The sequence below is a fragment of the Taudactylus pleione genome, unplaced genomic scaffold (genome assembly GCF_031769625.1).
Source record: "Taudactylus pleione unplaced genomic scaffold, aTauple2 ptg000629l, whole genome shotgun sequence".
Taxonomy (NCBI): domain Eukaryota; kingdom Metazoa; phylum Chordata; class Amphibia; order Anura; family Myobatrachidae; genus Taudactylus; species Taudactylus pleione.
In genome coordinates this window covers 1,468,367-1,612,545 of record NW_028285031.1, presented here as the reverse complement: position 1 = coordinate 1,612,545, position 144,179 = coordinate 1,468,367, and the positions used below count along the sequence as shown (strand labels likewise).

General features: G+C 45.3%; 1 protein-coding gene across 3 annotated transcripts; it reads left to right on the top strand.

Moving 5' to 3' along the window:
* Positions 1-27,530: 27,530 nt before the first annotated feature.
* On the top strand, positions 27,531-126,325 carry LOC148479214 (leukotriene C4 synthase-like). Of its 3 annotated transcripts, none has more exons than XM_088454742.1 (6): positions 27,531-27,605; positions 104,083-104,176; positions 105,892-105,991; positions 107,542-107,612; positions 113,074-113,155; positions 125,852-126,325. In XM_088454742.1, the coding sequence occupies exons 2-6, from the start codon at positions 104,119-104,121 to the stop codon at positions 125,961-125,963; spliced, it is 423 nt and encodes a 140-aa protein (XP_088310868.1). In that variant the 5' UTR covers positions 27,531-27,605; positions 104,083-104,118; the 3' UTR covers positions 125,964-126,325. The 3 variants fall into 3 exon arrangements, with proteins under 3 accessions (XP_088310868.1, XP_088310871.1, XP_088310870.1); XM_088454745.1 differs by having other exon boundaries at positions 27,556-27,605; positions 104,086-104,176; XM_088454744.1 differs by lacking the exon at positions 27,531-27,605 and adding an exon at positions 69,220-69,358.
* Positions 126,326-144,179: the final 17,854 nt, after the last annotated feature.

Sequence of the window (144,179 nt, the reverse complement as noted above, 5' to 3'; positions counted from 1 at the left end):
GCTCACCCCTAGTTTATAAGATGCAGTACTGTGACATAATGTGATGTAATGTTTATAAGATGCAGTACTGTGACATAACGTGATGTAACGTTTATAAGATGCAGTACTGTGACATAATGTGATGTAACGTTTATAAGATGCAGTACTGTGACATAATGTGATGTAATGTTTTATAAGCTGCAGTACTGTGATATAATGTGATGTAACCTTTATAAGATGCAGTACTGTGACATAATGTGATGTAACCTTTATAAGCTGCAGTACTGAGATATAATGTGATGTAACATTTATAAGATGCAGTACTGTGATATAATGTGATGTAACATTTATAAGATGCAGTACTGTGATATAATGTGATGTAATGTTTATAAGCTGCAGTACTGTGATGTAATGTGATGTAACCTTTATAAGATGCAGTACTGTGATATAATGTGATGTAACATTTATAAGCTTTAGTACTGTGATATAATGTGATGTAACCTTTATAAGATGCAGTACTGTGATATAATGTGATGTAACATTTATAAGCTTTAGTACTGTGATATAATGTGATGTAACCTTTATAAAATGCTGTACTGTGATATAATGTGATGTAACATTTATAAGCTGCAGTACTGTGATATAATGTGATGTAACGTTTATAAGATGCAGTACTGTGATATAATGTGATATAACATTTATAAGATGCAGTACTGTGATATAATGTGATGTAACCTTTATAAGATGCAGTACTGTGATATAATGTGATGTAATGTTTATAAGCTTTAGTACTGTGATATAATGTGATGTAACGTTTTTATAAGATGCAGTACTGTGATATAATGTGATGTAACGTTTATAAGATGCAGTACTGTGATATAATGTGATGTAACATTTATAAGCTTTAGTACTGTGATATAATGTGATGTAACATTTATAAGATGCAGTACTGAGATATAATGTGATGTAACATTTATAAGGTGCAGTACTGTGATATAATGTGATGTAACGTTTATAAGATGCAGTACTGTGATATAATGTGATGTAATGTTTATAAGGTGCAGTACTGTGATATAATGTGATGTAACATTTATAAGCTTTAGTACTGTGATATAATGTGATGTAACCTTTATAAGATGCAGTACTGTGATATAATGTGATATAACATTTATAAGCTGCAGTACTGTGATATAATGTGATGTAACCTTTATAAGGTGCAGTACTGTGATATAATGTGATGTAACGTTTATAAGCTGCAGTACTGTAACAACGTGATATGGTTCACTACTGTGTGAAGTAACGTGAATAAAGGGCAATACTGTGATGTACACTGTAAGGTGAATAAGATGCAGTACTGTGACATAATGTGATATAACATTTATAAGCTGCAGTACTGTGATATAATGTGATGTAACGTTTATAAGCTGCAGTACTGTGATATAATGTGATGTAACCTTTTTAAGGTGCAGTACTGTGATATAATGTGATGTAACGTTTATAAGCTGCAGTACTGTAACAACGTGATATGGTTCACTACTGTGTGAAGTAACGTGAATAAAGGGCTATACTGTGATGTACACTGTAAGGTGAATAAGATGCAGTACTGTGACATAATGTGATGTAACGTTTAGAAGCTGCAGTACTGTGATATAATGTGATAAGGTTCACTACTGTGTGATGTAACGTAAATAAAGGGCAGTACTGTGGGCCTGATTCAGCCAGAGGTGTAGCATGTGGCCAGGGTGCCCGGAGCATGAGCGTGCTACTGTGCTGCCCCCCCCCCACAAAAAAAAAAGTGTGTGTGCTATATAATATAACTGCTACATATATACACATACATACATGGCAGGGTCACACATACATACATACATACATACATACATACAGGGTCACACATACATACAAACATATACACATACTGGAATGGTCACACATACATACATACAGGCAGGGTCACACATTCATACATACATAGGCACACAAACAAACAGTCAGGGTCACATACATACATACATACATACACATGCAGGCAGGGTTACACATTCATTTCATACATACATAGACACTTACATACTGGCAGGGTCATACACACAGACTTACATACACACAGACATACATACACATGCAGGCAGGGTCACACATTCATACATACATACATAGACACTTACATACAGGCAGGGTCACATATATACATACATACACATGCAGGCAGGGTTACACATTCATTTCATACATACATACATACATACATAGACACTTACATACAGGCAGGGTCACGTATATACATACATACACACAGACACACACACACACACATATACAGGCAGGAAGCGTCACACTTACACACATATAGTACATACTAGGGGTGAGCGGGTTCGGATTTCTGAAATCCGAACCCCCCCGAGCCCCCCCGATCCGAGTCCGATCCGAGTCAGGCTCGACTTTTCCCGCCTGACTCGGATCTGACATCGAGGCAAAACGTCATCATCCCGCCTTCCGAGTCTCGCGGGTTTTGGATCCTATATAAGGTACCCGCGTCGGCGCCATTTTCTCACTCGGCTGTGGACAGTGAAGAGGGAGGGTGGGAGTTAGTGCTGTGTAGTGTAGTGTAGTGTAGTGCTGCTGTTGTCCACTACTTCAAAGTCCATAGGGGCTGGCTGTGTTGTGCTGTGCTGCTGTTGTTAATAGGGGCTGTGTCCACTACTTCAAAGTCCATAGGGGCTGGCTGGACTGTGTTGTGCAGTCAGTTCTCCATAGGGGCTGTGTCCACTCCAAAGTCCTGTGCAGTGTCCCAGTCCTAAAGGGGTGCTGTAGTGTTGTCCAGGGGGTGCTCTGTCCATCAGGGGTGCTCCCCCCAAGTGCTAAAAAAATAATATATTTTCTGTGTTTGTGAATTGTGTGCGCAGTAGCCGCACGTGCATCAACAAAGTAGTGCCAAGCGTGCGCCTGTGTCATAAGTAAAGGGCCGGCTGGCTTGACCGTTAAGGGTGCTGTAACCCCCGAAAGTACACTCCAGTCCAAACCAAAAAAAAAATTATTTTCTGTGTTTGTGAATTGTGTGCGCAGTAGCCGCACGTGCATCAACAAAGTAGTGCCAAGCGTGCGCCTGTGTCATAAGTAAAGGGCCGGCTGGCTTGACCGTTAAGGGTGCTGTAACCCCCGAAAGTACACTCCAGTCCAAACCAAAAAAAAAATTATTTTCTGTGTTTGTGAATTGTGTGCGCAGTAGCCGCACGTGCATCAACAAAGTAGTGCCAAGCGTGCGCCTGTGTCATAAATAAAGGGCCGGCTGGCTTGACCGTTAAGGGTGCTGTAACCCCCGAAAGTACACTCCAGTCCAAACCTAAAAAAAAATTATTTTCTGTGTTTGTGAATTGTGTGCGCAGTAGCCGCACGTGCATCAACAAAGTAGTGCCAAGCGTGCGCCTGTGTCATAAGTAAAGGGCCGGCTGGCTTGACCGTTAAAGGGTGCTGTAACCCCCGAAAGTACACTCCAGTCCAAACCAAAAAAAAATTATTTTCTGTGTTTGTGAATTGTGTGCGCAGTAGCCGCACGTGCATCAACAAAGTAGTGCCAAGCGTGCGCCTGTGTCATAAGTAAAGGGCCGGCTGGCTTGACCGTTAAGGGTGCTGTAACCCCCGAAAGTACACTCCAGTCCAAACCTAAAAAAAAATTATTTTCTGTGTTTGTGAATTGTGTGCGCAGTAGCCGCACGTGCATCAACAAAGTAGTGCCAAGAGTGCCCCTGTGTCATAAGTAAAGGGCCGGCTGGCTTGACCGTTAAAGGGTGCTGTAACCCCCGAAAGTACACTCCAGTCCAAACCAAAAAAAAATTATTTTCTGTGTTTGTGAATTGTGTGCGCAGTAGCCGCACGTGCATCAACAAAGTAGTGCCAAGCGTGCGCCTGTGTCATAAGTAAAGGGCCGGCTGGCTTGACCGTTAAAGGGTGCTGTAACCCCTGAAAGTACACTCCAGTCCAAACCAAAAAAAAATTATTTTCTGTGTTTGTGAATTGTGTGCGCAGTAGCCGCACGTGCATCAACAAAGTAGTGTCAAGCGTTCGCCTGTGTCATAAGTAAAGGGCCGGCTGGCTTGACCGTTAAGGGTGCTGTAACCCCCGAAAGTACACTCCAGTCCAAACCAAAAAAAAAATTATTTTCTGTGTTTGTGAATTGTGTGCGCAGTAGCCGCACGTGCATCAACAAAGTAGTGCCAAGCGTGCGCCTGTGTCATAAGTAAAGGGCCGGCTGGCTTGACCGTTAAGGGTGCTGTAACCCCCGAAAGTACACTCCAGTCCAAACCAAAAAAAAAATTATTTTCTGTGTTTGTGAATTGTGTGCGCAGTAGCCGCACGTGCATCAACAAAGTAGTGCCAAGCGTGCGCCTGTGTCATAAGTAAAGGGCCGGCTGGCTTGACCGTTAAGGGTGCTGTAACCCCCGAAAGTACACTCCAGTCCAAACCTAAAAAAAAATTATTTTCTGTGTTTGTGAATTGTGTGCGCAGTAGCCGCACGTGCATCAACAAAGTAGTGCCAAGCGTGCGCCTGTGTCATAAGTAAAGGGCCGGCTGGCTTGACCGTTAAAGGGTGCTGTAACCCCCGAAAGTACACTCCAGTCCAAACCAAAAAAAAATTATTTTCTGTGTTTGTGAATTGTGTGCGCAGTAGCCGCACGTGCATCAACAAAGTAGTGCCAAGCGTGCGCCTGTGTCATAAGTAAAGGGCCGGCTGGCTTGACCGTTAAGGGTGCTGTAACCCCCGAAAGTACACTCCAGTCCAAACCTAAAAAAAAATTATTTTCTGTGTTTGTGAATTGTGTGCGCAGTAGCCGCACGTGCATCAACAAAGTAGTGCCAAGAGTGCGCCTGTGTCATAAGTAAAGGGCCGGCTGGCTTGACCGTTAAAGGGTGCTGTAACCCCCGAAAGTACACTCCAGTCCAAACCAAAAAAAAATTATTTTCTGTGTTTGTGAATTGTGTGCGCAGTAGCCGCACGTGCATCAACAAAGTAGTGCCAAGCGTGCGCCTGTGTCATAAGTAAAGGGCCGGCTGGCTTGACCGTTAAAGGGTGCTGTAACCCCTGAAAGTACACTCCAGTCCAAACCAAAAAAAAATTATTTTCTGTGTTTGTGAATTGTGTGCGCAGTAGCCGCACGTGCATCAACAAAGTAGTGTCAAGCGTGCGCCTGTGTCATAAGTAAAGGGCCGGCTGGCTTGACCGTTAAGGGTGCTGTAACCCCCGAAAGTACACTCCAGTCCAAACCAAAAAAAAAATTATTTTCTGTGTTTGTGAATTGTGTGCGCAGTAGCCGCACGTGCATCAACAAAGTAGTGCCAAGAGTGCGCCTGTGTCATAAGTAAAGGGCCGGCTGGCTTGACCGTTAAAGGGTGCTGTAACCCACAAAGTACACTCCAGTCCGAACCAAAAAAAAATTTATTTTCTGTGTTTAGCCGCACGTATATATCAAATCGATATAACATAAATGGAGGACCAAACTTTCTCCGATAAAAATAAAATAGAGAAAGATCAAGAACCACTTCCTCCTAGTGCTGAAGCTGCTGCCACTAGTCATGACATAGACGATAACATGCCATCAACGTCGTCTGCCAAGGCCGATGCCCAATGTCATAGTAGAGGGCACATACAATCCCAAATGGCAAAGTTCAGGAAAATGACCTTGAAAAAGACATTTAAATCAGCTGAAGAGAAACGTAAACTTGCCAATATGCCATTTACGACACGGAGTGGCAAGGAACGGCTAAGGTCGATCCCTAGTATGTTCATGACTAGTGGTTCAGCTTCACATGACGATGGAAGCACTCCTCCCACTAAAAAAATCAAAAGAGTTAAGCTGGCAAAAGCACAGCGAAGAACTGTGCTTTCTAAGAAGATATCACAAATCCCCAAAGAGAGTCCAAGTGTGGTGGTGGTTGCGATGCCTGACCTTCCCAGCACTGGACGGGAAGAGGTGGCTCTTTCCACCATTTGCACGCCCCCTGCAAGTGCTGAAAGGAGCACCCACAGTCCACTTGCTGATATGCAAATTGAAGATGTCACTGTTGAAGTACAACAGGATGAGGATACTGGTGTAGCTGGCGCTGAGGAGGAAGTTGGCGAGGAGGATTCTGATGGTGATGTGGTTTGTTTAAATCAGGCTCCGGGGGAGACAGTTGTTGTCCGTGGGATGAAAAAGCCCATCACGGTCATGCCTGGGCAGAAGACCAAACATTCCACCTCTTTGGTCTGGCAATATTTCTATCCAAATCCGGACAACAACTGTCTTGCCATATGTACCATATGTAAAGGTGAAATAAGTAGGGGTAGGGACGTCAACCACCTAGGAACATCCTCCCTTATACGGCACCTGCAGCGCGTTCATAAAAAGTTACTGTCAAGTTCAGAAACTTTGGCTCAGACCGTAAGCAGTCCAGGGACACCTAAATCCCGTTGTCCTGTTGTATCCAAGCGCCTGCAAACCACACCGTCAACTCCCTCCTCGTCAATTTCCTCCTTAGTCAGGATCGGAAGTAGTCCTGCAGGCCATATCACTGGCATGACTGACTCTCCTATCCGGGATTCCTCCGGAGGATCCTGCATTGCTACGCCTACTGCTGCCGCTGCTGCTGTTGCTGCTGCTGCTGGGAGTCATTCATCATCCCAGAGAGGAAGTAGGAACACCACTACTTTTACTAAACAATTGACCCTCCAACAGTCCTTAGCGAGGAGGATGAAGTACGACAGCAGTCATCCTGAAGCAAAACGTATAACTGAGGCCTTGACTGCTATGTTGGTGTTAGACGTGCGTCCGGTATCCGCCATTAGTGCAGTGGGATTTAGACAATTGATGGAGGTAGTGTGTCCCCGGTTCCAAATCCCGTCTAGATTCCACTTCACTAGGCAGGCGATACCGAGACTGTACAGAAACGTCAGAAAAAGTGTCCTCAGTGTCCTGAAAAATGCCGTTGTACACAATGTCCACTTAACCACGGACATGTGGACAAGTGGAACAGGGCAGACTAAGGACTATATGACTGTGACAGCCCACTGGGTAGATGTATCACCTTACGCAGCAACAGCAGCAGCGTCACCAGTAGCAGCATCTCAGAAACGCCAGCTCGTTACAAGGCAGGCTACGCTGTGTATCACCGGTTTCAGTAAGAGGCACACCGCCGACAACCTCTTAGAGAAACTGAGGGAAATCATCGCCCACTTAGACTCTCCTGGGGATTTGTGATATCTGACAACGCCACCAATATTGTGCGGGCATTACATCTGGGCAAATTCCAGCACGTCCCATGTTTTGCTCACACAATAAACTTGGTGGTGCAGAATTTTCTGAAAAGCGACAGGGGCGTGCAGGAGACGCTTTGGGTGGCCCGAAAAATTTCTGGCCACTTTCGCCATTCAGCGACTGCGTGCCGAAGACTGGAGCGCCAGCAAACACTCTTGAACCTGCCCCGCCATCACCTGAAGCAAGAGGTTGTGACGCGGTGGAACTCAACCCTCTATATGCTTCAGAGGATGGAGGAGCAGCAAAAGGCCATACAAGCCTATACATCCACCTATGACATAGGCAAAGGAGGGGGTATGCACCTGACTCAAGCGCAGTGGAGAATGATTTCCGTGTTGTGCAAGGTTCTTCAGCCCTTCGAACTTGCCACACGTGAAGTCAGTTCAGACACTGCCAGCTTGAGTCAGGTCATTCCCCTCATCAGGCTTTTGCAGAAGCAGCTGGAGAAAGTGAAGGAGGAGCTAAGACGGAGCGATTCCGCTCGGCATGTGGGACTTGTGGATGAAGCCCTTCATTCGCTTTGCCAGGATTCCAGGGTGGTCAATCTGTTGAAATCAGACCACTACATTTTGGCCACCGTGCTCGATCCTAGGTTTAAAGCCTATGTGGTGTCTCTCTTTCCGGCCGACACAAGCCTGCAGAGGTGCAAAGACCTGCTGGTGAACACACTGTCAGCTGAAGCGGAACGTGACACGTCAACGGCTCCTTCTTCATTTTCTCCCGCAACTGGGGCTGCCAGGAAAAAACTTAGGTATCCTAAGCAACCCGCTGGCGGTGATGCAGGGCAGGCAGGACCAAGTTTGGACATCTGGTCCGGACTGAAGGACCTGGCAACAATTTCTGACATGTCTACTGTCACTGCATATGATACTGTCACCATTGACAGAATGGTGGAGGATTACATCGGTGACAGCATCCAAGTAGGCATGTCAGACAGTCCATACCTGTACTGGCAGGAAAAAGAGGCAATTTGGAGGCCCCTGTACAAACTGGCTCTATTTTACCTGAGTTGCCCCCCCTCCAGTGTGTACTCCGAAAGAGTGTTTAGTGCAGCCGGGAACCTTGTCAGCGAAAGGCGTAGGAGGTTGCTTCCACAGAATGTGGAGAAGATGATGTTCATCAAAATGAATTATCAGCTCTTCCAGGGAGACCAGCCTCCAGAAGGTACAGAGGGACCTGTGGTGGTGGATTCAAGTGGGGACGAGTTAATACTTTGTGAGGATGAGGATGTACACACTGAAGAGGGTGAGGAATCGGTGGATGAGGAGGATGAGGATGACATCTTGCCTCCGTAGAGCCAGTTTGTGCAGGGACACATTAATTGCCAGCTTGTTTTGTGGGGGCCCAAACGAACCAATCATTTCAGCCACAGTTGTGTGGCAGACCCTGGCGCTGAAATGATTGATTTGTTAAAGTGTGCATGTCCTGTTTATACAACATAAGGGTGGGTGGGAGGGCCCAAGGACAATTCCATCTTGCACCTCTTTTTTTCTTTGCATTATGTACAGTTTGGGGCCTAGTTTTTCTAACTGCCATCCTGCCTGCCACTGCAGTGTCACTCCTAGATGGGTCACGTGTTTGTGCCGCCCACTCGTGTCGCTTAGCATAGTCATCCAGCTACCTCGGTGCAACCTTTTGGACATAAAAACACTATTGTGAGGTGTGAGGTGTTCAGAATAGACTGGAAATGAGTGGAAATTAAGGTTATTGAGGTTAATAATAGCATAGGAGCAGAAAAACCTACAAATTCTGTGATTTTAGCTGTTTTTATGCTTTTTTTCAAAAAAATACAGATCCAAAACACAAAACCCAGAACCCAAAACACGGAAGGGTGGTTTTGGCAAAACCAATCCAGATCCAAAACACGAAGAAAGATCCAGATCCAAAACCAAAACACAAAACACGAAAAGTGGCCGGTGCACACCCCTAGTACATACAGGCAGGAAGGGTCACACATACATACACACATACAGTACATACAGGCAGGAAGGGTCACACATACAGTACCAGGGCCGGCTCCAGGGGTCTGAGCACCCTGTGCCGGCCTGATACGCTGTGCCCTGCTACTTGACGTTATTTGGAGGCGTGCCCGCATGGCATGCCTCCAAATAACGTCAGGCTGGGGGTAAAGCCCAGCCCTCTGTCACTAGCTGGGCTTCCCCCAGCCCTCTTCCGTCTGTGAGTGGAAGCCGTGCGCAGCATCCATTCACACTCCAGGGGTCCAGCACTGCCGCATAGCTGCGGCGGTGGGGGTCCCCAACGTCCCGATTTCACCACCCGCGGACCACTTCGGCCCACGGGTGGAACAGCGGGACAGTACTGTCCCGCTGAAATCATGATGTTGGGGTGGGGTGCACCCTCTATGGGTGGTGCCCGTGTTCGAACGCACTGGTCGAACACCCCTAGAGCCACCCTGCATATATACAGGCAGGGAGGGTGATAGACGTAACTACTGGGGTATAACCTCTCTTACCTTAATGTTGATCCTGCAGCTTCTTCCTCGACAATCTGCTGTAGCCCCGCCCCCTGCTGGGGTTAGATGAATATGTGCTAAGCTCCACCAATCAGGGCTCAGCACAAGCTCCTCTAGTGACGAGGAGTCTCTCACTAGGGGCGGGATGCACTAAACGGAAAATGCGGTAAAACCCCTGTTTACCACATTTTCCGTACGCATCAATCACCTGGCCGCCAGGCTGCGATGCAGAGGGTAATGCCAGCTTTTGGGATATTATGCGCGGCCGAGGGGGGGTGTGGTCGGCCCTCAGGCTGCTCAGCTGCTGCAGACGGAAAGAAAAATTCCTTTCTACAGCAGCGCACACTCACATCAGAAGGCTGTGGGCCTATTCTGATGATGGGCCTGGAGCTGTAGCTCCATCAGCCCCATTATTAATCCGGCCCTGACTTCTACTACTGTGCCCCTACTTTCTAGCTGCATCCAGGTGAGTGCTCCAACATCTGTCATGAAATCACACCTTAAGGTACAATAGTGCTCATTTTAACACCCTTGGCCTAATCAGTGAGGTGGACATTTTGTTTTTTTTGAAGGGCAAAATTGTAGACATGATGTATTGCTACAGCTACTGTATTTTTAATGTCATTTAAATTTATATTACAGTATGCCCTCCTCAATGATTATGTGCAGGGTACTATCATGAACATTACAGTATAAGGGCTCTACTCATGTGTTTTGTGTCTAAAGACATTGCGGTCATACTGTACTGTAATTTGTATAAAGGCACTGCTAATGTGCGGCATAATGTCTGTAAGGGCACTATTAATGTGTGCCATAATGTCTATAAAGCTAAATTACTGTACATTACAGTGTTTTTTTTTGTTAACCGGAATAAATTGGCAGGAAAGGCAGGTCTAGGCTATGCTGGAGAGGCGTCAAAACCGCCTAGCGATTAAGTACTGTACAATACAGTACTGTATATTGTGATTTACTACTGTACTTCTCTTCCTAATAATGTCTCTCTCCCAAGATTTTTTCTTGTACTGTATTGGTATTCAATTCTCGTACAGTATGTACATTCTTTCAGTAAATAATATTTGTTTGTGATGGTATTGATCGTTCCGGTAAAGCAGGGATGGGGAACCTCAGGCCTGGGGGCCGTATAAGGCCCCCGGAATAATTTGGTCTGAGCCTTGGAGCTTTTTTATGCTAGCCTTATCTGGCTAGCAGGGTGCCTTTGGACACTTCAGACGGTCACAGACTGCCCTTACAGCTCCCCGGAGCATCCACAGGATGCTCCGGGCATTGCTGTAATCAACGGCAATTGTGGCCCCACCCCTGTGTGACATCACACGGAGGGGGCGTGGCCTGCACCAGGCCTGCGAATAATATTATATATATCAAAACGGCCCTCGGAAGAAAAAAGGTTCCCCACCCCTGCGGTAAAGAATTGTAAAGTAGGGGTTTACTGTATTTGTTTCCAATTGGTTTTGAGGCAAACTTACAGTACAGTGCTATTTTTCCACAGGCCAACCACCATCCCTGGCCCACCAAGACCACCAGGAAGCTGGGTCCCAGCAGACCTCCCCTAGACAGTAAGTACTCTCCAATTTCTCCCTTGCACACTTTGCTTCCCAGTTTTATCATGTACTGAGTGTCTTTTGGCTTGGTTCCTCCTGCACAGTGCCTTGTTAAAACCCTTAATATATTTTCAAGTTTCCATCATGTCCCCCCTTTCCATTCTCTGCTCCAAACTATACATGTTAAGATCTTTTTGTCTTTCTGGGTACAGTAAGTTTTGTGATGTACTGTAGGCCACGCACCATTTTAATTATCCTTCTTGGTACAGTACAGTACATTCTATAATATAATGTACAGTATTTATATCCTTCAGGAGCTATGGTCTCCAGAAACTGGACAGTATTCCAGATGTGGCCATACCAATGACCTACTGTACACTACATGCAGCATACAGTGGCATTATTACTGTTCTTCTGTTTTCCTGCTACTGATACCTCTACTATGCAACCAAGCAACTTTCAGTACTTGCCTTTCTCATTGCTTTGTTGCATTGCTTCCCTGCCTTTTAACTCCCTTGAAGTGTTGTAGTGTAGAAATTTGGCCAAATTGCTTACAAGTACTGTCCAGTAACTACAGTACTGTTGTAGTTGCATGTGGCCAATATTCTTTTCTTGTACTGTTTTGGTATTCAATTCTCATACAGTATGTACAGTCTTTCAGTATACAGTATTTGTTTGTGGTTGTATTGAGGGTTCTGGTAAAGAATTGAACAGTAGGGGTTTACTGTATTTGTTTCCAAACCGTTTTCTGAGGCAAACTTACGGTACAGTCTTATTTTTCCACAGTCCAGACACCACCAGGCCAACCCCTACCTCAAGCTCACCAGGACCACCATCAGGAAGCTGGCCCCAGCAGACCTCCCCCAGCCAGTAAGTACACTCCAATTTCTCCCTTGCTAACCTTCATGTACTGAGTATTTTTGGGGGGTTTTACTGTTCTTCTCCCTCCTGTACAGTGCCTTGTTAAAAACCTTGATATATTTTAAAGTTTCTATCATGTCCCCCCTTTTCATGCTCTGCTCTATACATGTTAAGATCTTTTTTTGTCTTTCTGGGTACAATAAGTTTTGTGATGTACTGTATGCCATGCACCATTTTAGTTTCCCTTCTTTGTACAGCACATTCTGTAATGTAATGTACAGTATTTATATCCTTCAAGACATATGGTCTCCAGAACTGGACATAGTATTCCAGATGTGGCCGTACCAATGACCTACTGTACAGTACATACAGCATACAGTGCATTATTACTGTTCTTCTGTTTTCCTGCTACTGATTCCTCTCCCTGTGCAACCAAACAACTTACAGTACTTGCCTTTCTTGAAGTCATCGTGTTGTAGTGTAGAAATGTGGCCAAATTGCTTACAAGTACTGTCCAGTAACTACAGTACTGTTGTAGTTGCATGTGGCCAAGATTTTTTTCTTGTACTGTATTTCTATTCAATTCTCATACAGTATGTACAGTCTTTCATTATACAGTATTTGTTTGTGGTAGTATTGAGGGTTCCAGTAAAAAATTGTACAGTAGGGTTTTACTGTATTTGTTTTAAACCATTTTGATGCAAACTTACGGTAAGGTGTTATTTTTCCACAGTCCAGACACCACCAGGCCAACCAACACATCAGCCGGAGGAGGAAGGTGGCCCAAGCAGCACTCCCCTAATCTGTAAGTACTGTACAGTACTGTACAGTATATTATGTTTTACTACCCCAACATTCCCTCGGAATGACATTAACAAAATAGCCATACTAATGTACTGTATATTATGTGGGAAATATTTTCAAAGTTGCCCTGTGTAATTATTATACAATACTATATTGGTATTCACGTTTACAGTAATACAGTATTTCTATGTACTTGTAGTGTTGTGCAATAGGGGTCTTTTTTTTCCAATGGGGTTGCGACAAACTGAATGTGTACAATCCAATGTCTACTGTATTGTGGATATGCCATGTGGTCGCAATTTGAGAGCAATGTATTGAGTTCAGCAGAATTCCTTAAAATTATTGAACTTGAATTGCTCTGTCTTTATTTAATGCTGGGTGTGCGTCTTCTGGCCAACACAGATATGTATTTTTATAAATGACAGAACTCACACAGCAAATTATTTATTCTTTATTTAATCCTGTAGTGAGGATAAAAAAAAAAGAATACTGATATCCAAAATTATATTGTCCCTTTCCGGGCCTCAAACCTGAGACGCCCACTCTCTAAAGCACTCACCTTAACCACTCACCCACACACGCCAGCCATATCAAGAACAACACCTATTGTGTATGTGATGTTCAGTGTGTGACTTTATAGCAGTGTGCCACTTTATACAATGTCAATAGCGGTTTATAGTCTAATGAAGCTAGATGTCATAATATGGAGATGAAGGGTTGAGGAAAGTGCGGAGCAATGCATAAAGTTGAGGAGAGTACTTTAAATGTATTGAACCAGAAATTATCTCTCTTTATGAAAACCTTCCTGTGTGTCTTTAGTAGCGACAGTATAATGTACAGATGGCCCGTAATGAGTATAATGTCTATAGCGGTTTATTCTTGACACAAAGTGATAATTTCAAGCACCTGAGGGGTGACTGTTTAAACTGTCTGAATGTGATTGGCCAGCCTCTCACGGATTACCATCCACTGCTACAGTATTATATTCAGTACTGTAGTTTTCATCCATGGAGCATTCGACACCCAGCCGTTAAACTGTGTATTGCATGGCGTGTAGTCTTTCATGGCATACAGTATGCCATAATGCACATATCTGCCATATAGCATATTGAAATGCCACAGTAGGGAAGTCAGAATGACATGCTATGAACAAAGATGTATCAGGACACATCTCTATATCTGTTGTTATATCTCCTTTTTCATTTTTCATTATCTTTATGTCCAGGAAGGATATTTCTGTGTGGCTGATGTCTGATGTCAATTGCAAATTCAGTTTGTTGTTATCTAGAATTCCAATGAATTCCTGTAAGCCCTCTTCAGAGCCATTCCCAATGAGCAGGATATCATCAATAAATCTGAGCTATAGTATGATGTTTTCTGTATATCTCTCATTTTTTTGTGCAGAAGACATGTTCGTACTCCCAACATCCTAAATACAAATTAGCATATGTGGGCACACAAGCAGCGCCATGGCTGTTCCACGTACCTGAAGGAAGAATTGATCATTGAAAAGTCAATGAGAAAGGTGTTAAAATTGCTTCCATCTCTCATATTTAGGAAGCATTGTGCCGCCTGTAGACCATTCTTATGGTCGATACTGGTATACAGTGACTCAACATCGAGGGTAGCCAGTAACCATTCTCACATGAAAACACTTCTATGACTAAAGAAGTTTCCTGATGGAATCTGGGTATTATGATGAATGTTACAGTATCTTCTTGCTAAATTAAGTATATGTTGTCTATATTTCTATATGTACTCATCTCTTCTGGAGACACAAAAGGAGTATGTGGAGGAGCTCTATGGTACAAGAGATGGATGTAGAGGAGTCTGATGACACAAAATGAGGATGTAGAGGAGTCTGATGGCACAAGAGAGGCATGTACATGAATATGAGGGCACAAAAGGAGGATGTAGAGGAGTCTGATGGCACAAAAGGAGGATGTGGAGGAATCTAATAGCACAAAAGGATAATGTGGAGGAGTCTGATGGCACAAAATAAGGATGTGTGAGGAGCCTGATGGCACAAAAGGAAGATGGATTAACAAACCTATGATTAGGTCTCAATAGGAAAATACTCGTCAGGACACACGGTGTTTGCCGTGACCTGTGTGCTTTTTAATAAAGTGTTGTCCACCTAACATGTACTGATGTAAAATAACATATGATTGCCTCCGTTTAATGAGCGATGGTTGAGAGCGGGACACACCGCTATATCAGAGCCAAATTTAAGGCAAGATTAGAGTGACATGTGGTGTGATCCTGCTACACATACCGCTTATCATGACATACTTGCTAGGAGTAGACGTCACTATATCAGAACCATATTCATGGTTAGATTAGAGTGACATGTGGTGTGATTCTGCAACACACATCGCTCATTGTGATATACTTCGTAAGAGTATTATCTGTGGTACTAATAAATACTGCAGTTTACCAGTGTAATGAATCTAGTCTCGCAATATGTTATTATGTAACTGATAGAAATAGATGTGAGAGTATATTTAGATACAATTGTATCATTTTGCAGCTGAACACAAGATTCTTTATATAATAATAGGATCACACTGAGGGCTGTATTTACTACAATCCGCATATTGAATGTAGATTGTAGTGTGATATTACCGACTGAATTCGCATTGCGAAGTCAGCCAATATCACTGGGATTTGCTAAAAATCCCTTGCAGGGACATAGGTTGCGATAAAGCTCTGACTCTGCGAATCCCCTCCGCACACTTATCACTGTATTTTCGCAAAAAATACAGTGACAAGTGCCCACGCATGCGCCGACCGGCCGCCGCTAAGCCCCGCCTTGCCGTTAAGTCCCCCCCACGATGGCGACCCCCCCTCCGTTAATTACACTTACCTCCGGTGATCGGGACTCCGCTAATGTCCTCTGTGACTCCAGTCAGCTGGTCTCCCATCCTGCACTGGGACCCGGTCAGCTGACCGGGTCACAGTGCAGGATGGGGGACCAGCTGACCGGAGGGAGGACATCACCGGACAACGGAGCCCCGAGCTCCAGTCCCTGGACTCTGGTCAGTTATTTTTTCTTTTTTTTAAGCAGTGACCAGTGTGTGATCTGTTTAGACAACACTGCTGATCACTGGGGCCGGCTCCGGGTTCTGCTCTGCATGTTAGAGCGAAGCAGGAGTCTGGTAACTGGAGGAGACCCTGGATAACTCCACCTCCAGGTGGCGTTATTATCACAGGGCTTCCCCCGGTATTTTTTCACAATTTATTTTTAGTAACTTGCACACAGATCGCATTTCCCATTATAATTATGGGAAATGCGATCTGATTACTAAAAATATGTTAGAATTAGAGGTTAGAATTGAATTTTACGAATTCTACACCAATTTCCCTTTAGTAACTCCAGTATTCAAATATCAGTCCATGAGTGCCCCTTATTGGGAATACTTGTTTCTTTTTTTTTGTTAATCAATGTTTACTTATATTCCTGGGTGCACCTCCCCTATACAGTATAATTAGATACATAAGTGGATGATTGGGGAAGGCTGATGGTTATGTAGGGTCTGTGCGGACTTTCATTTGTTCTTTTTAGTTGACAAAAGGAAGATGTGCAGGAGTCCGATAGCATATAAAGGGCATAAAAGGAACATGTGAGGAGTCTGATGGTACAAAAGGGCATGTGGGTGAATCTGATTGCACAAAAGGGGCATGTGTGCGGTCTGATGGCACAAAGGGGCATGTGGAGGGGTCTGATGTTTCATAATGGGCATGTGGCGGGTCTAATGGGCCTTATAAAGGGCACGTGGGTTACACCAGGTCCTGGGTAGGGCAGAGATCTTCAACCTTGGCCCTCCAGCTGCTGTGGAACTACACATCCCAGCATGCACTGCCACTTTTTTGATATAACAGCATGCTAAAACTATGGCAGTGCATGCTGGGATGTGTATTTCTACAGCATTTGGCCAAGGTTGAAGACCCCTGGGGTAGGGTATTTTTCATTTCAAAATATGGCTTTGCCACTGACAACTCCCTTCTCCTCTTTGAGAATAAAAACTGCTACTCATATCACAAAACAACAAAATAAAGAAAAAAATATAACAACATGGGGATGATGTACTCCGGTAATGTCCTCTGTAAAGTGATAAATTGGTGAGTGATAAACTGCCAGCCACTCAGCTCCTGTCATGCTACAGGCTGTGTTTGAACAATGACAGGTGCTGATTGGTTGGTACTTTATCACTGTCCAATTTATCACTTTGCAGTGCTTAGTACATCTGCCACAGTGTATATGTGCTGAGACAGTGACTTCTTATCCGTAAGAAACAAATTCCTTTCTTCTTGGCAATCACATAAGTTACTCCCCTTCCTATTCTCATTTCCCAGCCACAGAAACTTGCTATATCCTACAAAACAAGAATAAATCTTATAGTCTCACTTACATATTGCTTTAACTCCTGAAGGTCTGGTCATTATAGCCTATTTCCATAACACAGAATTTAATGTAATAAACAAAGTCTTGCAGTCCCCTCACTCTCATAATTAATTTAATTTTAAATGAGCCTAAATAAAGCATAACAAGGCTGAAAAATGAAATGAATGATGCGTTATTCCTGAAGCAGCCATAGGAAAGAGCCCTGTAGTGATGCTTTCACCAGGTGCATTTACAGTTGGATCTGATAGCGGGTGTTGATGGCTTTTCTGGCTGTAGTTTCCAAAACTGGAATTCTATCGCACTTTTTGGGGGCAATAAGCGCAATAGCACAAAATGATGAGCTTTGTGCGACTGAAGTGTCTTTCACTAGGAGTTAGTGGCGGTCCTTTAAAAATATAGTGTATAGTGACATCTGAGAAGTGTAAGCTTTCCTTACAGCAGATGTGCTCTACTTTTAATTTATGTAGTGTGGCCAAGACATTCAGAAGTTTATTTTGATTTTGAATGTCATGCATGACCACATCTAGATGAAGTGCAGTGTAATGGGCAGACCTAGCCAATTCGGTGCCCTAGGCAAAATTTTGGCTGATGCCCCATAGCATGTATTAATATATATATTAATATATATATATATATATATATATATTGTACACGTAATACAAGGCCAGCACCCCACCTTGCAGTTCCACCAGCCCCATTCCCCCAGACCTAGTGTGTGTCTCAGCCCCATTCCCTTAGACCCAGTGTGTCTCTCGGCACCATTCCCCGACTGTGTCAGCCTCATTCTCCCCCCAGCCCCAGGGTGTGTCAGCATCATTCACCCCTCCAGCATGTTTCCCAGCCCCAGTGTTTCAGCCTCTTTCCCCCCACCCCCAGCATGTCAGCCTCTTTCTCCCCCCAAGCCCCAGAGTGTGTCTCAGCCTTGCCTTCCCCCTCCAGCCCCAGTGTGTCTCAGCCTTCCCCCCCCAGCCCCAGTGCATGTCTCAGCCTTCCCCCTCCAGCTCCAGTGTGTTTCAGCATTCTCCCCCCAGCCCCAGTGCGTGTCTCAGTCTTCCCCCCCAGCCCCAGTACGTGTCTCAGTCTTGCCTTCCCCCTCCAGCCCCAGTTAGTCTCAGCCTTCCCCCCCCCCGCCCCAGTGCATGTCTCAGCCTCCCCCCCAGCCCCAGTGCGTGTCTCAGCCTCCCCCCCCCAGCCCCAGTGCGTGTCTCAGCCTTCCCCCCCAGCCCCAGTGCGTGTCTCAGCCTCCCCCCCAGCCCCAGTGCGTGTCTCAGCCTTCCCCCCCCAGCCCCAGTGCATGTCTCAGCCTCCCCGCCCCAGAGCCGCCACTTACCTTGGCTGCTTCTTCTCCACGGCTCCTCTCGATCCTCTCCTTCCAGCAACCCGGCCCCTTGTTATGACACGGCGTGCATGACATCACACGCGCCTTGTCATAACAAGGGGCCGGGCCGCTGCGGGTGGCTGGCTGTTATGTTGGTGGAGTCGGAGCGGCCGAAGCGCTCCTACTCCAACCATTTAAATAATGGGGACCGGGTCGGAATGAGCTTCTGTGCAGAAGCTCATTCTGACCGGTCAAAGTCACCTGACCAGCTGACAGGTGCGCTGCCAGGTCAGAGCGGAGCTCCGATCGCGGGAGCGGCATGTGGGAGGCAGCGGCAGAGCCTTGAACGCCCCTAGGCAATCAAGTTGCCCCTAGGCATTAGCTTATTGTGCCTATACCTAGGGCCTGCTCTGAGCACAGGTGGTGTAATGGTTAGCATAACTGCCTCTCAGCACTGACGTCGTGGGTTTGGATCCCACCACGGCCCTAACTGTGTGGAGTTTGTATATTCTCCCCGTGCTTGCGTGGGTTTCCTCTGGGTGCTCCGGTGTCCTCCCACACTTCAAAAATATGCTGGTAGGTTAATTGGATCCCCCCCAAACAATAAAAAAATAACCCTAATATGTATGTGTGTGAGCATGTAGTAGGGAATATAGATTGTCCCAGCCCCAGTGTGTCAGCCTCTTTCCCCCCACCCCCAGCATGTCAGCCTCTTTCTCCCCCCAAGCCCCAGAGTGTGTCTCAGCCTTGCCTTCCCCCTCCATCCCCAGTGTGTCTCAGCCTCCCCCCCAGCCCCAGTGCATGTCTCAGCCTTCCCCCTCCAGCCCCAGTGTGTTTCAGCCTTCTCCCCCCAGCCCCAGTGTGTGTCTCAGTCTTCCCCCCCAGCCCCAGTACATGTCTCAGTCTTGCCTTCCCCCTCCAGCCCCAGTGTGTCTCAGCCTTCCCCCCAGCCCCAGTGCATATCTCAGCCTCCCCCCCAGACCCAGTGCATGTCTCAGCCTTCCCCACCCCCAGCCCCAGTGCGTGTCTCAGCCTCCCCCCAGCCCCAGTGCATGTCTCAGCCTCCCCCCCAGCCCCAGTGTGTGTCTCAGCCTTCCCCCCAGCCCCAGTGCGTGTCTCAGCCTCCCCCCCAGCCCCAGTGCGTGTCTCAGCCTCCCCCCCAGCCCCAGTGCATGTCTCAGCCTCTTCCCCAGCCCCAGTGCGTGTCTCAGCCACCACCCCCAGCCCCAGTGCGTGTCTCAGCCTCCCCCCTCAGCCCCAGTGCGTGTCTCAGCCTCCCCGCCCCCAGCCCCAGTGCGTGTCTCAGCCTTCCCCACCCCCAGCCCCAGTGCATGTCTCAGCCTTTCCCCCCCAGCCCCAGTGCGTGTCTCAGCCTTCCCCCCACAGCCCCAGTGCGTGTCTCAGCCTCCCCCCCAGCCCCAGTGCATGTCTCAGCCTCCCCCCCAGCCCCAGTGCGTGTCTCAGCCTCTTCCCCAGCCCCAGTGCGTGTCTCAGCCACCCCCCCAGCCCCAGTGCGTGTCTCAGCCTCCCCCCCTCAGCCCCAGTGCGTGTCTCAGCCTTCCCCACCCCCAGCCCCAGTGCATGTCTCAGCCTTCCCCCCAGCCCCAGTGCGTGTCTCAGCCTTCCCCCCCAGGCCCAGTGCATGTCTCATCCTCCCCCCAGCCCCAGTGCATGTCTCAACCTCCCCCCCAGCCCCAGTGCGTGTCTCAGCCTCTTCCCCAGCCCCAGTGCATGTCTCAGCCTTTCCCCCCAGCCCCAGTGCGTGTCTCAGCCTCCCCCCAGCCCCAGTGCGTGTCTCAGCCTCACCCCCTCAGCCCCAGTGCGTGTCTCAGCCTCCCCCCTCAGCCCCAGTGCGTGTCTCAGCCTTCCCCACCACCAGCCCTAATGCATGTCTCAGCCTTCCCCCCTCCAGCCCCAGTGCATGTCTCAGCCTTCCCCCCCCAGCCCCAGTGCGTGTCTCAGTCCTGCCTTCCCCCTCCAGCCCCAGTGTGTCTCAGCCTTCCCCCCCAACCCCAGTGCGTATCTCAGCCCCCCCAGCCCCAGTGCGTGTCTCAGCCTCCCCCCCAGCCCCAGTGCGTGTCTCAGCCTCCCCCCCAGCTTCAGTGCATGTCTCAGCCTTCCCCCCCAGCCCCAGTGCGTGTCTCAGCCTCCCCCCCCCAGCCCCAGTGCATGTCTCATCCTCCCCCCCAGCCCCAGTGCGTGTCCCAGCCTCCCCCCCAGCCCCAGTGCATGTCTCAGCCTTCCCCTCCAGCCCCAGTGCGTGTCTCAGCCTTCCCAGCCCCAGTGCGTGTCTCAGACCTCCCCCCCCAGCCCTAGTGCATGTCTCAGCCTTTCCCCCTCCAGCCCCAGTGCATGTCTCAGCCTTCCCCCCCCAGCCCCAGTGCATGTCTCAGTCTTGCCTTCCCCCTCCAGCCCCAGTGTGTCTCAGCCTTCCCCCCCAACCCCAGTGCATATCTCAGCCCCCCCAGCCCCAGTGCGTGTCTCAGCCTCCCCCCCAGCCCCAGTGCATGTCTCAGCCTCTTCCCCAGCTCCAGTGCATGTCTCAGCCTCTTCCCCAGCCCCAGTGCGTGTCTCAGCCACCACCCCCAGCCCCAGTGCGTGTCTCAGCCTCCCCCCCTCCACCCCAGTGCGTGTCTCAGCCTCACCCCCTCAGCCCCAGTGCGTGTCTCAGCCTTCCCCACCCCCAGCCCTAGTGCGTGTCTCAGCCTCCCCCCCCAGCCCCAGTGCATGTCTCAGCCTTCCCCCCAGCCCCAGTGCGTGTCTCAGCCTTCCCCCCCAGGCCCAGTGCATGTCTCATCCTCCCCCCAGCCCCAGTGCATGTCTCAACCTCCCCCCCAGCCCCAGTGCGTGTCTCAGCCTCTTCCCCAGCCCCAGTGCATGTCTCAGCCACCACCCCCAGCCCCAGTGCGTGTCTCAGCCTCACCCCCTCAGCCCCAGTGCGTGTCTCAGCCTCCCCCCTCAGCCCCAGTGCGTGTCTCAGCCTTCCCCACCACCAGCCCTAATGCATGTCTCAGCCTTCCCCCCTCCAGCCCCAGTGCATGTCTCAGCCTTCCCCCCCCAGCCCCAGTGCGTGTCTCAGTCCTGCCTTCCCCCTCCAGCCCCAGTGTGTCTCAGCCTTCCCCCCCAACCCCAGTGCGTATCTCAGCCCCCCCAGCCCCAGTGCGTGTCTCAGCCTCCCCCCCAGCCCCAGTGCGTGTCTCAGCCTCCCCCCCAGCTTCAGTGCATGTCTCAGCCTTCCCCCCCAGCCCCAGTGCGTGTCTCAGCCTCCCCCCCCCAGCCCCAGTGCATGTCTCATCCTCCCCCCCAGCCCCAGTGCGTGTCCCAGCCTCCCCCCCAGCCCCAGTGCGTGTCTCAGCCTTCCCCTCCAGCCCCAGTGCGTGTCTCAGCCTTCCCAGCCCCAGTGCGTGTCTCAGACCTCCCCCCCAGCCCCAGTGCATGTCTCAGCCTTCCCCTCCCAGCCCCAGTGCATGTTTCAGCCTTCCCCCCAGCCCCAGTGCATGTCTCAGCCTCCCCGCCCCAGAGCCGCCACTTACCTTGGCTGCTTCTTCTCCACGGCTCCTCTCTATCCTCTCCTTCCAGCAACCCGGCCCCTTGTTATGACACGGCGCGCATGACATCACGCGCACCTTGTCATAACAAGGGGCCGGGCCGCGGCGGGTGGCTGGCTGGCTGTTATATTGGTGGAGTTGGTGGCGTTCTGTGCAGAAGCTCATTCTGACTGGTCAAAGTCACCTGACCAGCTGACAGGTGCGCTGCCAGGTCAGAGCGGAGCTCCGATCGCGGGAGCGGCATGTGGGAGGCAGCGGCACAGCCTTGAATGCCCCTAGGCATTCAAGTCGCCCCTAGACATTAGCTTATTATGCCTATGCCTAGGGCCGGCTCTGAGCACAGGTGGTGTAATGGTTAGCATAACTGCCTCTCAGCACTGACGTCGTGGGCTTGGATCCCACCACGGCCCTAACTGTGTGGAGTTTGTATATTCTCCCCGTGCTTGCGTGGGTTTCCTCTGGGTGCTCCGGTGTCCTCCCACACTTCAAAAATATACTGGTAGGTTAATTGAATCCCCTCCAAAAAATAAAAAATTAACCCTAATATGTATGTGTGTGAGCATGTAGTAGGGAATATAGATTGTCAGCTCCACTGGGGCAGGGACTGATGTGAATGGTCAAGTATTCTCTGTAAAGCGCTGCGGAATATGTGTGAGCTATATAAATAACTGGTAATAAATAATAATAAATAAATAGTGGGCAGACCAGGAAACAGATCTGTTCTGACAACCAGTTTGCAAGACAGTACATGTTGGGGCTGATTTTCAGACAGATGCTGTTGCGACCGTGTTTTTTTTACCATAGACGCATCCGCGACTTTATGCTAATGCTAATATCAGCACATCTCTGGTGCACAGCTGTCTGAATGCGGAGAAGGGCTGGAATGGACACGTTGAGCGGCTTCAGTCATAACCAGTGCAAAATTCTAATAGGGGAGCCACATCAATTGCCAGTGAGTCCCGGTCGGCGATGTTTGGGGTGGTAGTTGGTGTTGCTCCCTGCAGCCTCACCTCTAGAGCCTCCAATGGTCATAACCATTGGAAGTACCATTGGGACTTGCACCAGCCCCATGCTGGGCAGAGGCACTGTGAGGGGGGGGGCTGGTACTAATTACCCAGGCCCGGACCTCTTGGAGGAACCCGGCGGAGGCCAGGGCCAGCTGCTGAGGGAGGCAAATGTCTGCCTTTTGCATTGTGCGGCACTGGCGCATAGTATCTGTCATGATTTTTTTTGCAAAGAGGGCATGGTCATGCATCCTGGATTTGGCCACGTCCCCTTCAACAGCCCTGATGCTAGGTGCAGAATCTTCATCAGACTATGGCCTCCAGTGTATGCAATTAAGCGTCTGAGTCCAAAACCACTCCTGTGCCATGCCCATGACACTTCCATAACACGCCCATAAGAATTCATATTTCCGTGTGTCTGCACAGCCATCGGCCACAAACACCCAATACATTCCTTAGTGCATGCGGCTCAAATGGTCCAGCGACTCTGGGTCTGATTCAGAGATGTACGCAAACCCGATGGTTTGCGTACATTTCCAATTGTTGTGGGTCTGCGCATGTGCAGAACGGGTCCTGCGTGATTGCTCACAGTCCCCCCTTGATAGGCTGCAGCATATGTGGGACAGACACAAGGAACGTTCTACAAAACAGGGGTATGTCACACCCGTTTTACAGGTGTGCCAAGGCCAGGGTCTGTATCATCAGACACAGACTTCCTGGACCCTGCTGTCCAGTTCTGACGGCAGTCTGAGTAAGCTGTAGCATATGCAAACTGTCTGGGGGCTGTGACCGATGGTCATGATGGTGATCTGCCGCTGCCTCTTCGGACGCAGCACTCAGATCTCCGATGCATATAGGAGGCGTCTTTTTCCTACACCTCCTTCTGTATTAGAATATTAGTTGTACGGCGTGGCTGTTGGTTCCCCTGCTCCTGCCAACTGATTACTTCCTCCCACACCAGCCTCCAAGTTTTTGCCTGTGGTGCTCCCCACCTTTGGAGTTCTCACCCTCTCCCTATCAGACTATTCCCTCTTTACTAATCTTCAAATGGGCTTTCAAAACCCACTACTTCATCAAAGCCATCTAGGTCTCATCCTAACCCACTGCTCCTTGCTCCTTCCACACTGTCTACCCCATCTGTGTCGCCCCTGTCTGTCTGCCACTCCCCTTTAAGCTCTCACAAGCAGGGCCCTCTCCCCTCATGTGCTTCTCCTTCCCTTACTTATACTATCATTACTCCTATCTCCCCACAACGGCACATAACACTTGGTTGCTGACGCCCTGCTGCTTGTTTAAGTGTTATGATTGCTTATGCAGCATGTCCTTGTCCTGCATTGTTCGGTACTGTTAATACCGGTTTTCTTGTTTGCCCATTTGCTTTTGTAATTTGTTAGACGCTGTGGAATAAATAACAGTAATAATTAATAAAAATTCAGGATTTAAAAAAAATTTTGATTTTACTTTTCCAATTACTTTCAGTTTTCATGTTTAGTAATGTACATGGCATGCTGTGACATTTGCATGTTTGATTTTTAGTAAACATGCCTCATAAATAGTTAAAATTAATGGACTAGACAGCTCAGTTTATAACAGAGGTTCCCAAAGTCCACTATTACAGTCCACGTTTTAGGGATATCCATGCTTGAGCACAGGTGACTTAATTAGTACCTCAATCCATTTGATTTAACCATCTGTACTCAAGCTTGGATATCCCTAAAACGTGGACTGTAATGGCGGACTTTGGGAACCTCTGGTTTATACTTTTGTTTTGCAGCCTTTATCGACGTCCAGTAGTGACATAAGCACCAGGTGCTGAATAGTCATCTAGTACCCAGGTGATCTCAGAGTAGAATAGGGATGGCTTTAACAGGTTAACCCAGTGGTTCTCAAACTCGGTCCTCAGGACTCCACACAGTTCGCTTTTTGCAGGTCACCCAGCAGGTGCACAGGTGTATTCATTAAAAGATCCACAGGTGCAGCTAACTATTTCACTAGTAATTATGTGAGGAGACCTGCAAAACATGCACTGTTTGGGGTTCTGAGGACCAAGTTTGAGAACCTGTAGGTTAACCAATGGTTTATAACAATTAGGAGAAAACCATTGATGTACAAACCATGAATGAGACATTTGCTGGGGTCCGCACAGCAGGCCCCCCAGCATCAGAGCTATGGGGAGCTGGAGGATAAATGGCCACTTTCACTGGATTGATACGGCAGACAGGCAGCACATCAGGGTTATATAAAGGGATGCCTTGCACAGGCATAAAAAGTTCTGTAGCTGTTTGCATGCAATCATGTGACTCTAGATCAGGGTTTGGCAATACTTGACCCTCAAGCTGCTGTTGAACTACACATCCCGGGATGCCCTACAACAGTTTTAGCACGGTTAAAGTGCAACACTGTGGCAGAGCATGTTGGGATGAGTAGTTCTGCAACAGCAAGGAGGCCGCTTATTACCCACCCTTGCTCTGGAGATAAGTGGGAACACTGGAGACATGGCGCCTGAGTCTCACACGATGCCAATATGAGTGCAGTTTCCCGATGCTTTAAGTACTGCGCTTGCGTCTGAGGCTCACTGCGCATACATCCTGATTGTTATGGCACCGAGATGCAGGACAAATTTAGACGCAGGAAATGCAGATTTTAGTGAGCGTTCCCAGGAGGTATCGGGGAAGGGGGTGGGGTGGGGTGGGGGGGGGGGTTTGTGGGGGGTTAGCCAGACCCGGGCTTGTAGCTGACAGAGGCTGCGCCCAAATACACAAAGACGCTCTTGCACGAGTCCATGTTCAATCGGAGATACTGCATCTGCATTGGGCTGGTGCAAATCTCGATGATGCGTCCGATATAGCGTCTACAGTTGCTCTGAGATGGATTACCATGGGCGCAGGGAGCTGCAAATACGGTTGCGGCAATAGACACAGACCTGTCTCCTTGCAAACTCTAGCAGCGGTGACCGGTCAACGCATGCGCGGGCACTTAATCACGAAAATACTGTGATAAGGCTCCGAAGGGGATTTGCAGGGACAGAGCTTTATCGCAAGCTCTGTCCCTGCAAGGGATTTGTAGTAAATCCCTGTGATAGTGCCTGAATTCGCAATGCGAATTCACTCGGTAATATCACACTACAATCTGCATTCAATATGCGGATTGTAGTAAATAGAGCCCAGTGAGTGATGATGAACGCAAGGCAAGAGGTGCACAACAGTTGCAGCAATAGCTCTGTGATCATTCAGAGATTACTGAATAAAGGGTGGCAATAGCTGGCCATGGACTTGATTCAATGATGTACGCAAAACTGATGGTTTATGTACATCTCTGATGTTTTCTGTACTGTGCAAGCACTGGACCGCTTTGGAGCATGTGCAGAAAGGATCTTACGTCGCAGGACGCAGTGCCCCCTAAGCCGCAGCCTTTGGCGGCGGGTAAGAGGCAGTGCCGGGAAGTGTTTCCCAAAATGAAAATGTGTCCAAGGCCAGTGTCTAATGCTGATTTACTGGCCTCAGCAGCGTAAAATCTCCGGCCATCCCCAAGGTCACTCAGATGACCGATGTTCATGCAGAGAGAGCAGATGATGCGTCTTCGGATGCAGCGGCGGATCACACAAGCATGCAGGAGGCGTCTATTAAAACAAGACGCCTCCTGCAGCATTAGCATATTTTCACGCAGCAGCTGCATCCGAAGACAGAGCGGCTGTAACTACTGCGTCCATCTCTGAATCAGGCCCCCATACCCGAAAAGTGCCCCATCTGGGAGATACTGTTGCAGTGGGATTTCTCACTCATACAGAAACAAGTACAAATGCTACCATCCCACTTGCACTTTAATTTTAATTCCCTTTCCACTCCCCCCTTCTATGATACTTAGTATGACACATACAGAAGTCCCTTTTACTCATAAGGGCCTTGCTATTTTTGCCTGCCTCCCCGCCATCAATCAAAGAAAGAGGATCATATTAAAGCTATCAGTGTCCCAGAAGCATGTACCCCTTGCTGTCACTTGCCTGCTTAACCAAACCAGAGCTTCACTGAGTAACAGAAATTCACTGCAACTGTCACGGTACATATTTATTATGGTCAAGAACATTATTACATAACACAGAACAGGATAGGTTCTTTTAAACACTCCGTATGCTATAAAAATAAATCAGTCCCTTCCCTGAAATCTGAATAGAGTGAAGTACCCCAAACGTACAGGAGGGGGAGGCTGCATAGCATTGCTTCGCATGTTTATCTAAAATAAACTTTATCCCCTGGTGTGTGATAGTATTTTCCTGCTTGGAAAGACTCCTGTAAAGTCAGCTACAGTTGTTGCAGATAACAGTGTGGATGCCTAAGAGTGTGGCTGACCAAGAAAGGAGACCTGGTGAGTAAAAAAAGCAAAAAAAATAAAAATAATTTACTTTTAAGGGTTCATTGATTAAACTGCCTTAAAGTGTGTTCAGTTGGTGGCTGAGGTGTCCAGTAGGGGAGATATTCTTTCAGCAGGCAGTTACTACTCGCTCCTGTACTGAAAGCTGGGAGGCTGTATATATCCAACCAGAGCAAGCAGGCACAGAGAGGAGCAAAGCTACTGCCTCAATGCAGGGGCTGAGCAAGACATTCTTCCAACTCAACACCAGCCCCCACCCCGCAAATACAGGCAATGCACCCACCCCGCAAATACAGGCAATGCACCCACCCCGCAAATACAGGCAAAAAGTATAGTCAAAAAGTAAAGACAATTGTAAAATGTAAAAACAGAGCAAGATCATAGGCAATTTAATAGGTGCAAATAAGTTAGAAATGTAATTTATAGCAATAGCATCTGGTTGCAAAAAAATAAAAATGCAATAGGCAGTGAAGGTATTCATTAGGGAATAGTTCTGGTTAGCAGAATGTGGTGCAGACAGTAAATAAGTATACCCAAACTAAGTTGTCTGGAAATAGTTTACCAGTAATTAGTTAGTTGAGGTTTATTTCTGATATTCTAGCTAGTAAACTGCCTCCATCTTGTATTTTATTAGCTGAGGGTTAGGGGTCTATTCATTATCACTTCATTTCTTAATTTTCACCTGCTTTTGTAGAAATTAAGTTTTAGGGCCATCCATCAATAAGGTGCCTACCTTTCACTTGCGATGTGGCCCGCTGTCCTCTTAGACTAGTATGGGGACAGAAGTCCATCAAGCTCCGAAAAAACTATTATTTTCCGAGCTTGACTGCGGGAGCATTCGCCATCTTCAGATGCCATTTGCTCCCACTCGCAGCGCACACCCCGCTCCTTCCCTGTCCGGCTCCTTCTGACGGACGTCAGGGATGGTGAGCCTGTGAACTCCAGGTCACACAGACCACTAGCACCAAAAGGAGCAGTGAAAGCGTTCGGGGAGACAGCTGACTTTCAGATCAGCTGTCTCTGTATCGGAGCAATGATGAATTGCTTCGGCACTCGCGGTGAGTCAGTATGTTAATTATCGATAATTAACTTAATGAATAGACCCCTTAGTCTTCATCCACTTCTATATTTCCACAGCATTGCCATTGCCCAGAGATCCTGTTGCCACATGTTTTGCAGTAAGGTGATAACAACTGAAAAGTGTTCTTCAAATCGTAGACAGTTTTGTTCACACACTGTCCCTGCGAAGTCCCGGACGGACCCGTTTCTTGTATAGGGTATGTGTAGTTGTGATGGCCCAGCTCCTCAGCAGTGTCGCATTATCACATGTGGCACTCTCTTTCCCTATATTTATATATATATATATATATATTTCGGGAGGGAGCTGAATGCCTGCAAACAGTGGGGGGCGGGGCCAGGCAATGGGTCCGTGTTGGGGGCAGGGTCCATGGGTGGAGCAGCACGATTGCGTCATTGTGGCCCCGCCCCCTCCTCACAATGCCGAAAATAAAGGCATTGTGAGGCAGAGGGCGGAGCCACGATAACGCCATTCAGCGCAAATTGCGTTGTGCTCTGAGATATACGCACGCCTTGGCGTTTACGACTCATGAGGCCACTCAAGGTTTGTGTATATCAGAGCGTGACCGCACATTGAAGAGTGGTATATCTAGCTTATAAAATGGCCCTTGTTGTGATGAAATAGGGTGAAACAGATACAGAATAGGAGAAAAAAAATTTCAGAATAGGCTGATTAATTTGAATTATTTTTAATGAGTAAACAGGTAACTGGATAACAGTGTAAGTGAATAAAATAGTTGAAATTTTTCTGTCAGAGATGTGTATTTCTGTAAGTGAGGCAGTGATGTGCTGCTTTTCTGTGAGTAGTCTTTCTGTGAGAGATGCTGTTGTTTATACTTCTGGAGTGATACTGCTGCGGCTTTGTGATGAACTTTTGTGTCTGCACGATTTAAATAAAGTTTGGCTTGTTACATAGACCCCTAAGTCATGTTCTGTCTTGCGACATTCACAATAGCGATCATGGGTCTCCCTCACTGAGGGATCAAAGGTTTTCTTTGGGAATGTCTGACTATGGCACGTGGTCTGGAGTTTTAGTCTCCTTTCTTGAACATCTTTTAATTATAGTGTTCTGGCGGGTCCAAGTAAATTTCCTGTTAGTCAAATGTTCAGGAATGCTGAATCGAAATCCAGTTAATACAGTAATATATCATGCAATGCTGATATAGCTATGACCGATCTTGCCATAATCGATTCCTGATTTGTGGTTTATAACCCTTTGCAACCAATCAGGCCTTGTACTGTGCAATGCATCCATCTGCTTTAATTTCATGCAGAATACCTATTAACTATTAACTGTCTTGCGATGACTTGGCTCACCAAATGAAAGGTTTGCAAATTCTTCATAATATCTCCTAGGTGGCTGCCGATATTTGACTTTGCAGAAGACCTCCTCTGTGGTTGAACTTCCACTCTGATAGTCTCTGATTCAGCTTCTGGCTTGTTCAGTGACACACTTTCTCTGCATATGAGCTTCTAACTTTTCTTCAATTTGTGTTGTTTCTTTAAAGATAACATCTCTGAACTTGACACGCTTCCTGGTATTTGGATTCCACAATCTGTAACCTTTGCTCTCATGGCAATAGCCAAACATGATGCACTTTACTAACATTGAATCCAGCTTTCGTCTTTTCTCCTTTGGTATATGCACATATGCTGTACTTCCAAAAGTTCTGAGATGTCTTAGGACTCTATTTAGTACAATTCGCATTGGGAATGCAGATTGTAGTGTGATATTACTGACTGAATTCGCATTGTGAATTCAAACAATATCACAGGGATTTACTACAAATCCCTTGCAGGGACAGAGCTTGTGATAAAGCTCTGTCCATGCGAATCCCCTCCGCAGCCTTATAACGATATTTTCGCAAAAAATACCGTGACAAGTGCCCGCGCATGCACTGACCTGCCGCAGCTGCTACCCCCCTGCTAAGCCCCGCCCCTGACACTAAGCCCCGCCCCCACGATCGATTTTATGAATTCTACTCCAATTGCCCTGTAGTAACTTTAGGTGAAACTAAAATAATGTGAAAAGGGTGTGAAAACACCCCTTTTCCCTTTATTTTAGTAAAAATAATGATAATAAATAGAGCCCTAAGACTTGGTTTGACCACGCTTCAATAGGTGTTATGTCCTTTAGGGGGCGACTGTAGAACGGTTATTGAGATAAACTGCTGTGTACACAGCTTCTGCACTTAATTGCTTGTCTAGGCCTGCATCCTTTAGTATGCATCTAGCTCTCTCTACTTGTGTATGGTTTGCTCGATCACTGATACCATTTTGCTCAGGAGAACAGGTAATTATCAACTGATGCTTTATTAATTTTTTTCTTAAGAATTGTTCCACCTCTTTGTTGAGATATTCTCCACCGTTATCAGATCTTAGAGTCTGTGACCTGTTTGATTCTCTACAAGTCTTCAACTAATCTTGAATCTTTTTCACCACTTCAGATTTTTCTCTGATGAAGTGAACGTGTCATCCTTGCGAAGTCATCTATAAACGTCACAAAGTATCTGTATATTACTTCCATTGGACCACATACATCTGAATGTACTATTTCAGGTGGTTTTGTAGCTTTGCTTGTTGATTTTGGAAATGGCTGATGACTTTGTTACTCTGCAATACAGCTCTCACATACGGGTGTCAGTCACTAACATTACTGTGACCATCCCGCTCTGTAGCTTCTGAACATTTTCATATCCAAGGTGAACAAAATCTTCTAGGCCAGAGATCTAATGACTTCAATTCATTTGTCATCATCGCGTAGCAGTGCTCTGTGTCAAGGATTTACAACTGCTGACATAACAGAATGAGGCACTAGTCAGTTAAATAATTTATTCTCAACATTTAAAAAATATATAAATTTGCATAGATACACCCTTTGTAGTGGGTCATAAAACCGAGTGTAGTAAAGTACAATATAGTGATCAGGTTATAAAGTCACAATTAAAATATATTTTACACCTTACATTGGCAACAATAAAAAAACAAATAATAATAATAATAATAATAATAATAAAAAAAAAAAAATAAGTAATAAAAAAATGGTGAGTGGACAATTGTGCTGAATAAGCCAAATAGAGAGAGTTAAATGATTAATGTTGTTGTGCTGTTTCTACATAGAAATAATTAATCATATGATACTTAATTAATCCTCGGGTTGATAATTCGGTCCAATGATGTCACTGTATATTTGTGGTCATCCGAGGATTGTTAGTATAACTCCTTTTGATATTGTTATTGCACACATTCCAAAGGCGCAAAGCCTAGTGTGGTTGCAATTAAGTTACTATTAGCAGGTTCTGTCAAAAGATATACACAGTAGCAAATCAATCTGACAGCTGCCAGAGAGCAATCTGTTGAGTATAAAAAATGTGCATAGGGAGAGTCCTGGGCATTTTAAAATAGCATGCATGCAAAAAATGCCCCTTTAGGATAGCTCACCCTTATGGCAGGGGTGGGGAACCTTTTTTCTGCCGAGGGCCATTTTCATATATATAACATTATTTGCGGGTTCGGTGCAGGCCACGCCCCATCCGTGTGACATCACATGGGGACGGGGCCATAATTGCCAGTGATTACAGCAATGCCCAGAGCATTCTAAGGATGCCCCGGGGAGCTGTAAGGGCAGCGGTTTGACTGTCTGAAGCACCCTAAGGACGCTCCAGGTGGCACTGCTGCATAGATTCTGGCTTCAGGGTGCCATTCTAGGCACCCTGCTAGCAAGATGAAGCTAGCAGAAAAAAGCTCAAAGGGCCAGACCAAATGATTCCGGGGGCCTGAGGTTCCCCATTCCTGCCTTAGGGCTTACCCTACCGGACCTCCGGTTCAGTGTGTAACTTCTGTGTGGCTCATGCTCCTCCTTCACATGAGCCGGCGTGCATGTATTCCACTTGTAATAGCAGAAGCTGAGTCACACGGAGAGGGATATCCGAGGTTTCAGGGACAGCGTATTTTCTGGCACCAACAACAAAGTGATCTCTGCCACTTGGTCCTCTAATCAACGCGTTTCTCCGCCTTTCTACTGACTCAGCGGCTTCATCAGGAAGAAGGTTCAACAAGTGTGGTTAGTAGTAGTGGTTTCCGTTTATATATGGTATTGCCGCTAATTGTAACAGCTGTTGTCCCTGTTAGGTACGTATGCACAGCCATTCAGTCCTTATCATTTGCACATGTTTGCAATTACCTTGTGCGGGTCAGGTCTCACTTTCAGGCTGTTTCTATATATCAAGCGAATGCATAACAGCATCTGTGTTCTTTCCAGACAACAACATTCCGCTTAATTGTCCCAATACTCGTATTCTACATTGCTAATCTAGTTCATAGCTTACTGCGGCAGCATTCCTACATTACCTCATTAGTATTTATACATTAAAAGGTGAAAAATAATAATAAAAAGTCCCAATTATAGGAAATACCAATTATAAAAAATACATGATAAAAAATAAATTTTAGATCCCTATTACTGTATTGATATATATTTATTTATACTAGTACTATATGATTGCCCAACAACAGATCAGGTCGTCACGATCAGATAACTCAATTAACCCTTCATATGATTGTACTGCCGTCACTTTGTTATTTTCACTACTCTATTTTATTGTATTTAATTATGTTTTAACAGTCAAATTTGGTTTAGTTTAGCTTCAATTACAAATGACGGCCCTATTTTTTAATGATAAGTAGAGTCGGTAGACATACAGATAAAGAATATATCTAAAAGAAAATATATATATAGAGATGGAAATCACAACATATTAAAGACACCTTGTGTCTGCAGCTGTGACAGTCCCTCTTATATTTCTCACAATGCACTTTCCTTCAGTGAAGTGAACTCTGTGGCTTCTCTGTTCTAGGACACTAATTTCATTAATATATGTTCACAATTCTGCTACATAAAACACACTTTGGATATCTGTGCAATTTTTAAGTGAGCTTTTAATTGTCCCAACTTTAGTATCTGTAAGGACTTGATTGACAATTCCTTTTATAGTGATTTGGTTAACTTGGTGTACCATTCCTCATTGTAGCTGAAATGTCTTGTTGCACCTAAATCAGTATGCCTTTCTGCTGCTGTCTGTACACTTAGGACTACCTCAATCAGCTTCCCATTCTATTTCTTGCACTTAATTGATTTGTTATCGCTTGTGACAATTGAATTAAAATTTTCACAATTTTCCACTTTTTGTATGTAATGTAGTTGTTTCAGCACGCAAATCACAGGGCTCACAATCTTGAAATTGAAATAACTTTGCTCTATGTCTATTGTTAACTTTACTGTGTTTGCCTTTACTGCCACAACCAAGAAGTCAAACTCAGGCATTCTGCAGCATTGCTGTAGCAATCTCTTCATGGTCTACTTGCACACCAACAGGCATTAGTTGTTGAGAGACAGACATAATTTTGACTATGTAATCACTCATACTACTGCATTAATTTAATTTGGTGTTATACAATACACATCTTACATTTATGCTCCTCATGAGACCTCCATCTTGATATGCTCCTTGAAGTGCTGTCCTCATGTCCTTTGCTGATTCTTTCCCTTGTATTATAAAGTACACATGTTGCTCTACACCTAAGCCTATGGTCCCCGTGGTGCTCTCTATATCTCTACATTTCCATAGCAAACTTCCAGGTTGTATAATTTTCTGCAACTTTTAGCTTGATAAACCCTATTATCTTGTATTTCTGCATCTTGCAGACATAGCTGTGCAGCTTCTGTACTTTAATCGGTTATTGCTGCTATACTGCGCTGAAAACACTGTGCTCTCTTCACTCTGTGTTATTAGGCAGTCTGCACTACATGGCGGCTATATGCTGCTTGGGAAATGTTGAAAAAGGTGTGTGCGCAGGTGTTGATATTGCCGAGTTATATACATACATGCCTACTCTCCCGGAACCCGCGGTAGGCACCCAATTTCTCAGGTAGCTCCCCGCACCTCGGAAAGAGTAGGCACTTCTCCCCCATCCTACCCACTTCCTAGTGAAGTGGGCAGAATGGGGTGAATCTTACCGTGGTACCGCAATCTATCGGGAGGGCATAGATCTGCAATTGCGCACGTGTGCATTCACATTGTCGGCGTGGGCTAAATTCACTATGCAGATTGGCATAGTACAATGTCATCTCAGTGAACGTGCAATAAGTGGCTGACAAAAAGATTTAGATTCCTACAATTCATTACAGGAATAAAACTGAAATAGATGAACATATCCCTGATTATGCCGTTTTATCTGTTTACTTTATTGTTCCTAAAATGAGTACAGGCTGTTCATTGAATATGTTTTCTCTTCCTATTTGGACAGCTCAGTAACAGGAAGAATTTAATGGATGTTTTCCTATTTTTCCTTGGAACTGCAGGGCAACCTTTCACTGTGTTTTTGTCTGTACTAAAGCTTAGAGATGAAGCATTCTCAGCTTAGCACTAAGGGGCATATTTATTAATATATGATGTAAGCTCTCTCGAGCAGGGACCTCTTCCCTCATGTGCTTCTCTTTACCCATTACGGCTGTTTCTGTGTTGGAAAGGCAGGGACAGCAGGCAGGAGATATCTGCTGCGGTTCCTCCATGGTACATCCAGGGGATCCTTAATATTTGCAGGTATTCCCCTAAATAGGTGTTTACAGGGTATATCCCACAAATACTATTTAATAAATAGGCTCCTATAATATGTACCAAGCGTTTCCCATCTGGAGTCAATGCCTCTTACTGACCTGCAAATTTATTTCTATCCAGAAAATTGCTGATCTAAGTGATACATCAGTAAACATTACACTTAAGGCCTGATTCAGAGGCGGACGCTAACTAAATGCAATGCCAATGTTGGCGGAGTTCAGCGGTTATGCATGCGCAAATTCTGTAAACCAGAGTGTACACACAGCAGTGCTGTTGCTATCGAGAGAGCAGGTAACAGAGCTTGAGAGGCAAAGCCATGGGCGTTCCTGGGCGGTGTCTGGGAGGTGGCCTGAAGTGAATGCAGAAAACCCCTACATGTGGGCAGGTTATGGGAGTGTCACAGGCATGGCAGTGAAAGTGGGTTGCGTTCTCAGACGCACAGCCGCTTCCATAGGCTAGTGCAAGTGTCGATGGGGCAGGTGATGGTCCACTGATGTTACACTGTCTAGAACCACCGGCAGTGTTACTGTGTACAGAGGCGCTGAAAATAGGCGTCTCCGGGCTTGCACTTTCTGGCACTCGCAGCTGCACAAGGGGAAGGGTTAAACTTTGCCAAACGCCGCTACAGTGTCAACCCCTGAACCAGGCCCTCATTCTGTTTGTCCATTTGTCAGTCTGTCTGGCAGAATGTGTTTTTCTGTGCTGCTTGCTCACACCATAGCAAGAAAAGATTATATTATAATATGAAGTAAGCTGTATTTATTGCCAGTGGGATCTACCTCAGTGGGAGGTGGTCAGGGTAGAGGTGTGACAAGGGGAAGGGGAGAGAACGGGGGGGAGGAGTAGAATAGAGAGAAAAAAGGAGGAGGAGAAAGAAAAAGAGAAAGAGGCCGAAGAGGAAATGAACAGAGAGAAAAGAAACAAGGGAAAGAAAGAAAAAAAGGAGGGAGAACAAATGGAGAGAGAGCAAAGAGGGTCAGACAGCGAAAAGAAGATGGGTGGAAGAGAGAGAGAGAGAGAGAGGCAAGAGGAGAAGGGGAGAAAGGGAGATGGAGGTAGATAGAGTAATAGGGGGTAAGAGAGAGGGGCCCCCATTTATTAACCAAGCATAACCCCTTTAGCGCTCACTAAAGGGATTATGCTACCCTTTCTGGATTTAACAAACAACCCGCAAGCGCAGTCGGGGACCATCGACCCGCTTGCAAGCACTGTGCGCTCGCGAGCGGGTCTGAATCAGGCCCTATATTCCCTACCACATGCTCACACACATACACACTAGGGTTAATTTTTGTTGAGAGCCAGTTGACATGCCAGTATATTTTTGGAGTGTAGGAGGAAATCAGAGCACCTGGAGGAAGCCCACGCAAGCACAGGGAGAATATACAAAGTCCACAAAGTTAGGGCCATGGTGGGAATCGAACCCAAGACCTCAGTGTGTTTAAATGTGACTAAATTAGCAAAGGGTAGCTCTCCCAATAAGAGCTGTCCTTTGTGAAAAGGGACTTACAGGTTTATGACCCAGAAGTCCCTCTGTACATGTGTCGTATGACTCTCGTGCTGCGGGGGTCACTGGGAGAGATCTGATTGGATCCCTCTAACAGCACAATGCGATAAGAAGCCCATAGGCTTCTATTGAGCAACGCCATCTGCAGATGGCATTGCTTGCCGGGTCCAAGCTCTGGAATGTATCGCATTCCGGAACTTGGTACTTATGGGAATGTGGCCAAAACTCAGAAAACTAGGGGTTTTTGGAGTTTTCAATGCTCTGGCTTTAGTACATCCCGCCCAATGTCACGAGAGCTCAGGAGCCTAGAAGAGCAGTGCCCTATAATTGAGCACCCACAGTTAGAGGAGGTAACTCTGCAAACCTCACACTCTGCCTTATCAAAAAATGTACTATTATTAAGGTGGTATATTAAATAGTATTAAATGTATTAGCATAATGAAAAACAATTACTGTATGAATCTAGTTTTGCCAATGGCTTGAAAAGGCACCTGGAAATCCAATATACTGTATGTTAGTGGTAAAGGCCGGGATGTACTAAAGAAAGAATGCTGTAAAAACAGGGTTTTCGGGGGTTTTACCATATTTTCATATGTACTAAACCCTGATTTTCGATGTAGAGGGTAATGCCAGGTTTTTCTGGCGTTACCCTATAGAAGCCTATTGGCTTCTTACCGCATCCCTCTCCCCGTCGCTTCATCTCAGCCCCGACTCACCTCAGCCTCCTGTGTGCCGGCCCCTTGCTCTTCGTGGGTCCCCCGCCTCCTTCTCCTCCTATTCTTCTTCCGGGTGCAGGGAGGAGGATCCCAGGACATCCTGCACAGGTCACCAGCAGGAAGCTCCCGGAGCTAGGAGGGGAAGGAGCCACACGGAGACCCCCTCACCCGGCGTCGGCAGCTTCGCAAAGGGCAGCTCTTATTTCAAGAGCTGTCCTTTGCGATACTAATGCATATGTTAGTACATATGCGATTAGTAATTTTGCGGTGACTGGTGGGATGTATATCGCAAGGTTAGTACATCCCGGCCTTAGTAGGTTAGATTCCAACAGTCAAATAATAAACAGCAGAGTTTAGTCTTAGGACAGAAGAAAACAGCATAAATGGTCCCAGTACTCGTTTAATGGAAATTCCTTACCTCTCTAATGCTACTGGTTTGTTCTATATTGCAGCTAAGGAGATGATAAGTGAAAATACACATCCACAGATGGCCACAAAGTAGGGCACCGCCACTTTTCGTGTTTTGTGTTTTGGTTTTGGATCTGGATCTTTCTTCGTGTTTTGGATCTGGATTGTTTTTGCCAAAACCACCCTTCCGTGTTTTGGGTTCTGGGTTTTGTGTTTTGGATCCGTATTTTTTTTTAAAAAAGCATAAAAACAGCTAAAATCACAGAATTTGTGGGTTTTTATGTTCCTATGCTATTATTAACCTCAATAACCTTAATTTCCACTAATTTCCAGTCTATTCTGAACACCTCACACCTCACAATAGTGTTTTTATTTCCAAAAGGTTGCACCGAGGTAGCTGGATGACTATTCTAAGCGACACGAGTGGGCGGCACAAACATGTGGCCCATCTAGTAGTGACACTGCAGTGGCAGACAGGATGGCAGTTTGAAAAACTAGGCCCCAAACAGTACATAATGCAAAGAAAAAAAAGAGGTGCAAGATAGAATTGTCCTTGGGCCCTCCTACCCACCCTTGTGTTGTATAAACAGGACATGCACACTTTAACAAACCAATCATTTCAGCGCCAGGGTCTGCCACACGACTGTGGCTGAAATGATTGGTTCGTTTGGGCCCCCCAAAAACAAGCTGGCAATTAATCTGTCCCTGCACAAACTGGCTCTACGGAGGCAAGATGTCGTCCTTATCCTCCTCATCCACCGATTCCTCACCCTCTTCAGTGTTGTGTACATCCTCATCCTCACAGAGTATTAATTAGTACCCGCTGGAATCCACTACCATAGGTCTCTCTGTACGTTCTGGAGGCTGGTCTCCCTGGAAGAGTTGATAATTCATTTTTATGAACATCATCTTCTCCACATTTTGTGGAAGCAACCTCCTACGCCTTTCGCTGACAAGGTTCCCGGCTGCACTAAACAATCTTTCGGAGTACACACTGGAGGGGGGGCAACTCAGGTAAAATAGAGCCAGTTTGTACAAGGGCCTCCAAATTGCCTCTTTTTCCTGCCAGTACAGGTACGGACTGTCTGACATGCCTACTTGGATGCTGTCACCGATGTAATCCTCCACCATTCTGTCAATGGTGACAGTATCAAATGCAGTGACAGTTGACTTGTCAGAAATTGTTGGCACTTCCTTCAGTCCGGACCAGATGTCCAAACCGGCCCTTGACTTATGACACAGGCGCACGCTTGGCGCTGCTGCTGTGTTGATGCACGTGCGGCTACTGCGCCTACATTTCGCACACAAACACAGAAAAAAAAGAATTGTTTATTTTTTGTGGAGTGCACTTTGGGGGTTACACCACCCTTTAACAGACTTATGGGACACAGGCGCACGCTTGGCGCTGCTCCTTTGTTGATGCACGTACAGTGCACACAATTCACAAACACAGAAGAAAATGTTTTATTTTTGTTGGAGTGCACTTTGGGGGTTACACCACCCTTTAACAGACAGACGCACGCTTGACGCTGCTGCTTTGAGGATGCAGGTGCGGCTACAGCCCACACAATTCACAAAGACAACAAAAAAAAGAAGAATTTTTTATTTTATGTGGAGCGCACTTTGAGGGTTACACCACCCTTTAACAGACAGACGCACGCTTGTCGCTGCTGCTTTGAGGATGCAGCTGCGGCTACTGCACATACATTTCACACACAAACACAGAAAAAAAGATTATTTTATTTTGGTTGGAGAGCACTTTGGGGGTTACACTACCCTTTAACAGACAGACGCACGCTTGGCGCTGCTGCTTTGAGGATGCAGGTGCAGCTACAGCCCACACAATTCACAAAGAGAAAAAAAAATAAGTTTTTATTTTTTGTGGAGCGCACTTTGAGGGTTACACCAACCTTTAACAGACAGACACACGCTTGTCACTGCTGTTTTGAGGATGCAGGTGCGGCTACTGCGCATACATTTCACACACAAACACAGAAAAAAAGAAGATTATTTTATTTTGGTTGGAGCGCACTTTGGGGGTTACACCACCCTTTAACAGACAGACGCACGCTTGTCGCTGCTGCTTTGAGGATGCAGGTGCGGCTACAGCCCACACAGTTCACAAAGACAGAAAAAAATATATTTTTTTATATTTTGTGGAGCGCACTTTGAGGGTTACACCACCCTTTAACAGACAGACGCACGCTTGTCGCTGTTGCTTTGAGGATGCAGGTGCGGCTACTGCGCATACATTTCACACACAAACACAGAAAAAAAGATTATTTTATTTTGGTTGGAGCGCACTTTGGGGGTTACACCACCCTTTAACGGACAAGCCATCCGGCCCTTTACTTATGACACAGGCGCACGCTTGGTGCTGCTCCTTTGTTGATGCATGTGCAGCCACAGTGCACACAATTCACAAACACAGAAAATAATTCCTCCACCATTCTGTCAGTGGTGACAGTATCATATGCAGTGACAGTAGACATGTCAGAAATTGACATTGTTGGCACGTCCTTCAGTCCGGACCAGATGTCCAAACTGGCCCTTGACTTATGACATGGGCGCACGCTTGGCGCTGCTGCTGTGTTAATGCACGTGCGGCTACTGCGCATACATTTCGCACACAAACACAGAAAAAAAAGAATTGTTTATTTTTTGTGGAGTGCACTTTGGTGGTTACACCACCCTTTAGCAGACTTATGGGACACAGGCGCACGCTTGGCGCTGCTCCTTTGTTGATGCACGTGCAGCCACAGTGCACACAATTCACAAACACAGAAAATATTTTTTTATTTTGTTTGGAGTGCACTTTGGGGGTTACACCACCCTTTAACAGACGAGCCAGCCGGCCCTTTACTTATGACACAGGCGCACGCTTGGCGCTACTTTGTTGATGCACGTGCGGCCACAGTGCACACAATTCACAAACACAGAAAATATTTTTTTATTTTGTTTAGAGTGCACTTTGGGGGTTACAGCACCCTTTAACGGTCAAGGCAGCCAGCCCTTTACTTATGACACAGACGCACGCTTGGCGTTACTTTGTTGATGCACATGCGGCTACTGCGCACACAATTCACAAACACAGGAAAAAAAATATTATTTTTTTTTGGAGTGCACTTTGGGGGTTACAGCACCCCTGATGCACAGATCACCCCCTGGACAACACTACAGCACCCCTCTAGGACTACAGCCTTTATGGGACACTGCACAACACAGTCCAGCCAGCCCCTATAGACTTTGGAGTGGACACAGCCCCTATGGACAACTGATTGCACAACACAGCCCAGCCAGCTCCTATGACAGCAGCACAACACAGCCCAGCCAGCCCCTACGGACAACAGCAGCACAACACAGCCCAGCCAGCCCTGTCTCCCACCCTCCCTCTTCACTGTCCACAGCCGGAGTGAGAAATGGCGCTGACGCGGGGACCTTTTATAGAATCCAAAACCCGCGAGATCCGGAAGGCGGGATGATGACGTTTTGCCTCGATTTCAGTTCCAAGTCAGGCGGGAAAAGTCAAGCCTGACTCGGATACGACTCGGATCGGGGGGGCTTGGAGGGGGTTCGGATTTCAGAAATCCGAACCCGCTCATCCCTACCACAAAGTATTATTTATTATTATTACCAGTTATTTATATAGCGCACACATATTCTGCAGCGCTTTACAGAGAACATTTTGTCCATTCACAACAGTCCCTGCCCCAGTGGAGCTTACAATCTTTGGCCCTGATTCATAGGCGGACGGTCTGACAGAGCGCTCGCTCTGAATCAGGGCGTCTTTATTTTTTTTTTATGGAGCGGCCTCCACCCACAGCTAATGCGAGCGGCCAGGATGATGGGCTTGCGACGAGACCCTTGTGGTAGGGTCTCATGGCCGCAAGCCCCAGAGAGCTTTTGGCTCAAACAGAGCCGAAAGCTCTCCCACTGACATCACTTGTGATGTGAGTGGGGCCGCCCCCAAACGGTAGGCGTTCTTTTGGGAACGCCTCCGTCTGGACAGCCACCCCCCCTGGCCCGCCCACCAAAGGGGACGTGTTGTCACTCAACATCGACAGCACGCCCCCTTTGGTGCGAGACCCGGAGCGACAGATTGCCCGTCGCTACCCGGGTCTCGCGCATGTGTACGACGGAGCCGGCTCCGTCGTGCGCATGCGCTCTGGGCCACCATCAACCCGGTTGCGAGCACTCAGCGCTTGCGACCGGGTCTGAATCAGGTCCAATGTTCTCAATCACATGCTCGCTCACACACACACTAGGGTTAATTTTGTTGGGAGCCAATTAACCTACCTGTATATTTTTGTAATGTGGGAGGAAAACGGAGTACCCGGAGGAAACTCATGCAAGCACAGGGAGAATATACAAACTCCACACAGTTAGGGCCATAGTGGGAACAAACCCACGACCTCAGTGCTGTGAGGCTGTAATGCTAACCATTACACCATCTGTGCTACCCGCTATATCGAGCCAGACCTGCGTAAGACGTGATCAGAGTATCAGTGGCTTCCTAAGAAGATGTATACACACTATATATACACATATATAAATATGTTGGGCCTGTTATAATGCAAAATGCACAAATGTGATGTGTATGGACACCTATAGATGTTGCCATTTGTTTTCTGTTACTCCCTCCTCCGTTGCCATCTTTCTCCCCATTTCCTCTCTCTCTTTCTCTCTCTGGGCCCCATTTATAAAGAAACGAAAATACCAGCGGCAAATTTCGTTTAGTACCACTGTGGTACAAACGAAAATGCCACTAGTATTTTTCAATACTTACCCCTCCAGGGAAGTCCCGCCAAGTTCTCCTCGTCGGTGGGGTCCAATGCTCACCTGATGGCAGCCTAACGCTTCCAGCACCGGGTGCCAATGTAATGTGCATGCGCGACGGTCCGTCTGTGCAGGTGCATGACAGAGGGACCCGACAGTGCCTGGAAGGCTTTGCTGAAGCCGTAAAGGCACCGCCGGGTCTCTATTGCCAGCAATGGGGAGTGCATTGTTCTCGTCATCTTAAAGTTAGTGAGAGCAATGCCTGACAAACAGCGGTAACCCACAGCTTAGCGAGCGGCCAGGAGGCCGACTTTCAAAAGAAAAGCAGCTGCCCTCATTCAGAGCCAGCGCTCGCATTGTGCGAGCGTCTCTGAATGAGGTCCAAAATCTCTGGACCCGTCAGTGGAGAGGGGTTTGTTGATTCCGCACTAGACAAAATAATTTTAATCTAAAACTAATCACTGTAGTTATAACTATTCATGACCAGCTTTATTATCACTTAGAGTGGGGTGTTATCCCATATCAATTCAGAAAGTGTGGCTGGTGGTGCATTACAGGAAAAGTACAGAGTACTTGTATATGGAGTGTTGTATCATAAAGAGATGATTCAACAGAGAGTAAAGAATTTTCCTTGGTGGGTGCATTCCTTACATAGGAAATTTTTTTTTTTTAAATCTAACTTTTACTCAAAATATTGTACATACAAAACATATCTGCAAACAATGTAAGTATATATATTGCTGCAGTATTCTATTTGAAATGATGGCTCAATTAGTATATAAGGTCTGTTGTTTTAGCAACAAGCATATCATTTTATTATTGCAGATTGAATTAATCATTGTAGAGCTCATGTTGCCTAATTCCACAAACCTTGAACACAAGAGTGAAATGTAATATTTAAATCACTTCAAATAATCTGTCCTATCCCAGATTGTGACATTGGTTACTACATAGTTCTGATCAGGTATCTTTTTGTCCATAATAGAATAATCTTGTTAGGTATAAAGTCTCTGAGTCAAAGTCTATATGTAGGGGTGGTTTTAGTGCTGCACAATAGTCACATCCCCATGATTAACCCTTGTAAATATGAGGGAAAAGCTCCTCACATATATTGTGTGAGTTTGTTCCTTCGCTAGTATCCTCTCTCAATGAGTAACCCCTATGCTACTGGCCTCAGAACGGAAAAAGGTTGTTGACCATGCTGATTGATTCAAATATAGGATAAATTATAATAACCAGTGCCCTTTATATACTACACAGTAGATATCTGCAATTGAATGTGGAGAACATCATCCCTTCAATTGAAGGGTATTGGGTATTTAATCACATTAAACAAGTGTGAATCCACATATTATTTATCATAATAGTGACATGATTATTAAGCATTAGCATAAAATCCGTAGTAATGAGATAATTATTCAGGAAGACCAGCCTCTGTGTAATCAAAGAGATAGAAATAATACTCTGCCCTATTGGGGGAAGACCTCTCACCCCTGTCCCCGTTTACCAATAGGTATTGAACGCAGGGCCGGATTAATAATGGGGCTGATGGAGCTACAGCTCCAGGCCCACCATCAGAATAGGTCCACAGCCTTCTGATGTCAGTGTGCGCTGCTGTAGAAAGGTATTTTTCTTTCCTTCTGCAGCAGCTGAGCAGCCTGAGGGCCGACCACACCCCCCCCTCGGCCGCGCATAATATCCCCCCACCCCACGGCCGTGGCTGTGACACCGGACCGCTGGTGAATATAAACATAATGGAGCGCTATAGAGGGCTGGGCTTCTAATGCCCTCCCAGCGCTAGTAACAGCGAATTGGCAGCGGCGGAGCCTCCGCGTCATGTGACGTCACATTAAAGAGCCGAGATCATGCGAACATGCAGGAAGGGGTGTGGCCTTGTGCCAGCTGGTATGATTTTTTTTGTAGGAGCATGTAAAAGCGCATGCACACAATCACTGTGGAGGTAACTATTAAAGGGAAAGAAAAGGCCAGAACAATAAAAAAAAACATTGGAAAAAACAGATCCACATAAAATACACTGAAAAAGCCACATCCACAAAAAAATACATTAAAAAAAAAAAATCAGATTCACTTAATACAATCCAGCCCCCCCATGTGTCACAACAGCAGCCTCTCCAAGTATCACAACAGCAGTCATTGTCAGTCAAGGGAACCACATCAGGACAATGGAAGAGCCACAGGTTGGCCACCACTGCTTCATATAATCAAAGAGGGGAGGGAGGTGAAGATGGTTCAATGTAGGTGGGTAGTTATGCTCCATGGTGCTAGCCACACCTCATGACATGGACCACACCCCCACATCACTGGTCTCACCCCCATATCAGTAGTCACGGAATACATATGTTACACTGCCCGCGGTTCAAATCCAGGCAGCGCCAGCCCGATATGGAAGGAAATACTGATCGTCTGAAAGGTAAGTATAATCTAACCTAATCTACCCCCTAACCCTAACCCTCCTTTAGGGTGCCTAACCCTAACCTCCCGACCCGTGCCTAACCCTAATCCCCCCTCTAAGTGCCTAAACCTAACCCCTCCTTTCCCACCATCTAAACCTAAGTCCCCCGGGGAGGTGCCTAACCCTAAATTCCCCCCGGGGGTGCCTAACCCTAACCCTCCCTCCCCCTAGCCTAACCCTAACCTCCGGGGGGGTGCCTAACCCTAAATCCCCCCCCGGAACCCTAAACCTAACCCTCCCCCCCCACGGCAGTTCGCGCTCGGCGCCCGGCATCCCTTCAATCGGGATGCCGGGCGCTGGTCTCCCGGCATAGGTTAATTAACCCTCGCCGGGATTTTGTAGTGGAGATGCCGGCGGTTGGCATAGCGACCTCCGGCATCATAAATGCATACTGTAGTCACACCTCCTGCAAAGTACACAATAGGCCCTTCATAGATTTCACATCCAGGCCCATGAAGACCTTAATCTGGCACTGACTGAACGGGTCAGAGGGAGACAGAGACTCCCTGGGTGCAGAGTGGAAGTAAGGGAGAGAGAGGAGAATGTAGAGTCAGTTTCTGCTGTCCCTGCTAGCTCCGGTTTCCCCCTGTTGTGAAAACACAGTGCAGGGCAGAACCACCGGAGAAAGCGGGATGAGAGAGCGGACGGAGGTAACTTAGTGTCCTGGAAAGGTAATCAGACAAGGGTGGGGTGTGCGGGAATGATATCCCAATGTGCAGTCTGGGGAGGCCATCGGCAACCAGGTGACTTGGGCACCCTTGTGAGACCCGGGATTCTGGCGCTGGCTGATGACGCGCGTTTCACTTTAGAGCTTGTTCACTTTGGAGCCTATAATCTCCCTGTGACAGCTCCTCCTTAAATAGCTAAAGGGGGTGTACTAATTACATAATTTAGCTATATTATTGGTAGGATATTATTCCTATTCCGTTTAATAAGTAGGGAAAGATTAACTATTTGTAAATAGTTCTTAATTAATGAATAAGCATAAAAATAATGGGAGTATATTAGAAGGATACAATTATAGTGACATTTTTTACAAAACAAGGAAATATGCCAATTGGCCCAACATAGACATCAATTAACTAAAGTTTAACCCCAGATAAGAACCTAGCCCATCAAATGCTGATTCTATAAGTATATTAAAACTAGGGATGTGCAGGCTCGGTTCTACTCGGTTCCATTCGGTTCTTTTTACCGGATCTTATTGGGTTTCAGCTGTCACGAGTTTTGGATAGCCAATAAGATTCGGTAAAAAGAACCGAACGGAACCGAGCAGAACCGAGCCTGCACATCCCTAATTAAAACAAAGTTGTAACAATAAATCATACAGTAAAACCTATTGGAATAAATGACATATTTTAAGAATGGTGTAAACCTATTATAAATAATAGAAAAAAATATGAGACTATAAAATAGTAACTATTTAGTTAAACGATGTGATGAAAATTAAGTTATTGAGTGCTAACTGTGAAATATGAAAGATAAAATATGAAATAAAATTATATATACATATATATAAAAAAGGGAAGATATTCCTAATAGAATAAATGTATATAAAGTGTATGATATTTTAACAGAATTCATCCTAATACGTGTTGGAATTGATGTGTAGTGTTAACTAGTGATAGACAAGTGCCAGATTGCGTGATGTGTAAATAATATCAGTGCTTGACTAAGTAATTTTAAGAGATTGATATATATTAAAAAATAGGGTGTGGAAAAAAAGGTTTTTTTTCTTACAAAGTTATTATTGAAATGAATACATATGAGTACATATTAAAATTAGTTACTCTGATTAATAGGTCTCATTATTGTGTTAAAAGAATTTTATTGGTATCCCATCTAGTTATAAATTATATGTTAGGTAATATGTAGTAATTAGTATAGGCTAGTGTATATACTTCTTAGTGTCGAAGAGCAACGGATATGTATAAGTTTATATTTCATTAGTTGGCCGAGTTCATAGATACAATAATAATATCTGATATATGTAATTCAGAAAAAGAAAAGAAAAGAAAATTTGTTATCTAAGAGTGAAATGAGAAAGGAGAGACAACAGTATTACATTTAAGAGATATACATTTCTTAATATTAATCAATAATATTTCGAGACGGATGTTAGTAAATTAATTTTAAAATGAGAAACATATTGAGCTTATACTGGCAGGAACATCCCATAGTTGTTGGATTCATTAAGTCCGTTAGGTATCAACAAGCCCATTTTAAAGATCCATTTGCATCCCATTTTCAAGAGTTCTTTTGTGGTGTCACCTCCTCTTATGCCCATATATAGCTTCTCAAGTCCAAAGACTCTTAAGTCTTTGGTATTAATTGGGTGAGCTTGGAGGAAATGTCTTGCCACCGAAGTTAGTTGTTTGTTTTTCCTCAAGTCTGATGCTGCATTCATAATATTTCCGAGATGATCGAGGACCCTTGATTTCAACATTCTTGTCGTCATTCCTACATATTTATGATCACATGGACAGCTAATGCAGTAAACCACATTTGTGGTTCTGCAATTACTGAAATCATCGATTTCAATATCTTCACCAAATTTGTCTGTTACCACTGGTTGTTTAGTCATATATTCACATGCCTTGCATGTACCACACGGGTATGTGCCTTTAATTCTGTTATTTTTGGGAGGCATTTTGACATAGTAACTATGAACTAATTTGTCCTTGAAATTAGGGGATCTCCTCCAGCTCATTAATATTTTTGGACCCAGTTTCCTGTTAAAATCTGCATCTGTTAGGAGAATGGGCCAAAATTTGTTTAAAGTATTCTTGATTTCCTGCCATTCCTGGCAGAAATCACCCACAAATCTCATTTCCATAGGTTCTTCCTGTTGTTTCAACTTATTTCTCTTGCTTTCCTGAAATATCAAGGTATCTCTGTTGGTTTTTACTAACGAGGATTTAGCTTTCTTAATGCTCCTCATACTATATCCTCTCTCCTTGAGCCTCACCATCAATTCTTCACTCTTGATTTTATATACTTCGTCATCAGAGCAATTGCGTCTAAGATGCAGAAACTCCCCTCTGGGGATGTTCGAGAGTGTGGATGGAAAGTGCGAACTTGTGCAATGAAGCACGCTGTTTGTCGCTGTCTTTTTTTCTATACAGCTCAGTTGATAGCATATCATTTTTATCTCTATAAAGTTTTAAATCTAGGAATGTTATTTCAGACTCATTGATGTTGTATGTCAGTCTCAGATTCAAATCATTCTCGTTGAGTAGTGTGATGAACTCTTCAAGAGGTGCTCTCTCACCCTCTCATATTATCAGAACATCATCTATGAATCTCATCCATGTTATGATGTTTTTTGTGAATCTGTCATGTTTCTAATGGAAGACGATTTCTTTTTCACACCAACATAAATAAAGGTTGGCGTAGGTTGGGGTACATGCTGCCCACATTGCTGTGCCTCTGACCTGTGTATAAAACAGGTAATTGAATGTAAAGATGTTTTTTTTAAGATAAAATGTAGGAGTTGTAATAGAAAGTCTTTGAAGTTGTCCATTCCTTCAGTTCTCAAGAAGTATTCAACGGCTTTGATGCCCTTTTGATGATTAATGCTGGTATATAAGGATTCTATGTCTAGGCTCACCAATAAGTAATTATTTTCCAGTTTGATGTCATGGATTTTGGTTAGAATGTCCGTAGTGTCCCTCGTATACGAGGACAAACTCTCCACATGTTTCCTTAAATGTACATCCACAAATGGAGAGTTTGTCCTCGTATACGAGGGACACTACGGACGGGAGCCTAGACGTAGAATCCTTATATACCAGCATTAATCATCAAAAGGGCATCAAAGCCGTTGAATACTTCTTGAGAACTTGTATCTATGAACTCAGCCAACTAATGAAATATGAGCTTATACATATCCGTTGCTCTGCGTCACTAAGAAGTATATACACTATATATATACTGTGTATACACTAGCCATATTACTACATAGTACCTAACATATAATTTATAACTAGATACCAATAAAATTCTTTTAACACAATAATGAGACCTATTAAACACAGTAACTAATGTTAATATGTACATATATTCATTTCAATAATAACTTTGTAAGAAAAACCCTTTTTTTCACACCGTATTTTTTAATATATATCAATCTCTTAAAATTACTTAGTCAAGCACTGATATTATTTACACATCACGCAATCTGGCACTTGTCTATCACTAGTTAACACTACACATCAATTCCAACATGTATTAGGATGAATTCTGCTATAATATCATACACTTTATATACATTTATTTTATTCTATTAGGAATATCTTCCCTTTTTTATATATATGTATATATAATTTTATTTCATATTTTATCTTTCATATTTCACAGTTAGCACTCAATAATTTAATTTTCATCACATCGTTTAACTAAATAGTTACTATTTTATAGTCTCATATTTTTTATATTATTTATAATAGGTTAACACTATTCTTAAAATATGTCATTTATTCCAGTAGAACAACAGAAAAGAGATAAAGTAGTCCATATAATGGAATGCACTAATGTGTCATTGGATTCTGTAATGTTAAAACATAACTTTTATTTTATATAGATATTAAACACACAAATATTATAAAATCAGCAAAGTAAAATGACAGTAAAGTAGGAAAATATTAAAATAAGAACTGTAGTATTTTATGTGTCCCAGCAATGCAGTAGAAACTGTATATAAATATTGAAACTGTTTATTCTTTTGATGTATCCATTAAGGCAGCAGACAAAGTTATCTGAGTTGTAAGAAAAGAAACTAAATAGTGCTCCGCACAGAGCCAATCTTAAATATTTGGAAAACACATTCTGTTTCCTGTATCACATAGTTTCTTATAATCAAATCTAAATATAAGGATACAGATGATTAAATAAGGTCACTATATATCCCTTAATACCCAGATAAACCATTAATTCATTAACTAGTTAACTGCCCTATGTTCTTACATCAGCCCTGCTATATATCGCTATAAGCTGCTGATATTATCGACTAGTACATCACTGTATATGATTAAACATATCAGACACAGTGTATATTACTAGTTATGCATAGAATGCAACTGTAGCTATGGTCCGCTGCTCACCGCTGCTATTGTCAGCTGATATCTGCCTAAATATTGGCAATCACAGCGTGCAGCATTCTTGCTGCATTCAGACCCCGTAGCCTCAGTCAGCTGTTAGCCGTTGCTATTACCGGCTATTCTCAGCCTGCTGGCAGTCACAGCGTGCAGCGCTGATGCCGCGATCAGACCCCTTTAACACAGGAGGTTAATAGCGGCTTCTACATTTACAATTGAAGACATCATATAATATATCAGTATTGTCTCAAATTAACCGGGCACATATATTTTAAGGCTGTAGTATTAAAATATATGTGCCCGGTTAATTTGAGACAATACTGATATATTATATGATGTCTTCAATTGTAAATGTAGAAGCCGCTATTAACCTCCTGTGTTAAAGGGGTCTGATCGCGGCATCAGCGCTGCACGCTGTGACTGCCAGCAGGCTGAGAATAGCCGGTAATAGCAACGGCTAACAGCTGACTGAGGCTACGGGGTCTGAATGCAGCAAGAATGCTGCACGCTGTGATTGCCAATATTTAGGCAGATATCAGCTGACAATAGCAGCGGTGAGCAGCGGACCATAGCTACAGTTGCATTCTATGCATAACTAGTAATATACACTGTGTCTGATATGTTTAATCATATACAGTGATGTACTAGTCGATAATATCAGCAGCTTATAGCGATATATAGCAGGGCTGATGTAAGAACATAGGGCAGTTAACTAGTTAATGAATTAATGGTTTATCTGGGTATTAAGGGATATATAGTGACCTTATTTAATCATCTGTATCCTTATATTTAGATTTGATTATAAGAAACTATGTGATACAGGAAACAGAATGTGTTTTCCAAATATTTAAGATTGGCTCTGTGCGGAGCACTATTTAGTTTCTTTTCTTACAACTCAGATAACTTCTGCTGCCTTAATGGATACATCAAAAGAATAAACAGTTTCAATATTTATATACAGTTTTCTACTGCATTGCTGGGACACATAAAATACTACAGTTCTTATTTTAATATTTTCCTGCTTTACTGTCATTTTACTTCGCTGATTTTATAATATTTGTGTGTTTAATATCTATATAAAATAAAAGTTATGTTTTAACATTACAGTATCCAATGACACATTAGTGCATTCCATTATATGGACTACTTTTTCTCTTTTCTGTTGTTCATTAAGTTTATGGTCCAGGGATAGCACCCTTCTAATTTATATAGAATATCTATTGAAATTACATTAGGGAAGGTTGTGTCGTATTGATATAGTTTATTTATCTCTTTGGTGCGACCTATTATGTTTTGTGGATATTTATTCCAGTAGGTAAAACTGTAGGATTTATTGTTACAACTTTGTTTTAATATACTTATAGAATCAGTATTTGATGGGCTAGGTTCTTATTTGGGGTTAAACCTTAGTTAATTGATGTCTAATTGGCATGTTTTCCCGTTTTGTAAAAATTGTCTCTATAATTGTATCCTTCTAATATACTCCCATTATTTTTATGCTTGTTCATTAATTAAGAACTATTTACAAATAGTTAATCTTTCCCTTCTTATTAAACGGAATAGGAATAATATCCTATCAATAATATAGCCAAATTATGCAATTAGTACACCCTCTTTGGCTATTTAAGGAGGAGCTATCACAGGGAGATTGTAGGCTCCCATGTGAATAATCTCTCCAGTGAAACGCGCGTCATCAGCCAGCGCCAGTATCCCTGGTCTCACAAGGGTGCCCATGTGACCCGGTTGCCGACGGCCTCACCAGACTGCACATCGGGATATCGTTCCCGCACACCCCACCCTTGTCTGATTACCTTTCCAGGACACTAAGTTACCTCCGTCGGCTCTCTCATCCCGCTTTCTCCGGTGGTTCTGCCCTGCACTGTGTTCTTACAACAGGGGGAAACCGGAGCTAGCAGGGACAGCAGAAACCGACTCTACGTTCTCCTCTCTCTCCCTTACTTCCACTCTTCACCCAGGGGGTCTCTGTCTCCCTCTGACCCGTTCAATACCTATTGGTAAACGGGCACAGGGGTGAGAGGTCTTCCCTCAATAGGTCAGAGTATTATTTCTATCTCTTTGATTACACAGAGGCTGGTCCTCCTGAATAATTATCTCATTACTACGGATTTTATGCTAGTGCTTAATAATCATGTCACTATTATGATAAATAATATGTGGATTCACACTTGTTTAATGTGATTAAATACCCAATACCCTTCAATTGAAGGGATGATGTTCTCCACATGCCATTCAATTGCAGATATCTACTGTGTAGTATATAAAGGGCACTGGTTATTATAATTTATCCTATATTTGAATCAATCAGCATGGTCAACAACCTTTTTCCGTTCTGAGGCCAGTAGCATAAGGGTTACTCATTGAGAGAGGATACTAGCGAAGGAACTTACTCGCACAATATGGGGGTCAGTCAGAGTCGGTCGCAAGCGCTGAGCGCTCGCAACCGACTTAATGTTGCCCCACTGGGTATGCGCATGACGGAGCCGGCTCCGTCGTGCGCATACACGAGACCCAGCTAGCGATGGATGCTCCGTCGCTAGGGGTCTCGCAGCAGACGGGGCGAGCTGTCGATTGTGAGTGATAGCTCGCCCCGTTTGGGAGGCGGCAGGAGGCGTGCCTGCCCAAACAGAGCCGTTCCCGCCGGAACGCTTGCCGTTTGGGGGCGGCCCCACTGACATCATTGCTGATGTCAGTGGGGAGCTTCCTTCTCGATCAGAGCGGGAAGCTCCCTCGACAAGGAGGCGGTCATTCAGGATGCAAGCAGCCGCCCTGATTCAGTGTGACCGCTTGCAACTAACGACCGCCTCTGAATGAGGTCCTATATGATCTTTTCCCTCATATTTACAAGGGTTAATCATGGGGATGTGACTATTGTGCAGCACTAAAACCACCCCTACATATAGACTGTGACTCAGAGAATTTATATCTAACAAGATTATTCTCATATGGAAAAAAGATACCTGATCAGTTCTCAGTAAGAGGTAGTAACCAATGTCACAATCTGGGATAGGACAGATTATTTTAAGTGGTTTAAATATTATATTTAACTCTTGTGTTCAAGGTTTGTGTAATTAGGCAACATGAGCTCCACAATGATTAATTCCAACTGCAATAATAAATAGATAAGCATGTTGCTAAAAGAACAGACCTTATATACTAATTGAGCCATAATTTCAAATAGAATACTGCAGCAATATATATACTTACATTGTTTGCAGATATGTTTTGTATGTACAATATTTTTTATTTTTTAAGAATATACAAGTAAAAGTTAGATTTAAAAAAAAATTTTTTCATATGTAAGGAATGCACCCACCAAACAAAATTCTTTACTCTCCGTTGAATCATCTCTTTATGATACAACACTCCATATACAAAATCTCTGGACCCACCAGGTCTGCTTCAGAGAAATGAGGATAATCCAGAGGCCCAGGTAGTAGTCCTGATAACCCTGCTAAGGTAAGCAATCAGCTCTACAGACATTTACAATGTGATTAAATATCTGTCCCGCAATCAAAGTGACTCTAATGATAGGCTTTAATAGGGCATATTTTGAGGTGATAAGGGTATCAAGGGAGCAGGCTGACTCGTCTTCCTTTTCTGACATGTCCAGTACATATAGGAGAGGATTTGCTACTTCTGGAATTTTAAATTGAATGTTCTGGTCTTATCTGTGGAATCACCTGGAACTATCATTCACTAAGGAAGAGGTCCCCAAATTCCGCCACTACAGTCCAAATTTTAAGGATATCTATGCTTGAGCACAGGTGACTTAATTAGTACCTTAGTCAATTTGGATTAACTATCTGGACCCAAGCATGGATATCCTTAAAACCTGGACTGTAATGACTGAGTTTGGGAACCTCTGCACTAAAGAATTAAAAGCAGGATTAATATCTGGGGTGAAGAGTCTGGCAGGCTTATGTGACTTCTAAGCACCCATTCATCCTCTTATAAGTGTGTGGACAAGCTTTGCAAATGTGTACATACCAGTTTGTTCACACAAAGACCAATATGAGGAGTATAGTTTAGGCAGAGGTGTCTTTTCAGCTAGAGCCACCTTGCCATCTGCAGCTCACTGAGGGCCTGATTCAGACCCGCTCGCAAGCGGGTCGATGGTGCCCTAATGCGCATGCGCACGACAGAGGGAGCTCCGTCGTGCGCATGTGCGAGACCCAAATAACGACGGCAAAGCCGTCGTTATCGGTCTCGCACCAAAGGGGGCGTGCTGTCGATGGTGACTGACAGCACGCCCCCTTTGGAGGGCGTGCCGGGGGCGTGGCTGCCAGACGGAGGCGTTCCCATGGGAACACCTACCGTCTGAGTCCGGCCCCACTAACATCAGTAATGATGTCAGTGGGAGTGATTTTGGCTCTGATAGAGCCAAAATCACTCCTGGGCTTGCGGCAGCGAGACCCTACCGCAGGGTCTTGTCGCAAGCCCGATGGTCGCGATGGTCTTGACCATCGCGACCATCCTCATGGACGCTCGCTCTAGCTGTGGGTGGTGCTCCATTTTCAGGTAGGAGGGCCCTGATTCAGAGCGAGCGCTCTGGTCAGAGCATCCGGCTCTGAATCAGGCCCTGAGTTCCCCTCTTTAAGAAGAAGCTGCTATTCTAATGGCTTCTCCAGATTTCACGTCAACTGTGTGGGAATTATCAATAAAGAAAGTTGCATCATGGGGAGAACCCTTATTCCGTGTACGGGTTAAATGCTGCCAGCTATGGGTACAAGAACCAATACATGTGCCTGAGCAGATGTGGTCACTGGAAGTCTTTTTCAATTTATTTGTGTTAAGGTGGGTACACACCTGACAGATATATCTGCAGATCGAGTGATCTGCAGATGATGGTCGTTCATACACACTGAACGAACATCATCTGCATGCTGCAGAGGGTCCCGGCTGCCGGGGGGCGGGTAGGCGGTGTGGCCTAATAGCGGTGGGCATGGCCACACCCCCTTTGGAAAAAAACAAACAAAAACATTTGCGGCGCTAGGGAGGGTGGCACTGTGTGCCCCTCAGCCCGGCGCACAGCCAATGGGGGGCACGATCAGTGTGATTGCTCCCCCCTTTAGCATAGGAGACTTCTCGGGCTGCTGCTTTAGTAGCCTCAGACAGTCTCCCGCATGTGCTGGGCTGCTGTGAATGGGGAGCTGTGCCGGACCCGGGTAGGTAGTACCCACTCACGGCTCTCTGCACCCCTGTGTATGGGCGATCGGCTGATCGCTCGTACACACTTGGCGATGGACAGATGTGTCTGCAGACAAATCTGTTCATTGGCTGTGCAGCACAGCCAATGCAATATGTCTGTTAACGACGTTGTTCACAGACATATCGTCTGTACACACTGGCTGACGGGGGCACGATATATTGGCCGGTCAATAGATCGGCCAATATATCGGCCAGTGTGTACCCAGCATTAGAAAACATGATTCATTATGGTCAGAATCCATGTTTATCTCAGAGTCTGTGATAAATGTTTCTTCCAGTAAATTCCCCTTTTTCTCCTCACAATTAATTCCTCTGTGGAGAAAGGCGACATAGTCACAAGCCCTTTATGAGGATTTTTAGGTCTATTTTGAACAGTCAGAGGCAAAAAACTGCAGGGTGCCTGTGATAGAGGGGTCTATACACCATTACATAATTATCAGTGGTGATAATAATGTTTTGATCTTGCTGCGAGTTCAAAGAACCATTCAGGGGCAATCATCATGCCTCATTAACTAAAGTATCACTTCTGAAAAACTGCTCTTTCTGCTTTTCAGAATTGTGATACTTTTCCCTTTTATCTATGCTGTCTCCGCTTCCAGCCCGTAGCCTCTGCCTCCCTCCTCTCCCTGAGCTCCCTGTCGACAGCCTGTCCCCAGTGTCTTTTGTCCCTCCACACCCCTGCCCCTGGTTTCTCCCCTCTCCCTGCCCGCACCTCCTCCCCATTTCTCCCCTCTCCCTGCCCGTACCTCCACCCCATGTCTCCCCATTCCCTGCCCGCACCTCCTCCCCGTGTCTCTCCTCTCCCTGCCCGCACCTCCTCCCCATGGCTCCCCTCACCGAGCCCGCACCTCCTCCCCGTGTCTCCCCTCTCCCTGCCCACATCTCCTCCCCATGTCTCCCCTCTCCCTGCCCGCACCTCCTCCCCATGTCTCCCCTCTCCCTGCCCGCATCTCCTCCCCATGTCTCCCCTCTCCCTGCCCGTACCTCCACCCCGTGTCTCCCTTTTCCTTGCCCGTACCTCCACCCCGTGTCTCCCCTCTCCCTGCCCCTACCTCCACCCCGTGTCTCCCCTCTCCCTGCCCGCACCTCCTCCCCATGTCTCCCCTCTCCCTGCCCGCACCTCCTCTCTATGTCTCCCCTCTCCCTGCCCGCACCTCCACCCCGTGTCTTCCCTCTACCTGCCCGCACCTCCTCCCCATGTATCCCCTCTCCCTGCCCGCACCTCCTCCCCATGTCTCCCCTCTCCCTTTCCGCACCTCCTCCCCATGTCTCCCCTCTCCCTGCCCGCACCTCCTCTCTATGTCTCCCCTCTCCCTGCCCACAACTCCACTCCGTGTCTTCCCTCTACCTGCCCACACCTCCTCCCCATGTCTCCCCTCACCTAGCCCGCACCTCCTCCCCATGTCTCCCCTCTCCCTGCCCGCACCTCCTCCCCATGTCTCCCCTCTCTCTGCCCGCACCTCCTCACCGTGTCTCCCCTCTCCCTGTCCGCACCTCCTCCCCATGTATCCCCTCTCCCTGCCCGCACCTCCTCCCCATGTCTCCCCTCTCCCTTTCCGCACCTCCTCCCCATGTCTCCCCTCTCCCTGCCTGTACCTCCACTCCGTGTCTCCCCTTTCCCTGCCCGTACCTCCGCCCCGTGTCTCCCCTCTCCCTGCCCCTACCTCCACCCCGTGTCTCCCCTCTCCCTGCCCGCACCTCCTCCCCGTGTCTCCCCTCTCCCTGCCCGCACTTCCTCTCTATGTCTCCCCTCTCCCTGCCCGCACCTCCTCCTCATGTCTCCCCTCTCCCTGCCTGCACCTCCTCCCCATGTCTCCCCTCACCCAGCCCACACCTTCTCCCCATGTCTCCCCTCACCCAGCCCGCACCTCCTCTCCATGTCTCCCCTCTCCCTGCCCGCACCTCCTCCACATGTCTCCCCTCACCCAGCCCGCACCTCCTTCCCATGTCTCCCCTCTCCCTGTCCGCACCTCCTCCCCATGTCTCCCCTCTCCCTGCCCGCACCTCCTCCCCGTGTCTTCCCTCTCCCTGCCCGCACCTCCTCCCCATGTCTCCCCTCACCCAGCCCGCACCTCCTACCCATGTCTCCCCTCTCCCTGCCTGCACCTCCTCCCCATGTCTCCCCTCTCCCTGCCCCCACCTCATCCCGTTTCCCATCTCCCTGCCCCCACCTCATCCCCGTGTTTCCATTCTCCCTGCCCACACCTCTCCTGCATCTCCCCTCTCCCTGCCTGACACTTACTTTATACAAAAGAAGGTGAAAATTTTAATTTTTTCTTTTTTTTTTTTTTATATTTTTATTCAAAATTTTCCACAATCTTCCACAATAATCTTGACAATAATATTGTAAAACGAACATACAAAGCTAATAAAAGAAAATTACAATGTATTACAGGTATTCTTCTTCATTTCTTGAGACACAGATTTATACACTATAAGTAACATATGAAGTACACCTGTATATATTTTCCAAACACTTTGTTGTTACATTCGGAAACAAAAATATTAACCTTTGAATCTATATAGTATAGATTTTATATACAAAATCTGGGAACAACCAGTATTCCCTATATTAGTCTCCAAAAATTAAAATATATATGTAGAATATAAAATAAAATACCATACATACATATAGGACATACAAAAGACTCACAGGGGGAAAGAGGAAACAATAGGAAAGAGGGACATAGGGTAATTTGGACATTACAAGTGTCCTATGATCATGTATCATAAATAGTATCCAGGTATCACTGTAATCTTTGGTATAAATACCAATTGGTGTATTCAAAAAGTTTTAGAACTTTTTCTTTAGAAGAGGAGTCTAGGGTTTCAATATAAGGCCCCCATTTTTTATAGAAACGAATTCCTCCATTTTGTATATCGGGAAGTATACATTGTCTCTCCAGATAGAGTGTACGCATAAGAGCTGTAGTTACATGTTCCAGTCTTTGAGAGGAACGCTCTATCCATTTATTGAGTATAGCTTTTTTGGCAAGAGTTATAATAACAGTGATCAAAGGTATAAGCTGTTTATTAGAAGATTCCAGTTCCCCTGATGAGAAGTTGACACATATTAAAGCAACTTAAGTCTAAAAATATTATTCATATACACAATTATTTTATTCCAAAATTTCTGTATTTTTGGACAGGACCAGAAATTGTGAAAAAATAAAGCATCAGGAGCACCACACTTGGGCAGTGTCCTGTCTCCTCCTTGACCATGTGTATACGTTGTCCTTGTGAGATGTATGCTCTATGCAATGTTCAAATATGAACTTGTAGTTGAGCTGAGCTTAAATATCTAAGAGTAAATTCCATTCCAGACAATATATCAGAGTGGGATGTAATACTTGGACAATCGGAAGTCCATTTACACAACGTTGCCCCCCTATATTTTTTCCAAATTAGAGGGAATCAAATCCCAGTATAATAAACGAGTTTTATAGGGAAGCGCGGACACAAATTGCAATAGTGATAATAAAGAGTCTGACTCATTATCCGATACATGGGGTTGTGGTAATGAACGTACATAGGCCCTCATTCAGAGCCGCTCGCTAACAGCAGTACGCTCGTTGCGTTCCGATGTTGACTAACCGCGCATGCGTCGGTGTAACACTGCGCATGTGCGTACGGCAGATTGCGAGCTTATTTTGACTCGTTCGTAAAATAGCATACAGGAAGTGACATGTCCAATGTGATTGACAGAACAGGGCGTTTTTGGGTGTTGACGGGGGTGGAGATGGAAAAACGCAGGTGTGGTGAGGCGTTTTTGGGGCGTACATACATTAGCAGATGCGAACGTAAAATGTGTTCGGACCGACTCATACGTCACTGGATGATCCTCTTTCCCTTCAAAATGCTCGCACAGCTTAGGGTCTGGATTACTCGACCACATTGGCGATGGCCTTCTCCTCCGTCCCGGCACTCCACGATGTTGCAGCGATTAATCGCGGGTGGTCCGAACAGCAATTAGTGTTGGATTGAAAACTGGCTTGGTATGTGTTTTGAAATCAGTTTTTTGGGTTAGCACAAAAGCGTACGCAGGTGGAAATCATAGCTGCTAATGTCAGGATTACACAATCAATTTGCGTACATTTGTGGGGGTTTCTTTTGGCCTCAATTTGTTGGTTTTGGCCTATTGTAACAATAATGTCATCATGTTTTTTTTGTTTTTACATTTTTCTTTTGGCCTGTTGAATTTGCATCGTTATGTTAATTTTTAAACGTTCCTTAAAGAGCCCTTTTTTTTAATTCATGTAAAATGTGGTTTTTGCCCGTTTTTGCCCGTTTTTGCCTTTTGGCCCAGGATTAAATGTAACCCATTTTGACAATAATGTGAGAATACAATTTCAGACTTTTTTGTGAATTTTATTGCTCAAACAAAAACTAAAATAAAAAACAGATTGTAGAAAAAGATTTTTTGCAGGGTTCATTCCCAAAGTTACAATAATTGGGCCAACATAAAAGATTTATGAAACGTAAAACACAAAATTAAAAACAATTCACAAGAAAGGAGAGGGAAGTTTTGTCCAGAAAGGAATATGAGCCAAGCACAGAAGGAGTGTGGGAAAAGTAGCCATTGCTGTCACCGTTTTTTCACCCGTTTGGCTGGGGGAGGGAGGGCGCCAGACCGGGTCCGGGATGTCATCAGGCTGGCCTGTCCAGAGGCAGATGTTGTGGCCTCTGGACTAGGCACAGGGCTAGGCACATTTGGAGGATTGGCTGATGTTGTGCCAGAGGTGGAGGATCCTGATGTTCCGGCAGGAAGGGAGGTCGGCTCCACCATGTGCTGGTGAACGAGCTGCTCCAGGGCATTGGCGATGCGGATGTTGGCCCTGGTATTTTCCGCCAGGGCCTGACCAATGGTCACGTTGGCCGCCGCATTTTGCTCCAGTGCCTCAGCCACCCGTATCAGACTGGCGTCCATCCTCTGCAGAATCTCCGTATGGAAATCCGATTTGAAATTGAGTTCTGTGAGGAGGGCCACTGCCTGCGAGGGGGATTGCCCTGGACTGGCTTCTGCAGGGTCCTCAGCCGGATGCACTGGTTCCTCCCCTGCAGAGCCAGCAGAAATTCTGCGGCCAAGGCTCCCCTCTGGAGCAGACTCATCCGCCTGTGTCTCTGTTGGAAAAATGAGAAAACACTCACATTAGATTCTACATATTGGCACAATAACATTTCAGAGTTGGTGACATCACAATATTTACCTGGGACAACATGAGGAGCCGCAAAGTCTGGCATGTCCGTATCCATGTTGGACACGCCAAACACCTCCACAGGCTGCACACACCCCTGTGCCAGCTCTTCTAAATCCGTCAACTCCAATGACACAGGGGTGGGACCCCCACCTGTCCCCCTTGCATGCCTAGCCCTGTCCGCCAGTTTTTGCTTTAGGCGATATTTGAAGTCGCCCCATCTGTGGGATCAAATTGGAACCATTATCCTTTTGTTTAAAATGGGGTTTGTTTATAGGGGGGCAAGTGTTTACTTACCGCCGTTTGACATCCCGGGCTAGACGGACATAATCACCCACCCTATTGACAGCAACGGCTACCTCTTCCCACATTCTCCCCTTCTGGCTTGTACTCATATTCCTGTCTGCCTGTGGCAGGATGCCCACACACTTCTGAATCAAAACCTCCATCTCCTTTGTTGTGAAATGTGGCTGCCTTTTCTTTTTGGCAGCTTTGCCCGGAATACTGGGCCCAGCAGCCTCTTCCATGTCATCCTCCTCACCTATTTGTGTAAATATGCAGAATTCTCAACTTCACAACTTGCCCAATATTATGTTTCAAATTAATCATTGAGACAAAATGCATGAAATACTTACCGCCTGACTGTTGTCCATTGTTTCCCTGGTCTGTAGCCATGTCTGAGCTCCAAACAAGAAATACACCAGAATTTAAATGGTGTTTCGTGACGTATTTATACATGCGTCCTTATTTTGCGGCCGCATCATTGATTGTGCGTTCCTATGATCCCTCCTTAATTTGTGCGGGAAACTAAACACTATTTATGGCTTGGTGTGTCTCGAGTCGAGGTGGCGTTTTTGGATTGTTGGAGGTTACCTTGGTCGGAGTTTCTTGTTTGCGGATTTAGGAGTTGGCGTTGTTTGGAGTTTATTTTGTTTGCTATAGTTGCGTTTTTATTTTTCCGGTCGCTTATTTTTTGGAGTTTTTTTTGGCCTCGTTTCTTGATTTGGTAAGTTTTGTGAAGTCTAACTTTGGTTCAATTTGTGTCTCCTTCTTTTTCTTATTTTTCTAAAGTTTTTTTCCCTAATTTCATCTCTGTTAGGTTTTTTTTTCTTTCGGCCCCAAAGACCTTTTGATCAGGAATCTTATATATTAGCTCTTGGTAAGTCCATTTTTTTACTTGTATTTGCGAACTAATTAGCACATTTTTCTCTGTTTCTATAGTGACTTGTATTTGCGAACTAATTAGCGCATTTTTCTCTGTTTGTATAGTGACTTGTATTTGCGAACTAATTAGCGCATTTTTAAATGCTTATTCATCCTATAAAATTGTTTGTGTTTTCCCTTTAGCATTTTTGGCTTACATTTGACCCCAATTTGACGTACTGTGTGCAATGTCGTTTTGCTCGTTGGCCAAATGTGTGTTTCGCCTATTTTATGTTTTGTCTTGCACCAAATTTACAAACATAAATGCTCAGACTAAACAGATTTTTTTTAATATTGGGAATATTTACAGTTTGGACGTATCATGACAGTACCCCGGCATGTAAGCAGCAATGGATGGTATCATCAAGCTAAGTTGTTTTAATTTTATTTTGGGGTGGGTAAAAAGCCTTACATTCAAATCTTGCCATTTCAGGTTGATCTGGGGCGGATTGTTCTGGCCATGCTCCCGGAAGCCGACCAACTTCAATCTCGTCCCAGGCGTAGGCATCGTAGGCGTGCAAGGCCCCAGATATTTCGAACACGTGTCACCCTTTTTGGAATGCCCGATGATGAGGTTTTAAGACGCTACCGTCTTCCTCCCAAAATCATCATAGACACTCTCTCATTAATAGAGAGTGATCTTGAGCGGCAAATTGACAGTCCTACAGCAATACCACCACTTACGCAATTTATGGCGGTGTTACATTTCTGTGCCTCAGGATCGTTTCAAACAACGGTGGGAATAGTGGCGGGCATCTCACAATCCTCCTTTTCCAGGATCCTGAGGGCAGTGATGGAGGCACTTTTCAAGCACCTCCATCATTTTATTAAAATGCCTTTGGATATGGGTGCCCTTAGTGTGGCCAAGGCCAATTTTTACCAAATAGCTGGCTTCCCACACATCATAGTGGTTGTGGATGGTACTCACATACCACTTCAGCCTCCAGCACGGCTGGAGGCCATATTTCGCAACCGTAAACACTATCACTCCCTGAATGTAATGGTGGTATGTGATGCCTCCCTCCAGATCCTGTCCCTGAATGCAAAATTATCAGGAAGTGCACATGACTCCTTCGTCATCCGGCAATCAGGGATATGGCACAAATTAACCAACCTACAAGCTGGTGATGCGCGGCTTCTGGGTAAGTGGAGACCTTTAGTACATAACAATGTTAAGCTTGATACACAGTGATCCTGATGTTGTCTATTCTTTTTCACAGGAGACAGTGGCTACCCTTGCATGCCCTGGCTGCTCACTCCTTATTTGGCTCCCACACCAGGCCCACAAAGTGAGTTTAATACCGCACTTACAGCCACCAGGCAAGTGGTGGAGCGCTGTATCGGCCTTTTAAAAGGCTGATTCAGATGCCTCCACCGCTCTGGTGGCGAGCTCATGTATTTGCCGGATATGGTTTCGAAAATTGTGGTCCTGTGTGGGATATTTCACAACATCGCCATAAGGAGTGGTGTCCCAATGCAGCCAGAGGATGCCTTACCTGAGGATGGCCCCCCCGAGGTTGGTCGGAGGTCAGTATGTGGGGGGGCCATACGCGATGATGTGGTGGCCAGATATTTTAGGTAATTATTGACCAAACAACAGTGTTTATACCCAATGTGTTACGGTTTGTTTGCGTTCATCTTTTTTTTAATTAATTTTTTCCCCATCTTCTGTTTGTTTGCATAATCTTTGGCACTCCCACAATGACTACTTCCTGCTACCCTTCAAAAACCTTTATGTGGAAACTTGTGGAATATATTATGTCACCCATATTGTAACGCCATATTTGTGGAATCATGTGGGCATGGACCTTCGTCAACCAGTTCTTGATTTGTTGTGTGTTTGTTTCCTGTTTTTGGTATGTGGTGTATTTCTGATTATCACTGTGTGTTTTGTTTGTGAGTGACCACTTTGTTTTTTGATTTCTGTTGTGAATAAATTTTTGGAGAGTGTAATTTGTTTCCTTTTTGGGCACGTTAGAAGCAAGTGTAACCAAGCTCACAAACGTTACATTTGCCTAAGGGGTAACCCAGTAATGAAGCAAGTTGAGCTAAAATGTAATATGTTTTCGGGGTACAAGCCAACACACCAAGGAATCCTGTACAATCAGTTGGCTTCGTAAGATCGGCCTAAGCAGCTTGCCCACCAAATAGGAACCTGTAAAATGTTGTAAACTATAATGTTGCCCACCCCAAAAAAGTAAAATGACATTGGTACTGGTAGGTGTTTCTTGTGCCTGTTTGCCTTCAAAATACAACACACAATCTGTAGTGAGATTAATTGGCAATCCTTGCTTGAAGAGTCTACTTATGTCAGTGTAAAGAATCTTGGATTTTCAAAAAACGCATGAGACAGAGCGTTAATTAAAACTGATTTATTTTTAAACAATTTGTAAAAAAAAAACAAAAAAAAAACTAATTCCTAAGGAGGACCGCCAGATGGTCAAGGCCCTGCAACAGCCCGGTGACTTGCTCCCGCATACGGGCCACACACTGACATATTTCAGCCCGACGCCTCTGTTCCTCTGTGGGTGACAAAAGTTTGGGGATTAATACATCAATAATGAAGCCACATTCAAAAACACAAAAACAACACAAAACAAGCAAACCAAAACTTAAAAGCTTGTGAAAAAAACCATCATTACACGGATAAAACCCAGCACCCCAAAATGTGGTAGGCCAAAAATACAAGGGCCAAAAATAAATGCCCACAGGTGTGATATGTGTATGGTGAAATCAGCAGGAACAGGTAAAGACAACCCCAAAAAATACAAAAAGGCGACAAAAAGCCCACAAAAAAGGGTACGACACATGATTACATACAAACAGTTTGTGGTGCCCAAAAAAAACCAAAAAAAACATACCGTTTGGCAAAACGCCAGAGCGAGAAGCCACTCCCTCGACCTCCTTGGAGGTGGCTACATTCCCCAAACCTAGGGGCAGGGTGTTGGCTGAATCCTGGGAGGGGGTATTTGGAGGAGGGGTGGTTGGAGGAGAGGGGGAATTGGGCTGGAGGGGAAGTAGCCCCGAAATCTCGGCCACAGGGTCTGGGGAGGAGGGGGTAATTGAGGAATTGGGGGTTGGCGAGAGGGGCCGTGACCGGCGTCTTGTCTGCCGATGACGCCGTAGTCTTTGCTGTGCCCCTATAAGATGTTAAAAAAATTGTGGTTAGTTTCAACATGAAGCCAAAAAATAAAAAAAATAAAGACTACACAAATAGGAAAACATGGCCATGCAGATATGAGTACAATGAATAAATAGGACAGACATGAAAACATGTACATGCAGATATGAGTACAATGAATAAATAGGACAGACATGAAAACATGGCCATGCAGATATGAGTACAATGAATAAATAGGACAGACATGAAAACATGCACATGCAGATATGAGTACAATGAATAAATAGGACAGACATGAAAATATGCACATGCAGATATGAGTACAATGAATAAATAGGACAGACATGAAAACATGCACATGCAGATATGAGTACAATGAATAAATAGGACAGACATGAAAACATGCACATGCAGATATGAGTACAATGAATAAATAGGACAGACATGAAAACATGCACATGCAGATATGAGTACAATGAATAAATAAAACATACATGAAAACATGCACACGCAGTTAGGGCCCACAAGATAAACATGAAAACCACAGTCCATAAAACTTACTTTCCGCGATCTGCATGCGAAAGCATGCCAGCAAGCGGGGCGTCCGCCGGTGCAGGTCCGACCACCTGCGCTCCAGCTGGCCGATATGTTGGCGTGAGCCAAAGGAGCGCAGGCGGCGACGTACCTCCGCATATGCGGAACGCTTTCTGCGATTTGTGATGGGTGGAGGCTGCCTGGTGATCCGCCTGTCCATCACCTCCGTGAGCACCAGCAGCTCGCGCCTGGTGAATGCGGCAGCTCTCATGATAGCAATGGTGTATTTTTTTAAAATTAATTTTAATAAAGCACCCAAAAAAAATTTGATTGGCTAATGTATTTGGGAAATTAACAGGACCAATTCTATTGGTTAGTGTATGAGTCATGTGTTCGACAGGGCCAGAAATCTCTTGAGAGTTATGATAGGCTTGATGCAGTGACATGCGTAAGCAAATTTAAATAAAGAAATGAACCACAGAAAATATGCGGGGATCCAAACAAATAGAACAATTGTTTAATTGGGGCTAACATGTATTTTGACCAATAAAAGCGAATGTTTAAGCCGTACGTATTCTGCGGGTAAACACAAACACGGACAAGATTAAAGTTTATTGCATTTTGTTGAAAAAAAAAAACAATTAAGCTAATTGATACATTGATTGGCATGATACGATTGAGGGAGGTAGGCAGAATAAACGAGCAGGTAATCGGAATCTGACAGGCCCACTTCCGGTTTGTACTTGTGCGTGCGTTCCCTTCAAGCCATTTCGGGGATGTACGCTCGCTATTTGGCACGCTCGGTAGTTAGAGGAGGGGTCTGTTGAGTTTGGGGCGGATTTTTAGCTGCGTACGAAAATACGAGCGAGTGCTTGAATTTAAATATATTTTTACGTACGCCAAACGTACGTATGCCCACTTGCGTCCGGGTCTGAATCAGGGCCATAGTGTCTAAGTTGTAGGTACATGTAAAACTGTTTATTGTCTATACCATATTTACTAACCAAATCCTGGAATGAGAGCAAAGCCCCCCAGAGTCAAAGACATCCTTAATTTTTGCAACACCTTTAACGCCCCAGGTCTGGAATTGTGAATTTTCCAGTCCTGGCTGGAAGCTAGGATTTCCACAAAACGTAATGTAAGGAGAGATCAGTGGATTCCTGTTTAATGAGCTGTTAATGGCCCTCCATGACAGATACGTGTCCCTGAATAAAATGTTATGCATGACCATCGGAGGAAGAGAGCCTCTTGGGGTGTGCAATAATGCACCAGGTGTAAATGGGGAAAGTAATGATTTTTCAACCTCCAAATTAACATAAGACGATCTACAATGCAGCCAATCCGACACATATCGGAAATGAATCACGCGAGTAAAAGCAAGTATATCTGGTACTGCTAATCCTCCATCTTTTCTTTGTAATTTAATTTTTGGCTGCAGAAAAGCGCGGCTTTTTACCAAGCCACAAAAAGGTAGAGATCATTTTATTCCATGCTGCAATATCTGCCTGCGTCATTTTTATGGGTAACATTTGAATATTAATGCACGAGCTGCCTGTACTGAGAATGTGCGGCTTGACTACATGGATTGGCAGGGAGGTGAGTGAAAAATCTCACTCTCCCTACCTTCAGAGAACAGACGGAGGCTTGACCCAATCCCACCAGCTGATGCTAGGTGGCAAGTCTCCTGACTAACAAAATTCAGAGCTTTGCTCTACTGAGCCCAATACATGCCCAGAAGGTTTGGTTTCATCTTCCAGTTTAGAACAACAATAAGAAAAGAAAAAAAATACTGGAAGGTAGTGATCAGATCTGTGTCTCCATGTTTACCAGAGCCAAGGCGCCGTGAAGATGGCGCCGGAGCGAATTAAGGGGGAGGGGTGCTTGGCAGCCCGCAGGCCAGCGACGGGAAAAGCAGGGGGGACAGGCTGGGAGGCCCGTCCATCCCAGTTCACACCTAGGGCAGCAGAGTAGCCACTGGGGCACACACAGAGGCAGTGGCAGCCCACAGGTATAAGAGAGGAGTAGGGAGGAGGCCGGAGCAGTTCGTTTGGACAGCAGCACAGGAAGCATGATCTGCTGCTGTCGAAGAGGATGAGCTGCTATCAAACCAAGGAGTCCCGCTGCTATCATCGATCGGTCCAGATAACTGCTACCCAACATCGGTTTTTGGAAATGAATGCGCCCTGGAAGGGCAGGAGAGACCAGACTGAGCTTTGTGGAGGCACACACTACACGCTGCCCATCCTCCGTCCTACAGCAGGCTTTGTATTATCAGTCATCCCTATAGGAATGCAGACAGGACAAGCTGTCATGGGTCACATGCGAATATCGGGACTGAGAGACCCCGTCAGCACAAAGGTACGTAATACTATATGTTTTAAGCGAATGAAGGGAATTGTTTTAAGTAGAGGGAGAAAGGCACCTAGTATTGGAATTGAGCAAAGACAGTGAGTGTGCCACGGGTTGAACAATGCGGACATGGAGGGTTAGATCCACCACAGTATTATAACTACCCGAGGAGGCAGGATGAATTAACATGGGACATAACACAGAGACATAGAGAGAACGGACATGTTTCAAAAAAGAAATAAAAAAATGCCTGGGCAGAGGTCAGGCACAGTTTGCTGAAATAAGAGAGGCCTTGAAAACAGCCAGACCTCTTTCAACCCCCCCCCCCCTCCTTTCACTTATCTTAGCACATTACTGATAAGAGTCCCTTTGCAAAGGAAGTGGTTAATGGTTTTGGGTTACAGAACGTGTAAAAAAAAAAAAAAAAACTCTTTACATTGTATGTCATTTGCTGGGAGGGGGAGTAATAGGCATATGCACTGAGGTTGAATATCCTGTGCTTTATTACACAGCAGAAGCATGCTATATAGCACACTAATCATCATCACCGTAGAGCCCAGTACTTTGCCCCATTCCCCCTCTAACCCCCCCTCCCCTCCCTCCCCAGCATGCCAATCCAAGGCCTTACATCAGTGAAGCAGCTATTGGGGGTTATAAGCAAGGAAAAAAAGAAAAAAAATGTTTTAATGCAACTTGCAAAAATAATAAATAGAATGATGTAAGATAGAATGAGGTAAAATAAAATGATGCGAAAACTGATAGGGTTATTAACTTTGAATTTGGGGTCATAACAGCTTTATATACGTAGATTAAGTGAATCGCCAAAGCCTTTATTCCACATGGGTAGGGGTATTTAGGTGAGCGGTTGTATATGTGGACATACACAGGCACACATATGTGAATATGCATAGTTATATAGCAGGTGTGTTTACGCATGCAGCTTGGATAAGAGAGTATATAGGTAGGTGCAATGATTGCTTCATATACCAAACATTTTATATGGTGAATACCTTATTAGTCTAGGTTAAATGGCGCTATGAATAGTCTTTTTAGGAGCATAATGAGTATACCCGCTTCCTGTTCATTCATGGATTGTTGTCCTTCTTTCCATATGATCATGTGGAGCGGTATTGAGAAGAAGATCGGCTGGCTTTTGCACTCACGCAATGCTCCGGGGAAGGTCACATGGACCTGTGAGAAGACAGCAGGTGCAACAGGCCCACCAACAACAAAGTTATCCTCGATGTCCGCAACAGGATCTAGGGAGCTCAGCATGGTGAATGATATCGCAACAGACAGCCAAGGCCAAATGTGCCTGACCAGGGACGGCACTGCCAGCACGGCACCAGCTGGGATGCGTCACAAGGTCCACGCCAATGCCAGCGGGACTCCGATACCGGCAGAGATGTCACCGTGGCTGAGCACATAGGAACATTGCAACATCCGGAGGTGAGCCAGCATTATCCAGCACACCTCATAACCGAGGTCAGAACATTAACAAAACGAGACTTTATGCAACATTTAGGAAAAATGGCAATTCGATATGCAGGAATAAGCAACATGTTGTAAATTGGTACAAAGTGCAAGCGGATTGAACGGAGGCGCGTCTGAGCGTCAAAACGAGTTTAACGGCTGTGCATAATTAGCAAAGTAGCATCATTGAACACGTCACTTGGTTGTATTTTAGCCTGAACTGATCGCAGTGTTTGCGGTGGGGTAGGAGCTACCTCAAGTGCTGTGTGCAGCTCCGATGGGTCTTGATGTTCCAGATAAATCACACACTTCCTGGAGATGACGTGGGCTACAAGAGAAAGGTGGGCGGCTTTATACTCCTGCGTACGCTCACTGCCGTTGCCCTCTAAGACATTGAGGGCGTCCTTAAGCCAGACAGTGCAATCGCGGGATTTGCATACCAGGCCCCTTTTGGCAGCAAGTGAGTGCAGCTTAATGACCGGGTCTGAATCAGGCCCCGAGTCCGGGGTGTGTAGACAGAGGGAAGATTTATAGGGATTGGACCTGGTCTTAAAAAATAATTGGTGGTAAGTAACTTTGGTAAATGTGTTGAGTTTGCTGGTAGATGTAATTTTATTTCAGGCAATGCTTCAAGGCTGCTGGATGGCTTTGGTCCGAGGGAGAACGGCTCGGGAGGAATCCCGTAAGCATGTACGGAGGGTGAATGAGAGGCAAAGAGCTGGCGCGGAGCGCAAGGGTCTGGGAGAGGTATAACAGCAGTAAGCAAGGAGATGTACATTATTTATTGGTGAACTTTTGCTTATGCTGCATACACACGGTACAGCTCGAACAACCATAGATATCGCTGATAGATTTCCCTCCAACTTTCTGTAGTGCAGGCAAACGATTTTGGTTGTACACACTGATAGATATCTATGATAGATATTTAGTGAAGCTATCTTTTATAGACAAAACTTTACAAATCGTCCAAGTTGGCCTGCATCCATGGACGACCATAGATATCGTGATCGTTCATGCGGGAACGCACATCGTTGGTCGTTGTGAGGTTTGTAACTGCAAAAGCGAACGATATGAACAATGGCGATATGAACGGTATCGTTAGCATTCAAGTCGCTCATAAAAGTCGTACCAGGCGTATTCACCGTTGTACAAATGCCAACGTATTAATTTCTGATGCAATCAGGAGCAAAGCAGCGCCTTAGTAGATCCTGCGAGTAGTTAGGTCTCACAGATACATTCAAAAAATAGGTTATAGGAGTAAAAAAAAGAAAAAGGGTAGCCTGGCAGAATTCAGTAGTCTGGCAGAAATCGATTTTTGGGAAAGGGCCGCACAATCAAAAGTTGATTTTTCTTTTCGGCAACAGTTGCACAGGCCAGTTATGTGCCTTGTACGAGAACGCTGCAGGTTTTCCCACGATGCGGGTCATCTATAAGCAGTATTTAGCAGAGCTGGCCCTGGGTAGTACTCTGGCCCCAGGAATGGTAGCGTGATGGAGTTATGCAGCAGCACGCAGAAATAGATCATAGGGGTAAAAGGTATGCCGGCAGAAATCAATGTTCAGGAAAGGGCCACACAAATAGAAGTTTAATTTGGCAGGGTCTTAGTTGGGTTAACTGCCTCAAATGAGAATGCGGCAGGTTTAAGTACTTTTTCCCGGTACCTATTAGCAGTACTTGGCAGAGTTGGCCCCAGGCAGTGCTTTGGCACATATGAGTACCAGTGTGATTAAGCCATGCGGTGTTGTGTGACTAGGGTTTAGTACACACGGAGAGTAGAGGTTAACAAACCTAATAGTGGGGATATCAGCGTGCTACAGTCGGTTAAACAGTGCCGTAAGTGCAACCGGGAACAGTTGGGTATGCTGGGTGTCTAATCCACCCAGGGTCAGGGGAGCATACACCCTGGTGAGCATTAGCAATATGCTCCACAGTATCACTGGTAATGGTATAGTGCAAGGAGGAGACAGTGGTACTCTGTATGACTGCAGTATAGCAGAGAGTCTTGGGTGCACGTCCATGCAGAGCGGACACTGCCTGGGCAATAGGCAGAAAAACGCACAGGTTGAAGTCAGGACTCCGAAGGAGAGGGTCCTAGAGGCCACGGGCTCTTCATTAAGGGATAGACACAGGGCAGAGAGGTCCTCATCTGAAACTTGGCAAGTAGTTAGCGTAATGTTGGTAGGAGGGCTGAGCCTGTCAGTCTCCAGCCAATAGAGTTGCTGGGAAAGAAGGAAACAGAGAAAGGAGTTAGGGCAGCTAGGAGAGGGCAGGGTAAGGAAGCCCTACATATGGTAGCTTGGGACAAGAGGGGCGTAGGCAGCAGGGTAAAAGGGCAATTGACAGACCAGGAGAAAGGGAAGCAGGTAATGGCTTTAGCCAGCGAACTGCGCCCAGTGGGCAATGGGCAATAGCAGGGCATCGGGCAGCTGGAGGTCTCGCAGTTACAGACCTTATGTCAGACCCGTAGTTAACAGTACGGAATGTCGGGCACTCCTTCATTTACTGAGCAGCAACAAAAGCCAATTTATTTGTCCGTGCTTTCCATAGCCGGGTTACAAGGTATGACAGGCAATGCAGGCACCATCAGCTGATGCAGGACACGTCACACAGCAGGGCAACGCTGTCATTGGTTATCTTTATAGACATTGCCTATTGGCTGCCAAGCAGGAAGTCAGTGGGACAGCTGGAGCCGCGGTGTTTGTGCGAGGCTGTGAGCAGGATCTAGCAACTTCCGGCACATGGTGTGGTCGGTATGTACGGGGCTGCCGGTCGAGGTCCGGAAGGTATTCTTGTGCATGGATTAAAGACCGCTGGAATGTGGTTTCATATCATACACCAGGTTGGCATGGTATAGCGCATGGCGTAGGGTTGGAGAGAGCCAGAGGGAAGGCGAGCGCAGCAGTCACAAAGCTGGTTACCATGGCTGGGGGCGAGGTCATACTGAACGGGGACATAGTTAACAATAGAGAGGGCAGGTGCACGAGGGTCGGCATTGACCTATTTAACAATGCATTTCAGGAAGCGCTTAAGGCGGTCATGTGGCAGCAGTTGCAGGGTGGGGGCTTTGGTTGTGAGGCTGGCCGCAGAACCTCATGTGGTGGAAAAAGCAGTGGGCAAGGCATAGGTAAGGGGAGAGCCAGCCGAGGTTTGCAGATTTACCCTCGGCGAACGGCTGCATGCTTGGTTCCAGCTTGGGACGGTTGGGCCGCTGGGGTGGTGTGCCAGGCGAGCGTGATATGCGCCACAGAGGCAGGCTCCAAAATCGGGCGTAGCCTGAATGTCTAATGGGTAGGCGGGGCATGCCCGGGCTAATAGAATCAGTAAAGTTAAGGGAGCCTTGCCCACAGGGGCGGGCTCCCAAATCGGGCGTAGCCTGGACGCCTACTGGGTAGACGGGGCACGCCCCGGCTAATATAATCCGGTAAAGTTAAGGGAGCTTTGCCCGCAGCTTAATTTGGTGCCCTGTAACATATGCTAATGAGGTTGGAAAATAAAGGCTGTGGCCAGATTTGTATCCTAGAACTTTGTTTCCGAGTCTACTTTATGGATTAAAGCTGGGTAGCGGGATGCAGACAGGTTGGGCTCCCCCCCTTACGGGGGGAGCCAAGGCACCGCAAAGATGGTGTCTCAGCGCATGAAGGGGGAGGGGCGCTTGGCGGCCCAGTGACCAGAAAAGCAGGGGGGACGGGCAGGGAGGTCCGTCTGCCCTGGTTCACACCTAAGGCAGCAGGGTAGCCACTAGGGGCACATGAAGAGGCAGGGGCAGCCCACAGGTATAATAGAGGAGGAGGGAGGGGGCCGGAGCAGTTCGTGGGACAGCAGCACAGGAAGCATTTCCCTCCCACCCACCCCGTAAGTTAGCAAGTAATTGTGTATGCAAAAAAAAAGAAGAAAAGGAAAATAAAAGGAAAGGGGGGTTACGGTTGCAGTGGGTCTATGGATCACTCGTTTGTTTTCTGTTGTAGAGATTATCATGCTGTCGGTGTTGGAGTGTTTTGCAGTGTCATGTATGTGATATGTTGTTATCTCGTTAGCTTGTATTTTGTCACAGTCAGCTGGCAGCGGAAAAAGAAGTGGGCAAGGCAAAGGTAAGGGGGGAGCCTTCCGAGGTTTGCAGATTCACCCTCGGCGCATGGCCGCACGCTCGGTTCCAGCTTGGGACGGTTGGGCCGCTGGGGCGGCATGCCAGGTGAGCGTGATATGCGCCACAGGGGCAGGCTCCAAAATCCGGCGTAGCCTGGACGCCTACTGGGTAGACGGGGCACGCTCCAGCTAATATAATCCGGTAAAGTTAAGGGAGCCTTGCCCGCAGCTTATTTTGGTGCCCTGCAACGTATGTTAATGAGGTTGGAAAATAAAGGCTGTGGCCAGATTTGTATCCCAGGACCTAGTCTCCGAGTCTACTTTATGGGTTAAAGCTGGGTAGCGGGACGCAGGCAGGTCGGCTTCTCCCCCTTAAGGCATGTGCCTGCAGAGTCGCAGGTGTATGCCCTAGTACTGAGCGCAGATGGATGTGTCCTTTCCTGTGTAGCCTGGTGAGAGTAAACTCCATAATTGTGTCTGCAGTCACATCCAAAAGCAAAGGCACGAGTTACATTAAAATTCCTCTCTTGTGGTGTAATCTCCATCTATGCTGCAGTCACAGTTGCGGATGCATCTACAGCTTGTGTGTTTTTTTTGTTTTTTTTTAGTATATCCACACAGGCAACACTGATTAGGGCTTCCCCTAAATATAGATGTAGATGTTAGTCTGGGGTGTCATCGGTTTCCTATAGTTCAGATGATTATACTGAGATAGTTATGGGGAAAATGTATCTGGTTACTATGATAGAGTGGATCTTTGGATGTGCTTAATATTTTTTGAGTGTGTCTTGTACCCACCTCTCCTTGTCATTTATGAGACTTCATGACATACGAGTAGGGGCTTAAGTTGGGTACACGCTGGAGCGATGTGTCCCCCGACGATATGGCAGCCGACATATCGTATCCACGGTACACATCGGCATGATGTAATAGAGGAATGATCCTTCTTTCCATCCTTCATTGCCTTGGATGACACCACATGAGATATCATCCGGTTACGCGTAGATTGGCCACACACACTGAGCACTCCTTCCAATATATCATTTCGGTTTGGCCAGAAACGGCATGTCAGGCCGATATCGCTCCAGTGTGTACCCAGCTTTAGATCTTGTGTTATGAGTAAGAAATGCACCTACACACTAACAAATCAATTAATGTATATATGTATATGCAGATGGTAACTCCGAAGAGTAAATATATGTTTATAATACTATAAAAGCATGAAATGTATTTATTATTATTATTATCCTTTATTTATATGGCGCCACAAGTGTTCCGCAGAGCCTTACATAGTACATAACACTAGCAAGTGAACAAGAAAGAAGTAACTTACAGTACATTACAGTGCAGGACAAGGACACATTGCTCAATAGCGATTAAAGCACTCACAATAAGCAGCAGGGAGTTGGCAGTCAAGGTTAGGTGCCCTTATGGGGATAAGGAGTAGAAGAAAATGTATAGAGAAGCATATGAGGGAAGAGGTCCCTGCTCGAGAGAGCTTACATTCTAAAGGAGAGGGGCAGACAGACAGGCATGACACAGAAGGGGAAGATAGGGAGGAAAACGCATGAAGTGGGTTAGGATGAGAGCTGGAAGGCCTTGATAAAGTAGAGAGGTGGAGAAGATTTGTAGAGGAGTGGAGAGTCTGACAGGGAGAGGGAGAGCATTCCAAAGTTATGGAACAGCAGGGGCAAAATCTTGGATGCGGGAGTGGGAGGAAGTAATCAGTTGGCAAGAGAAGGTCAGAAATGTATATAGGAGAGGATTTGGTGAGGGCTTTGTAGGCGAGTGTAAGAACCTGGAATTGGCATCTGAAGGGGAAGGGGAGCCAGTGTAGGGCTTGAAGGAGAGGGGAAGCAGATGTAGAACGTCTGGAGAAGAAGATGAGCTGAGCAGCAGCATTGAGAACTGACTGTAGTGGAGAGAGGTGAGAGACTGGGAGGCCAGCTAGGAGAAGGTTACAGTAGTCCAATCTGGAGATGACCAGCAAGTGGATGAGGGGTTTTAGTGGCATCCTGGATGCGGAAGGGTCTAATCCTGGAGATATTTTTTAGGTGAAAACGGCAGGACTGCAAGAGGTGCTGAATGTGTGGTTTAAAGGAGAGGGAGGAGTCTAGGATATGAAAGAATGAAATTGTGGGAAGTGAGGTAGTGGAAGAGGGTGGGAAGATGATCAGCTCAGTCTTAGACATGTTAAGTTTAAGAAAGCGCTGGGACATCCATGAAGAGACAGCAGAGAGACAGCTGGAGATACGGGTGAGGAGCGAGGGGGAGAGCTCAGGGGTGGAAAGGTAAATTTGAGTATCATCAGCATAGAGATGATATTAGAGGTCAAAGGAGTTTATGAGATCACCTAAGGAGGACGTATATAGGGAGAAAAGGAGAGGTCCAAGAAGAGAGCCTTGGGGAACTCCTACTGATAGTGGAAATGGGGGGGAAGAGGAATCATGAGAGGAGACAGAGAAGGAACGATCAGAGAGGTAGGAGGACAGCCAGGAGAAGGCAGTGCCATGTAAACCAAGAGAGTGAAGGATTTGCAGGAGGAGAGGGTGATCTACAGTGTTAAATGCAGCAGAGAGGTCAAGGAGAATGAGCAGAGAGTAGTGGCCCTTGGATTTGGCAGCATGGAGGTCATTGCTGACTTTCGTGAGGGTAGTTTCAGTGGAGTGGAGAGAACAGAAGCCAGATTGAAATGAGTCAAGGACGGAGTAGGAGGAAAGATAGGTGGTAAGGTGGTTGTAAACAATACACTCAATGAGTTTGGAAACAAAAGGGAGAAGAAAGATGGGTCGGTAGTTGGAGAGTATGTTAGGATCAGGGGTAGGTTTTTTTAAGAATGGGGAGACAAGGGCGTGTTTAAATCCAGAAGGGACAGTGGCAGATGATAGGGAGAGATTAAGGAGGTGAACAAGATGGGAACAGGCAGAAGGAGAGAGGTAGGAGAGGAGACAGGAAGGGATTGGGTCAAGAGGGGAGGTGGAAGGAGGGGAGGACCGGATGAGGGCCATGACTTCCTCTCCAGAAACAGGGGAGAAGGATGTCAGAGTTGGTGAGGCAGAAGGGGAGGAGTGGTCAGGGAAAGGAGGGGCAGGAGTGCTGAGGATCTGATGGCATATGATGTCCTCACGTAAGGAGTCAATTTTAGATGTAAAGTAGGTGGCAAAGTCCAGGGCAGAGAGCAAGGAGGGCAGGCGAGGAGGGGAAGGACAGAGGAGGGAGTTGAAAGTGGCAAAATGACGCTGGGGGTTTGAGGACTGGGAGGAGATGAGGTTCTTGAAATATGTTTGTTTGGAGAGGGACAGGGCAGCACTGTAGGATGAGAGAATACATTTGAAATGGAGGAAGTCAGCCTTAGAGCGTGAGTTTCTCCACTGACGCTCGACAATTCTTGAAAACTTTTGCAGGTATCTTGTGCATTTGGAATGCCAGGGTTGTGATGTGGATCTGCGAGGGTGAGTAGTTATTGCCGAAGCAACAGAGTCAAGAGCAGAAGTAAGGGAGTAATTGTACAGGGAAGTGGCTTGTTCAGGACAGGAGAGAGAAAGGATAGGGGAGAGAAGAGAGTCCATCAGGGAGAAAAAGCAACAGAGTCAATAGCCACAATGTTAGACTTAATAATGGTAGCCTTAGGAGGTAAAGGGGGGGAAGGAGAGAGGGATAGGTTAAAGGAGAGAAGGTGATGGTCAGAGAGTGGGGATGGGGAATTGGATTAATCAGATATATCACAATGGTGAGTAAAGACCAGGTCAAGTGAGTGCCCACTCACATGGGAGGGTGATGAGGTCCATTGGGCGAGACCAAATGAAGAGGTGAGGGTAAGGAGTTTAGCGGCAGAGGATTCTGTGGGAATGTCAATAGGAATATTAAAGTCACCTAGGATAATGGAGGGAAGATCTGGGGAGAGAAAGTGAGGGAGCCAGGAAGCGAAGTTGTTAAGGAATTTGGAGGGAGAGCAGGGGGATGGTAAATGACAGCTACTGCGGTTTACTGGTTGGAAGAGGCGAATAGCATGAACCTCAAATGTGGGGAATGTAAGGGATGGATCAGAGGGTATTAGCTGGTAGGAATAACTGGTGGATAGAAGGACCCCAACACCACCACCATGGCGACCCCCAGGCCGGGGGGTGTGGGAGAAGGTGAGGCCCCCAGAGGATAGAGCAGCAGGAGAACTGGTGTCAGAGGGTGAGATCCAGGTTTCAGTAATGGCCAGGAGGTACAGGGAGTTGGAAATGAAAAGGTCATGGGTGGGGACCAGTTTATTACAGACTGACCTGGCATTCCAGAGGGCACAGGATAGAGACATAGCGTTTGTAGGGGAGATTTGAATAAGATTATCCGGGTTGCTGTAACGTGGAGGTGAGATGAATTTGGGGGACCGATATGAATAGAGTTTAGTGATGATGCCGGCACCTGAGCTAGAAAGGGAACCTATAGGAGGTGGGCAGGGAGGGAGATGTAGATGACAGTAGAGTGAAGTGACAGGGAGAGGAGTGTAGGAGGAGGGATTAGTGGTGGGGTAGCAGGACAAAGGGGGGGTAGAACAGGAAGAAAGTGGAGTAATGGGAGAGAAGGGAAGAGTAGGCAGACAGAGGGGGGGGGAGAAGGGGAGGAGGAGGTGGAAGAGATAAGGGGGAAAGGATAAAGGTGGAAGCAGGGGGCAGAACAGAGGATTAGGTAGAGACTAATTGAAGGAGAGAGTTGAAGATAACCTTGTCATGGTGTTTATAAGTAAACAAGAGGAATGAAATTTGGAAATGTAAATGAAATATGAATGCAAGAGATTTGTAGAAATGGCCGGGTTTTTTCTTTTTTTAGAACGGCCTCCTGGCCGCTCGCATAGATGTGGGCGACCACCCACAGCTGTAGCGAGCGGCCAGGAAGATGGTCGCGATGGTCAAGACCATCGCGACCATCGGGCTTGCGACGAGACCCTTGTGGTAGGGTCTCGTTGCCGCAAGCCCCAGAGAGATTTTGGCTCAAACAGAGCCGAAATCTCTCCCACTGACATCACTCGTGATGTCAGTGGGGCCGGCCCCAAACGGAGGCGTTCACATGGGAACGCCTCAGTTTGGGCAGCCACTCCTCCCACCCGCCCACCAAAGGGGGCGTGCTGTCACTCAACATCGACAGCACGCCCCCTTTGGTACGAGACCCGGAGAGACGGATTGCCCGTCGCTATCCGGGTCTCGCGCATGCGCACGACGGAGCTGGCTCCGTCGTGCGCATGCACTCTGGGCCACCATCAACCCTGTTGCGAGCGCTTAGCGCTTTCGACCGGGTCTGAATCAGGCCCAGTGTTTCCAAGTGGAAAGATGTAAACTGACATGGGGACAAGTACGATAAGCATTGAGATGTATGAATCAGGCCAGCGGTATTAACAGCAATAGAAGTGTTGTGTTCTTGGCATGATCGCGCAGGGAATCCAGTTGTAACAGTCCTGAATCTTTAGGCCGTTGATGTTTGTTGTTTGATGGAACTTAGAATTTCCTCTTTCTGTTGACGTATGAGTAAATTGTCCAGTATGCTCTAAATGTGTTTCCATATATTAATGTGACACAACCCTTTCTGGATCCTAACATAAACACTTCTCCAATCACCACAATGATTCCTTTACACAGGGGAACATATTATTCTGAACAAATTTGACATGATAAATTTGTCAATTATGCTGCCAACCATGATGGAATAATATTTTTGTACTATTATCCAGGGTACCACTGGTACTTCTGAAAACATCTTAAGGTACTTAAATGGGATACATTCAGAATCCTGACAGCGGGGATTCCGGCGTTCAGAATGCCGACACCGGAATTCTGACACTTATCAGAATACCGGCGCCGGCATCATGAGCGACGGGATCCCAAAGGTAAGTAGCAGGGTTAGGGGGAGGGTAAGGGTTAGGCACTAGGGGGAGGCTTAGGATTCTGACAGGTGTCGGGATTCCGGTGCTGACATTCTAAGCGCCAGCTGCTCGACTGTCAGGATTTTGACCAGATCCCCCACTTATTATATTTATGTTAGTTATTCATGATTGTCTGAGATATTTTAGTAAAAGTCAATAAAAGCTATATTTTAATATATACACAAACCATTTATAATAAAAGAGAGTGCCCCAAAATAAGATATACTTGTCTCTTTCTTTAAAAGGTTATTTTGTGTTATGAGTCTGGTCCATGAATTGCATCAAAAAACGTCTCCTTACTCAAACAGCCATCAGGAGAATGTTAACTGAGTTTGAGTCACTTATTGACCTTCAGGTTTGAGTGGCTGAATCCTGTTCTTCTTGTAAAGACAGTTCCCTTGCGTTGACAAGCTCTTTCCCTTATTTTGTGGGAGATAGAAAAATTTAATTCTTGCGACCAACTTAGGGAATGTCAAGAATTAGGGTCTTAGTATTTCTGACAAGCTCAGACTCTCCTTCATTGCTGTATCCAGGACTATCCAGAAATATTCCATTTCAATTACCTGATGCACCTGAGCAGCTCAGCTATATGCTCACCTGGTCAGCTAGACCAATGGCTACTCACCACCTCCTATTTAAACCAGATCCTGTGAGCATCCCATGGCCTGAACAACATGTTCCTTCCCAGGATAGTTACCCCAAGATGTCAGGATTGGACCCGCCGGGTTGCCGCTGTCGGTATTTGATCCGACAGCTAAACAGCCGCCGGCATTACATACCGATTCCCCTGTGATTGTGTTCCCTGTGACTCTATCTGCTACTTTGTGGATTCTCACTATTTACTATTTACCATCCGCTGCTGTGTTCAGGTGCCTGTCAGTGCCACAGCTCCAACGCTGCATACAGACCTGCTTTTCATCTCCCGCTGTGTTACGTTACCTGACAGCACCGTAGCCCCCACGTTGCATACAGACCTGCTTTTCATCTCCCGCTGTGTTACGTTACCTGACAGCGCCGTAGCCCCCACGTTGCATACAGAACTGCTTTTCATCTCCCGCTGTATTACGTTACCTGACAGCACCGTAGCCCCCACGTTGCATACAGACCTGCTCCAGCCACTTTGTCTCAGCCAGCAAGTATACTGCCTTCCATCTGCTGCTGTGTATCGTCACCTATCAGCGCGGCAGCTTTCACACTGCTTACCAAGTTACTACTCCTCAGTGCAGAGCCGGCGACTACAGCCGCGGCCTTCATTCCATCATACCGCTGGGACAATGCATGCAAGTTACCTATTCTGTTTAACTCTGTGCTTGGTGGTTGTCCATGTTATTGGGTTATACTATTGTGCTGACCCTGTATTGGTTTCCCTGCACTGTGTGTTATTGTCTTGGGCTGGTACAGAGAAGTGTGCTGGTTCCAGGGCTAAGGTTCAGTGTGCAGTATACGGTGTGTTCACTGAGGTGTCCAGTAAGCTGTATTACTTATCCTGACCCTCAGTTTCTGAGTTCCTCACTGGTTCCAGTTCCAGGTCTTGTATCAGAGCAGTACCAGCGTTATAGCTTCCTTAGGTGTACGCTGACTACATTAGACTCTGATTCCTGGCCTGAATTCTGAGTTCCAATCTACCAGTACTATATTGTTCCAGAGGTCACCTTTGTTACAGGAGTGTATCCCTGGTCTTGCTGGCTTTCACAGGTCACTAGGCGAGGGGTCTCCCAGTGTGCCTGGTCTCTTCACTCCAGTTCAGTATCCATGCATATCACAAGACTGTGGGGCCTATTCATCACCACTTATTATTCACAAAAGCATTTTAACATTTTCACATACTTTTGTGAAAAGTAAGTGTCGGGGCTATTCATCAAGTTCCGAAAAAGCATTGTTTTCGGAACTTGATGATGTTACTGAACGCCACTTTCCGCCCCCAATAACCTTCACAGGCTGCTGTTTAAATGGCAGCCTATGGAGATTTAAGAGGCAGCCACAGCACAGGGATCTATTCAGTTCCCTTCCTGCTGTGTCTGTGTCTGCACTGGCACTGCAGACATGTGGCCCGGCTCACCGAAAGAAGACAGGTGAGCTGGGCTAAGAAGAAGGAGGGGGGGCGGACACCCGCGGTGGGGGCGGGCTTTGTACACCCGCGGGGGGGGGGGGCAGTGAAGTCCGCAGCCTGTCATCAAGCATGCACAGCTTGAAGGCAGGCAGTGAAAAGTTTCTCACTTTCGAAAAACTGCTTTGTAGACACTGCCGTTTTTCGGGGGTGATAGTAAAGAACAGGAGGCATGATGAATGTCTGCTTAACTGTGTTTGAACTCGTAGCGAGTTCAAACCATAATTATCACGTGATAATTATGTTTTGACACCATGTGGTTTTTACACCATCACTAGTGTACCTATACTCCTGTTACACCCATGCACAAGAGTTACATTAAGCCTCCTTGTTTCATCTACACCTCTATTCAGTATAAGGGTCCCGAACCGGATCTAGAGAATACCTGTCCTATACCATTTCAGAGAATTGGAGTAAGTCCTGAAAATTCTCATCTTTACAGGTACATCTGTAGCTTTATGAGTGCCCTCATGATGGCTAAACATTTATATTGTTCAGCGGTGGTGTAGGATATCTCCCATCCCAATAGTTTACTGGATATGTTGGTTATACTCTGCTTATCATCATTGTTCCTTACTTGACTAAGACCGATCCCCAGCCTGCAAAAGAAGACATATATCTGGATAAGGAACGGTTTTCTTCTAGTGCCCTGGTTAGAGCCACATCTAGTTGTCTGAAACAGAAAATATAACACAAAACCCTAAATGGCATTCTTTATGTAACAAATATGTAAATATTCGTAACAACAGCTGTATTACTGGAGGCTATTCACCTCTCTGAAAGCCTCTTCACACTGTGGAGTTTATTCTAGGGCTTGGGCAAATCTCTTGTTTGTCAATTCTGTTAACAAGTTTGTGGTTTTCCTGTAGTGGGGCATGAAACTCCCATAATACCCACCCAGAGAGGCTCACAACTGTCATTTGATGGTGGGTAATTCAGGATTGCCTCTTCCCTTGTGCATTCAGGCTGAGCCTTCCTACTTCTGAAGTACACAAGTATTGCACAATCTGACATTTGTTAGGTCTGGGGGTCTAGCTCGATGAATGCGGCCAAAGATTATGATGACGTGCTTCAGATGGTCCTCCCAGTAGCTATTGAAGGTGGCAGTGTCTTCTAAGCAGGCCATGGAGAGCTCCAGCCATCTGACTGGCATCGCTGATGTTTTCTCAACATCAGGTGCTGCCATGAATGATGCTGCATCTCGCCCACACTGTCAATGGCAAAAACACATGCCATCGGCCATGGATCAGCAGTGGTTTCACAACCATCGTTGGTCAATGGCCATCCCTAGTTGGTAGGTTGCCAGGTCACATTGCAAAGGGCTTAACAATAAATTAACTAACCTCAATTTGAGTGATGAAGGCTGACTACTCTTGTGTACCATTTTGAGATGCATCTGTCAGTACTCTTTAGTTAAGTCCAGCATGGGCACATGCTGATCATGGGTTCATGGAGCTAGCTAATGGAACATGGAATAAGCACCCGTCTCTATTATTTCACCTGTAATCTGTACAAATTGATTGGTCTTGTCCATTTTTGGGACTGAGTTTTGCATTTGCAACCACGTTAGGTCTGAGTTATAATACCCAGGAAGATGAACGGAAACCCTTGCATCTGGACATATCGTATAACACCAAAAGGGAGATAACTAAACAAATTTTACATAGAAATTGAAACATCCTAGAAAATTACTGTACTTATGGGAAGTTATTTTTTAATAAACCCAGAATGTATTGTAAAAGAGCTAAAAGAGGATAAACCATTATGTAGTTAAAACTGATTTTAAAGTTTGTTAAAAAGAAACTGCACAGACACTGGCAGTGGTGTATTGCCATGTTTGTCATGCTATCGTGTTGCAGGGGTGGGCAATAAGTGACCCTCCAGCTGTTGTTGAACTACAAATCCCAGCATGCTTTGCAACAGTTTCAGCATGGCCAAATAATAAAACTGTGGCAGGGCATGCTGGGATGTGTAGTTCTACAACAGCTGGGGGGGCCACTTATTGCCTACCCCTAGTGTAGAGGCAGCTTACGTCTGGGAGTAAACCAGGAGGAGATCACCCAACAGGTCAATGAGGTGGCCCCCATCCGTCCTAGAGTCAAGGAGTACCAGAAAAGATATTTAAAAAAATGTGTGTGCAACCATCTTATGCAGGACCTATCCTTGAGGGAGAAAGAACACTTGTGATAGTTCTTGTGCTGTGTCAATGAACCAACAACACAATATAACTGTGTAAAAACAATGTCATAATTAAAAATAAAATGCACAAAAGAAAACAATTTATGTAAACCGTAATGATGCTTCAGAGATAAATTATTAAAATACACATAAACTATACAGCCAACTTTTACTAAAATCTTAAATAGTTCAGGCAGTTGTCTGTAATATTGTATGCCTCTGTATAGGAACTAGGTCAGTGGTTCTCAAACTCGGTCCTCAGGACCCCACACCGGTCACGTTTTCCAGGTCATCCAGCAGGTGCACAGGTGTATTCATTACTCACTGACACATTTTAAAAGATCCACAGGTGGAGCTAACTAATTCACTGTGAGGAGACTTGGAAAACATGCACTGTTTGGGGTCCTGAGGACCGAGTTTGAGAACCTGTAAACTAGAGTCACATTTGGGTAGATTGCCGTTAGGGAACCAACTATTAGTAGCGCTCAGTTCCTTTTAGAAGTCAGAATAAGCGGCCTATAAAAATGCACTGGTTGTGTTCAACGCTGAAGACCATGCACCGCATATGCAGTGTTTACATTCGGGGTCTTTCACCCAGGTGGTGAGAATATGTACAAATGAAAGCAGTGTTTACCATTTCTTCATTCATTGCATCACATCTTATCAGCACACTCTATAAAGTATGACTGTGAACTCCACAGCTGTGCTGCACATGCACTGGGTGTGAGGGTCCTTCTGTGGCCAAAATTTTTTAAATAGGTTATCAAAACAACAAGTTGAAAAGTAAACTTTCATTGATACAAAAAATTGGGATCACAGCTACAATTTGTTGTCACAAGAGAGGAATAATAATAATAATAATAATAATAACAAAACAATAATTTTTTTAAATTTTTTTTTAAAATGTGGTTTAAATTAGGGTGAATAAAAAATCAAAACACCAGATTTTTAACAACTGGGCTAGTATAACACACTAAAGCAACACTATAATTGTGAAATCATTTCACAGCAGTTGACCCAGTCCTTGCCAGATGAACACTTGTACACCAGGGGAAGGGCTGATACTAGCATCTGCATAAAGTCGCAGGCGCCACTACAGGAAAAGATACTAAAGTAAGTTAATCACAAAAGTCTGACCTAAAAGGAAGGAACTGGTCACAATGTGAAATCGGCACTGGCCACTGTTGTTCTATATGGGGGTTATGAATTGTATTACACAGCTGCTTATCCAACTCATGTTGGCACTAAGGGAAATTGCAGCTGCCTTTACTTTAAGTGACAATTTTACTTCCATTTTAAAATACACTATTTTGTACCTACATGCAGAAGCGCTTTGGGGCTGAGCTGGAAGTAAATCGGACATGTGTATATTTGCACATATGCCCCTGGTTTGCTACACGTCATCATCATTTTCCTTGTCCCTGCCGTATTCTAGGTAGTAAAAATACACCTTGTAACAGGCATATATATGCTGATGTCTGGGTTTGAATATATTTGTATGTACACATCCTTCCTCAGCTCTGCCCTAGGTGAGAAAGCTCCTTCAAGGTGGGGCCATATTGGTGTGTGCCCATTCAGGAGCGTCAAGAGCCGGGCCCGTGTAAAGGGGGGCGTGGCCCAATCGCAGGATGCGTGGCCTCGCCCCCTGAGGCTAAAAGAAAAGAAAAACATTTTTTTTGCAGCCCCGCTTAGCATGGCTGCGCGATGGGGACGGGGCCCTGTGAGCCCCTCACCCTAATCGCTCCCACACACAGTTATAGGAGACATGCTGCTGTGTGCTGAGCTGCAGTGGGAGACTGCTCGCCATTACTCACCTCAGCGCCGGCTTCCCTTGACCTCCCGGGGGGTCAGACGCCAGGTGCAACGACGAGTGACGCGCTGAGGATTATTATTGGGGTCTGCTAGGACATCCATGCCTAGCTCCATGATTTGGTTCCTGCAGTTACTATCATGGACGCAATCATAACAGTCTACATCACCTGATTAGCCCTTAATCCAATTGTTACATTGTTAGCTGTCAGCTGACACTGTCCTCAAATAGATCGCTACCTAAGGGTATTTAGCCGGGCTCTGGGCAACAGGAAGTTGCCTGAACAACTTCACTACTTTCAGTGTCTCTGTTGCAGTGTTCCAGGTTCCACGTTTCACTCTTTTAGTGAAGTACTCCAGTGACATTCACCAGTGTGTGTGTACTCAGTTTGTCATCCAAGTACTGACTCCTAGTGTCATTCTCCTGTACCAGTCCTGCGTCTGATCACCAGCGCGTGTACTCAGTACGTCATCCGAGTACTGACTCCTAGTGTCATTCTCCTGTACCAGTCCTGCGTCTGATCACCAGCGCGTGTACTCAGTACGTCATCCGAGTACTGACTCCTAGTGTCATTCTCCTGTACCAGTCCTGTGTCTGGATACTCAATGCGTACTTACATCATTTTGCGTCTGGATTCTCAGTGTATACATTATACCATCCTGTGTCTGAATCTTCAGTGCATAAATTCCATCATTTTACATCTGGATTCCAGCCATATATTACATAATCTCGCATCCGGATCTTCAGTGCACTTTGTACAGGGCTGTTTTCCTACTTTTGTCTCAGATTTCTCCTGTGCTTTCCCTGTGTTTGTGTTCTTCCGTTTCCAACTTGTACCAGATACCTGACCAAAGGGCCGCGACCTGCTTGCTGGGTGCAGCTTAAACCCAAATCCTAATTGGAAGGGTCACTGGTGAACACCTCCCAGTAAGTTAGACTCTGCACTTTTGGTCAGGTCTAGCCAACATCTGGTATCTGTGGATGAGGAAGACATATATCCAGGCCCCTCATCTCCAGTTCTTTCCCCATCCTAGCACCCCGACTTCTAATCCATCAGTAGAAGATCTTCTGAGCCCAAACGTGAAAGTTTATTCAGGCCCAATGGAATCCACGGGATCTCAGGGTGCAGGGGCATTACAAGATCTCGTATCCCCTCCTCTCATGGAGATACAGGAGGCAACACAACACCAGGTGGCTCAATATCTCCAGGAAATCTCCGGACAATTACTCTCTATACAGTTGACTCTGGCCACTTTACTTCCTACTCCCCCAGTATCTGCTCCTGTAAATCCTCCAGTGGCAGTTATTCAAAAATCTCGTCTGCAGTTGGCCTCTCCTGAGCGTTTTGATGGAAACCCCAGGCTTCATCAATCAGTGCGAGATACAGTTTGAGTGTCTGCCCCAGAATTTCCCCACATCAAGATCAAAGGTGGCGTACATCATCTCCTTACTTTCAGGAACCGCCTTGGACTGCGTTTCTCCATTATGGTAGTGGGCTAATCCTCTAGTATCAAATTATGAGGATTTTATCAGTTCTTTCAAGAGAAATTTCGATGAGTCTGGCTGGTCTGCTTCGGCCTCCTCAGATCTCCTTCAAGTTTGACAAGGGACACGTACTGTGGGCCAGTACGTGGTTCAATTTCAAACAATCACTTCCGAATTAAAATAAAGCTCTCAGGGCAGCATTCCTTCACGGATTGTCCGAGAAAATGAAGGATGAATTAACCTCTCGAGATGTTACTGAGTCCCTATCTGAAGTAATTTCTTTATGTATTAAGATTGACATGTGCCACAGAGAATGACAGGCTAGTAGAGGGCGTGAAGATAATTTCAAGGATCTGTTTATGCCAGTTGCACCTTCTTCCTCCCCTGTACTGTCCAAAAAAGAGCCTATGCAGGTCAACAGATCCCGTCTAACCTCAGCTGAGCGGACTCGCCGATAGCAGAACAAGCTTTGTCTCTACTGCGTTGCCCCGGATACATGCTTAAACTTAGGGTCTCTCGTTTCCCGAGAGAAGAGGACAAACTGGTTCCGGGAGCATCTGGTTGGGGGTGTTAAAAAAGCCTTCCCATTTATTGGGTAGTTTACTACCGCTGGTCATTCATTTCAAGACTCAAAACAGAAGTATTAAAGCCTCATTGGTCTCAGGATCTGCAGGAAATTCTATTTCTGAATCTTTAACACATGAACTGGGAATTCCGGTACAACCTCTCCCAAGCAAACTGACTTTCTGGGGTAGATGGCAGTATTATCACCGGAGATGTCATTTCTTCAGTCACTCTACTTGTTTCACTTTGGGTAGGATGTTTACATCAAGAGGAGATAGAATTCTTAGTCTCACCTAAAACTTCCCATGCTCTGGTGTTAGGTCTGCCTTGGCTTCAAACCCACAACCTTACTCTAGACTGGTCTACCATGCACGTACTTGCATGGGGATCTAACTGTTTTCACCGGTGTCTTCCTCAAATAGTTTCGGTACGGACCCAACAAGTCTCTACTGAATCTTCCACGGTGTTTCCAGCATCCGACAAATCTATTCCTAAACCGGACTCTCATCTCCAAAACCATACCAATATTTTTCTGACGTCTTTTGTGAACAAGCTGCAGATAAACTGCCTCCCCATCAACCCTGGGACTGTGGCATTGATCTAATCCCTGGAAAGATACCACCCCAAGGCTGCACATATTCTCTGTCGGTTCCGGAAACAGCTGCCATGTCCGAATATATCAAGGAAAATCTGGCCAAGGGAGTTATTAGATCATCTTCCTCTCCTACTGGAGCTGGATTCTTCTTTGTGGAGAAGAAAGACGGAAGTCTCAGACCTTGTATAGATTACTGTGGGCTGAACCAAATAACAGTGAAAAATAGATATCCTTTGCCACTCTTCTCTGAACTTTGTGATACAGTTTGTGGAGCATCCATTTTCACCAAATTAGCCCTTCATGGAGCCTACAATTTGATTCGCATTAGAATGGGAGATGAGTGGAAAACCGCTTTTAATACTCTTGATGGCCATTTCGAATACTTGGTGATGTCTTTTTGTCTGTGTAATGCACCAGCAGTGTTTCAGAGTTATGCACAAACTTTTTCGAGATGTCCTTTATGAATTTGTTGTAGTCTATCTGGACGACATTTTAATTTTCTCTAAGGATATACTGTCCCATTGCCTACATGTTAGGTTCTTTCTTGCCTTCGAGTCCACTAACTGTTCAGGAAAATCTCCAAATGTCTTTTTGAGAAGTCTTCTGTTCCATTTTTAGGTCACATCATATCTGGAGATTTTCTTCAAATGGATCCGAACAAGTTAAGTGCCATTCAAGACTGGCCCCAGCTGAATTCCTTGAAAGCCTTCCAATGGTATCTTGGTTTCTCCAATTATCAGAGGCTCATTTTTTATTTCTCTACCATTGTTGCCCCCATCACGGCTCTCACAAAAAAGGGAGCTAACCCGTCTTTTTGGCCTCCCGCAGCAGTGGCTGCCTTCCAAACTCTTAAAACAGCTTTCTCCATGGCTCCCATTCTTCATCATCCACAACCAGAGAAACCTTTTATTTTAGAAGTTGATGCCTCCTTGGTATGAGTAGGAGCAGTACTGTCCCAGGTGGCAGAAGATGGAAGCAATCATCCTTGTGGTTTTTCTCTCGCAAATTCTCCCTGGCTAAGAGGAATTATGCCATAGGGGACAAAGTATTGTTAGCTATGAATTTAGCTCTAGAAGAATGGAGACATTTTTTGGAAGGTGCCAAATTTCCAAACAGGATCATCACTAATCATAAAAAAACTTCTATATCTCAAGACAGCCCATCATTTAAATTCCAGGCAAGCTTGCTGGTCTCTTTTTTTTTTTCTCCAGATTTGATTTTAAGCTCCAATTTCATCCTGGTATTCAAAATAAAACAGCTGATGCTCTTTCCTGATCCTTTCTACCTCTGCAGGAAGAGGAAGACCAACCTCAAATTCACCCAATTCTGGATCTCCTTGTCTTTGCTCATACCCATCTTCTGACTCCACCGCCTGGCAAGATTTTTGTGTCGCCTCAGTTACGTAAGAGCTTATTAACCTGGGCTCATGCCTCCTTGTTTGCTGGCCACTCGGGCATCCTCAAGACCTTTACGTTTTTACAGCGCTCCTACTGGTGGCCCTCTATGAAGGAAAATGTCAGGAATTTTATTATCTCTTGCCAAGTGTGCTCAGCACAAATCCACTTGTAGAAAAATTGTAGGTCCTTTACGTCTTCTACCCATTCCTGATACTCCTTGGACCCATCTATCAATGGATTTTATTTCCAAGTTACCACCTTCTAAAGGACATAACACTATCTGGGTGGTAGTGGACTGATTTTCGAAGATGGCCCATTTTATTCCTTTAGGTGGACTTCCTTCTGTTCCACAATTGGCCAAAATTTTTATCCATGACATTAGTCTCCACGGACTACCAAAAGAGATAGTGTCTGATCGGGGTGTGCAATTTGTGGCCAAGTTCTGGAGGGCTTTTATGTTCTTCTTGTGGAATTAAACTAAAATTTTCATCGGCCTATCACCCGCAAACAAATGGCCAAACCAAAAGGGTGAATCAAGAATTGGAGACGTTTATTTGTGTCTTCATCTCAAGATGACTGGGTCGATTTGTTACCTTGGGCAGAGTTCGCCCATAATTTTAGGTATTATACCGCCTCAAATTCTACTCCATTTTTTTGCTGTATATGGTAAACATCCCTGCATTCCGGAGTTTTCAAGAATTACCTCCAATGGAAGTATATGCCTTCACAAATCTTATGGAATCATTTTCAGGAATATTGAAGAATATTCATTCCTCTTTAAAAAAGATTTCTAGTATCTACAAAAGTTTGCGGATCAGAAACGTCTTGCCATTCCTCTTCTGAGAATTGGAGATAGAGTATGGCTGTCAACCAAGAACATTTTGTTGAAGATCCCTAGCATGAAATTTGCTCCATGCTTCATCGGACCGTATCGCATTCTAAAGGTTATCAATCCGGTGGTGTATAAATTGGAGCTACTTCCTCAGTTGAAAATATCTAACGCATTTCATGTTTCTTTACTTCAACCATTGGTTCTTAACCAATTTCAGCGTTCTCCACTCAGGACACCACAAGTACATATGCAAATAGGAGTTGAATTTGAAGTAGAGAAGATTCTTGACTCTCGACATCGGTTGAATCATCTTCAGTATCTGATTGATTGGAAGGGTTATGGACCTGAAGAATGGGCATGGATCAAGGCGTCTGATGTCCATGCTCTACAGCTTATTTGAGCCTTCCATAACAAATTTCCTGGTAAGCCTTCTAGACGTCTAGAGTCCACCCTGAAAGGGGGGTACTGTCAGGTTGCAGCCTAGGATCAGGCGCCAGGTGCAGTGACGAGTGACGCGCTGAGGATTATACCTGGGGTCTGCTAGGACATCCATATGTTGCTCCATGATTTGGTTCCTGCGGTTACCATCATGGAAGCAGCCATAGCAGTCTACATCACCTGATTAGTGTGTGTGTATACTCAGTACAACATCCGAATACTGACTCCTAGTGTCATTCTCCGGTACCAGTCCTGCGTCTGATCACCAGCATGTGTACTCAGTACGTCATCCGAGTACTGACTCCTAGTGCCATTCTCCTGTACCAGTCCTGCGTCTGGATACTCAGTGCGTGCTTACATAATTTTGCGTCTGGATTCTCAGTATATACATTATACCATCCTGTGTCTGGATCCTCAGTGCATATATTCCTTCATCTTGCATCTGGATTCCAGCCATATATTACATCATCCCGCATCCGGATCTTCAGTGCACTTTGTACAGGGCTGTTTTCCTACTTTTGTCTCAGATTTCTCCTGTGCTTTCCCTGTGTTTGTGTTCTTCCGTTTCCAACTTGTACCAGATACCTTACCAAAGGGCCGCGACCTGCTTGCTGGGTGCATCTTAAACCCAAATCCCAAGTGGAGGGGTCACTGGTGAACGCCTCCCAGTAAGTTAGACTCCGCGCCTTCGGTCAGGTCTAGCTAACATCTGGTATTTGTGGATGAGGAAGACATATACCCAGGCCCCTCATCTCCGGTTGTTTCCCCATCCTAGCACCCCGACTTCTAATCCATCAGCAGAAGATCTTCTGAGCCCAAACGTGACACTACACCAAGATTCACCCTCCAACCAATCAAAGTGGGTGGTCACAGCAAACTCCTGTCCCCTTCACTTGTTGGCTGTGGGCTTTAACATATTGAACACTGGGCCTGATTCAGAGCCGGACGCTATTTGCGCTCGCTCGTTCAGAAAAAGGGGCCGGATATTTAAATAGAGCGCTCGCTCTTTGCGGTCTGTTGACGCCTCTATGTCTGAACGAGCGAACGAAACATGCGTTCGCTATTTTGTAAAGACGCCCCCTGGCCGCTCGCATCATACGTCATCTCCGCTATTTATTAGATTAATCGAGTACATCGAAAGGCGTATGAACTGCTCGCTATTCTTGTGGTAGCATTTTCCTACCGCAATCATGCGAGCAGTTCAGGCTAAAAGACAACCAAGTGACGTGGTCGATGACGCTGCTTTGTTAATTATGCACACCCTTAAAACGCCCGTTTTGACCGTTTGGCACGCCTGCGTTCGGATCTCCACTCCCCGTTTTCAAGCACCTTCCCCTGTTACCACCCACAAACGCCTCATTCTGTCACTCAAATTAGCAGGCATTCGCTATTTTGCGAGCACATGACTTCCGACCGCACTGACTAGTTGGCGCATGCGCATCACAACCCATACGCATGCGCAGATGTGCGAACATCGCTCTGAGCGAACGAACGGCCGCTTACGAGCGGCTCTGAATCAGGCCCACAGTTCCTGCCAGTGACTGACAATGGCATTTTAGCTCTGCATTCTTCACTAAATTACAATTAAGTCATCCCAGTGGTAATTATTATTATTATTATTATTATTATTATCCTTTATTTATATGGCGCCACAAGGGTTCAGCAGCACCTTACAAAGTATATAAATTAAGTGAACAAGAAACCAGTGACTTACAATTCAATACAATGCAGAACAAGGACATGGTTTGTACACATTGCTGTATTAATGATCATACAGTAACAATCAAAATAAGCAGCAGGGCATAGGCCACCAAGTGTTAGGTGCCCTTGTGGGGAGTAAGGAATAGATGAAAGTACAAGTAATGAGAAGCACATGATGGTAGAGGACCCTGTTTGTGAGACTTTGCTATGTATTTCGCCTTTAGTAGTCAATGCAGTCCTCATTGAGTTTTAGACACTGGCCGATCAGTACAGGGAATCCTTATCACATGTACAGTGCACTAATTAGGTGTATTGTGACAAGAATCACATAGATCGGGTAAAATCCATCAGTAACTTTATTGCTCACCACAGGCAGGTTTACAGGACATGGCAGTTTCATAGGCAAGATAATACATAAAGTCTTCCAAACAGTAATATTTCTTCAGTGGACTCGCAGGTCCAGGAACCCTAACACTAGTCACCCCCGGGCCTATAAGCTGGGCGACTATCTCACCGTCAGGCTCAGTTTTCCTAGTGCCTCTGCAGTTCTTAAAAGAGCTTCCCACAGGTGTCTGTAATCAGCTGCCTTTCCAGGCACTGATTGAGGCAACACCTGAACTGGACATAACACATTCCTAATGCCTTTGCTCTGCCAAACCTGGGAGATCTGGATATACCACATTTACTTCATGTGGAATAATGCTGATATATATATAAATGCAAAGTACTTGGCACTCGTGCTTACTATAGAACAACTTCGCTGGATGCCCTCCTTCGCAAATGAATACAGAAAGTGGCAGTATATAGGCGGCACTCACAGCTGCCTGCACATCCCAAATATAAATATATATATATATAAGGGATGTGCAGGTTCGGATAGGTTCTGATTTGCATCCGAGCTGCACAACCTTAATAAATATATATATATATATATATATATATATATATATATACAAAGTATAGAGGGGGTGGTGCAGCACTCCAGACGTCTTGAAAATGAAGGACTCTTATGCAGCATATATGAAAAAGGCAACGTTTCAATGCCGTTTATTGTGGCATTTTCGTCAGGCTAAAGATAAACAATTACATCTTACCTTAAATACATCACCGTGAAGTGAACGCCGGAAGCGGGACCACGCGCCCGTTCAGTCGGCGCACAGAGGATGACGTCATCAACAGATGCGTCATCAAAGTGCTACCATCACCATAGTTCCACAAAACAATTATAAACCAACACAACAAAGAATATTAACAATAAGAACAAAGCGCTTATATATAGATAGAATCAATGATCATGTCAGGGACACAAAGCCATAAGGTAGTAGTATATATAGCCAATAATTATGAAATAAACAACAATATAAAGAGCGACTAAAATGCAAAGACCAATTGAATTTAGCATAGTAATAACTTACACAAAAGTAATAGGTACAGAAGATTATAGAAAATTACTGAGTCCTAATTGCTCATTAAGGCCCTTGGGAACAAGGGTACCCAGGCGAAAGATCCAGCGAGTTTCTAGTTGAAGCAACTTAAGTGACCTATTACCACCGCCTGTTGCACGTCACTTTTGCCAGGCTCATCACCCCCTTACTACTTTGAAATATAGGATGATAGACCAGGTCCCATTATCTGTCCGCGGTGGTAATAGGTCACTTAAGTTGCTTCAACTAGAAACTCGCTGGATCTTTCGCCTGGGTACCCTTGTTCCCAAGGGCCTTAATGAGCAATTAGGACTCAGTAATTTTCTATAATCTTCTGTACCTATTACTTTTGTGTAAGTTATTAGCGGAGCAGCCAAGTGAATAAGCACGCTTATATGTTTAAATTTAAGTTCCATAGCAGGGGCGGAGCTTAGCTCCGGAGTCCTGCTCCTTCCTCCCAGCGGCATCTGGAAATGTGCTGGCGGCCATTACAGGGAGGAACACCGTCTACTGCATATACAAAATCACCGCTGCATGAAACTGGAAGCCTAACCTGGACTGTAAGGAAATAGTGGGGTTTAGGCTGGTCAGGAGAGCATTTAAGGCAGGTTAGTAACTACTTATCAGTGGTTATTCCTTCTATGCCTAGTGTTTTCTGGCACTGCTAGGAGTGCTATTAATGCAGGTGTGGCTCTCTCCTGCCTCTCTGTATCCCAGTTTCTTCTTTTGACCTTTTCCACTACAGTTTTATGTTGTTTATGTGGGGTCTGTATGTAGCATGACTGGCAGATGTAATGCATCTCAAAAGTTATTTACCTGCAAAAAGTGTGAATATAAGATTACACAGGGGCAGTCGTCTAACTCCCGATTGTGTGACAATTGCAATACTGAGCAACAATCTGCAGGGATGTCAGAACCACCGCCTTGGACGGTGCAGGTTACATCCGTTATGTCCTCTCTCTCTGCTGAGCTGGAGGCTTCTCGGAAAGAAAGAGAGGCTTCCTGATCAACGGCTCTAGAAGAACCAGCATGGGCTCTCCTGTACTACAACAGGATATTCTCCTCAGGTCTCAAAAAAGGGACTGTTACCATCAGTCCTCCAATCGAACGACTTGGAGGAGGAGGATATGCCAGTTTTAGAAGAAGGTGAATATGCTCGAGATTCTCCTAAAGAACTCCAGGAGGAGTCTGAGCCAGTATCCGAGGGGATAGAGGCTTTAATTACTGCAATCCGACAGGTATTGCAGATACAGGAAGAGGACACAGGTCCTGCTCGACAGTCTTTCTTTCTAAAGAAACAAAGACATACTATTGCTTTTCCAGTCTCAGAAGAGCTGGTTTCTTTTCTGATGTCAGTTTGGGAGCATCCGGATAAAAAATTTCAGATGTCCAGACGGTCATTATCCTTTTATCCTTTTCCGGCAGATAGCAGAAGATCTTGTGAGACTCCCCATACAGTAGATCCATCGGTATCGCGGCTGTCTAAGAAGACTATGCTACCAGTGCCTGGGGCCACGTGTTTGAAAGACACTTCAGATTGGAAAACACTAAGTCCATTTACACAGCTGCAGGGGTGACACTGCGTCCTGTGATTGTAAGCTGCTGGACTAAGAAAGCTATTGAGCTTTGGGTGAAACAATTGGCTGACAGAACTAGATAATTGGATTTACCTCCTGTAGCTTGAGAAATCCACTTATCTTCCTTCTGCGGCTCCTCCCCCTAAAATATCATACTCGGGACCCTCATTTCGGTCCTTTTGTGCTCCGGGATGTTCACGTGGTCACTTCGGAGGTGGACCATCAACTTCCCGTGTTTCCAGAGGTCGGGGAAAGAGCCGCAACAACCTCTACTCAACAGGAAATTAAGTCCACTACCAAGCCTAGTGAATGATGGGCTTCCCTCTCACCTGGGGGACCCCAAAGTAGAAGCACATCCTCGGTACTTCAGAGAAGTATGGACAGAATCTTGTCATATGTCTGGGTCCGAGATCTCATCACTTGGGGATACAAGCTCGACTTTCAGTTTCAACCTCCTCCTCAGTTTTTTACCACAGGTTTGCCAGTTTCCAATGACAGGAGTGTCGTTTTACAGCAAGCTATAGACAAGCTTCTGACCTATTCTGAACTTGAGGGATCTCAATCCCTACCTAAGGGTTTTCAAGTTCAAAATGGAGTCCCTTCAGTCGGTAATTGCTGGCCTAGAGGAAGGCGAATTTATGGTATCTCTAGATATCAAGGACTCCTACCTTCACATCCCTATCTGGCCGCCTCACCAGGCGTTTCTCAGATTTGCAGTTCGGAACTCACATTTCCAGTTTCAGGCCTTACCCTTCGGCTAATCATCAGCCTCCAGGGTATTCACAAAGGTCATGGCTGTGAAGTTGAGTATTCTTTAGAAACAGGGGATCACTATTATTCCTTACCTGGACGATCTTCTTCTGAAGGTCCATTCCAGGGACCAATTACTGCAGAACATCACAGTGACTCACAGCCTTCTCATTCATCATGGGTGGATCCTGAATTTTCCCAAGGCTCATCTGCAACCTACGCAGAGGCTACAGTCTCTGGGAATGATCATGGACACCTTATGTCAGTGAGTGTTCATCCCTCAGGAAAAAGCAACTTCCATTAAGGAGATGGTGAGGACAGACCTTCGACTGGTATCTGTGCATGTTTGCATTCACCTCCTGGGGAAGATGGTTGCGGCATTCAAGGCCATTCCTTATGGACGCTTTCACTCCAGACAGTTTCAGCTAGACATCCTCTCTCAGTGGACAGGATCTCATCTTTTCCTTCACCAACGAGTAAGGTTAAGTCCCAGAACTTGGATATCCCTTCTCTGGTGGTTGAAATCAGTACACCTACTGGAGGGAAAGAGATTCAGAGTGTGGGATTGGACTCTTCTCACCACAGATGCATGTCTGAGAGGCTGGGGGGCTGTGATTCAGGAACATCACTTCGAAGGCCGCTGGACAGCACCGGAAGCGAGTCTGCCGATAAACATATTGGAATTGCGGGCAGTGTTCTGCGCGATTCAGACAGCAGATCACCTGTTGCGGAGCCGAGCAGTCAGGGTCCAGTTGGACAACGCAACGACAGTGGCATACTTAAACAGACTAGGCGGCACCAGAAGTCGATCGGCTATGAAAGAAGTAAGCTGCATACTAACCTGAGTGGAGAGGTTCGCGATGGCAATCTCAGCAATATTCATTCCAGGCATAGAAAATTGCAAGGCAGACTACTTCAGCCAGCAGGACATGCATCCAGGGGAATGGGCACTACATCCACAGACTTTTCAACAGCTGGTCCAACGGTGAGGTCTTCCACAGGTCGACCTCATGACATCCAGACAAAATCATCAACTGCCTCTCTACTGCTGTCGGACGAAAGACCCGGAGGCAGTGGCAATGGATGCACTATCAACTCCATGGCAGTTCCAATTTGTCTATCTGTTCCCTCAATTTCCTCTTCTCCCTCGGATTCTACAACGCATCAAAAGAGAGAAGGCCAAGGTTCTATTGGTAGCTCTGGATTGGCCTCGCAGAGCTTGGTATTCCAACCTTCAGCTTCTGCTGATCGACAATCCGTGGCTCCTTCCTCTGAGAGTAGATCTCTACAAGGTCCTTTAGTCTATCCAGACTTAAACCGGTTATGTTCGACAGCATGGCTGTTGAAAGGGCCATCCTGAGATGTAAAGGGATCCCATCCAGGGTAATCCCTACTATGCTTAGAGCTCGGAAGGAAGTTACTTTTAAACATCACCACCGTATTTGGAAGACTTATGTTTCATGGTGTGAACGTAGTGGGGCTCCTCCTACAGAATTCAACCTAGCCAGACTTCTGCTTTTTTTGCAAGCAAGTTTCTCAGCCAGTCTGCGGTTGGGTTCTCTGAAAGTTCATATTTCAGCTCTGACTGTTTTCTTTCAGAAGAAGCTGGCCTTGATACCGGAGGTACAGACTTTTCTACAAGGTGTGATTCGGTTACAATCTCCCTTTGTTCCTCCTATGGCTCTGGGATTTGGATCTCATACTTTTCTTTTTACAGTCTCCTCTGTTCGAACCTTTGGAGTTGCTGGAGTTAAAATACCTTCCGTGGAAGGTAACACTTCTTCTCGCAGCACAAACAGTCGCTGGCCCACTGGATTCGTCTCACCATCAGACAGGTGTATATAGCCTCATCTAAGGAGCCTCCGCCTTCTAGTACAGTCAATTCCACTCGCTCTGTGGGTTCCTCCTGGGCGGCTGCTCGCGGAGTTTCCATGGAGTCACTTTGCCCGAGCGGCTACTTGGTCTGGCCGACATACCCTTGTTTTCATAGATTTGACACGTTTGCGGCCTCTGCTGCGCAGTTTGACCGGTCTGTTTTGCAGGGTTCTCAGTGCTCTCCCGCCTGTGTTGTGAGCTCTGGGACATCCCCACTGTCTTGAAGCCTCCAGTGTCCCCAAGTGGATGAAGGAGAAAACAGGATTTTGGTACTTACCGATAAAACCCTTTCTCCGATTCCATAGGGGACGCCCTCCCTGCGCTATTCCTTCCTGCCAGGGTTGTGGTCATGTTATGTTATGACTGTTAGAGAACTGTTTGATGTCTCTGGTAGTGTTACTGTTATTTCGACCTTTTCATATGTTCTGTGTACTTGCTTTGCCTCCTCCTCTTCCGTTTGTCTTTTTGTCAGCTCCCCTTGGGCACAGTTTCCTATGACTGGGCTTGTAGGGGGGTAGAGAGGGGGAGGAGCTAGTAACACTTAACACTTCCACTTAGCACCGTCTATACCCCACTGTCTTGAAGCCTCCAGTGTCCCCTATGGAATCAGAGAAAGGGATTTATCGGTAAGTACCAAAATCCTGTTTTTCTAATACCAGCCTAGGTGCGGAGGTTGGGAGCTGGTTTTGGATTTGGAGGGGGTCCCCACACATTTCTTTTTCTAATTTTATCCCTGCTTACACATATTTGCCATCGGATCTGCTGTGGTATAGTGGTTTAGCGACTTCTGAAGTCCTCTTCTATATGACAGTCAATACCAATACATGGTTAATGCTGGATTTTTAGACCACAATCCGACATCAATAATCATCAATACCTGTCAGTTATGAAAATGATCCAAAACCAATCTTTAGTAAATTTACCCCCTAGACTACAAAAACTGCCTTATTCTGACACCGACACCCCACTTCAGTTCAGATTTGAGCTCTTAAGATTGCCTCCACCACAGAAGAACAAAAATAATAAATTTTTTGGGAAAAACAAATTCAGCCATTATACTAAAGAAGAAAAAAGGGTAGGCAGGAGTAAGAAATCCATTTCCCCCAAAAAATTGTATGTACAACACAAGCTAAAAATGTTTCAGGAATATTCAACCTTACCACAAAGGTCCCTACATTACAACAGAACCAATAAATTAGGGATTTGAATTTTGCTCCTTCCCATTATAGAAAAGTTTTGATTGTTTATTGATCTTAGCAAGTATGTAAGATCTTTAACTCTTAAGCAACATTTTTTGAAAAAGCCAATCCCTACACTTGCAACAACTTCAACTTCAAAATTCTACCCAATAGAATTTGGTGGAAGTTATATTGATACATTCTTTGAATCAGTTAATTTTTTTTTAGATAAGTGGGAAATAAAGATCTTAAATATACATTAAATCTAAGCAGAACAAAAATAATTTTCCACTTTAACTAAAGATAACTCATAATAATAGGTGGAGCAGATAAGGCTTTTGGAGCCGAGTTACAGGATAGACAATATTACATGGAGGAGACCAAATCATTTTTTAAGTGATCCAGACATACATTAAACTTGTGGAAGATCCTAGTGCCAGGTATAAGAAGGAACTTCGGGCCTGATTCAGAGCCGCACGTAATCGGCCGCTCGTGCGCTCTGAGCGATGTTTGCACAACTGCGCATGCGCAAACCAGTCATTGCGGTCGGAAATCGTGCACTCGCAAAACAGCGAGGGGCTGCTAATTTGATTGACAGAATGTACCGTTTGTGGGTGGTAACAGGGGAAGGTGCTTGAAAACGGGGAAGTGGAGATCCGAACGCAGGCGTGCCAAACTGTCAAAAGGGCGTTTAATGGGAGTGCATAATTAGTAAAGGAGCGTCATCGACCACTTCACTTGGTTGTCTTTAAGCCTGAACTGCTCGCATTGATAGCGGTAAGAAAAACCTACCACAAGCACTGCGAGCAGTTTAGATACCTTTCGATGTACCCGATTAATCTAATAAATACCGGAGATGACGTGTGTTGCAAACGGCAAAGGGGCGTCTTTACAAAATAGTGAGCGCATTTTTCGTTCGCTCGCTCAGACATAGAGGCATCAACAAACCACAAAGAGCGAGCACTCAATTTAAATAGCCGGCCCCTTTTTTGGAACGACCGTCCGCAAATAGCGTCTGGTTCTGAATCAGGCCCTTCATTCATTACTTTATAAACCAAAGTGTAATGGAGTCATCGCTAATAATGAATTCGACTATCTCTATGCAAAATCTATAAAAATTCCAAATTACTGACACATTCCAACACAAACAGCTTAAATGCCCCCCCCCCACGCAGCGCCATAATATCTGGCATTCAGTAATTAACAGTCTCTGTACACCTAAATCCCTCATGATCAGGGTATCTAGGCTATAGATGAATCACTTCCTGTTAATTTGCAATTACGGTGACAGGATGCGGCCTGGGATCGGCCGCTACTCACCTCCGCATCGGCGTCCTTGGGCTTAGGTGTTCAGTCGCCGGGAGTATTCTCCCCGGGGTCTGCTAGGGCTTCCATGTGTGCGACCTGGTTCCCATGGTGGCGGGCATGAGCGCAGCCATGTTGGCCCATATTACCTTACTATTCTCTCCCAATAGTAGTCCTGTGGTCACTCAGCTGATCCACTGATCAACTACCTAAGGGTATTTAGTCTGACTCCAGGAACAGGAAATTGCTGTTCAACTTCGCATTCCCAGCGACTATGATGCCAATATTTGTTCCAGGCTCTAGGTTACTCTCATAGCATATCCCACAGCTAGTCTGCGTCTGCCTCTTTAGTACTATTGGAGCTAACTCATGTCTCCATCGGCCAGTGGCGGAACTAGCGGTGGTGCAGCTGGTGGCTTGCACCGGTACCCGCTGTGGTGCATGAGCCCATAGCTGCCACTGCACCCACTGCTAGTGTTCCCTGGGCCCCACAAGTGTAGTGCAGACCACAGTGAGAGTGGTCAGCACTACACAGTAACAAACACACAGCCACCAGCGGTGGCTGTGTGTTTGTAATAGCAGCCAATAAGAGTCAGACAGACTCCCATTGGCTGCTGCCTCCACGGAGGGAGCCGGCTGGAGCTCACTCATGAGCTCCACCTTCCAGCTCCCCCCACAGCGGGTGATGGAAGAGACGTCATGACGTCTCTCCCATAGTGCAGAAGAGCGGGCCGGGAGAAGCGGACAGCAGCGGTTGTGGCAGGAGCATGGATTCAGGTAAGTTGTGGTCTTGTGTGTGTGTAAGGGGACATGGGAACTGACACTGGCACAGAATAGGGGGGTGCTACTGGGGGTACTGTATAGGGGGGATGGTGCTACTAGGGGCACTGTATAGGTGGGCCTCTACTGGGGGCACTGTATGGGGGGTGGCAGCTACTGGGGGCACTGTTTAGGGGGGACTACTACTGGGGGCACTGCATGGGGGGACTACTACTGGCAGCAATGCATAGGGGGCACTACTACTGGGGGCACTGCATAGGGGGTCTACTACTGGGGGCAATGCATAGGGGGGACTACTTCTGGGTGAACTGCATAGGGGGGGACTACTACTGGAGGCACTGCATAGGAAGGACTGCTACTGAGGGCAATGCATAGGGGGGACTACTTCTGGGTGCACTGCATAGGAGGGGACTACTACTGGGGGCACTGCATAGGGGGGACCACTTCTGAGGGCACTGTATAAGGGGCACTACTAGGGACACTGCATAGGGGGACCACTACTGGGAGCACTGTATAAGGATGCCCAAAGCATATTCTTGCACCTGGACCCACCACTCTCTAGTTCCGCCACAGCCATCGCCTGTGCCATGCCGAGCATATCCGCGTCTGAGTTCCTAGTGACTCACTTCATTTTATCTTAACTTTCGCTTCAGTTAATCCTTGTGTGTTTTCCCAGCTCTGGCTCATTTACCAGTTTCCTGTGTCTCCTCCTGTACCACCTCCTCCTGTACTGTGTCTCCTCCTGTGTCTCCTCCTCCTGCTCCTCCCAAGCACTAGTTTCAGTAGCTTTCCCTGCGTCTGGATTCACGAAGCACCTTACGTTATCCCCATGACTAGATCTACAGTGTATCAAGTTCCCTAACTCGCGTCTGAGTTCTCTGCACAGTTGTTTGTATTCTGTGACTAAATCTACAGTGTATCAAGTACACTAACCTGCATCTGAGTTCCCTGCACAGTTACTTGTACTCTGTGACTGGATCTACAGAGTGCCTATGCACTAACCTGCAACTGAGTTACCTGCACAGTTATCTCCATTCCACGACTGGATCTTTACATTACCCTGCGTCTGGGTTCACTGTACACCCAGTGTCTCTCTGTGTCTGGATTACTGAGCTTCATTTACACTACCCTGCATCTAGCTCTTCCGAGTTACCCAAAGCATCCAGTATCCGACCTTCCATTAATCCTCGTCACTCCTAACTAGTCTGTACCTGGATCTCCTGTGTCACTTCCTGGTGTATCCTGCCTCTGAATCCTGCAACGTTTCATAGAGCATACAGTGCATCATTCCATTCATTGTATTAGTGTCATTCACTAGTCTCCTCGTCACTACTTAACTGGAGGGCCGCAACCTGCTCACTCGATGCGGCGAAACCCAAATCCCAATAGGAGGGGTCACTGGTGAAGACCACCTAGTGGGTTAGACTCTGCACCTTGGGTTAGGTCTAGCCATCACCTGGGTTTGACCCTTATTGAGGACACTAGTACTGTCACTCTTCTAGCTGTCTCCTAGCCATCCTAACCCCCTGGCTCCCTGTCCACCATAGGGGAATTCCTTGTTCTGGATCATAACATACGGTATGCAGGATATCTCTAGGGACTAAAGTTATGCCTTGGGTTGTGTATTTGTACTTGGGGGATGGGAACATTTACATATTTATAATAGTCAAATGTTTGGGTCACAAATTAAGTACTATAAACTAGAGATGTGCGCAGACCCCTGTGTTCTGGTTTTGGTTCTAAATCATCATCATGTTTTGGTAAGAATACCCTCAAGTGTTTTGGTTTTCTTTAAAAATGTATAAAAACAGCTAAAATCATGTAACTTGGGCCTGTTTTTGTTCATCTAGTATTATCAACATTAATAACATTTATTTCCAGTCATTTCCAGTCAATTTTGACCACCTCACAGCACCTGAAATCACGAGGGAGGGGCTTACATGCAATCCGAAACACATGAGATCCGTTTTCTAAATCCGAATTCAGAATTGCAATAAGCCCCGAGTCAGTAATTGGTTCTACTTGTAACCCAACAGTGATCATGAACTGGGGCCCGATTCGACTCGGAACCCCTAAGTTCGGGTGTGTTCATATTTCATTAAACCGAATCCGCACATCTCTACTATAAACACTTTATTTATGATCTCCTATAATTTGAAATGGAATTTATGAGTAAGTTGAGAACTTTGTCTAGACGTTAAATTACAATAACTGAAATTTAAGTTTCACCTTTAGGGGGTCAATTCAAATGCAGGCGAAAGCTTTACGTTTTCATGGGTGAAAACTTATCGTTAACACCGGTGAAAACTTGTAGATTTAATATTTCTGATATTGTGTTAGAACAAAAATCAGAAGAAAGACTATAAGGAAGGAAACAAAAATCTGAAATGGCAAGAGAGCTGACATGTTCAGATTGTGAAACGTGCTATACTGTGACAAATGTATTCAATGTTCAATTAATGATTTACTTGAATGTTGAAAGCATGCAGTGAATATACATGTACATCTGCCCTCATATTTAAAGCATGCTTGATGTAGATCGAACATGATCAAAATTAATGTCAAGCAGGCCAGCACTGTGAAACCTTAAAAATTGGAAACATTTTTAAATTCATACATAAATTTAACCAGTTGAAAACCACTTTCAAAAACTGAAATCTCTACTTTGTCTGTTTATCTATCTGTCTAATTCCTATCTAACTTTTACCTTTCACCACAGCAGGATCCTGACTGACGGCTGTCTCTTCTGTCTATCATGTTACACAATATTGTCCTGTTGGGAGTGGTCACCTTGCTGGGTGTTCTGGAACAAGGTACATACTGTAGTAGTATAGGTGGATGGAATTTAAAGAGTTTTATTGTCCTACTCACACATATCAGTTGTCATCATGTGATACATCTTTTACGTGCGCTAGAGTATGTTTTATATGATTGTAGTTTTTTGCCAATCTACTATATTTTAAGCATTTTTGTTTAACTTTTCGCTAAAAGCAATTTTATTCCATTGACAAGTAATGTCTTCTTTGAAGATTAGTGCAGAACTAAGGGCCTGATTCAGACCCGCTCGTGAGCGCACAGCGCTCGCAAGCGGTCGATGGTGGGGTACTACGCACGCGTGGTGCGCGCCGCGCGCCGCGCACATGCGCAATCCCCGGAGCGAGAGAGAAGTTCTCTCGCTCCGGAACTCTCTACAAAAGGTGCGTCTGTCGATGTTGATCGACAGCTCGCCCCGTTTTGTAGGCAGGGCGGGGGGGTGGCTACACAAACGGAGGTGTTCCCGTTTGTGGGAGGCACCACTGACATCACCAGTGATGTCATTGGAGAACTTCCTGGTCTGTTAGAGCTGGAAACTCTCTGGGCTTGCGACGGACGAGACCCCAGTACGTCATTGATCACTCAGCTACTTCTGCGATATTTTCTTGATAAATATCTGTGATATATGATTTCTTATGCTGGGCATACACTATACAATTATCTGGGCAATCCGCCTAATATCGACGGATCATCCAGATAATTGCATTTTGCATGTGCGCGACTGATACAAAAATATCGATTGGTCAGGCATGCCAGAACGTCCAGCATGTCTGTCCAATGCAATATTTTGAAGTTACACGTCGGCTGCATCCACGGCCGTAGAAAGCCGGCCTGGGGGAAGGGGGCGTGGCCTATTCCCTGGACGTACATCCAGTGGGAGGGGGGCGATCAGTGTGATCGCTCCCCCCGCAGACAGAGTCTCCCACTGCCCAGCACACAGCAGGGTGTCAGCGTGTGCTGGGCCGCTGACAGGTAGGAGGGAGGGGGGAGCCCCTCCGGCAAGCCTGGGCCTGGGTAACTACTACCCATACCTCCCACCACCTCTTGGCGCCCCTGGCTGCATCAGGCAGTGTTTGCCCAGCCGCAGCCCACTGATGGACATTCCCCAGGGTAGGAAAGCATATATTGTGGTCAATACCCTGTGAAACATCTCACAGTGTTTGGCCACAATATCTGCTGGGTGTCAGGCTGCCTGTTAAGCATCTGTCAGTGTATACCCAGCATTACTGCTGCATTTTGATAAATAGATCCCTGAATTTTTAAAAAGTGTGTAACTTCTGAAGGGATATTGGGGTGGAAACCTCTGGGTAATACCATTTCCTCTGAATGTTTGGAATATTGCCATTAAAACATACAAAAAACTAAACAAAATAAACAATAAATACATGTCTTGAGGAAGGACCGTGTGACTGAGATTTACCATGAAAAAATGAAGCGGCTGATCGGGTAAAACTCTCCCGACCAGCCGTGCAATGTGTCCCCAGTGTGACCCCCTGTCAGCAGAAATAGCACAGTGTATACAGGCCTCGATGGGATCAGGTGGTCGGCCCCAGAAATACCAAACAGCACATGAGATTTGACCACTCGATCCCGACCATCCCAGGAGCGTTATAAGCCATTTATCTACATCACACATAGAATATCATTATTGCGTGTGTGTATGTACTGATTATACTGCACATGAGATAACCGTCCATTTCTTCTTTCCTTGTAGCGTATTTTTCTCTGCAGGTGATCGCGGCCAGGCGCAAGTTCAGTGTAGCTCCTCCCAGCACGTCTGGGCCTCCGGAATTTGAAAGAGTTTTCCGAGCTCAGTAAGTTTTACTGAATCTCAAATCAATACACAAAATTCTTTTCATTGCATAATAATTGGCAATTGCATATGTATCAATTTAAACTGTACATTTTCTTAATCTAGTATCCAGTGGCGGCTCCAGGAGTGGGGCTGCAATGTAACCCAAAATTCAAATAGGGGAGCCACATCAACAATGTATTTAGTAATAGTTGCAGGAGGGTTTGCACAATGTATTTAGTAATAGTTGCAGGAGGGTATGCACAATGTATTTAGTAATAGTTGCAGGAGGGTTTGCACAATGTATTTAGTAATAGTTGCAGGAGGGTATGCACAATGTATTTAGTAATAGTTGCAGGAGGGTTTGCACAATGTATTTAGTAATAGTTGCAGGAGGGTTTGCACAATGTATTTAGTAATAGTTGCAGGAGGGTATGCACAATGTATTTAGTAATAGTTGCAGGAGGGTTTGCACAATGTATTTAGTAATAGTTGCAGGAGGGTATGCACAATGTATTTAGTAATAGTTGCAGGAGGGTTTGCACAATGTATTTAGTAATAGTTGCAGGAGGGTTTGCACAATGTATTTAGTAATAGTTGCAGGAGGGTTTGCACAATGTATTTAGTAATAGTTGTCAGAGGGTATGCACAATGTATTTAGTAATAGTTGTGGGAGGGTATGCACAATGTATTTAGTAATAGTTGCGGGAGGTTATGCATAATGTATTTAGTAATAGTTGTCAGAGGGTATGCACAATGTATTTAGTAATAGTTGCAGTAGGGTATGCACAATGTATTTAGTAATAGTTGCGGGAGGTTATGCACAATGTATTTAGTAATAGTTGCGGGAACGTATGCACAATGTATTTAGTAATAGTTGCGGGAGGGTATGCACAATGTATTTAGTAATAGTTGCAGGAAGGTTATGCACAATGTATTTAGTAATAGTTGCGGGAGGTTATGCATAATGTATTTAGTAATAGTTGCGGGAGGTTATGCACAATGTATTTAGTAATAGTTGCGGGAGGTTATGCACAATGTATTTAGTAATAGTTGCAGGAAGGTTATCCACAATGTATTTAGTAATAGTTGCAGGAAGGTATGCACAATGTATTTAGTAATAATTGCAGGAGGGTATGCACAATGTATTTAGTAATAGTTGCGGGAACGTATGCACAATGTATTTAGTAATAGTTGCGGGAGGGTATGCACAATGTATTTAGTAATAGTTGCGGGAGGGTATGCTCAATGTATTTAGTAATAGTTGCGGGAGGGTATGCACAATGTATTTAGTAATAGTTGCGGGAGGGTATGCACAAAGTATTTAGTAATAGTTGTGGGAGGGTATGCACAATGTATTTAGTAATAGTTGCGGGAGGGTATGCACAAAGTATTTAGTAATAGTTGTGGGAGGGTATGCACAAAGTATTTAGTAATAGTTGTGGGAGGGTATGCACAAAGTATTTAGTAATTGTTGTGGGAGGGTATGCACAAGACAAAATAAAAAGTAATCTGAGGGTGGGAATTGCCAATCAAGTTACTACTGACTTCTATGTCAATTCCTCATTACAGGATAAACTGCACAGAATATTTTCCTATGTTCCTAGCTGTGCTGTGGCTGTCTGGGATTTTCTTCCATCAAGGTGAGGTTGTTTGGGGTGTAATATGTGGATATTTTACAATTACTTAGGGGATGATTCAATTCAGCGAGAGTTGAATGGCGCTGGGAAGTTGCTCCCAGAGCTATTCAATTCAGCGTGCTGTTTAGTCTGACACTTACCAGTTAAGTCGGAGAATGACGGTTCTCGCGACTTGACCTGGGTGTTCAGTCGTGGGAACCGGCATTCTCCGACTAAAGTGCTGGCCGCAAAGCTGTTAGTGCAGCACTAAGTCGGCAGACAGCTTTGTGGCTGGCACTTTCGTTGGATTCCTCCTTGCACCCTCAGGAGGGTGTGAGAAGAAATCATTTATTCGACCTAACAACGCGCTGAATTGAATAGCTCTGGGACCTCACTCCCGGCGCTATCAACAGCGCGCTGAATTGAATCGGCCCCTTAGAGGCAGGAATAACTTTAATGACGGATATAAACATTTTCGACTAAAATGAGGTCTACATGAGAACAGAGCACATCACCAGGTCCATATACTAGTGTTCTGCCCCTGTGCCTTACACAGGTTACGTGGCTGGCTGCTTGGCACGGGATGTAGTTAGAATACCGACGCACGGGAAGCTGTCTGACGGAATCCCGGCATCAAAATCCTGACTTAGTACTAAAGATAGGTGTCTAAATACCAATGCCTAACTTTAGCCCGACGACGGAATCCCGACAGACAGCTTCCCGAACAAAGGCAAGCGGGGACAGGGTTAGCGTTAGCCGCGGGGGGGAGGGTTAGGTTTAGGCACCCCCGGGGTGACTTAGGGTTAGGCACCCCCCAGTGATGGTTAGGGTTAGGCTAGGGGAAGGGGGCTTAGTATTAGACACCACCGGGGGGATGTTAGGTTTAGGCACCACCCGGGAGGGTTAGGTCTAGGGTGCGGGAAGGGGTGGTAAGGTTTAGGCACCCCTGGGAGGACTTAGGGTTAGGTACCACCCCGGGAGTTTTAGAGTTAGTCACCTATAAGGGAGGGTTAGGGGGGAGGAGAAGGGTACTTACCTGCCCCGTTGGGTTTCTGGTATTTCGGACTTCCGGCGTCTGCATTTCACCTGGCGGCTGAACAGCTGCCGGGATTTCATACACAACCTGTTTGGCACAAGTGAGAGTAAGATGAGGGCTTGGGTGAGGAAATCATCTCACATTGGGGTTGATGTATCAAGCCATGAAAAGAGTAGAGAAGTAGACCAGTGGTACTTGATAAATGCTACCTCAAAGCTGATTGGTTGCTATGGGCAACTTCTCCACTGGTTCACTTCCCCGCTCTTTTCACTGCTTTTTTGCAAGTAGCCATCCTCAGAAACTGTGTTATTCATACATGTCTCTCATAATAGAATGGAATAGTAAGCCTAGAAAGAAACACCCGAGCACTCTCTTCTCACAGACCTGTCTATTACCACAAGTCGTAGTTCTCTCAGACTGTGCACACATATATTCAGCCGAAAATAAAATGTTGTCAATATATAATAAAATAGCAAAAATGTGTCAAGTGGATAATTGTGTTAAGCTGTGTACACACTGGAGCGATGAGTACCAGGACGATATGGTGTTTCCACGGTACACATCAGAACGACGTAATATAGGACGGAACGATCCCTCATTCCGTCCTTCAGTAGCTCGGTGCCGCATGCGATATCATCCAGTTGGCCATGCAGCGCGGCCGCCTGGAAGATATCGCTAACGATCTCGGGAGCACGCAGATCGGCCATGCAAACTGAACAATCCGGTCGATATGTCGTTTCCGGCCGGATCGTAACGACATATCAGGCCGATATCGCTCGAGTGTGTATCCAGCTTAACTAAATGCAAACAAATAGCGATAGGTCATGGAACTGATGAGGGTATTTTAACCACAGATACCTATTTATTATTAAGAACCAGTTGATATATTGAATACATTTTTTATTAGTAACTCCCTAAGGGCCCATTTATTAATTATCGGGTCTTAGACCCAATCATTTGAATATCTCATTGTTGCTATTTGCGGCAATAAGAAATTCTGTACCGCCCAGATGTATTATGAAACACATCCAGGGACATGGGAGCCCGTCCCTGCGGTGTGTAATGTAAAGTGATTACATCAGTATCGTGGGCCCCCCCGGACGGCCTACTGTGCATGCACAGTCATCAGAGCACACATGTGCAATTGGCTATTACCTGGGAGGGAGCTGGAGGATTCCTCTTCGGGTAAAATCTGTGATATGCAGCCTAAAGGCTACAATGGCTAATGCTACCTTAAGATGGCGTTATCTAATGGGTCCAAGCTAGGCATTCCGGTGCTTGGTAAATCTCACAATATAGCAGCCCCATAGAAACCCATGGAGGATGCGATTGTAAGCGGGGGAACTGCAGCAGATAGCGGAGGACCCCTATAATACGCCCAGGGGATACTTACATTTTGTGGGACTTACTGAATAAATTTGTTAAATAAATAAATAAATAAATATGCCCCTATAGCGACTGTGCGATTTATATAACTGTTGCCTGCAGCCTCGCCCACGAAAATCACTTCTGTTAACATTATTTTTTATTTGAGGTGTTCTAGTTGTATTGCTGTGCATAGGGGTCCTGTGGCTGGAGCATTATACAGACTGCTGGCAGCAGCGCCTTCACCGACCACTCACACCAATGTCACTGTGTGCCGTGTGCACAGACTGCTATGTAGCCTATCCTATTCAAGTGACTGGCCGGCATATTGTTGTGATGGGAAAGCATGTTGGTGAGCAGGCAGGGCCGGCGCTACCATTAGACAGCTTTAAGCAGCTGCCTAAAGGGCCGACCACTGGAGGGCGCCGCTGGGTCCAGAAAAAAAACATGTCCGTGATCCTAGTAAGTGTAGTGCGGACCTTCACAGTAACAAAAACACCAGTGCCGGGTAGTACATTCGTACTACCTGGCGACGGTGTGTTTGTTTTAGAAGCCAATGAGAGTCAGACCACTACTGGGAGCACTGCATAGAGGGGACCACTACTGGGGGCACTGTATAAGGGCTTGTGTAGCTATCCAAGGGAAGGGGGGCGCTAGGCTGAAACTATGCATAGGGTGTCAAGAAACCTTGCACCAGCCCTGCGAGCAGGGGGGCATGTTGATGTGCAGAACGCATGTTGGTGTGCAGGAGGAGTATTGGTGTGCAGTCGGAGTATGTTGGTGTGCAGTCAAAGTATGTTGGTGTGCAGCAGGAGTATGTTAGTGGGCAGGGGGCATGTTAGTGTGCATCGGGAGTATGTTGGTGTGCAGGATTAGTATGTTGGTGTACTGAGGGAGTACAGTATGTTTGTGTGTAGGGGGGCATGTCGGTGTGCAGGGGGAAGTGATAGTGAGAGGGGAATTACAGTGTCTAAGAATGGGGTCATTTTGTAATATGTATCAATTTAAAAAGTTGAATGGTTGAGCTTTACTTCAAATAATTAGTAAAATTAAAATGATAGTACTATATAAAGAGCTGTAGTTAAGGAATGTGATTTGTGACACCACGAAGGTTCACTACTAAAATAGAAGGCTAAGGTGAGGGAGGGGTGCCGTTAGCATGTACTTGCCCACACTACAACTCTGCTTAACACAATACATGAAAGGGGTTACCACCAGCAATAACAATTCTATCGGTATTAATACAGCTAGTTTTAAGTATCAAGAGCTGCCACATTTTCTCTTCTGTTATCACTTATCGCCATCTCAGGTAAGTGTTTGTTAATGAATAGAATACTCCTCCCAAAAGTAATTTGTTTACTTATCGGTTCACTTTCCTCAAATCTTCATGAAGAGGTTTCCGGAATGTATGCAGTGTTTTTACAATTTGCATGCAGAGCGGTGTTGCAAGACTGGAACTGAAGTCATGACTATAGGTACTTACCCTCCAACATGACCCTTTCCATTAGGTCAGAGGTTCCCAAACGCGGTCCTCAAGGCTCCCCAACTGGTCAGGTTTTAGAGATATTCATGGTTAAGCACAGGTGGTTAAATCAAATTGACTGAGGTACTAATTAAATCACCTGTGCTCAACCATGGATATCTCTAAAAAGTGAACTGTTGGGGAGCCTTGAGGACTGTGGGTCTGATTCAGAGCCGGACGCTATTTGAGCTCGCTTGTTCAGAAAAGGGGGCTGGCTATTTAAATTGACCGTTCGCTCTTTGTGGTCTGATGACGCCTCTATGTCTGAACGAGCGAACAAAACATGCGGTTGTTATTTTGAAAAAAACGCCCCCTGGCCGCTCGCATCATACGTCATGTCCGCTATTTATTAGATTAATCGAGTACATCGAACGGCGTATGAACTGCTCGCTATTCTTCTGGTTGGATTTTCCTACCGCAATCATGCGAGCAGTTCTTACTAAAAAACTACCAAGTGACGTGGTCGATGACACTGCTTTGCTAATTATGCACACCCTTAAAACGCCCGTTTTGACCTTTTGGCACGCCTGCATTCTGATTTCCACTCCCCGTTTTCAAGCACCTACCCCTGTTACCACCCACAAATGCCTCACTCTGTCACTCAAATTAGTAGGCATTCGCTATATTGCGAGCACACAATTTTCGACCGCACTGACTGGTTCGCGCATGCGTACTAAAACTCATACGCAGATGTGAGAACATGAGAACATCGCTCGGAGCAAACGAGCGGCTCTGAATGAGACCCTGTATTTGGGAACCTCTGCATTAGGTACAAAACACTCTGCTCCTGGACTTCCCACCTAATGTATGATTGCAGCCACCTGCGTTGAACTAGGTAACTGATGAGCAGGGGCTTCCCGACTGCTTTATCCCGGTGTGGGATAAATGACCGGCGTCTATATCTAGACACATGTCATTTCCCCGACGCCGGGCGCCGCGAGCGGACAGCCGCGCGGGGTGGGGAGGTTTAGGTTTAGGGCACCCTTGGGGAACTTAGGGTTAGGCACCCCCCCGGGAGGGTTAGGCTAGGGGGAGAGAGGGTTAGGGTTAGGCACTCCCGGGGGGGGGGGGACTTAGGGTTAGACACCCCCCCCGGGGGACTTAGGTTTAGGCAGCGGGGAAGGGGGGGTTAGGATTAGGCACTTGGAGGGGGGATTAGGGTTAGGCACAGGTGGGGAGGTTAGGGTTAGGCACCCCTAAGGAGGGTTAGGGGGGTTAGGTTAGATTAGTTGATACTTACCTTACCACGATCGGGATTTCCAGCGCTGTCGGGCTTCCGCTGCCGGGCTCTGCTGTTTTGTCAGGCTGCCGCTGCCGAGATTCGAACTCCCGGCCATGCGGCAGCCGGGATATCATACTGATTCCGCAGTCATACATTAGGTGGGAAGTCCAGGAGCAGAGCATTGTCTACCTAATGGAATGGGTCATGTTGGAGGGTCTGTAAGTACTTAGCTCACATTCCAATTATTTGCATTTTGTCATAAAATCATAAAATTCAGCAATAAGTTAAAGTTTTAAATGATCATTCTCATCGATTTCATTGCCCTGTGTTTCATTTCCAGGCACGGCTGCAGCCTGTGGGCTTTTATACCTGTTTGCCCGTTATCGCTACTTCAGGGGCTACAGCACATCATCCAAGGGCAGGTAACATGCATCAGAAACAAACTGATCTGAATAAGTTCCTTTAATACCCCTTTTCCACCAAAATTCCGGGTCTGACCCGGAGTTGGAACATAGGACTTCATTCAGAGTCGGTCGAAGCGGCCGCACGGTCGTACGCAGCCGATGTTCGCTGATCTGCGCATGCGTACAGTTCGCAATGCGCGTGCGCAAACTAGCGGCTACGATCAGAAATTTCTCTCTCCTTGAACACCGCCAGGTCGGTAGTTTGAGTGACAGATTGCGGCGTTTGTGGGTGGTAACATGGGAAGGTGCTTGAAAACGGGGGTGTGGAGATCCGAACGCAGGCGTGCCTCATTATGTGAACGGCGTTTTAAGGGAGTGCATAATTAACAAAGTAGTGTCAATGCACATGTGACAGGGGAGGTTTTACACTGACCTGATCGTAGAGCTTAATAGAGGGTCAGTTCCAATGGTATACGATGCTCGCGATTAATCCTTCTGTAGCCGGAGATGACGTGTTATGCGTATAAGAAGTGGGCATATTTTTAGCGATCCGACCGCATCCACCCCTTGGTCGGCCAGCTAACGATCCGACCTTAGGGACGCAACATGCGTGTGCATCATTTGCATATCCGGCCCCTTTTCTATACGACCGTGCGGCCGCAACGACCGACTCTGAATGAGTTCCAGAGTTCCTATCCGGATCAGACCCGGAATTTAGCCTGCGCCGACTCAAGATATTCCCGAGTCCGCGCTTGGCCCTCAGAGCCCCAAACAGATCACGTTTTCCAATTCACCCAGCAGGTGCACAGGTGTAATCATTACTCTACTGATACATTTTAAAAGATACACAGGTGAGGCTAATTATGTCACTTGTTATTCCATGAGGAGACCCAGGAAAACATGAACTACACCAGAGGTTCCCAAATTCTGCCATTACAGTGCAGGTTTTAAGGATATCCATGATTGAGCCAGATGGTTTAATCAAATTGACTGAGGTCACCTGTGCTCAAACAGGGATATCCTTAAAACCTGGACTGTAATGGCGAAGTTTGGGAACCTCTGATCTACACTATTCACAAGGCAGCCTAGTCAGGGTACAGGACTGGGAATTTCTGTTTGGCTGTTGTGTGTGATGTAGCTACATTAGCCTTAGGTGTAGACACAATGCAGAATTTCCGAGCTCTTCTGTATTAGGAATATTATGATGTCATGTAAGATCATTGAGAATTTTCCTGATCGGAGGCAGGCCAGAGAGATGCCATGGTACTGTGCATTAGTACTACATTGTACAATCTGAGGCACGTGGGAACTTAATACCACCAGAAAAAAAAGAAAAAAAGAATTCTTATTAATCTGTACAGAGGTGGCGCTTTGGATTAGTTCCAGTGCTTTGTGTTTTAAGCAGGATGTTTGGCAGGAAGCATGCACACTCCCTCACCTCAGGGAATGAGCCCCATGCTTGTTGTTGGGTCAGAAGCAAAGTGTACTTGAGCTATAATTCAAAACCATACTTAGGCATTCATCACAATGCAGTTTCAGAGTTGGAAGACTGGAGGCGCTGTTAAGCTGTTGTATTGTCACACTTTTGGGATGTGTGTCTTTTAGCGTGTGATTGGGTTTGTTGTGCGTGGTGGACTGTTGAAGGTGCTAAAATATATATGAGGTGGAATGCAGTCCCTTTTCTTGTGTCCTCCTGACTTGGGGATTTGCAAGAAAACCACTAGAGATTTACATACCAGATATTCTAAAGCTGCATACACACGTAAAGATTTTCTGTCCAACCATCCAACTAGTTGATTGGTTGGAATGAAAATCTGGTAACGTATGGGAGTAAATGGTGATCAGTAATTTGCTACTGAATGCCAGAAAACAGGTGAAAATGGTCATCAGACAAGTTTGTTAAATGTTTGATTTAAAAAATTTGTTCAAACAACAGTTTTTGTCCATTTTCCGGCGTTTGGGAGCAAATTGCTGATTGACATTTGCTTTCATACGTTACCCGATTTTCATTCCAACCAATCAACTAGTTGGATGGTTGGACAGAAAATCTTTACGTGTGTACCCAGCCTAACGATGGTGATCGCGGTCCCGCATTACAGGTTTGTGGGGATTATCATACAATGCAATTCTATTGCTAACCATGGTTTTTGTCACAAGCAGTACGGGGGCAGGTTCAAATGCATGCAAGGGGGTAAATATTAATTATGTAATTACACCAATTCTGTCTTAAAAGGCATTTATATTTGGCACATATACAAATATAATAGTACTAATGTACAAATATATCTATGTAAACTTTTTGCAGCGCGGTGTGGCATGTCCCCGGGCTAGGGATGGACATCGGATGCCCATGATCGAATGGTTGCAGGGCTTTCGACATCATATCATGCGATCTGATGGCAACTAGCCATCACATTGCAACAATTTGATAGTATACTCATCGCGATGGATATACTACTGTCTGAAAAGGGGCGGGCCCTGTGGGAAAGGGTGCGTAGCCTTGCTGCACCTCCTCCCACGTCACTGTGGGGGGGTGCCTACCACTTTCCGAGGTGCTGGGCTTCCCCCAGGCTCCCTCTATACTGAGAATAGATGGTCGCGATGGTCTTGACCATCGCGACCATCTTCCTGGCCGCTCGCTATAGCTGTGGGTGGTCACCCACAGCTATGCGAGCGGCCACGAGGCCGCTCTTAAAAAAAAAAATAGCCCGGCCCTGATTCAGAGCGAGTGCTCTGTCAGAGCGTCCAGCTCTGAACAGGGCCTGTGTACACAGTGGCTGTGTGTTACAGGGGGCGATCACCTTGATCGTCCCCTTCCTGGATCTGCCACTGTCTGAGGGTAATTATTATAATATAATATAATTATTATGTAAGGAGAAATTGGGATTCTGGCACTGAGGGCGGGGAGGGTGCTGCGATGCCCTCCGTTTCCCGAAACGGAGGCGTGTCGCTGCCGTTGCAGAGGGAGGGAAGAAGCCAGGATTTCCGTCAGCTGACGGAGATTTCCTGGCCTCTTCCTCTAAACTGTGGCAGCCTATGGGTCACCGCAGCTGGCCTATGGTACGCAGATTATTCGATGCTGCATTGGACAACGCAGTTCGGATAAGTAATGCACAGGAGGCGTGATGCTTGCGTGCAGCATTGCAATTACGATCCTTGCAGAATCAGGTCCTGAGTCTCCACCTACTGTACACAATTCAGGCCGATCCTTTTGCACTGTGCATGCGTATGCAGCTCACTTCGCGTGTGCGAACTAGCCAGGGCGTTCGAGTTACAGTACGCAGACTACACGCAGTGTGTAAGTAGAATCTTCAAATAATGATTGACAGGAAGTGCCATTTGTGGGTGGTGACGGATGGTGGTCAGGTGAACGCAGGCGTTGTAACGCCGTTATAGGGGCGTGCATAATTAAGGCAGTGCGGCGACATATGCAGCCATACCGTAAGCAGTACACAGGAAGCTGTCAAAATCCTGCGTCAGGTCAGGTCAACCACTATTATGCTAGTAGTTGGTTGGTTCTCGATGTTACCAATGTTTTCGCTATCTTGCATACTGATCAGGCTTTGAGTAAAGGGAGATGGGCAGCTTGATGTGGGGCTGGGCGTCTGCGTCTTGCGCTGCAGTCTCCGTGCGTATGCATTGATTACAATATTCTCACAGCGGACGGGTGGGTGCGTCTGCTAACGTGCGTTCCCTGCTGAATCAGGCCCTCAGTTCTCTCACTGGAAGAAGGGCACTAGCACCATCTAGTGTTAAGAAGTGTGAATGACATGGTGGTTTACCAATTCTAATACAATTCACACTATGGGCTCTATTTATTAACATTATTTTTACTAAAATAAAGTGAAAAAGGGTGTTTTCACACCCTATTCACATTACTTTAGTATCACCTATAGTTATTACAGGGCAATTGGAGTAGAATTCGTAAAATTCTACTCCAACCCCTAAGTATCACTTATTTTTAGTAATCAGATCGCATTTCCCATAATTGTAATGGGAAATGTGATCCGACCAAAGTTACTAAAAATAAATTGTAAAAAAATACCGGGGAAAGCCCTGTGATAATAACACCACCTGGAGGTGGCGTCTTCCAGGGTCTCCCCTGGTTACCGGGCTCCTATTCTGCTCTAAAAGGCAGAGCAGAGCCCGGAGGTGGTCTCAGTGATCAGCTGTGTAGTCTAAACAAAAAAAAAGTTAAATTAAAGTAAAATTTTAGTAAAATTTACTTACCTGACTCCATGGACTGGTGGTCGGGGCTTCGGTGATGACTCCCCTCTGGTCAGCTGGTTTCCCATAGTGCACTGCGGCCCGGTCATCAGGTGATCGGGTCCCAGTGCAGTATGGGATATCAGCTGACCGGAGGCATGGAAGACATCACTGGAGCACCGATGACTTCAGGTAGGTGCTATTAAGGGAGGGGGGGGTAGCGAGGGGGTCCGCGATCATGGGGGTCGGTGCTTAATGACGGGGGCGGGGCTTAGCGCCGGTGGGGGGTAGCAGCGGCGGCTGATCGGTGCATGCGCGGGCACTTTGTCAAAGTATTTTTTGCGAAAATACCGTGAGTAGTGTGCGGAGGGGATTCGCAGGGACAGAGCTTTATCGCAAGCTCTGTCCCTGCAAGGGATTTGTAGTAAATCCCTGTGATATTGCCTGAATTCGCAATGCGAATTCAGTCGATAATATCACACTACAATCTGCATTTAGTATGCGGATTGTAGTAAATAGAGCCCTATATATTATATTCTCATCTCTTCTTTGATTTTTATGTGCTGTATTGTTGAACATATTACATAAGAGAGATTGCCGATTCAGGAATTATTCTTCAGTTCTAGACACAAGAATTCTGACATGGTCTGAATGTAGACATTCGGAGTGCCAACAAGATAATATCAACAGCTGATGTTTATTTTAGGGTTAGGGTTCCGGTTAGGATCAGCAATACTCACCATCGCTACAGACATCCGCCTGCTCGGCAAGCTGCCCTTCGACATTCACAATGTTGACATTCTGGCAATGTCGACCTTATGTCAGTGTTGACATTGTGACTGTCCACATGTGACATGCCGACCTCCCATCCATGTCAGCATTCTGAATGTCAACATATTGTTCCACATCCGTACTCTACAGTATAATGCTGAATTCTACATTTCACATAACCCTCCCCTTCCTCTTACAGTAAGAGTAGGGGTCTCATCATGTTGTAACAGAAAACCAGGACGCACAATTACTCCCAATCCATAAAGTCCACTTTGTCAGTAGAGTTAAATACAGTAACTATAGTTTAGCAGAATTTCTGCTAATTATGTTAAATTGTGGATATAAAAAAATGGAAATGTTGTAAATATAAATAGCAAGTTCCACATTTACAGAGTAATAAGAGGTGGGAAAATCAGGACACAAGGAACCAGCAACAATAGTGCCACAATTATCACATACCAAACACGTGCGGTGCATAAACAGACTTATATTATTAATTGTGAACAGAATTGGCTGCTAATACCTGAAAGCATTACAACTTTCCTAGTGGAGCTTACAGTCTGAGGGGTCTATGGGGGAGATGTATTAGAGCGGCACAGATCGTGCCGCTATAACTGTTCCTGCTTCGCCTCTTTACCGAGGCGCAGCAGGAAGCACTAACAATGAGATGTAATGGAGCATACACACGGTCAGATTTGTCAGATGAACGATTTGAACGATTCTTGACTGCATTAAAATGAATGGAATCGTCCAAGTCTGACTGCAACAGGGGCTGGCTGGCAACTTTTAGCCTGGGGGGCAAATGCATGCAGGCGGCCCTGGCAGAGGAGTAGCGTGTAGCCAGAGTGCCCGAAAGAACGTGCATGCTACGGTGCCCCCCCCCCCTCAGGAGAGGACACCCTTATGCAGGCCTCGAGTAGTGCCCCCAGTAGTGATCCCCCCTATGCAGTGCCCCTTGTGCCCCCAGTAGTAAGCCCCTTATATAGTGCCCCCAGTAGTGGTAACCCTTATGCAGTGCCCCTTAAATAGTGGCCCCAGTTGTAGTCTTCCCCCTATGCAGTACCCCCACTATTGCCCTTTATATAGAGACCCCAGCAGTGGTCCCTCGATGCAGTGCCCCCAGTGGTAATCCCCTCCCCCCTATGTAGTGCCCCTAGTAGTAGTCCCCTCCCCCCTATGCAATGCCCCTAGTAGTAGTCCCCTTGTAGTGCCCCTAGTAGTAGTCCCCCCCTTGTAGTGCCCCCAGTAGTAGTCCCCCCCTTGTAGTGCCCCCAGTAGTAGTAGTCCCCCCCTTGTAGTGCCCCCAGTAGTAGTAGTCCCCCCCCTTGTAGCACCCCCAGTAGTAGTAGTCCCCCCCTTTGTAGTGCCCCCAGTAGTGGTCTCCTCCTTATAGTGCCAGACCCCCCGCAGTAGACACACATAATATAAAAAAAAAAAAAACACTTACCTGACACCCGCTCCTGCTCCTGGTCCCACCGCTGCTTTGCATTATGGGAGTGACGCGTCATGGGAGTGACGCGTCACTCCCATTACCCACTGCAGGAGCCGGAAGATGTCCAGCTCTGGCAGTGGGAGCAGCAGCTGATGAGAGTCTGTCAGACTCTCATCAGCTGCTGAAGCAAACACACAGCTGCCGGCTCCGGCGGCTGTGTGTTTGTGCTGTGTAGCGCTCACCGAACTCCGTCCGGTCAGCGCTACACACGCGGTGCAGTCTGTGTCACATGACGCTGCGGCCCGGGGGGCACATGGCACCCTGCCCCCCGGCCCAGCCCGCCACAGGACTGCAAACACATCAGATGTCAGATATCGTTATCTGACCATCGGGAACGCGCATCGTTCAAATCGTTCATCTGACAGATATGTCAGATTTTCCTTCAGATATGAACGATTGAACGATTTTTTAAATCGTTATCGTTCAGATCTGAAGAAAAATCTGACCGTGTGTATGCACCATCAGAAAATCTCATCAGCGTGTGGGATCCCAGCTAGAGCTGATGCACTGTGTCTCACTCCCGGCCGGCTCCACTGGGCATGCTCGGAATCTCGCAATCATTGCAAGATCCCGTGTGCAGCGCCCATAGCCGGCAGCTGCAGCAGTAAGGACAGTGCTGTCCCTGCTGTGGTGGTAGGGCAACGCCAGCTGCAGCTGTCAATATCAATAGCTGCACAGGCAAACTGCATTGCCCAGATTTTCGGCGCTGCTAGCCAATAATGACAGGGGCGCATAGTGCCCCTGTCATTTACCACTCAGTGCGCAGCCGGCCGCCTGCACCCATAAAACTTACCTCTCCTGAGTACCACATCGACTCCGCCTGTAAAAACAACTGGAAAATGGCACCGTGGCCATTTTCCCATAGTTTGCGCATGTGCAGTACAGAGAAAATGGCTGCCGCAGCCATTTTCCCAGTGACCTGTGCATGCGCTCAGTGCACAGCCGGCCGCCGGATGGGGAGGAGGGGGCCCGTGTCGGAGACTGCACACAGGCCCCTTTCTATCTAGAAACGCCCCTGCCCCTATTGCCATATAATACATCTACCCCTATGTGCTAAGCCTTGGCGAGAGAAATATTGGAAGGAGATAAAGTACCAACCAATCAGCTCCTACCTGTCATATTTCAAACACAGTCAAACTGACAATTAGGAGCTGATTGGTAGGTACTTTATCTCCATCCATGGCTTAGTACAGTGGTTCCCAAATTTATTTGAACCACTGTGCCCTAGAGTATCAGCATTGTTTTCACAGCACCCCTAAGCCACAAGTTTGTTATTGAGAAATTCAGAAAAAATGTAGTTAAGTAGTAATGTGAAGTATTTTGTGCTCCCCTGTCATCCATAGGTTCTGTAATGTGATGGGGACAGGTTTGCGCTTCTGTTTGTCAACATATTTACATTGCATTCACCATAAATAATTTGATTTGGTGCTGGACCAACAAACTGAGGCACCCCTGCAAGTGTTCCAAAGCACCCCAGGGTGCCATGACACACAGTTTGGGAACCACTAGCTTAGCACATAGGTCCCTGCTTTCTTTACCACAAGTACACAAACACACAGCCAATCTGGTGATAGGATGTGTGCTATGGTGATATTTACGCAGCTGGCCGATGTTCTTATTATATGCAATGAGGCCCTATTATGTACATAACAAAACTTAGGCCCTCATTCAGAGCCGTACGCTCTGAGCAGAGCGCACGCTCTGAATGAGGGCCGCCCTCCATAATTATGGAGCGTCCTCCTGGACGCTCGTATAGCCTGTGGGTCACCACCCACAGCCTATACGAGCGTGCAGTTTGATGGCCGCGATGGTCTTGACCATCGCGACCATCGCCACTGCGAGCCGGAGCCTGCGGTTGAGCTTTTCAACCGCAAGGCCCGGAGTGATTTTGGCTCTGTCAGAGCCAAAATCACTCCCACTGACATCACTAGTGATGTCAGTGGGCCGGCTTCTGACGGTAGGCGTTCCCTTGGGAACGCCCCCGTCAGGGAGGCACGCCCACCAAAGGGGGCGTGCTGTCAATCAACATCGACAGCACGCCCCCTTTGATCAGACACAACGAGCGAAGGAAAGTCCTTCGCTCGTCGCGTCTGGCGCATGCGCACGACGGAGCTCCCGCCGTCGTGCACATGCGCAGTGCACAACATCGACCCACTTGCGAGCGGACAGCCGCTCGCGAGTGGGTCTGAATCAGGCCCTTAAGCCCAAATAACGCTTGGATAATTGTGAGCTATTAAACAGCTCATTGGAATTGTTGCTTGCACTAACAGTATTGAGTACTAATCCAGACTTTCCAGTTGCCATTATTTGCATGTTGGGATAATCAGTTGCTTATTAATATTGTAATATGTGTGTTATATATGTTTTTATAGTTTTATTTAAATCTGTTTATTAGTATTTTTGAAGAGTCAAGTTACATACAATGTAAAGAGTATTGTAAAACATATCACATACAGGCATAAATAAATGAACAAAAGTTTATATAGAGAGATGTCGGAATACCAACAAATTGAGTCAAGTGTTAGTCATTAAGGAGTTAACAACATAGGCAAACTGACAGCATATAACAGTTATGCAAATTTCAAACTTGTGGTAGGCTTGGACCCTACAATGTATGATACAATATATAAGGTAGTAATCGGTAATAATATTGATAGTTAGACATATAGACGAACCGGGAAGACACACTAGGAGATGTGGGAAGGGGAGAAATATAGAGGTCTAAAATTACATCTCATTGTATGTTAGGTAACCAGAATAATTTTAAACCATTTTTTACAAGTTATCTTTAACTATCGTACAGTAATAAACGGCGGTGTAAATCCCATTCTGTATTCTCAAAGAGTTTAAAGATTTGCGATTGAACGGCGATGGCGGCGATGCGTGTGTTAAACAGCAGCCAATGAGAGTCAGATAGACTCTCATTGACTGCTGCAGCACCCACTGCAAGAGCCGGACTTCCGTCCGGCTCCTGCAGTGGGTAATGGGACAGACATCATGACGTCTGTCCCATTATGCTGAGCGCGCCAGTCCGGGAGGACTGGCGGGCGGCGGCGGCGGGAGCGGCGGCGCGGACTGGAGGAGCAGCAGCAGCAGCATGGATTCAGGTAAGTATGTTTTTATATATATATTTTTAAAAACCTGTCAGCACTACTGGGGGCACAATGGGGGTGGCTACCACTGGGGGGACCTCTACTGGGGTAGGGGCACAACGGGGTGGGTGGCTACTACTGGGGGCACCATTATTAGGAGGACCTCTACTGGGGGGGTGCTATTACTGGGGGCACCATTATTGGAAGGACCTCTACTGGGGGGGGGGGCTATTACTGGGGGCACCATTATTAGGAGGACCTCTACTGGGGGGGGCTATTACTGGGGGCACCATTATTAGGAGGACCTCTACTGGGGGGGGCTATTACTGAGGGCACCATTATTGGGAGGACCTCTACTGGGGGGGGCTATTACAGGGGGCACTTAATCGGGAGGGGGAACCTCAACTGGGGACCACTACTTGGGGGGGAACTACTACTGGGGGCATTATAAAAGTGGCCTACTACTAGGGGCACTGCACTGGGGGGACCACAACTGGGGGCATTAACAGGAAGGACCACTACAGGGACCACTGGATAGGGGGGGGGTCACTACTGGGAGCCTGCATCAGGGGGGCCACTACTGGGGGCACAGCATGGGAGGGGGAGGACTACTGCTGGGGGCACTATATAAGGGGCTTACTGCTAGGGGCACTGTGGGGACCACTACAGGGGGCACTAGATAGGGGGGATCACTACTGGGTGCCTGCATAAGGGGGACCACTACTGGGAAACCTGCATGGGGGGGGACTACTGCTGGAGGCACTATATTAAGGGCACTGCATAGGGGGGGGACTACTACTGGGGGCACTATATAAATGGCACTGCATAAGGGGATACCACTACTGGGTGCACTGCATTGTGGGGACTGCTACTGGGGGCACTGCAAAAGGGGGAACACTACATAGGGCACTGCAAAAGGGGGGACCACTACTGGGGGCACTGAGTAAGGGGAACTAATTGGGGGCTGTATAAGGGGGACCACTACTGGGGATACTGTATAAGGGGCACTACTATGGGCCTGCATAAGAGGGACCACAACTGCATACTGGGGGTACTGTATAAGGGGTACTACTGGGGTTAAGGTGCATATGGATAGGAATGTTCAGCGTGAAAATAAAGGGGTGTGTCATGTTGACACGCCCCATTTTTAAGTGACCACGCCCATTCGGCGCGCGCACATATCGGGATGTTGGGGGGGCTCCATTTTCAAATTTGCCCTGGGCTCCAAATACCCTAGTTACGCCACTGCTATAACTAAACACCATTTCCTATGGAGCCTTACTACTCCTTTTTCTATATCTGGAAGAGTGTTCCTTCAAAATACATAATTTGTAACATTTTTTGTTTTAGTTCACAAAGGGAAGGGGAAGAGGGAGATATCCAATGTTGTAAATATGTTTTTTGACACTGTGACCAATATAGTCAGTAATTGGATTATCTGACTTTTATTAGGACCAAAGTCCCAGTTTGTAAATACAGCACAAATACAAGCCAATGGATCAGGAAGCAAGTGCAGTGAGAACAGTTCTCTGATGTAAAAACAGTGCATAAACGTAGCGTCATGGTAGTGACATTGGGGCAAGAACCTGATTCTGTAGGTGCCATGTATTTTTGCCGACTGGGAGAGATATATGCTCTGTGAAAGGTGCGCATATGTACTTCCTGTAAATAAGCCGACTGTAGAATTTTCATAGTTCAAACATAGTACTTGTTTAAAACTGAGATGGGTGTAACAACAGGACAGGGGCGTTTTAAGAGAGGAGGGGGCCCGTGTGCGACTCACGCGGCTGGCCAGCCACCGGAGGATTAGTAGACTCAGGGCACTAGAGTATGCCCGGAGTGTACTGCGCATGCGCAGAACGCCGGAAAAATTGCCGCGACGGCCATTTTTCTGGTGTTCTGAGCAGCAGTGACACCCGACACTGGACCTCGGACAGGTAAGTTTAAAAAAATATGGGTGCAGTGTGTGCAGTGCAAGGCCCCCATGGACCCGGGGCCCATGTGCCCCGCACTCACTGCACCCATTATAGATACGCCACTGCATCAGGGATGTCTTTATTCCAGGAATTGGCTAGTTTATCCCATTGTTTAGTTGTGTTGCGGCCAGGAGAGTGGGGTAAAGAAATCGTGTATTGTAGTGACAGTGAGATGTGAAAGAAAAGAGAGTTTGTAAAGGATCTGGGGAGTTCGAAGAGGGTATTACTGGAGGTGGCTTAGAATTGGACAAAGTTTTAAAGCAAAAATAAACTAGATAATATATATGATAACCAGCACCTTTTATATATTTGTATTTAGGAGACAAAAGGTCAACATGGACAAATATCGACACACAAGGCGTCACTGGGGTTACTCGTTCTGACACCCCCGTCTGAGTATTCCTTACGCACGTGTGCTCGCAGAAGGGGGCATGGTCTCATGCCCGCGAGGCCACATCCCAGTTGTATGACATTTTTTGGGCGTGACCGCGCGTCATGCCCACCATCTCGTCACACTGGGGGCTTGCCTAGTGCTGCTGCTGGGCAGCCCCCAGTTACTCCAGTTACAGGGTGGATGCAGGGCCGTTGAGAGCCCCACCGGGCCCCGGTAAAGAGGGGGCATGGCCTATTCGCGGTAGGCATGGCCACGCCCCCTCGAATAAAAAAGTACAAAAAACTATACATTTGCAGCGTCGCGTAGCGGCGCTGAGCGCCGGGGAGGGGGGCACTGCGAGCCCCTCAGCCCGGCGCAAAGCCAGGGGGGGCGCGATCAGTGTGATCGCTCCCCCCCTCAGGCATAGGAGATTGCTCGCGGCTGCTAAGCAGCCACAGCAATCTCCCACTGCATCTCAGCACACCCTCTGGAAGCCCGGGCCCGGGTAAATTGTACCCGCTCCCCCCCCCCTCTCGGCGCCCCTGGGTGGATGATTGCAAAGACCGTTGCTGATGTCATCATCATCATCCTTATAATAATTATGTACATTTGAGTAAAGGATAAGAAAGGCACTATTTATATGACTATTACAGACAGCAGAAGAACTAGACACACACCTGTCCATTTAAAAAAGTAATGACAAAAAGTAACATAAAATATTTACATACACACAATTATTGTATAATGTACCTTTAACACCCACATATTTTTTTTTTTTGCTTTCAATGTTTTTTCTCCTTTTAGATTGGCCCCAATGTATCTCAATGCTGGCGTTCTCTGGTTTATGATTGGCCTTTCTACATTAGGCATCCTCAATGTTCTCATCTCGCATTACCTGGGGTTGGAGATCCTGTGATACTGGACAGAACCAGCTGCAGAGATTGGAAATCTAAGAGAAAATTAATTAAAAATATATAATCTTCAGTATTGCAAGAAGTTTAGTAAAACATGTCAGGTTTGGATTTGTACTGTAATGTATCGTTGAAAGAAAAAAAAGGTGTAATTGTTGCACAATAGCGCCTATTTTACCATCTTATGTCTGCATGCAATGTCCACATGGTAGATGCTGTGTGTGTCCACATGGTAGATGCTGTGTGTGACCATTCACTTAATGTTTTTTATTCCAGGAATGCATGTATGGACAAAAGTAAAAACTTAAAAAACAAAACAGTCTTACACTTTTTGGCCGCACACCAAAACCAATTTCAGCATTTCCATTATTTTAATTTTACTAGTATAAAATATGTCTTAAAGAAGTCATAACCTACTCTGTGGAATATTTTCCCCATTTTCCATTTGGCAGCAGAATTTTGCAGTTATTTCTGGCTGTATTTGGCTTTAAGGGGCCTATTTATCATACGCAACGAGTGATAAAACTCATTGTGTATGATAATGGTGCTCCAGCCAATCAGCTCCCAACTGTTTGACAAATGACATTTGGGAGCTGATTGGCTGGAGCACCATTGATCATATGCAAAGAGTTTTATTTATGAACTCGTTGATAAATAGGCCCCTAATTGTTCCGTCCGGAAATCCCCCTGTCATTTTCTGTTCCGTCCAGACTTCTCTTTTATAATACCCAACTATAGAGAAGAATAAATTGATACTGTTGTCGCCCCAGCTCTATATATACAGATTGTGAGCTCGATTCTATTAGCCGCGATGATCTCGCCGGTGCGAGTCATCGCGGCAATGGCCGCACTTTACGGCAGCCCGGATTTTCCAAATTTTGGCGAATTCAGGGTCCAGTTGGGCTGCGAAGGGTGCGGTGTGCCAGGCTGTTACCGGCATTTTCACGCCATTGCAACGGCACATCGCACCCTTCGCACGGAATAGGATTGAACCCTATATATTTAGTGGAATGCAAAATTTACAAATACAGAGCTGAACACTGCACTTCTACAGAACGGCCTGTTCCTCTGCAAAATTCACACAGCATGAGTCAATGACCTGACTCGTGGCTAGTTACTGATGGAGCAGTACAGGTTTATGGGGAGTGCCTACAGAAAAGCAAGAATTTATTTACATTTTTTGTATAATTCTTTAAAAATGTGTAGAGTTCATAACAACCATATGACGTGAAGTGTGGTCAAGACATTAACTCCTCATCTCCCCTCAACATCTTGTATGTTGTAAAATAAGCTATTTTAGTTAGGGTGTACTATTCACAGGATATTTTGTCTCCCACATTTGACTACTATATTCAGAATTCATAGGAATGGCAGACAGGAGACCAGATACCCAATGAACGGCTCCCAGTACAGATTGGTGGGCAGCACATACATTGATGAATCTGGAAGCTCTCAACATCATCATCTGATTGGTGAATGGATAACTTTATGCACCAATCAGAGAAAATTGTCTAGTATGTATGATTATAAGTAAGTAGACTATTTGGGTCAGTGTTCTGTCACTATCACAAAAGTTCTAGGGTCCATATGGTGTCACTGCCATAGATCTGGGGTTTGCATTGTGTTGCCACCCGGGGGCATTGGAACGATTTTATGTTGGGGAGCAAAATAAAATCATTCCAGTGCCCGCCCCCGCCCCCTTTAACTCCTCCCTCTCTCGTTTCTTACCTGAGCATCAGCCACGGACAGTCAGGGGTTGTGCATTATAACACTAGGCTGCACAAAGGAGGAGATGTAATGTGCGATGTTTAAATTACAACACAGCACATTACACCTTCTCCTCCGTGCGGTGCAGGGGCTGTGCAGCCTATTACAATAATGCACAGCCTATGGCCATGGGATCTGTATTTATAATCGTAATAGATTTGGGGATTTGCCTTGAGGTGAGACTGCTGATCTCAGGTCTTCTATGTAAAACTACAGGACAACTGATTGTCTGAATTCTGCTTAAATACCTGATTAGGGGTCTACATTGTAAGCCACCAAAGATCTAGTACAGTATGTACTGGTTTGTATAGAGGCCACTAGAATTTTGTCTGTATTGTATTTTAGTCACTAGAGTGCTCTATGTATTGTAAACTAACCAGTAAAATGTTATTTGTATGTTTTACTGTATGTCACATTAGAATAGGCTTTGATTTGAATATGTCAGATCATAGTGTTGTATTTAATTCTAAAACTTTAAAATGAAAATATATAATATTTCTCTGACGTGTAAAATTACATCAGCATTAATAAAATATGGGCTTACATGTTTTTTTTCCCATGATACAAAAGTCTTCTTTATTCGCTCAGGTTGATTTCTCTGCACTTACTACACAAACAGTTCACCCATGCTGCCTGCTTTTCTGGGAACTCACCAATCTATGGTCCTCTCATGGTGATTGCCCCTTTTGTCTTGTCTGTTCCCCATGCCACCCCTGCCTTTATACCATGAAGCATAGGGGTTGCAGCTAGGTCCCCAAGCCTTTGGGCCTCGTAGCAGTAATTACTGCTATCGGTATGTTATTGAATGCCTGACAAATGTTCTGAGTTACAGATTTGTCCTCATACACTTAAAATCTATATGCCATACAGCATGAGATGCCCGGTATGACTGAGCCACTCCGAGAGGTGTAGCGTACCTTTTTTTCTTAAAATGTTGTATCTAATACCCCTTCTACACTAATTAGAAAATCCCGGGTTTTTGCATGTGAACGCGCATCAACCCGGGATTTTTGTCAGTGGAAATGGCTCAACCCAGGTCCATTGACCTGGAGATCCTACACTGGTAGCTTGCAGAGTTGGGCACGGGTTGTTTCCACGTCACCCTGATGTGTAAACAGCACGACCTGGTCACGATGACCCGGATCGTGCCGCATGCTGATTGGTCATCTTCAGTGGCGCTTGGAGATTACATCATCTCCAAGCGTCCACTGCAACACTGGAAGACCCAAGTCACTGCAGACCTGGGTCCGGTGTGAACGGCACCGACCCGGCAAAGCCCAGGTCAGCGCCACAGTATGAAAGGGTTCATGTCCTGGGCCTGATCCCGGTTGGAACTGGGTCAGACCCTGAACTTTGGTGTAAAAGGGGTATTATTTGCATTGCGGACACAATGAAACACCACTTACAGTATACTAGAGATACTGTGCTGCGACATTGACCGTGAAAGAATGAGTTTTAAACATTATACTGTACAAAGTTGCAGATGAAGAACAATGGAACTTGGCGTGAAAAAAAGCCGCGGACGTTGCATTGTGGTACTTTGAATGCAGATTCAGACTCATTCGCACATAAATGTACAAATGTCGCACATCAAATTGATCAGTGTAATCTAGCAAAGAAGTTTTGTCACTTCCAGTTGTTTTATTTAAGCTGCACATTTTGAGCGAGAAAGGCGCTCAGCGCATCCGAATCGCCCGGGACCTGACACGCCGAGAGTGGTTGTTTGGTGTGATTGATGCCGCAGTATATGAGAGCACATCTGTAGGTGGTATAGTCCTGATATTTGAAGTCTCTCCCATTGTCCTGATAGCCACCCTAATCAATGAAAGGGTCTTCAATGTGGTAGGATAACCATCTAAAGGACTCCCCTAAATAAGGTGCCCTATATTCCCATAAGGGTTTCTTTTAATTCCTATCACCATGGAATAACTATTTTTCCACTGGGTAACATATATCCTCCCCATAGGGACTTGACTCACCTGGGATCAGGTATCGATGTTCCCCAAAAGGTTTCTTTATATCCCTCAGTTTCACCATGCAGCCATGTCAGTCATGCAACTGCCCCATTAAAATCTGTTCCACAGCCCATTTTATCACCTGTACTTCTGCCCCCTCCCTACCTATACCTCTGCTTTAGGATGCTCCCTCTGACCTCTGCTCTGTTTAGAGCAAGTGGTAGATGAGTGCCGTGCGCATGCACGCCACATTTATTGAGAGAGGGACTGGAGGTAGGAGGGGGTGCCAAATTACTGCTTTGCCCCGGGTGACAAAAATCCTAGTTTCGGCCCTGGTCCATGAAACCTATTCTGTGCCTCTATTTTGTTACAAGTCAGTGGAGAAGTGGGCATGCACATGGCTGCACACAGGTGAGCACGTTAGCGCAAACCTAAAGCATCAACTGAACTTCCTAAATGACCTCTACAGTGTGCTGCTGCTACTTCTGTTAAACCAAAGGGTTCTGTACCACTCATCAGCTGTGCTTCATAAAGGTCTTCAAGTATATGGCTGTGGTCTGCAGGACATAGGACTTAGTAACTTCAATACATTGGCGTACATGTGTAAGAAGCACTGCATTGTTACTAAACAGAAGCAAAAAAAATTGCACAGTAAGAGCAACTAATACATAATTTCAAATACTTTTCCCTCCATCACAGCACTTGCAGCTGTTTTCAGGTATTGGCGATAAAGATAATAACATAACATTACATTATTTATTGCTTTTCTCAATGCCTAACAAAGGGGATCACTGTACTGAGAAATAAAGGGTTTAGGTCTCAGACATGACCACTGATTGGGGTCCCACCTGAGAATGGCAGCGGAAGAGTATGACCACAGCTCCTATTGGGATGTAGCATTATTTACTAATTCACACTAGTTTCACTAGTTTATTCCTTACATTATTGAATTATTATGTCTAACCCTGGAAATCTGTCTGTCTAATTGCTGTATAAAAAGTCCTGAAAGCCTGGCAGAAAACCTTGTAACATTCCATGTTACTAGTAGTGGCACAGGCATAACCATGTCGCTCTGCTGTAGATTTGCAATTCTGTATGCAAACATTTTACTATGTAATGGGGATTTATTTTACTTTTATAAGTGTGTCACTTCTTGTTGGCACATTGATACTTAAAAGGGGTTTAACAGGTACAAAATCATTTCTATAACTTCAAAGGTGACTTCAGAGAGTGTGAGCAACAGTATAGTGTATACAGCCTCCAACCATGAGGACTTCCCTGTGGGATTTCACGCCGTCATGCTATTAGTTTATCCATGGGTTTGGGTGGTTGATGACGTCCTGACCAAGCCTGTCTAGCTTTGGACTTACCACCTGTGGAAGAGGCAACCTGTGCCCTTGAGAAGGGCTGACTTCTCATTTTGCCATGAGGACGAGAGGATTGAAAGGATGAAGCCCAGAGTTTTGGAGCCGCTGATGGGAGAAAGGCAGCCCCCTTTGGTGCGAGACCCGGAGCGACAGCTTGGTTGTTGCTATGCGGGTCTCGCGCATGCGCACGACGGAGCTCCCTCCATCATGCGCATGCACATTAGGGCACCATCGACCCGCTTGCGAGCATCCTACGCTCGCGAGCGGGTCTGATTTAGGCCCAGAATCTCCCCATTAAAAGGAAGAGTTTCTAGAGCCTTCTTGGACTCCAGAATGAAGCCATAGGGAGGTCAGAAGTCAAAATCTTAGAAAAGAAAGAGCTAGAATCAATAGCCACTTCTCCAAGATAAGAAGCCACCTCCCAGATATTGTCAACCAATGACCATAATTCTGAGTGGTGGGTCCCGAACTTTGGCCTTCTTCTAGGGAATCTAAGGCCCAAGCTGAGGCAAGGAGTTGAAAAAATTTACTTTAGCAAAGTCTAATTTTTCCTATCTGTAGTGTCCATAAGAAAGGCCACATTGAGTATAGGGAGAGTGATGGACTTTACCAGTCTTGCAATAGGAATATCCACCGGGGCAAGCAATTTCCATTTTGCTCGGTTGGCAGCAGGATGGGGCTAAAACATCAAGAAGCATTTTTGGAGTTCTGAAAGCATCGAGCCCATGCTTCCATCAGGGGATCCTCTAGCTGAGTAGAGGAAGGGAAGGAAACAATTTATTTTTTTATGTTTAAAGAAAGCCACCTCCTTTGGAGTGGTACTCTCCGAATTTTTGATAAGCACAGTGGATTTAACAGCAGCTATCAAAGTTCCACATTTACGGTATTTGGCAAATCATCACTCTGAACAGAGGATGACGCTGGGTTTGTCTTGTGGAAAGCTTTCATCTACTAAGGATGAAACCTCTGAGCCCATTTCATACCCTGACTGTAAAGGAGGAGATATTGGGTGACCACAGGCTCCAGCATCTTCTATAAAGAGGAGGAGTTCTGTACTAGGCCCTGCACTGACTGGGATATACCCTGTATCCAAAGGGGGTTTAATCGGAGTTGGCTGAACAATTATTAGCATGGAGGAAAAGCTGGTGGAAGTATCCCAAATAGGAGAAGACCAGGAGCTGGGCAACTGCTTTGCCAGATCCAACATGTCCTAGGATAGGTAAGGGTCATCTCTTCCATTGGGCTTGTTGGGCAGTTGCCCAAGGACCCGAAGCTTGTAGGGGCCCGCCAACCCACCCCCCTGCAGCCATGGCCAGTTGGTAAATTTGTGATATTTTTATAAGCCAGCCGCCGGTGCACTGTATTCTGATCTAATCTCCCCCACCCCTTCCCCCCGTGATGAGTACTCACCTCAGTCCCAGTTTCACTTCATCCACTGCCTTCAGACCAGTCAGACAGAGTCTCTCTGCATGTGTGGGAGGTCTGATGGGCAAGCAGGAGGGTCTCATTTGACCATTTACATTTTTTTCCCGTGAATGGGTGGGTAGGGGCCCCAGTGCATTGCTTTTCCCAGGGCCCACACTGCTGTTAAGACAACCCTGGGATAGGTTGGATGCCCACTCTGGTTCCTGCAGGAGGTCCAATTCCGGGGAGACCGGACGATGAGCCCCCGCAAAGCACTGTCCACAAAGGTTCCCATGACCCTGCGCTGAACTAGGCAATCTGTCCTGACAATTTGTGCAGGAACCGGCCCTCTGCACAGAAGTGCCCCTCTACTGAGTAGCCTTAGAGAACAGAATTACTCCTGTCAATTAGTAGGGGAAATTAACCCACACACTGTGCATTAAACGTGGACTGTCCAGACAGCGGAACAATGAATAGATAGAAAACTACAAGTAAACTTTAAAGTGGTTATCCAGAACTAATGTAAACAATTAGACTAATAGCTAAATAAACCTGAAGACAGTTGGCAAGTAAATTACCATACACACAGGTATAGTAATAACTGAATCTGAATCCAGTAATCAATTATATATATATATATATATATGATTTATATAAAAATAATAAACCAAAAAGTGTATAATAAGTGATAAACATAAGTGATACTTCTCATGTGAATAAATGAGTGGCTGCTAATTACCCTAATTGGTATTTCTCCATAATTGAGAGGTATAGGTATAAATACAGCCTCCAGCTCATTATTGTTATCCCCTTGATGAAGTCTGATAGACGAAACGCGTTGGGACTACAGTACCTGAGTACCATTTTATGGACAGATAAGCCTTTTTTTGTCATATATCTTGTACATTTGTTTTTTAGCCATTGTCTGTTTTCTGTGTAATTAAATGTCTTTTAGTCTTCATATATTGTGAAGTGGATGTCTTTTGGGACTGATATGTTCCTAATGAAGCTGTGTTCAGCAATATTTATGAATCACTGAAAACAGTATACACTATGTTGAATTTTTTCTTTCTTCTACATATTATTTATTCCCATGGTGGTCATGTGACCGAAGCTTTCACTACCAGATAAGCAGTGTCGATTTTTTTCTTTAACTCTGCACGTGTTACTGTATCACTAATTGATTTGATACAGGTAGGCGCTTATGTTGCACTCCACGTTGTCTATTTCGTTCTTTAATGTGTACACCAGCACATGTTTGTACTGTGTAATTAGCAGCCACTCATTTATTCACATGAGAAGTATCACTTATGTTTATCAATTATTATACACTTTTTGATTTATTATTTTTTATTTGAGCGCCACCACATTTATTTCTATATGCTAATTCTTTTCTGGTTCCTTGTGGAGGCAGCCGATAAATTATAATTATTCACTATGTTTAGAAACAGAGGCCTTGATAAAAGGATTGACCTCTGTCAGCAAATCTTCAATGAAGAAGATTCCAACACACTAGGCACTAATTCTATTGATGATATCGACTCGCTATTCTGGGATACAGAAAGACTTCTGACCAAGGAGATAAAAGCTTGGTGGGAAATTAAAGGTTTGGAACAATACACTTGTAATTAAATAAAGAAGGTAGACTCAAATAGCTACCTTCATTTCAAAAGTTGCCATGCCAGAAACTGGAAGACAAATATTCCCTGCTCGCAGTTCTACCGTATTAAACGTAACTGCAGTACACAACTAGACTGTGAGCGACAACTCTCATTGTATGCTGATAGATTCAGGGATAGGGAATATCCAGAGGAAATTATAGAAAAAGCCCTTGAAAAAACTAGGTGTATGGAAAGAAAGAATCTACTTGTGAAGAAACCGGAGAAAGTCATGGAAAAATTTACCCCTTTTATTACTACATTTAGTAACCAAGAAGGTTTAATCAAGAAATCTTTTAAAAAACATTGGAATGTGCTTTTAATGGATCCAGTTTTAAAAGAAGTTCTTCCTCCTTATCCAAAAATTGTTTTTAGAAAGACTGCGAATTTAAAGGACATTCTGGCACCTAGTCTCCTCAGAAGTAAACACCCTTTAGAGAAATCTGCACTAATGAAATGTAAAGGATGTTTTAAGTGTGGCAATTGTAACATCTGCAAGTTTCTTCATCCTAATAGGAAATTTTTTTTCAATTTAAATAATTCAAAGGAATATTTTATTAAGGATTTTATTAATTGTAATTCAACGATGGTTATTTACGTATTGGAATGTACTTGTGGATATAAGTATGTGGGAAAGACGAAGAGGATTCTTAACCTTCGTATACAAGAACATATACGCAATATTAAAAATAAAGTGACTACACATGCAGTATCCAAACATTTCTTAGAAAAGCATAACTCGAATCCTGAGGATATTAGTTTTAAAGCAATCAAACTAGTTAAATCAAGAGAAAGAGGTGGTGACATTTTAAATAAACTCTCGAAAAGGGAGATGTTTTGGATTTTTGAACTTCAAACTATGTCACCCCTTGGTTTTAACGAAAGCTTAGAAATTGCTCCTTTTCTTTGATTGTGTTTTTATCCCTTTTTGAGTCCCCCCCTTTTTTAATATTTTTTTAGTAGTGTTTTTTAATAGTGTACTTTGCTGTTTTAATTAGATGCTCTGCATTAATGGATCTCTTGCACTTGACACTTTAAATAAGAGGTTCTGTGATTAATGGTTTCTGTGCACCTGTCACTTTAAATAAGAAATTCTGTATTAAACAGATTTCGTGCACATGTCACTTTAAATAAATTTTTTATTATTTATTTAATTCTATTTTGGAGTCTAATTATGGTTAGCCTCATTTATATAGTTGAAAACACACATCCGCTGTGATTTAAGATGTTGGAACGTAATATCGGAGTTCTCTAAAACATCTAAGTGTGTGGAACAAAAGACCAGGTTCTAATCATCTTTAAGAATTGATATGCAGAATGGTGCAATTTGGTCTTGAAGAAAATGGCTGCTATCACTGAAAGCGCTTTTAGTGAAAGACTTGATCCTGATCTATTCCAAAATGGCAGCGCGCATTGGTGTATATGGATCTCCAAGAAAATGGCCATGTCTCTTTATAAAGAAACAAATAGAGACTACTTTACACTGGGACTTGTGTATTTATGTATAGAAACGGAGATATTGGCCCTGATTCAGAGCCGGACGCTCTGACCAGAGCGCTCGCTCTGAATCAGGGTCCACCTCCATAAATATGGAGCGTCCTCCTGGACGCTCGTATAGCTGTGGGTCACCACCCACAGCCTATACGAGCGTGCAGGATGATGGTCGCGAAGCAAGGCCAGGAGTGATTTTGGCTCTATCAGAGCCAAAATCACTTCCACTGACATCACTAGTGATGTCAGTGGGGCCGGCTTCTGACGGTAGGCATTCCCTTGGGAACGCCTCCGTCTGGCAGGCACGCCCCCGGCACGCCCACCAAAGGGGGCGTGCTGTCAATCAACATCGACAGCACGCCCCTTTTGATCAGACACAACGAGCGAAGGAAAGTCCTTCGCTCGTCGCGGCTCGTGCATGCGCACGACGGAGCTCCCTCCGTCGTAGGCATGCGCAGTGCACACCATCGACCCACTTGCGAGCGGACAGCCGCTTGCGAGTGGGTCTGAATCAGGCCCATTGTTTTTTAACAAGTGTTTGTGCTTTGTTTTATAAGGAAGTTGAGGTTCTATACAATAGCGCTTTTCCGGAAGTGACGTCGATCCGGAAGTGACGTCATTTGACGATGCGTTCCAGCAATGTCTGGTTCGCCGGATATGACAGCCATTTGCGTTCCACAGTAGCGCTAAATAGTTCTTATAGCTTCCAACCTTTTTAATAGTTGGCATATGTTTAGGTAAGGTAGTTTAGATAGCGATTTTCATCCCCATACTAATTATATGCAGTGTACTGATAGATTAAAGGTATTTATTTTATGTAGAATTTTCTCTCAGGATGTGACATTATCATTAAGCACCCGAATTGGTATTTCTCCATAATTGAAAGGTATAGGTATAAATACAGCCTCCAGCTCATTATTGTTATCACCTTGATGAAGTCTGATAGACGAAACGTGTTGGGACTACAGTACCTGAGTACCATTTTATGGACAGATAAGCCTTTTTTTGTCATATATCTTGTACGTTTGTTTTTTAGCCATTGTCTGTTTTCTGTGTAATTAAATGTCTTTTAATCTTCATATATTGTGAAGTGGATGTTTTTTGGGACTGATATGTTCCTAATGAAGCTGTGTTCAGCAATATTTATGAATCACTGAAAACATTCTACACTATGTTGAAGTTCTTCTTTCTTCTACATATTATTTATTCCCATGGTGGTCATGTGACCGAAGCTTTCACTACCAGATAAGTAGTGTCGATTTTTTCTTTAACTCTGCACGTGTTACTATATCACTAATTGATTTGATACAGTTAGGCGCTTATGTTGCACTCCACGTTGTCTATATATATATATATATATATATATATAAATGTGTATATATATTATATACATAATATATACACACATATACCTACATATATTACTCTTAAACAAATTAAATAGGCAATGGAATTAGAAAAAATAATTTTAAATAGAATAAATTTAGTAGTATAACTAAAACCCAACGGTAGAAACAGGGCCGGCGCTAACATTAGGCAGCTTTAGGCAACTGCCTAGGCCGCCGGCACCTGAGGGGTCAGCACTGAGGCTGCCAAAACAGTTTTACTTAACACTGGTGCCAGCCACGGATCCCATAAGTCATGGCTGCTGCCCCCAGACTTGTCAGTTGCTGTTTGGATGAGACTGCAGTGCAGACATGTCAGTCTGACATGTCTGTGTGGTGCAGCCAGCAGCAGTGCCCGCCCCGTGTCCTTCACTCTCTGAATGGTGGCTGTTCCCTCCCCCAGGACCAGCCACCAATGTGCTGCTTTCAAGACGTCCCTTCTCCCAGCCCTCCCGAGGCTCCGCTCATTCCTGCTGCTCTGACTGATTCATCCCCAGCCAGCTCCATGGGGTGAACTCCGTAATATTATGAAGAAGAGACCACATATCCTTCTTGTAATGACAGGTAAGTATCAGGAGGGATGGGGGCTTTATAGTGTTATGTGAGGGATTGGGTATATATTAATATTATTTGGGAGTCTATTAATGTTAACTTGAGGGGGATGGGTTGAAAAATAATAACCCCATTATGGGGTTATATACAAGTTATTTTTGGAGATAGTGTATTGCGTGGGTGTGTGGGAGTGTTTTGTGGAAGATGATGGAGATATATCAATGTTCACACTTATTAGGACACACTAGGGGCAAAATTTACTAAGCGGCAGTTTGACAGCGGTTTCTATTCTATTCTAAAATGTATTTTGACGGCAATTTTGCAGCGGTTTTGGACTGAGTAAATCTGCAGATAGCAAAACCACAGTCAAAACACATTTTAGAATAGAATAGTACAGGGCTGTCATTTAGAAACCACTGCAAAACCGCCACCAAACCCCCAGGGTTTAGAATAGAATAGAAACCGCCACCAAACCCCCGGGGTTTAGAATAGAATAGAATCCGCCACCAAACCGCTGGGGTTTAGAATAGAATAGACACCGCCGTCAAACCACCGCTTAGTAAATTTTGCCCTCGATCACATGACCGTGCATTATTTTCTGACCAGGCTTGGTCTACTTCCAACTGTAATCTCAGGCAAACTCGCATATTTTTCATACTCAAAAAACTGTCAGGATTTAAACTCTCATCCAGATGTTTTCCCGTTTTGAAGATACAACTCGACCAATGTACCAATGTAATAGTGTGAGAGTTTACTGCTAAACTCTCTCCCTATTACATTTGGCCCTTGGTTGCTGATGCCATGCTGCTTATTTAAGTGTTTATAAACCATGTCCGTGTCCTGCAGTGTTTGTAGTGTTAATAACTGTTTTTCTTGTGTGCTCATTTGTTTATGTACTTTGTTAGGCGCTGCAGAACCCTTCTGACGCCATATACATAAATGATAATAATAATAATAATAATAATAACAAATAAATGTTAGTTATAATGTTACAAAGATGTCCAGGTTTTAAATGTCCAAAAAAAAAAGTAATTTCGGGGTGCCTTTAGAACTCAATTTAGCTTTCTACAGCTCTACAGGACCTAATCCACACTTTTATTCTACAGGATTTAATATGCCAGAAACATGCTCCACTTCTTTCTTCATATAAATTCCCAGTCAGTGTTCTCTATTATCTATAATCCTTATTGTTTTTCTTAACTTCTATCTGTGTTTATAGCTGTATAAGCTCTAGTTTGCTTTTTTACTTCTACTAGTCAGGTAAATATGTTACAATACAAATGAATCATACTTGAAATATGGCAGTGATTGATTTTATATATATATATATATATATATATATATTATTGTGCAAAAGTTTTAGGCAGATGTGGAAAAAATTCTGCAAAGTAAGAGTGCTTAAAAATAGAAAAAATAGAAGTGCTAATAATTTATTTTTATCAATTAACAAAATGCTAAGTAAATGAACAGTATAGAAATCTAAATCAAATCAATATTTGGTGTGACCACCCTTTGCCTTCAAACAGTATGTTCACTGAAGGGCTGGAGAGTGGTACAATAATGGGTGTCTGCAGGCAACACTGGAGCATGGTGGAGGTTCTTTGCAAGTTTGGGGCAGCATTTCAGCAAATTGAGTTGGGGATTTGGTTAGGATTAATTGTGTCCTCAATGCTGAGAAATACAGGCAGGTACTTATCCATCATGCAATACCATCAAAAAGGCGTATGATTGGCTTTAAATTTATTCTGCAGCAGGACAATGGCCCCAAACAAACAGCCAATTTCATTATGAACTATCTTCAGTGTAAAGAACAAGGAGTCCTGGAAGTGATGATATGGCCCCCACAAAGCTCTGATCTCAGCATCAATTCTCTCTGGGATTAAATGAAGAAGGATTTGTGCAAGCCTACATCCACAGAAGAACTATGGTTAGTTCTCCAAGATGTTTGGAACAATCTCCCTGCCGAGTTCCTTCAAAAACTGTGTGCAAGAGTACCTAGAAGAAATTATGCTGTTTTGAAAGCAAAGGGTGGTCACACCAAATATTGATTTGATTTAGATTTCTCTTCTGTTCATTCACTTTGCATTTTGTTAAATGATAAAAATAAACTATTAGCAAAATGCAGCATTTTTTCCACACCTGCCTAAAACTTTTGCACAGTACTGTATATCACTCAATTATACTGTAAAAAATTATTAAAATTCTAAAACAATATATATGTCATTATGTCCAGCATGTATTGCTAATGGCATGATAATGTGACTGCACACATTATGTACAGTTTTCTTAAATATGGTTACAGAGGAGACAGGAGACAGAGAGGAAACTTGACTTGCACACAATATTTTTCACAAAACAGATGTTGAACACCGACCAGGGAAAGGACTTTAGCTCTACTGTCCTCTACTTATGTCCACTGTGCATTTTATTGCAAACATCATGACCATACTGTAAAACTGGGTCATTCCATGAAATATAGGGCACAATACATGAAAATTAAATTGACCTTAAATATTGAAACCAGAATCAACTTCAATCGCTGAGGGGCTTTATTTGAGAGAGTTTCAAGGAGAAATTGGGGCACTTTTGGAATTTTTAGATGATATTTAAGGTCCGGTGCTTATGAAAATTTTCATGCCGGCAAAAATGTCTACAAGTCCTATGTTGAAACCAAGCACCAGAATCTACTTCTGTCAATAATAGACATTATTGCCGTATGAAAATTTCCATAAGTCCCGGACTTTAAATCTCAGCTGAAAATTAAAATTCCAAAAGTACCCCAATTTCTACTTGGAACTTTAGGTACCTCTCCCAAAACTATCCCCACAGCAACAGAAGTTGATTCTGTTGCTAGGTTTTGACACAGTACTCGCAGACATTTTTGCCCGTATGAAAATTTCTATAAGCCCCGGACCTTAAATCTCGTCCAGAAATGAAAATTCCAAAAGTGCCCCAATTTCTGCTTGAAACTTTAGGTACCTCTCCCAAATGAATCCTCACTGTGACAGGAGTTGGTTCTGGTGGTTGGTTTCGACACAGTACTCAGGTATTTTTGTCCATATGGAAATTTCCATAAGCACCAAACCTTAAATCTTGACCGAATGTAAAAATTTCAAAAGTGCCTTTCTGCTTAAAACTTTAGGTACTTCTCCCAAATGAATCCCTGCGGCTATAGAAGTAGATTCTGGTGCTTGGTTTCGACACAGTACTCAGACATTTTAGTCCATATGGAAATTTTCATAATCTCAGCCAAAAATGAAAATTCCAAAAGTGCCCCAATTTCTGTTAGAACCTTTAGGTACGTTTCCCTAATGAATCCCCACGGTAAAAGAAGTTGCTTCTAAAGCTTGGTTTCAACACAAGACTGGCAGACATTTTTGTCTGTATGAACATTTCCATAAACCCTGGACCTTAAATCTTGGCTGAAAATGAAAATGTCAAAAGTGTCCAAATGTCTGCTTGAAACTTTTGGTACCTCTCCCAAATAAATCCCTGTGGTGACAAGTTGATTCTCGTGCCTGGTTTTGACACAGGATTCACAGACATGTTTTGCCCTATGAAACTTTCCATAAGACTCAGACCTTAAATCTCGGTCTAAATTGAAAATTGCAAAAGTGCCCCAATTTCTGCTTGATTCTGTGGAACCTTTCCTAAATGAATCCCAAAGGCGACAGAAGTTGATTCTGTTGCTTGGTTTACATATTTACTCATATGTAAATTTCTATAAGCACTTAACCTTATATCTCATCCAAAAATGAAAATTCCAAAAGTGCCCCAATTTCTGCTTGAAACGTTAGGTACATCTCCCAAATGAATCCCCGCAGTGACAGAGCTAGAGATTCTGGTGTTTGGTTTCAACACAGTACTCATAGACATTTTTGCCCACATTAAAATTTCCATAAGCCCCAGACCTAAAATCTTGGCTAAAACTTGAAATTCAAAAAACCTTAAATCACAGCCAAAATAGAATATTCCAGAAGTACCCCAATTTCTATTTGAAACATTAGGTACCACTCCCAAAAGAATCCCCACAGCAACAGAAGTTGATTCTGTTTCTTGGTTTTGACACAGGAGTCACATTAATTTTTACCCCTATGAAAAATTCTCTAAGCTCCAGACCTTAAAATTCGGCCAAAAAGAAAAATTCTAAAAAGTGCCCCAATTTCTGCTTGAATCTTTAGGTACACCTCCCAAATGAATTCCAGAGGTGACAGAAGTTGATTCTGGTGCTTGGTTTCGACACAGAAGTCACATTAATTTTTACCCCTATAAAAAATGATCTAAGCCCCAGACTTTAAAACTCAGCTAAAAATAAAATTCTAAAAGTGCCCCAAATTTTGCTTGAATCTTTAGGCACCACTCTCAAATGAATCCCAGAGGTTACAGAAGTTGATTCTGGTTCTTGGTTTTGACACAGGCGTCACATTAATTTTTACCCCTATAAAACATTATCTAAGCCCCAGACTTTAAAACTCAGCTAAAAATAAAAATTCTAAAAGTGCCCTAATTTCAGCTTGAATCTTTAGAAACCTTTCCCAAATGAATCCCAGAGGTGACAGAAGTTGTTTCTGGTTCTTGGGTATAACACAGAAGTAACATTCATTTTTACCCCTGTAAAATAATTTCTAAGCCCCGGACATTAAATCGCGACTAAAAATGAAAATTTAAAAAGTACCCCAATTTCAGCTTGAATCTTTAGGTACCTCTCCAAAATGAATCCCAGGGGTGACAGAAGTTGATTCTGGTTCATGGTTTTAACACAGGAGTAACATTAATTTTTAACCTTATAAAAATGTTTCTAAGCCCCGAACCTTAAATCTTGGCCAAAAAAAAAATTTCTTAAAGCGCCCCAATTTCAGCTTGAAACTTTAGGTACTTCTCCCAAATGAGTCCCAAAGGTGACAAAAGTTGAATCTGGTGCTTAATTTTGACACAGTAGTCACATATATTTTTACCCCTATGAAAAATGTTCTAAGCACCGGACCTTAAAACTCGTCCAAAAATAAAAATTCTATAAGTGCCCCAATTTCTGCTTAAATCTTTAGGTACATCTGCCAAATGAATCACAGAGGTGAAAGAAGTTGATTCTGGTGCTTGTTTTTGACACAGTCATCACATTTATTTTTACCCCTATGAAAAAATCTTTAAGCCCCGGACTAAGCAAGGATTTAAAACACACATCACCTATCTAAATTACAACTACCTAACTCATCTAATACTACCCTCCACCATTACCTACCACCTTAAAGGTGTGTTGTATGCAAACCTTCTCGTAAAAAAAATTCGTACATGGGAGCGTAAGAAGAAAAGAGCCCAAGCTGAACAAAGAAAGACTACCCACTCAAGGAGGTTTCAACTGGCCCAACCAATGAAACCAGTTGATAGCATCCAGCTTACCCTTGTCCAGATCCATCATCTTTTTCACCTCTTGCAGAATCATACCCACCACATCACAGGGGAGGACCTTTCTTTGTATGGACACCTGACACCGTGCACCCCACGTGTGATATCTAACAGCTAAACTAACTAAAAAAATGGTGGTTAAATTAAATCCAACGTACCTTCTGACTACCCCATACACCCACTCAGGTAACTGAGACACGAAAGGCACGGGATACCAATGGCCTTTGATACCTCTTCATGAACTTTTATGTTAAAGGGGCACTCAAGCAGGAAGTGGTCCATTGTCTCCTCCTCCGCAATGTCCTTTGAAATAACCTCCGATGCAGTTTTTGCCAATATCGGGACAGACATTTTGTCATCATATACAGTTTCTATTATTGTTCTTTCATCATTAGATACTGTCCATATTTAATGCTGGCATACACTGTGCTTTATTTTCAACTTCATTTCTTCTACTGATGAAGTTAATGTAACTGTGACAGTGACTTCAAATGATGTAGTGAACGTTGGTGACTGGTACTATGTTAAATATGATGGAAAGAGTTCCCCAGGTGAGATCAAGGACATCAGAGATGGTGAATACTTAGTGAGCACAATGGAGCAAGCAGGCAGCAACTAGAAATGGCCATCATCACTAGATGAAATATTTTATACATCTTCACAGTTAATCAGGAAGATAAACAGGTTTATATTGATTAATTCACGTGGATTCTACAGGTTTGAGTAATTTGTATTAGAGCCCTTTGACTGGGGACAGAAATGTAATGTAAGTCACCTTCGTATGTAACATGAGAAATGCTGGGTACACACGTAAAGATTTTCTGTCCAACCATCCAACTAGTTAATTGGTTGGAATGAACACCTGGTAACGTATGGGAGTAACTGATGATCAGCAATTTGCTCCAAAATACCAGAAAACAGATGAAAATGGTCATCAGACAAGTTTGTTAAATGTTTGATCTAAACAATTTGTTCAAACAACAGTTTTTGTCCATTTTCTGGTATTTGGGAGCAAATTGCTGATTGTCATTTGCTTTTATACCTTACCAGATTTTCATTCCAACAATCAACTAGTTGGATGGTTGGACTGAAAATCTTTACGTGTGTATGCACCTTAACATGTCAAAATTGATTTTAAGTATAGTTTGTTTAACATTCAGTGTTTTGTATGTTTGTCAATCATAAGTTTACAGTCTTATAAGTGTATAATATAACAATCACATTGTAAAAATAATTAGG

Bases quoted from the DNA above. Each gene is read 5' to 3' on its own strand.
- LOC148479214 (XM_088454742.1), top strand. From the start codon at position 104,119: ATGTTACACAATATTGTCCTGTTGGGAGTGGTCACCTTGCTGGGTGTT. The intron at 105,992-107,541 runs GTAAGTTTTACT...TCCTCATTACAG, and splicing joins GAAAGAGTTTTCCGAGCTCA to GATAAACTGCACAGAATATT. The intron at 113,156-125,851 runs GTAACATGCATC...TTCTCCTTTTAG, and splicing joins AGCACATCATCCAAGGGCAG to ATTGGCCCCAATGTATCTCA.